Source organism: Ceratotherium simum, chromosome 19 (genome assembly GCF_057802395.1).
Source record: "Ceratotherium simum simum isolate JZ-2026a chromosome 19, ASM5780239v1, whole genome shotgun sequence".
NCBI lineage: Eukaryota > Metazoa > Chordata > Mammalia > Perissodactyla > Rhinocerotidae > Ceratotherium > Ceratotherium simum.
This window is the reverse complement of record NC_141918.1, coordinates 38,823,872-38,968,050: the sequence shown is the minus strand read 5'-3', so window position 1 is coordinate 38,968,050 and position 144,179 is coordinate 38,823,872. Positions and strand designations below refer to the sequence as shown.

Genomic DNA, 144,179 nt, shown 5'->3' with positions numbered 1-144,179 from the left:
TAGCAGCAAGAGGAGACACAGAATTAAAAGAATTTTATTTCTATGGTAATGAAAGGAGCATATTTAGAGTCTAGAACAGGGTGCTAGTCAAGCAGCAGCAGCTGCAGGTATGGGGGCGGGGAGAATGGTGGAGCAAGCTCCGGGGAGAGGAAGAAAGGTAGAATCAAGGGCATAGGAGGGAGGTTGCCTTGAATAGAAGGAGGACATCTCATCCTCTCTGTCTGGAGAAAGAAGTTTGTAGAATTAAATGGAGACAAGTTAGTATACAGCGAGCAGGACCTGAAGGAGATCAAGACTAATGGCCTCAGTTTTGTCGTGATTTGTCAACAAAATGGGAGGCCAGCCATTGGTGAGAATGAGGAAGGCGGGTAAGAGCAGGCAATCCAAAACCAGCCTTATTTCATACAGGTAAAAAGCGAGGCCCAGAGATTCTTTAACCGCCTTAGATAGTCACATCTCTAGTTAGTGAGAAAACTAAGATGCGAACCCTGGTTTCTTGAAACCTTTCAAAATACCAAAGGCCAAAAACAAAATGTTATAAAAGTCAGACAACCCTCTAGCAGTCTTTTCTGTGCCCTCTGAATAGGTAAGCATAGAATTGAAAGTCATAATTAAAAACACATAGAGGGGGGAAAAAATAAAAAAAATAAAATTATAAAAAAAAAAAAACACATAGAATGAGAACTGCAGAATGTGGCAAAACCAAAACTAGTATTTTCTCTGTGTAAGTTTCCACAAAGACATCGATGCCTGGTGGGTATGAAGGGTTTTATGAATAATTCTCATACGCTAGTTTCATCTTGATAGTCTTATAATGCTCTAAGTATCATCTGCCTTCTATGGCTTAAATGAAAATATTTTTTTCCCCTGAAAGGACTTATTCTTAATTCTGGGGACATCAAGTGGCCATATGCTGTCAAACTCTTTTTGTTAAGAAAGAGCCATTCCTTTAGTTTTACTTTGCAACAACAGAATTAAAAAAATTTTTTAAATAAAAACTGAAATAAAATACCGTTAATTATAGATTCTGATTTTTTTTTACTGCTTACCTAAAAAGAAATATCCAGAGGCATATACACATCTTGCAGTTGGCAAGTGCAACTACCCTAACTTGATAACCATCACTTTTAAGTTTTGATTATTTAAATCAAGTTTAACAACTTCACACTCACCCCTCACCCGGCTTCACAAAACAAAATTGCAGCAACTTGAGTGCAGAATGAATAGTTACCTGGAGGTGTTGAATTTTGCTGTGGCTGATGAGGAGCCTCTTGGTGGTGGAAGGAAGGCCCGACGGTACTTCCGTTAGTCTGTAGCATTGTGCAGACTGCACTGCATCACAGCTACACCTTCCAGGGCAGTTAGGATCGAAACCGTGGCTAAGAGAGAGCACAGCAAGGAAAGCATAGAGCAGATGCATTTTCCCAAACAGGGCCTCTCAGGTAGCCGGCGAGGGTTTAGGTGATGTCTCACTCTTTATACCAGGAAATCTGATAATAGCATCTTATGAATGTGTACTCTGTCAATGTAAGAAGACAGGAAAGAAAAAAATTCTCAATTTGCCTGGGTTAAAATGTTAGCAACCATTACAAAGAAAAAGGAGCTTAAACATTGATAAGCTGCCTTAATATTTGTGGGTGAGCAAAACCCTATGTTATTTATGGCTTGGAAACCTAATCTGCAAACACCTCTATTATCTGTAGTTTCCTTGTTTTGTTAAATGTGACACCAGGGAATTAGTGGGAAGAGACAAAGAGCTGTTTTATAGCGGGCTATAAAACCTTTGAATTTTCTGTGACCCTATATTAAAACCATTTTTGTAGGACTGCAGCAGGCAGGTGTTTTCTTCTCACATTAACTAGTAAGGGAAAATGGGCAGGTTTTCTATTTATTTTTGTTGTTTCAGTAACATTTTATTGCTGGACGAAACAATGGGATACAATGGAGAGATATTTAGAGCCACAAAGAACTTGTTCAATTCATCTATCACTTGACCCACCCAAATATCATATCTGGAAAATATTTTTGTCATTCAACAATTTGTTGACTCAAATGAGAATTAACCATCAAAGTGGGTCCATGTCTTCATCTATGTGTAATAATGAAAGAAAAGGCCTCTAGTTTCTTCAGAGGAACTTGGTTGTGAAAACGGGCTGGAGAGGGAAAGCTTCATTTGTCCTGGGTGCTCCTTTGTTGTGGCTTTTTGTCTTGCTGTGGTCTCCCCTGCTGAGGAATTTGAAAGCATTTTAAGCAAAAGATTATATACAGAAGCTCTCTCCTCTCAAGTGGAAGGCCTAAATTTCCCCAGGGTGGTTGGCCTCAGCAGATTTCTCTAAAGAAACCCTTTCTAATATTGAAAAGCTTCTCTTATCTCCTGTTCAACCTTACCTCTCTTTGCTACAATTTTCATTTTGAAGCCAAAAGTTTCTTTGATCCGATAATCAATTCATTTTATTTCCAGAGTAAGGATATCTGTGTGCTTTTCCCAAAAGACTTTTCTACTCCCCTTTTCTGATTGTTTTCCCTCTGTTTTCTTTTCTTCTACTATCAGAGACAAGGAATGATAAGAGATTTGTTTTCTGTCAATATTCTGATTTTCAACAAACTTATTTATTTCTCTTGTCTAGTAGGAGAATTATTTTTTAATTTTTAGAATTTTCAGATAGCAAAATAATTCTCAATAAAAGAAAATTTGGAAAAAAGAGCAAGGAGGGAAAAAAAAATCAACTTTAGTCCTATTCCCAAATCAAACATTTTTCCAGTTTTATCTGCCTAGGCTTTGAAACAACAAAGAGAAATACTCATCGATCATTATTTTTTTTCCTGTGTTGCTAAAAAGGTAAATTCATATTTAGTTACTTGGAATGAAATGCTGACAAAATTCTATCCTCTCGTCTGCCATCAATGACAGCTAACTTTTCTCTGTTATTCAGCACAGCAATGAGTTCCCTTTTCTATCCTCTGTTGGTGGCCACAGGATTCCCTTTTCTTTAAGCCTTGAATTACACTGTATAATGTTTTTTTCTTCATTTCCGTGGTATTTCTGCAATTTTCCTGCAATTTTGGCTTTCTCTCTAATATATACTATTTTATATTGTGAATAGTTTTATTTTCTCACGTTGTAAACATACTCATAGGCAAATTTATATTCTGCCCTTTTCACTATTATAATATTTTTCCATATTATTTCATAGTCTCCATAAATATAACTTTATTGTTTAATAGGCCATCAAGAGTATTGTCTAAATTTGATTACTTTCTAAGTGTTGGACTTTTAGGTTGTTTCCTGACTTTACCGTTATAAATATAAATAACTTTGATCATAAAAAATTTGAGAATGTTTTGAAGAATAAAAGATTCTTCTGTTCCCCGGACCACACCTATTTATTTAGGGTTAAGCTGAGAAATCAACTTTTTTTTCAGGTAGAAGGCAAAGTCTTGTTGATACTACCCACTGCAGAGAAAGTATAAAGGTATAGGCTGAGCGCTCAAAGGAGGTGCATGTTTTCTTGTACCTGCTCTGGAGGTGACAGGGCCCTTTGCAGTTATGTTATGCTAGGAAGCAACCACAAAAGCTGCCGCCATTGCTCAGCTTCTAGCTTACTTTCTGCTGATTTTTGGAGTTTTCACATATTGACTAAGAGCCATGGGTATAAAGTTCCCTACCTTTGGCTTGAGTTTTTGGTTCTTGAGCTTATGGGTCTCTAAGGCTGAGTGTGAGGCATATTTCTCTTTTCTCTAAAAAGGACTTAACACCTTATGTGATCATTATTACTTGGCTTCTTTGGGTAAGGAAAACAAAGTAAAGGAAGATGGGTGCCTTTCTCCATTAAGGAAACTCAATGACTCACCTGGCTGTTCAAAAACAGCCCGGAATCTAACTTTAGGCTTTCAGCACAGGAAAGATTGCAAACTCAAGGAACGTGCTTTGTGTTTGAATTTGGACTGAATTAGATTTATGTCTTTGTCAGATTCTCAAGCCAGGATCCTCCCTGACTCGCTTTCTTATCTTCTTTATCTTTATCCCCTATCCCCGCCTCCCTTGCTGCCTCCTTCCCTCCCTCTCTTCCTTTCTTTCTTCCTATGACTCAGTGGTTCTCAACTGGGGGCAATTTGGCAATGTCTGGAGATATTTTTGATGACAATAAAAGGTGTGTGGGGGGGTAGGCAGTGCTACTGGCATCTAAAGGGTAATGGCCAAGGCTGCTACTGAACACCCTACAATGCACAGGACAGCCCTAACAACAGAGAATTATGCAATCCAAAATGTGAATAGTGCCATTGGTAAGAAAGCCTACAATAAACATAAATATTTGCCTCTGTGCTATGGATATTGGCCTTCCTTGGTTTATTAAAAGCAAAGGGCAAGTTCCCATTAGAGATGGGAAGCCAAATTCCAGAAAATCAAATGACTAACCCAAATTCTCCCTGATTTGGGTGCACAAGCATTGGCTTGTGATTCCTATTATAGAACTGATCAACCAAGAGCTAAACAGAAGACTTTAATTTATGAAAATCTCTTTCTGAGTTTAAAGAAAAGAGATTTAAAGAATAAAAAAATTGTGAACATGATTCTTTTTTAACTTGTTTGCTTCTTCTGGAGAATGTTGCAAAAAGAGCATAAGTTTAAAGTAAAACAAAAAAATAAATTTTTCTACGCCTCAACCTCTCCTAATCTCAATTTTTTCTTCTATAGAATGAAGATAAAATGGGGGAAATAATTTCCATGTTACAGGCGGAAACAGATGAAACGAACTAAGGCATGTCAAGTCCATGGGCAAAAAGAGGATTTCTATAAATGATAATTGTATCAGTTTAGGTTATTGCTTGCAAGCAATGGAAACAAACTCTGGCTGATTTAAGCAGAAAAGGAATTATTGAAAGAAAATCGGGTAGCACACAGAATTGTAGGAAAGCCTGGAGAACCAAATTTGGAAATGGACAAGAATAAAGGAAGGCTATATAACCAGAATCACAGGCAAAATCACACTTCAGTCTAGTGTCACTGCAGAGCACAGATGCCCTGGCCTCCACCACTGAACCAGAAATTGGATACCATTGCTGGCACTGCTGCTACTGGAAAAGGATGCTGCTACCCCACTCCTATCTCTACTCCTACCAAGAAGAATTCTCACAATTCCTGCCTCACTATCTCCATGTTAAAAATTTCAGGTGGATGATTTTGGTTAGCCAAGCCTAGGTCACATGCCTAGGCAGAGCTGGGAAAGCGATTATTTGAACTTTTTAGTTCATTACGGGAGAAGGACTCAATATTCAAGTCACATAAGGTAAGGAATTCCTTAAGCAGAGGAAGGGGGTTCAAATATGGACAGTCTCTCATTTGCAGCGACAAATGTCCACTATAGAAATCTTTTCACTCTCAGTCTTTCTGTTCATCATGACCACAAAAGCCAAATGAGCTTTGAGTGAGTTACAATGAACTGGGGACAAAACAAATTCTATTTCCAACAACTGTTGTGACATGGCTTTTGTTTGTTTCACCCTACTTTTCTGATTTGTTCATTTGGAAGACTATAAGAATTCTAATGAGATCATTTAAAGTATTATACTTTTTAATATAAGTTCAAAGAAAAGATAATTAATGTTAAAGGGTGTTTGGAATGCAATTGTTTTGGGCCCCTTATAAAACTCATCTATAAGAAATATAAATGACAGAGGCTGATGTGGGGGAGTCTACGTTTGATCTGTAAAGTCTGACAATCTGAGAAATAAACAGTGACTTGACAGTGGATGAAAGAGGAAGAATCGATGATTAGTAAACTCGGATACCACTGTTGATAAATGGTGGTTTAGATAATGCTGACCCAAACCTGGAGCTGTGGGAAAGAGTAAATGAAGAATGCAGATCAGGTGACAGTGGAAAAGCAGTTATAGTCAGTCTTAGAGAGTGTCAGGGAATAAAAATATAGTATTAGGAATTTCTAAAATTGTTTTTTGTTATGTTTTGTTTTTAGGTTTGGGTACATGATACAAAACATAGTTATCTCATAAATTTTAACTATGGACTAGGTAAAATAATTCTCAAAGCCTAAATTATATTGGAGTTATTAGTCAAATCAACCAGATCATTGTTAAATGAACCTTTCTTTTTAGGTTGGGAAACATATTCCTTGGAATTTAAAGGAATATGTATTTTATAGATATTCCTAACCCCTGAGCCAATATAAAAATATGTTCAGCTATGCTCTCTAGCAGGTATCAAAGGCATATCTTGGAAAGTGACTGCTTTTAGAATCTCTTACATAGAGTGTTGTAACATCTTAATTATTGAACTGACCACACAAATATTTTCAGCATTCCTACTATAGCCCAGGTCTTGTGTTAGGACTTGGTATTCAAAGATAGCAAGATACAGTTATTGCTGCCAAGGAGCTCACAGTTTAAGGGGCTCCAAAAAACATATGATAAGTGCTATAGCAGGTATTTGCAGGAAACTAAACAGCAATGGAGTCCATAGCTCCACATGAGGAGAAAAAAGGAAGGCTTCCTGGAAGAGGTGTCTGAGCTAAACCTAAATCACTGCAACAAAATTCTCAAGTTTTAAGAACAAGAGAGCAAACAGTTGTTCCGTAAGGGTATATAAAAGAAATAATCAGGAGAATGAGGCTAATAAATCTCTTTGGAATGCCCAAACTTACTTCTTTAGCACGTCTATCACAAAATTTCAAATTGTTAGTAAATATCAATAAATATAAATAATACACATGCATATGATATTCCAAGACTTTTCCCACATTGCTCCAGTAAAATGGTAGTGTGTTTTCCTTGGCTTTCTTTATTCATCATACAACTGTTTATAGCGACCAACAGCAATTACTACCTTTTCCTTTTCCTGGTTGGATTACTGGAGAGTAAATGAAATGTGTGAAGCTTAGTACGGGACCTGGTACACAGTAGAGTACAATAAATGGCAGTATCGTTCTCCATTCCAAGGTAGATCTTCTATGGCCGTTCACCTCGGTGTCTTTGCAATTAATGTTTGAACTCTACACTAACCTCACAGCTAAATACCAGTACTTACCAGAGAAATCTTTAGCATGTTCCCTTTTTCCCCAGTTTCCTCAGTCTCTCCCCTATTTATTCTTAGTAATACCTTGTGGTAAAACTCTAGGGATAAGTTCCTAAAACAGGACTGTCACATTTAAGTTATAGTAGAAATGTTTAATCATGTAAGCATGATTCATGAAACAGAAACATTGCACTTATGCCAATGCAATTGCAAATAGAAGTATCATGATTTTATTATCTCTAGAAAAATAAACTCCACAAGTATTGAGATTACATACAATTCCAAATTCCAGAGTAAGTCAAGATAAGGCAGTAAATGTAATAGAGCTTGCTGACAGCAGATGGCAGCACTTGAACATCAAACTCGGCTCTTCACTTCCGTGTTGGTCTGTGACTTGCAGAAATGCAAAACCCCAATCAAAGTGGGCAAATGATAATGTCCACATAGAGGGCACCTCATGAGTATTTGAAATAGTCACATAGAACCAAGATAGTAAGCACATAGGGATGTGGCAGCTGGTACATGGTGTGATAACGAGAAGAGACAATATGAGATGAAAGTATTTAGAGGCACAGAGGGTGTGATTTGTTGGAGTTGTAAAGATCACAAACAGAAATGGAGGTGGGTTCTACAATCCTGGAAATGGAGATCTTCAAAAAGGATCAGAGCACTCAAAACATATAAATACTTAAAATGCATTTCAGTTGAACCCACACAATACAGCAAGAAGTTGAATGACATTTTTTTAAAGAAACGAAATTTATTTTCAAGTGTAGTATAAACTAAAGAGAGTGATAAGTAATAGTGAGTATTACAATTACTTTTTTTTTAGGAACATTTCTTATATATTAATAGATTTGCATATGGCTTATAATTAGGAAGAAATTACTTTTTTGAAAAAACTTTTGGCCTGATTTGCCAATTTATTATACTGGTAATTTATACAAGAAGAAATGGATTCCCTCCTCCTTATGTAACCCATGGTTAACAGCTAAGACTTTGGAGAAAAAGACATCTAAATTGAAATCTCACCTCAGTCGATTTTTAGCTGTATGACCTTACCAAGATCCTTAAGCTCTCTGTGACTCATCTATAAAAAAGTGATAATAGCTTCCTCACAGGATTTTGTGAGGGTCAAAGAACTGAAGCAAATAGCACAATGCTTAATACACAGTATGTACTCAACAACTGAAAGCTATTCCTATTATTGTGATTCCATGTATGTGCCCTCCCTCCAATTTTACATTATTTACTTCAAATTCCTGAAAACGCATTGCTAACTATATTATGTATAGAGAAAGTGGCTGGGAACTTGGTAGCTGTACTGATGTTCTTGCAAATACTGAAATATTGAAATATAAAGTTAATTTGAAAAGGAATGGGGAAAGATGCAAATTTTAGTTTTACATTATTTTTTGTGTATTAAAACCTGTATGAAGGTGCCTATTTAAGCTCAAGGCCAGGATCTCACCCTTAGTTTTGCTTAGCTAAGTCTGCTGAAGTCAAAGGACTTTATTGACCCATGTTAACCAGTTGGCCCTGCAGTCTCCAGACAGCAAACCAAACCTATGATTTCTTATTCCTCACTGGCCTTGCGTTGGCGAGGGGCACAAAGTGCTGGCTTTGGTGGTGATTAACTGGAAGAGTCTGTCCTATGAACAGATCATAGAAGAGTCTGTAGTCGGCTAGTAAAATATTCCCCTAGGCAATGCAGGAGAGACAGTTTCTACCAGCCTTCTCTAATCAGACTGGTTTCTCCGTCCTTTTCCAAGACGGGGCTACTCTTGAGTAGAAGAGGGTTAAAACTGAGTAGGTGGAATGGTAAAGAGCAGTTGCTAAACACTCCCAAGGGTACTGCAAAATTCAAATTAAGTTGTAGCTATGCAGGTTAGACTCACTAGCCTGTGAGCTCTGCTTGACTAAGGGTCATGTCTCATTTATTTTTGTGTCCCCAATGCCTCAACAGGGCTCTGCATTCAATATATTTATGAATATGTGAGTCTTCATAATTTTTTTTTCCTGAAATTCACATGTGGCTACACTGTACCAGTTTTTGAAATAAGTACACCTTTTGAAGTAGTTGCTTTGGAAATGTATGACCGGCGGTGTAATAAGGAATAGCAAGTGCCAAGCACTGAAGCTAAACATTTTACCTCATTACTGAGCGTAGCAAATTTTGGAAACTGAGGCTTCGAGATTAAAAACTACAATGAAGACGGCACAGCTAATATGTGACAGGGTTTAATACTTGAACCCAAGCCTGCCTCTTAATTACAAGACAAAAATGTATCGTATTAATTCAGCAAAACCTGGGCAGCCGCTGTCCTTCAACGTGCAGCTCTAGGCAGTTTCCACCCAGAATTTAGGGCCTGGTTTACCAAGAAGAGCCAGTTTGTCCATCCACCCCACCCACCTCACCCACCTCACCCTGAACAGGAAGTGGAATGGAAAAGGTAAAACGTGGCCATTGCGCATGCTCACACCGCCCTTCCTCACTTTCCCTTCCCTGCCCCTGGACGACACCGCAGAAACTTTCCCGGACGACTTATAACGGCCTCCGCCCACTGTGAAGTCAGACGGGCGGAAGTCGTTCCTCTCTGCGACGTGGATGCCCTTCTCTTCCTCGAGCCGTTTCAACTTGGAAGCCGATATCAAGCGCCTCTGTTTCTCGGGTATTCAAACTGCAGTTTGCCAGTTGTCAATATGGCCGCTGACGGGCGGGTCCCAAGCAGAGGCTTTTCATAGGCCAAGGTCGCATCCTAGCCCCGCCCATTTCGCCCCGCCAGGCTGCGTCCGTCTGGGTCTTCGCTACGCATGCGCAGCGGGGGCGGGTCGTGAGGTGGGACGGCCCGCGTCTTCCGTGTGCCGCCGCCGCCGCCTCAGTGTGGCTGCTGCTGCCGCTCTGGGGCTGCCTTGCCAGCCTTAGCCGCGCGAGGGGAAGGGAGGGGACCCAGGGAACGTGCGTGCGCGGGGGTCCCCGCAGTCCCATCAGTTCCTCTCGCGCGGGGTGGGCGGCGGGGGTCAGCAGCAGTTGGGGGAGGCCCTGGACAGCGCCATGTCGGCGGGCGGCCCGTGCCCGGCAGGAGCCGGAGGGGGCCCCGGGGGCGCCTCCTGCGCCGTGGGGGTCACCCCCGGCGGGGTATCCATGTTCCGATGGCTAGAGGTGCTGGAGAAGGAGTTCGACAAGGCCTTCGTGGATGTGGATCTGCTCCTGGGCGAGATCGATCCGGACCAGGCGGACATCACTTATGAGGGGCGACAGAAGATGACCAGCCTGAGCTCCTGCTTTGCGCAGCTTTGCCACAAAGCCCAGACTGTGTCCCAAATCAACCACAAGCTAGAGGTGAGCTGCTGGCGCTGGAGGGGGTGGCATTCAACCCCGGTCATCAGATTCTATTTAACGCACCAGGGAAGCGACCCTAGAAAACTGCCCACTAGGGCACCTGGGCTTCAAATGTGACGGGGGAGTGTGTGTGTATATGTGTGAAGGAAAGGAGTGAGGTGAAGTTGGAGTAGAAAAAGGGGTGTAGATCGACGTGTGGGTCTCCCCGTGTCATCCACCTTCCTAGTATCTCTATGAGGAGGAAACAGGAACTAATTACACCAGCCTACTTGTACATATTACATTAACAAATCTAAGATTAAGCTCAAAGCTTCTCTGTCATAAGAATACCTTAGCCCACTCTTTAACATTTGGGTTTTTAGATCTCACATTGATAAACGAGGTATTTATGTCACCAGACAGATACACTCCTGATTATTTTTAACCATTTCAGGTCAAGGTCTGTTGTTGCACACAGACATACTCGTGCCAGCATGCATGAACTAGTTAGGGGAATATGATCAATGCTCTTAGGAAGATTTAGTGGGATAAACACTAAATAGTATCAGTATCCTTCTTGGTTTACAGTTGGTCTTTAAATTACAGGCGTATACCTCCAGAGCTCCCTACAATTATTTAAATGACTTCTAACATTGAGGTTTTGTTTATGCTTTACTATATTTCCCAAAATCTGGATTTATTTTTTAGAGTATGTGAAGAATGGTCATTTGCTTTAGTCTCTAATCTTGGTTGTGGGTGTGGGTGGATGGTGATGGTTCCAAAAAAGCAAAAACACTTACCATATTGTGCAGCAAATTAAATTAGTACATTATTACAGTATTTAGAAATCATGATAGATTAACATTATTACATAAAGAGCATTTTCTAACTAGATAATTTAAATAAGAGAATGGGTCTTCATTTTAAATAGATATAAATAGGATAATCAGTGATGTACAAAGTCCTTTGAACGTTAGATTTACTAAGAAATCATCATTGCTATCAGTTGTAATGATTGAGAGTGCCCATTGGATCCAAATCAATATGAGTATCAGATATGCATCGTCTCCTTGCTTGTGGTTAGCATTCTTTCTCTTTCCTGTCAGTTAGCCATGAAAAAGGTGGGATAATTCATCTTTGATTAGCATAGAATTGCATATCAGAGATTTTGTGACTCTTCTCCCCTGAAAGGACTGTTCATTTCTTCCATCCTTTTTGAAAAGGTTGAAGTGGGAGTGCCAGTAGGAAGCTAAACACTTCTTATGAAAATGTCTCTTGATTTCTTGATTAGGGGTAATTTCTAAAAGATATTTATTTTTCTCAGGTAGTGAAATTGCATTTGTTGGTTTTTAGAAATAGTACTTTAGGTTTAAGTAACAGAGCAAGAGTGGCTTTTACCACATGAGAACTTCCGTACCATTTACAACTGCAAGTATCTACTGAGAATAAACAGCTTTTAAAAAGTGAAACAATATCTAATTCATTTCTTTAATGACTTAAGGAAACTTGAAAGAGTGATATTTTGATGTCAGATATAAAATCTAATTTTGGAGAAAGGATCATTCTGTGAGTAGGAGGTGGTGCTCAATTTTTTTCATCTTTAAATATTTTAGATAAATATTCAGAGCTATAATAAATTATGCATGTTCTTTTTTTTCAGAAATTATAGTTACATATTCTGGCTCCATGCCTGGCTTAGGAGGTGGTGTTGTTTCTCAAAATAAGAAATGCTAACCTATCACAATGTGAGCATATTTTTTCAACATGCCTGAAACCCTTGATTTAAAGATCTTAGAAAATGGGGAGGGGAGAGACTAATGTGATTTTTTTGTTGTTCTTTGTGTATTTTTTCAGTTACAGTTGACTTATCAAGTCTGTGGGGTTAATCCTTCTACATGTAGCAATTTCCACAGTTTTCATGGAATCAGTTGTGTATTGCTAAGGAGTGAGGTTCATTGTCAGTAGTGGCTTTGAAAGTAGATCTGCTGCTGTATCATCTACAGAATTTCAGAGGTTGCTCCGTATACTGTTATCAGTCGTCTGAGATCTTGAAATCTTTGAAAAAATTTCCATACTTTTTGCCCTATTTTATTTCTTGAATTCTATTTTTTTAAGGATATGGAAATTAAAACATAATATTTGAGACCACTTATGGTTTGGTATAACAAATGTGCACCAAAGTTGAGTGGTTTTAGAGACTAATACCTTAAGCCATATTACCATAATAAAATATCTTTATAATCAAGACACAGAGACCTCCAGTATGGGTAGCTTATATTTAAATTGGTCTTAAGTATCCTTCCAGATTACTCCTTCTTCTCTCCAGTTATTGTGTCTTTAGGTAACACCACATTTACTATTAATATAGTAGTTAGGAAAATTTTGCTGCAAAAAAGTCATAGGTTACATTTTTAAATTAAATATGAATGACATCTATGTGACTGCTTCTTGCTGTAAGTTATATTTGGGGAGAGGGCTATCTATAAGGGAATGGGGAGGGCAGAGAATATCAGAATATTTTGAGAGAGTGCCATTTCAGTTTACTCACATCTCTCTTATACTTCCCACTTGCTTGAGAATTCCTGCTGTGGTGAGCCACTTGGTGACGGCTGTGCTGGAGTCCCAGGTACTGATGGGGGATAGTAGTAGTAGTCCTGGTAGTAGTAGCAGTAGTAGGTGTGTTGGAGTAGAACAAAGTTTGAGAACCAATACTTTAGAACAACTCACCTCTCTGCCTTGAAATACAGTTTTCTGCCTGTTTACCTTTTTAAAAAAATAATAGCAAAACAATGCGTCTTCTATCACATCCTCTTTTCCCTCAGCAATTGCTGAATCAGTATCTCTTTTTAAAGTGATTTTACTATTCACAACCATCAGTGGAGAAACTTTTAACTTTGGTTTAGAGCCATGTTGATAATGAACTAATGATGTGCTATCCTTTTACTACTTTAAAGCTGTCCTATTTTTAAACAAGCAGTGAGGCTGTTTTGCAGCATTGAACTTGAAATTTAACATTGATCCAGTATGTATCTACCGAGCACTAATTATGTGCCAGATGCTGTATTGGGCAATCGGGATACAACAGAGAGCAAAAACAGATATAGTCGTTGCTGTTATGGAGCTTAGATCCTATTAGGGGAATTTGTTGGGATAATTATCACATAAATGTGAAATTCCAACTTTGATAAATGCTATGAAAGGTACATAAGAGTAGTGAGAGCCTATTGTAGGGTATCAAAGAAGGCTTCCTTGAGGAAGTGACTGTTGAGGTAAGACATAAAAGATGAGTAGGAATTAGTTAGGCCAAGAGAAATAGGACTGTCGTTCAACATTCCAGTAGAGAGAACAGGAAGTGGAAAGCACCTGTGGTGGGCAAGCACATAATGCATTCGAAGAATTGAAAAAGAGTTGGTAGGGCCGGCCCCATGGCTTAGCGGTTGGGTGCGCGCGCTCCGCTGCTGGCGACCCGGGTTCGGATCCCGGGCGCGCACCGACGCACTGCTTCTCCGGCCATGCTGAGGCCACGTCCCACATACAGCAACTAGAAGGATGTGCAACTATGACGTACAACTATCTACTGGGGCTTTGGGGAAAAAAAAGGAGGAGGATCGGCAATAGATGTTAGCTCAGAGCCGGTCTTCCTCAGCAAAAAGAGGAGGATTAGCATGGATGTTAGCTCAGGACTGATCTTCATCACAAAAAAAACCAAAAAGAAAGAAAAAGAGTGGTATGTGTTATTAGAGCAGAGAGCAAAAGAAGTGAGATGCAAGATAAGTTTGAACAGCTAGGTAGGGACCGTATCTACATGATTTTATAGGTCATGCAGTCGATTTGGGGGCTTTATCATCACAATGGGAAATGTTTTAACTAGGTGGTAACCTCAGATACGAGGTTAGAATAGCTCACTTGGGCCATGGTAAAGAGAGAGTTTGGGAGAATGATAAGAATGAATGCAGGAAATCATTTAGGAGGTTCTTATTCTGATCCATGTGAGATGATGATAGTGCAGAGTAGGATAGTGGAGATGGAGGAAAGTGTTCAGAACAAGAGAGACTTGAGAGGTAACAATAAATAATATCTAGGGATGGATTGGAATGGAGGGATGAAGGAATTCAGGATGACTTCAGGATGTCAGTTGGCTAGATAGATGGATGTGAGATATTATTAGCAATAGCTGTATTGCTAACCTTATTGATCAGTTAGTATGGGCCAGGCTCTGTCCTAAGGTTTTACATATATTGATTCATCTACTTCTCACAGCAGTCCTGTGGGGTAGCTTTAGTATTGTTATTTCTATTTCACAGGGATTGATAAGTAAGGGGCCCAAGGCTACAGAACTAGAGAAACCAATCTCTCCAAAAACATGCATTTATGCCTGGGGACAGGAGGAGGAGGAGGTGGAGAGAAAAGTACGCAGAAAGAGTGAGTGTGATTAGATAGATAGCTGGAGGGGTAGTGTGAGGTGCAAAGGAGGTATTGTTTTCAAATGAAAAAATAACTTAGAACATGTTTATAAGGCAATGAGAAGCATCTAGTTGAGGGGAAGCTGAATTCTAGAGAAAGAGGGATAATTAGTATTTGTAAGGTTTCTGAATGAAGATGAGATCCAAAATACATGTAGAGAGAATGGCCTTATATTGAAAGGACAGCTATTATATTTAGAAGAAAGAAGAGGTGATGAGAGCAGAAAGTGGGAGGTTGAGGGAGTTTTTGTGGGATGGCTTCTTTATTCTCTATAAAATAGGAGCCCAGGACAACTGCTGAAAGTGGGTGAAAGTAAGAGCTCGAGGAGAGTGAAGAGATTTGAAAGACTTATGAAAGAGTGGGAGAGCCAGTTGGCCAGGGAAATAGAAGGACTGCCAGGCAATGTTGAGGACTTATTTGGAGTTAGTTATCATAAATTCATGGTACAACCAGTGTGCCCTGTTGTGTGGCTTCCTCCAGCAGTACTTGTTTAGTAACAGGCACAGTAATGAGAGTAATAATTGAGTTCGTCTTGTGCTGTAGCAAGGAGTTTGCTATGTAGACAAGTGTGTTACTGAAATGAAAATGGTAATGGAGATGAAGAAAAGGAGATAATTTTTAGTAAAGAAGTAGAAATAGGATTTGATAATTATGTAGATACAGAGGATGAGGAGGAGGAAGGGTTAAAGATGACACCACATTTCTGTTTGGAAAATGTATTGGTTGATACCTGTAGTGGGTTGAATAGTGTCCCCCCAAAATTCATGTCTACCCAGAACCTCAGAATGTGACCTCATTTGGAAATAGGGTCTTTGTAGATGTAATTAATGTGAGGATGGATGTAAGATCCTAGCAAATTAGAATGGGCCCTAAATCCAATGAGAGAGTCCTCAGAGGACACACAGAGACACAGAGAAACTATGTGAAGATGGAATGAGTGGTTGGAGTGACATGGCTACAAGCCAAGAAATGCTAAGGATTGCTGGCAACCACCAAAAGCTAGGAGACAGGCATGGGACAGTTTGTCCTTCAAGGTTTCCAGAGGGAACCAACATTGCCAACACCTTGATTTTGGCCTCCTGACCTGTGAGAATAAATTTTTATTCTTTTAAGCCACTAAGTTTGTGGTAATTTGTTATGACAGCCCTAGGAGACTTATACCATTCACTGAAGTTAGGAATCCAGAAGGAGCAGTTCTGGCAGGAAAGATAATGAGTTGAGTTTAAGATTGTGCATAGTTCAGATCCTTATCCTTTGTTGCGTATTCCTAACAGAGTCTCCTAATTGCTTCTTACCTCCTCCAAACTATCCTTTCGTTGAAATCATTCTAAAATGTTTTATTTTAATGGTTCATATCAAAAAAGGCAACTCTGATTCTGTCACTCTTCTTTTTATACCCTCCTATTACTTATTGGCTAAAATTCAAACTGTAGCATGGTGATCAGTGCCCAGTCTCTGTGTCCTTATCTCTTGTCACCCCTTCTTTCTGCTTTTGCCTCAATAAAACTGGTCAATTTGTAGTTCTCTGAATAGGCCTTGCTCTTTCATAGCATCTCTACTTTGTCATACGCTTTTGTGTATAATGCCTTCTCTGTCTTCTTTGTCTACAGTATCAAACACGCACTCATCTTTCAAGATAACAGTTACATCACCATCTTTGGGAAGGCTCTCCTCACCCCATTCCTCTCTGCTTTCTATAGGCAGAGGCTGTCATCACACCTTGAACTCACTTGGACTGTTAGATTTGTTAGTTTGTACTGTAATTAGTGGTTGCCACATCTCTCTACTTCTAGAAGGTCAGCTCTTTGAGGGTCAGGACTATGTCTTAGGTGAAATAATCTGAACTATCAAATGCTTTGGGAATGCTGACTTTAGGGGGTGACATTATCTCTTTGTGAACCCATTTTGGTTTCTAGAATTGGTTGGTGGTTTTTTCTCTGTAGAGCTCCCAAACTTTATTGAGTAGTGAGTATGAATATCAAGTTGACTTATATGTGGATTACAGAATTGGTGTTTGGCCCCTTTTTCAAATTGGAAATTTGGAACTCACACGTTAGACACCAACCTTTGTGACCTACTTACATCCCTATCTCAGCTGCTAGGGGTTTTTATGTCTCAGACTTTTCCCTTTCTCTACTCCGTGTATTAGCTGATCTCCATTCAGCCCTCGGGTAAACTTTTCCTCCTTTCAGACTGACCTCCTTCACTTCTTTTTGAATTGGTACATCCCACATGCCCCAGTAGTAGTGCTTATGACACTCTGCATCATAACGGGAAATGTATTTTTATTTCTTTCTACCAGACAATGAAATTCTTAAGGGCAGAATTCATGTCTTGTTCATCTTTTTGTCCCCAGATCCTGGCACACAGTGTAAACTCAATAAATGTTTATTTGAATTCATAAATTATTTGAAACACCTCTAGTGTTCTGCTGTGAATCCTCAAAGATTACCAATAATCATTCTGTAATACAAGTTTCATGAGAGCTGGGATGGTGTCTGTCTTGTTGACTCTGTATTCATAGTGTCTAACATAGTGCCTGCCACATTATTGAATGACTGAATCTTCAGGTTTATTTTTCCCCTTGTATGTAATTCACAAGAATATGATTTGTGAGGTAACGTTTCATGATATTCCATTTTAAGACGAATTTGAAACTATAACTAAAAATAACTAAACATCATTATATGAGTATTGAGTATGGATTTAGTGTACTTGTAACATTTCTAAAATATTGGGTAGGTTGATTCTCCTCACCCCCACCTCCAGTTTGATCAGAGAGCAACTGAGTTCTTTAACATTAACATGGAAACAGGAAATATTTTGTATATCTTTTGGAACTTCATTTTGAGGTTTACATCAAAGTACTTTAACTTTCAAAAATACATCACAGATTTATCTACTTGTCTCCATTTCAGATCCCCCAACCCTAGTTTATTCACGTTGTCTCCCGTATTACACACAGCTGTCTTTTTTAAGACATAAATTTGATCATGTCATTCTGCTTAAAATTCCTCACTTGTACTTTGAATAACATTCGAAGTTCTTATTATGGCTGACAAGCTCTGTATCATCAGACCTCTGGCTATCTCTCCAATGGCATATCTTACCATTGTTATTCTATATAGTCCGGCCACATGGGCCTCCTTTCAGAAACTTTCTTAAGACAACGGTTCTCAAACTTTTTGGTCTCAGGACCTCTTCACACTCTACAAATTATGAGGTCCCCAAAGAGCTCTTCTTTTGTGTGGGTTATATCTACTGGTATTTACTGTATTAGAAATTAAAACTGAGAAAACTTTAGATATTTATTACATCAGTTAAAAATAGCAGCCATAAGCCTTACATGTTAATATAAATATTTTTAATGAAAAAATAACTATTTGCAAAAAAAATTAAAGGTAGCATTGTTTTACATTAAAAATTTTTTTTTAAATATCTGGCGTAATGGAAGACAGCTGGATTCTCACGTCTGCTTCTGCATTCAGCCAGTTGTGATTTATGGTTTTGGTTATAGTAGAGGAAGAAAATTTGACTCTACAGAGATATGTAGTTGGATAAGGGAGGAGTATTTTAATAGCCTTTTCAGATAATGGTGAATATTCTTTTTTGATAGTAAAAAGGTAGTTTCTTAAAGATTAGTTACCATGTGCAATCTGAAACTCTATCAATGAACTTTTTGTACGTCGTTATGTTAAAATACATTGGTCTATCCGTGTAGTCTTTGAATGGGTCTTTTTACCGAGGCAAGATTTTAACATTACGCATTGGTCATTTTGAAAATATTAGTTTGTTGAGTTATACAGATCTTCCAAATGTGGGCACATCTCATTATACAATATCAAAAAATCACATTTATTAATATTACCAATCTCATCAGAAAAATTTTGAAGTGTTGGGAAGCTGTCAAGCTCATGGTGATGGATTCAAGTTTTCTAAAATTCTAATTTTCACTTGAAAGCACAAATTTTTATCATTGGCAACAAATGCTGTCAGTTGTTTTCCTTGAAATAACAGATTCACTTGATTTATTCTCAAGAACATGTCTGTCTGCCAAATATATTAATCTTAATAACCACAGTTTGTCCTTTGAAATAAAAATGGTGTTCCATGAAAAAAAATGTTCAGTTTTGCAATGCAAGCAATTGCCTAAGTGCTTTTCCTTGAGACGACATGGTTTGATGTGCAGCAGACTTCCTATTTCATCACAAAGAATGTTAAAAAGGCATGAACTCAAGGGTCTAGATTTTTAAACATTAATAATTTTTACTGCTTCATCAAGGACATTCTTAAATGAACTTTTTTTTTTAGCTATGCAAGTGGCATAGTAGTGAAGAGTACAGAGACTACTGGTACAGTTTGGTGCCACTGCGTTGACTTGTACTAAAATGCCAGCATTTTACTCACCGTTGCTTTTCTACCTTCAATACAAATGTCAACAGGGTGAAAAAGGCAAATAATGTTTGATTGTTATAAAAATAGTTTTGGCCTTGTTAATGCCCTGAAAAGTTCCCACAGACCTGTGAGAACTCTCCTCTGATAGTAACCGAACCACTTCCCAGGATAGCCATACACTCCCACCCCACTAATTCTCTTCTTTTGGTTTCTTTCATACAGCTTATTATAGTTTATAATTACACATATTACTAGCTTTGTAATGACCTTGGACAAGTTACCTAACTTGTGCTTCAATTTCCTTCTCTGTACAAAAAATATGTCTCTCAAAGGATTATTGTGAGGGTTAAGACAAAATATGAATAGGTTCAAAACAGTGCCCGGCACATAGTTGATGCTATTATTATACATGCCATTCATTTTCTTTACGAGCTGCCTCCTGCACAAGGCCACTCTCAGCTTTGCAGGGCAGGACCCACAGTTGTTTTGTCTACCAATGTATCCCCAGAACCCAGCCCAGTGCTTGGCATACAGTTGGTGTTTAATAAATACTTTTTGAGTGAATGTGTGATGGTGTGGAAGACTAAAAGAGAATATGTTTGCTTGTCTTAAACTGCAGAACAGTTTGGGGAGAAATAACGACAGATGAAGTTAGTGGTCGTTATGCTTGGATAGAGGAAGTTGGAGTGAACTGGTGGAGTTTTTCACAGAACTTTCATGAGCCAAATGAGCAGACTGTTTCAAGAGCTGACTTGTAATAATTATAGAGGAATATTATTTCCTATCTTGAGGGATGGCAGAGGTATTCATATTTGACCTTTGAATGTATTTTCTGTTTGGTCCCAGTCTTTGTTTTAGAATAGGACTCACTGGCTTCTATAATCTTGGATAGTAGGAGCAACGCTAACCACCTCAGGCCCAGGGTGGAAAGAGAAAATAGAGGAAGATTCTTTCTAAAAGGAGTGGGTTCAATTAAATGAGCTCTCAGACTTTGTTCTGCTATTTTGAAGGAGTAGAAGGAAAGAAAGTGATGGATCAAAATGCTTTCATATGTTACATTATTTCTTTGACTTTTGTCACAGGAGAAAAGGCCGTGTGAAGAATGGTTCTGCCTCTGCTGTCGGTCAGGTAGTTTTGGATCCTTTATATAAGAATCTCTATGATACATTCTTTTTTTTTTTTTTAGTAAAACCTATTTTTTTTTTAATATCAATTTTGAACCAGATTCTAGGTAATAAGACATGGACAAAACTTGAAGCAATAGAGAATACTTGGTTTTTGAGTACTATTCCCCTAAAATTGCTAAGTTCTGCGTATCAATGCCATTTAACTTGCACTCATATATAAATGTGTGAAGGTACCGGGGTAAAAATGAATTTGGCATGGCTGTAGGTTTAGAAGTTTGAAGTGTCTGTTTACTCCAGCATTTCCTAACAAAGTATGATTTTATTATGCAAAAAGCCATGTTTTACACTTGACTCTTGCTGCCTTAATGACTGACATCCCTGCAGTAATTTGGACTGTTAAAGAAGAGGGGCTGGTTCATAAAGATAACGTAAAACGATATAGACTTGGATTTCCTTTTTTTTTTTTTTTTTTTGGTGAGGAAGATCAGCCCTGAGTTAACATCCACGCCAATCCTCCTCCTTTTTGCTGAGGAAGACCGGCTCTGAGCTGACATCCACTGTCAATCCTCCTCCTCCCTTTTTTTCCCCCCAAAGCCCCAGTAGACAGTTATATGTCATAGCTGCACATCCTTCTAGTTGCTGTATGTGAGACGCGGCCTCAGCATGGCCGGAGAAGCGGTGCGTCGGTGCGCGCCCGGGATCCGAACCCGGGCCGCGAGGGGCGGAGCGCACGCACTTAACCGCTAAGCCATGGGGCCAGACTTGGATTTCTTTTCTTCCTCCAGGACAATATATGATACAGTGTTTTAAAAGTTTAGTTCCAGGAAAAAAAGACAGTCTCACCAGATAAAATGGCACTGCTTCTCTTAATGAGAAAAGGAGAATTATATAATCTGTAAAGTTTTCCTATTAATAGGAAACTCAGTATTAAATTTAATACTCAATAAACTGTAAAATGATGATATTTTTTATAGTGATATCCTGCCATCTCTGATTTTTATTTTTTGCATTTGTTTTATTGACCTTATGAGCTTTAAAGCCTTGGAAGTAGGTGCGTGTAGATGATGAATTTTAGATATTGGCATTAAATGGTATAATTGCTAGAGATTTAAATTCCAGTCTGTACTTTTCATCCTAAATTGCATTTTTAAGCATAAAAAACATCCAGACATTTAAAGGCATAATTGTTTCTTTTTAGTGAAGTGATTACCTTTTATATGTACTTTAAAACAAAAGGTGTAGAAGCATTTATAGGTAAATGTGAGATAATATTTACATCTTTATCAGCAGCTTTCTATACTATGGTTCATTACAGTTAAACTGCTATTGGGAGTCAACTATTTTCTTTGTAATTCTTAAGCAGCTTGGGGAATGTGTGCTTTTGTGTGCAGGTGTGTTGATGCCTGCATGTGTGTCTGTGTATGTTCATGCTTCTGCATGCACACAAATTCCGGTGTGTGTGTGTGTGCCTGTGTGTGGGTAGGGGGGCTGGCCAGATGGGGGGTGTTCAAAGTTTCTTGGTTAGAGCCCTATTTCTGAGATTTGGGGATGTGATCTCATTTGGGGCTTATGAACTCCTTCCTCACCAGTTTTCCTATTACTGCCAGAAATTACAAGGGATGTCAGGAGGTCTGAGTTTTAATCTCATGCAATTTGTGATTTGGGACAACTCACCTAATCTCTTTGGGCCTCAGTTTCTTCATGTACAAAATAAAGATGTTTAACCAGATTTTTTTAGGTTCTTAGCTTGGACCTTCTCAAATGTTGTCAAAAGAACTGTATGATGTGCTAAAACTAATGAGCTGGACCCAAGTTCCTTGCTGGACAATTTGATATTTGCAAATTGCTTGTCTTAGTTTGATCTTCCCCCAAAACAAGTTTTTGAGGAGTGCTTAAGGTAAAGTAATTGGCATTTTTATTTGTAAGACAGTTAAAGAAATAAAAACTAGACTACATTTAGAAAGAAGAAAGTGCAGCTGTTGTGAATTTTTAGAAGATTATTATATAGACAGAGGATTAAGGTCTAGACAAAGTGGAATAATAGGAAACTCTGAATAAAAAAATTACTTTGATTTTGGTGCCAGGGTGGAATCTAGTAGTTAAGAATTATGTTAGAAAGGAATTATCTTGATGGAAAAGTTTGGATGTTTTGAAAAGAGTATGAGATGAGAAATAGAATAGTAATGACTACATTACATATAAATAAATGGTGATGATAATCCTATCGTGTTATTTTGATAAACTGCCTTGCTGTCTGTCTTTTTCATTCCTGGGAATATTTCATTCCTACTTTGCACAATATGTCCTGAATTTTCATCTGTCTCCTGACTCTATTCCAGCTGATAGTGGTGATCCGAGGACCACGTTTTGAGCATCACTGCTTTAGAAAATCTCACCAGTGGTTGATTTAATGGCTTGGTTGAAGCGAAGGCCATGGTCTTAAAACCCAGAGACCTTCCTAGAATGAGATCATTTTATCCCGAATGAGTTTTCTAGGGAAAGAATGTCTTGATGGTCAGTTTTATTTTATTTTTTTTGTAAATGAATCTTCAAGATCAAATGTAGGAAGGTGAAAAGATTGTATCCCAAATAAAGTCTGTATCTAATATAGTCTTTAACCATTTTTGGTTTTGCTTTTTAAGACATTTTTTGTATATCACTTGAAAATTTAAGTAAGAGTTGAAGGTTGAAATCAGCTGTTTCTTTTTAACTTTCACTCTTTACTTTGTTGCAGTGTGGCCAAGGTAAGACAGTGAGGTGAAAGATGTTCAGGCTCTTTCTATGGTCAAGCTGGTTTTGAGTCTATTACTAGCTGTGTGATCTTGGGAAAATTCCTTAAACGCTGACTTCCAGTTTTCTTAACTATTAAAAAAAGTTGAGGAGTATGATAAGAATTACAATGATGTTTGGTGTGTATGTCTGCCATATGGTAGGTAGATGCTTGCCTTGTAGCTGTGAATATTGTTAGTAAGTTAAACATATATGTGTATTGTTGCTATAGACACCCATTTTTCCTTATGGTTAACTGCTTGATAACACTTCCACTACCTTGCCCTGGGAGTAAGAATTGGGTTTAAAGTGCTGTTTTGCCACTGACCAGTTGGGTAGCCTTAGAAATAAAAACAACCTTGATGGGCCTCAGTTTCGTTATCTAAATATTGTCATAATCATAGTCTTTATGTTCTCTAAGATCTCTTTGAATTCTAAAGTTCTGTGATATTAGGAGGGTGACCTTTAAGTAAAATACGGAAATCTCTAATCTTGACATAAAATTTACCAATGACTAACTTTTCATAGCAGCTAAAGTGCTTATATCATAGACAAAAAAAGTTACTTAAATATTACTAAATTTAGAGTAAATTTGAAACACTTGTTCCAAAAAAATAAAATTGGGCTTTGAATTTTGATACTTGCATCCTCTCATTGTAAAAATTCTTTTATTTATTTTTTTTAAAGTTGAGCAACCTTTTGAGAAATTATTTCACTTAATGAAGTGTCCATGTTTATAATAGGCCATTTTCAAAAGACCTGCATACTACCCTGATTTCCTTGCCCTTTTAGAATACAGTCATTTCTAATTTGAATGTTAGGCTGCCAAATTAATTAATGAATACCACTTATGCCTCTTTAACTTGTTTCTTAAATCCAGAAGTTTTACTCAGTTATTAATAAACCGTGAGATTTTTTGTTTGAAAGATAAATCATAGTAGGACAACCAGACAATATATGCCGGTTGAAATATTCAGTATACTTCTTGCCACAAAGATTTCAGTAAATCTAATTAAACCTTTAGATTTAACTTCCAGTTTATAGGAAATATAAGGAATAGAGAAATATATTAGACATCACCACAAAGAAACAAGACTGATACAGAATCAAAGTCAATGTAACGAAAAAAGAGGTAAGGGTTGTTATAGATTAAATGGCTTATTTTAAACTATTTCTGGGTAGGTTCACTTTAGCATAAGCTACATATTGCTCGGAAAGAGTACATATTATTCAAATATTTATTTTCCTTTTGTGATTATTTTGTTTCAATGACCATAAAACCCTGTAGGTGTTTTTCTTGGTCAAGAAGGACTTTCTAGACCTATTTGTACTTTAAAGGAGCAAGGTGAACTGACCATTGTCTAGTAATAGGTGATTTTAAATGTTTATAATTTTTTTTTTTTTGGTGGGCAATTTGGTAGTTAAATGGATGAAAGTCTGTAAGACATTGTTATACATGTAAGTTTTTTTCTCTCAATTTTTTTGGTAAGGAGTATTTGTAAAAGATATTGTGTAAAAACTGTTAACTTATATACTCTTTTAGAGGGCAATGAAAATGATTTTCTGCTTTAAGTCTCTTGTACTTGTTTATTATACTTAAAGAACAGAGTCAACTACTAGTATTACTATTTCTTTTAGCATTTAATCCTAATGAAATTTGTTACTGCTTCAGATTCATAATAAAAGGGCTAGACGTTTACTGTCCAGAATAGTAGCTACTAGCCTGATGTGGCTTTTGAGTACTCAAAATGTGGCTGGTCCAAATTGAGATGTGCTGTAAGTGTAATATACACGACAGGTTTTGAAGACTTAGTATGAAAAAAAGAATGTAATATTTTAATAATTGTTTTATGTTATTATATGTTGAATGATATTTTAGATATTTTGAGTAAAGTAGAATATATTATAAAAATTTATTTCACCTGTTTATTTTTACTTTTTTTAATGTGACTACTAGACAATTTTAAATTACCTGTGTAGCTCATATTATATTCTATTGGGTAGTGCTGGGCTAGAATATCACAGCTTTCCTACTACAATGAAAACATGTGAGGTGAGGATTTCAGATCTTTGAAAGATCACAATGAATGCGTAGTTTTAAATTAAAAAGAAATCTTTTTGTAAAAATAAAACTAGAATCTCAAAAGAAAAAAGCCAATGGCAGCCTCTTCAGCAAACCTAGATGAGGAGGTATCCTCACAAACCCCAGAATATGGGTAGGTTGGAGTAGCAGGACCCACACACATTGCATGTGGAAGAACACCTGTGTGGCAGAAGGAATAGAAGGGGGAGCCCAGACACACAGAAATCACCAACGGATCCCAAAAGGAAAAGATATCACTTTGGTTGGGAAACTTGAGCAAGTGTCTGAGAACAACTGGCAAAACTGCCTCCAGTTGCCGGGGAATGCAGAACAGACCATGGGGACACACTGAGAAGCTGCGGGAAGATTAGAAGGTACTGGGATGAATTTTAAGAATCTCAGAAATTTCTAACAAAAACTGCTTTTGAGAGAGTCGAGTTCTGAAGAAATGCTACCAGAAATAGAATCCAAATTGAGCAGGGCAGAAACATGAAGTTTGAAGGGAAGAGAAAGTTGTATTCAAGCTAGGGGAGGGCTACATAGCAGCTCGATTTCAAAACGGTGGGTATGGCTGCACAGAGAGACCATGGCTTTAAATAGTTCACTTTAAGGCCAGGCCAGGGAGCTTGCAAGCCATGAAGCTCGGAAGGCTACCTGTGCTCACTTCAGCGCCTATATGGAAGTCTCCTCCTGACTGCATGTGAAAACCCATTTCATTTAGACACGAGTGACAGAAAACGATTTCATTTAAACCCCCTAAAATGTACTGTAATAAAAAAAGATATAAATTAATAGAATTAATATAACAACAGAAAGCAAAAGCATATCAGAAAAATATGGCCACAAAGCAGATGAAAACTATAAACTATGTTATAAAATAAACACAGTAATACTGTTATTCAATAGAAATACTATTATAGTAATACTGTTATTCAACTATGAATAAAAGCATAATTCAGAAATAGGAAAACTCAAAGTAATAAAAAGAATACTTACACAGCTCTGGAAAAAATTATTTCACAATAGAGACTAAATTAGAAGGAACATGAAAAATAGACAATACAGTAAGTACAGCAAGAAAAAGAGAATATATAAGAGAAAAACAACAAATTTGAGAGGAAGTTACAAATGTAAAAAGATAGGAAGAGAGTAATTAATATTAGTATAATTGGAGTCCGTGAAGAAGCATGAAACAAAAGAAATATTTGAAACAGATATCAACAAACCCTCTTTTATTGCTGGTAGGAATGTAAAGTGGTTCAGCCACTGTGGAAAACAGTTTGACAGTTCTTTAAAAAGTTAAATATAGAATTATCATATGACCCAGCAATTCCACTCCTAGACATATACCCAAAAGAATTGAAAATAGGTACTGAAACAAATATATGTACACACATGTTCATAGCAGCACTGTGCATAATCACCCAAAGGTGGAAACAGCCCACGTGTCCATCAACAGATGAATGGATAAACAAGTGGTATATACATACAGTGGAATATTATTCAGCTATAAAAAGGAATGAAGTGCTGATACATGCTGTAACATGGATGAATCTTTGAAAACATGCCAAATGAAAGAAGCCAGACACAAAAGATCACACATTGTATGCTTCCATTTGTATGAAGTATCTGGAATAAATGAATACAGAGACAAAATGCAGATTAGTGGTCCCCGGAAGCTGGGGACAGGGAGAATGGAGAGCAACTGCTTAACGGGCATGAGTCTTTCTTTTGAGGTGATGAAAATGTTTTGGAACTAGATACAGGTGGTGGTTGTACAACATTATGATTATAATAAATGCCACTGAATTGTTCACTTAAAATGGTTAATTTGATGTTATATGAATTTTCCCTTAATAAAAAACAAATTACCAACCAATTCACTCTTAACAAAAAAACTATCAACAAAATTTTCCTGAAATAACACAGGATTGAATCTGCATATTGAAAGGGTACACATGGACCTAGAATGATTAATACCAAGCTATGTTTTAGTAAGGTACTGGGCTTTAAAAATAGGTCAGGCAATGGGGGCCGGCCCAGTGCCATAGTGGTTAAGTTTGTGTGCTCTGCTTCGGCAGCCCAGGGTTCGTGGGGTTGGATCCCTGGTGTGGACCCCCACACGGCTTGTCAAGCCACGCTGTGGCGGCATCCCACATACAAAATAGAGGAAGATCGGCAATTTTCCTCAAGCAAAAAGAGGAAGATTGGCAACAGATGTTAGCTCAGGCCAATCTTCCTCACCAAAAAAAAAAAAATAATAAATAAATAAAAGCTATTAGAAAAAACAAAATAAAGCAGACAAAAGACCAAATCGCTTATAAGAGAAAGAAAAGATTAGGATTAGATAGCTCAATGGCAGCATTTTATACCAGAAGGTATGTTTAAAATACTCAAGGAAAGAAAATATGAGCCAGAGATTTTATATCCAGCCAAAGTGACTTCAAGTGTAAAGACTACAAATAAATAGTCATGAACATACCAGAAATCTGGGAATATTGTTGTGAGACCTTTCTGAGAAATCTATTAGACTAGAGAATGAGCTGAAGTCATAGGAGCAGCTTTGGTAAAAAGTCTGGTGGTGAGCATAGAATATGTTTACTAGTAGAACTAAGACAACTGGAGTTACAGATGATAAAATAATATTTAAATGTTATATGCTGAATGCTCTGCAATATAAATACAGTGCAACTATCAAAAATGGGAGAAAAAGAGTATTTTGAAAGTAGTGTAAGCTTGATGATTGTTCATAGTTATTAGCTGGAAATAGATAACACATTATTAAATGCTGGAGAAGAGTAAGGGAAGGGGGGAGAAAATGTTACTAGTTAATTTCATGACTGTTCATAGTAGGGACAATATCTTAAATACAATCTAAAGAGGAAATTAAGGATATTATCTGAAAGTAATTACTAGAACAAAGATACAAAGCTTCCAGAATAGTAAAATATATATATTTTAAAATCTAGCAAAGAGCAGTGAAGATTTTACATGTGTATGTGCTATATACAACTGTAACTTGAAAAATATGATGAAAGGTTAAAAATAAACAGACGAAATTATACCAGGTAAATGCAAATAAAATGAAAGCAGAGGTTGCAAACTTAATAACAGATAAGATAGAATTCAGGCCAAAAAGTATTTAATATGAGGTAGGAAACTATTGATGTACTGAGCTACATTAAAATTAAGCACTCTGTTCATCAAAAGACACTGTTAAGAAAGTTCTCCCATCAAATGGGAGAAAGTATTTGTAATCATACCCACTAAAGGAGTTCATAATAATATGTGTGTATGTCTGTGTGTGTGTGTGGAGAGAGACAACTCCTATAAATCAATAAGAAAAAAATAGACAACCCTGTAGAAAAATAGCCAAGAGACTTGAACAGACACTTCACAAGAGAATATCCAAATGGTCGATAAACATATGAAAAGGTGGTCAATCTTATTAGTGATCAAGAGGTTTAATTAAAACAACAACAAAATGCCACTACAGACAATACTCAACTTACGGTGGTTTGAATATATACTTAACAGAACTGTATTCAATATGTACCAAAAGACAGGTTCATAGCAACATCAGTTGAATAGTCAAAAACTGGAAACAGCACAAATGTCCATCAAAAGTAGAATGAAACTGATAAATTGTAGTATATTAACTTAGTGAATACTACATAGCAGTGAAAATGCATGAACTGCAGCTACACAAAACAGCACAAATGAATTTCATAAACATAATCTTGAGGTAAAAGCCGGACACAAATGATTGCATACTCTATGATTCCATATATACAACGTTCAAAAACAGGCAAAACTCTCTATGGTATTAGAATTGACTGTATGACTGAAGGTTTCCTTTGTGGATGGAAGTAGTGATTTTGTGCATAGAGGTAGTGATTGGGAGGAGGTCACAAGGAGAGTCCTGGGGGGCTAGTAGTGCCCTATTTCTTTTTTGGGGTGTTAGTTGAATGGATATGTTTATTTTCTGTAATTCGTTATATGTCTTCTTCTCTGATGTAAGTTATACATGAATAAAAAAGTTATGAAAAAGGAATGAAGAAGTTCTTTTGATATGGAGTGATCTCCAGGAAGTAAAAAAAGCAAGATGCAGGGCAGTGTTTGTATTATGAAACATTTAAGTTTGGTTTATAGCACGCCACTTCATTTCTTGTCCCTCTCAGGCCATCCCTGACTGGTTATTATACCCAACCCACAGTCCTTGGCCATCTGTTCTCCCTTAAACTAGGTCTTGGGATATTCACGTCTCTGTGCTCCTAGTCCCAACCCTAGTCCCAGTTTATCACTTGTTTATTTCCAACATTCTATGGGATAGTTTCTGTTGAATATATCATAGTTGACACAAAAATCAGCATGTCTAAAACTTAAACTCATCTTCTCTCTTGCTCGTGTCTAAATTAGCTACCATTCTAATCTTACTATTTCCCTCCATGGCTTTACTGTTCTCCAAACTTGAAATGTGAGTTATTGTTGACCTAATCTTCTGCTGGACATCCAGTCTGTAAGTGTTGCTGACAGTTTCCTTTCAGCATTGTAAAATGCTTTATTTCCATTTACAAAGTTACCATGGATAACGTGTCATTTATAAAGCTACAATAGGGTGTTGCTGGTGTCCCTGTCTTCACCTCCTTACCTGTAAATACTGTGTTGCTAAAATGTCATTGAGAGAATATGTTGCAAAGTTATATAGGGATGATGCTTGCACAACTCTATAAATATACTAAAAACCACTAAATTGTACACTTTAAAAGAGTGAATTTTACCTGCCGGCGCGGTGGTTAAGAGCGTGCACTCCGTTTCAGCGGCCTGGGGTTCACAGGTTCGGATCCCGGGCGCGCACCGACGCACTGCTTGTCTAAGCCATGCTGTGGTGGCATCCCATATAAAGTAGAGGAAGATGGGCACAGATGTTAGCCCAGGGCCAATCTTCTTCGGCAAAAAGAGGAGAATTGGCATTGGATGTTAGCTCAGGGCTGATCTTCCTCACCAAAAAACAAAAAAAGAGGGTGAATTTTATGGTATGTGAATTATATCTCAATAAAGCTGTTATTAAAAACAAAAACAAAAATGTCATTGAGAGCATGTGGTGATTTCCTGTCAGATTAAATCTCAGTTTTGGTTTATGATCCAAAACCATTCATTGTATCCATTCTCTTTCCTACCCAGTCTTGTCCAGTCTATCAATGTACAGTTCCTCTAGGTAGTCTAATCTCCTTGATAATAACATCTGCATGTTCTAGTAAGTGTTTCATATGTAAGATTAATAATCTTAGAATAGTCAAAGCCATGGATATTATCCCTATTTTAAAAGTGGGGAAACTTGAGTGGAGACAGAATGATTTATCTGGAATCACAGGGTTAGTATTAGAATTCATTTCATCTTTAAGATATCTATTGAGCATCTTTTATGTTACAGGCACTGGTTGGTGCAGTCGGAATATATATATTCCAATCATCTGATCCCTATATTCAAAGAATTTACCTAAGATGCTTCTAGTCTCTCTCTGTTTCTGCTAGTCTTCTTCCCATGTCTAGACTGCTTTACTGCTTCTGTTTTGTCCTTGTTGTCATTTAACTTTAAAGCCCTTCTAAACTCTGTTTTCCTCACTAACCCTCTTTAAACCTTCCTTTACTTCGAATTCCTTGGGACCATGTGAATTCTATATATATCTGTAACTTGCCACGTTTGTCTTTAGTTGGTTCACATGCATATTTATCACCTCAGTTGATATGAAAGTTCTCAAGGGCATATATAATTATCATCCATAATTTTAAATGTATTTTCCACAATTTTTTTCTCATTGTGCCGGCATAGGTCTGGGCCTCTAGATGGTTAGTAAAATTATGTTGAATTAAATAGAACACTAAGGCCTTGTCTTGATCTGTAATCTACTGGCTGGTTGGGAAGACCAAACACACACAAGGGACACATCCTGTGCACAATTGTAAAACAGTGTATCAATTGTGAAAAATGAAAAACTTCAAATTAAATGGTTAAGTGGCACTGATCTGTTGTTCTGCTACACTGTAACTGTTAACTGTATCTTAAAGTTAACTCCGATCTTTAGGCCCATTGTAGCCTCAGTAGCTCATACCTTAGCGCCTAAAATAACTTTACTAGATAGTGGTTAGGCTGATTTGGGCTAGTATTCTCTGGCATGAAAACAGAGCACCACTTATTGGCCTCTCCTCTAATATACTGTTAATGTTAGTGGACCACTGTAGCACATATTGTCTCTACAAGATGATGAACTATCCCATACCTGTGTATTTTCATGAACTTTCTAGATAAAGGTGAAACAGAAAAGTCTTAAAGTAAGCAAAGTAAAATGGAAGTAGCATTCTGTGTTATTAGAAGATGTTTATCGTCGAGTTCTCTTGCCACTCAAATATCTTAGTCATACTGTTGATTTTGTGTCGGTTTGGATGGATATCCTATAACTCAGATAGTGGTCCTCTAGTGTTCATCTGTTCATTTCAAAGATAGTCTCCCTATGTCATTCTTGAATAATAATTATTAGAGTCAAAATAAAGAAAATTAAGCATACTAACTGTATTTTATTGTTGTTTTATAAGGCACAGTTGGTGGATCTGAAATCTGAACTGACAGAGACCCAAGCAGAGAAAGTCGTACTGGAGAAAGAAGTTCACAATCAGCTTTTACAGTTGCACTCCATTCAGCTTCAGCTTCATGCTAAAACGGGTCAGAGTGTTGACTCTGGTACCATTAAGGCAAAATTGGTAAGTGATTTAGAGGGTGACATATACTTACACGTATTTTAGAAGATGAAGAGGACAATTTTTAATGACGCTTTTTAATTGTAAAAGGTAATATGTGCGCATTGGGGGAAATTTAGAAAATACAGGAAATGTAAAGATTAACGTGACCATCCACAGTCTCATCCCCTAGAGGTGATCAGTGATAATATCAATAAACAACTGATACTTAGAATAGGATTTTTCCTATTTAAAAGTATAGGTATAAATATATTTAAAAGATATGTATAATAACATATAAACAGTCTTTTCCCTACTGTGTAGTTAGGATTAAGTTCAGCTGCATTTAACAGAAATCCCAACTAAGATTGGGATTATTTTTGAATCGTACAAATTATATTCTCTCATTTTTCTTTCTTCTCTTAAAGAAGCCCTGAGACAGGCAGTCCAGAGCTGATATGGCAGCTCCACAGGTATCAGGGATCTAGGTTCCTTTTGTTGTGCTCTACCATTTTTAGCCCATGGTTTCTATCTTCAGGGTTTCTTCATGTCTGCATTCTAGGCAGGAAGAAGGAAGAATCTAAGGGAAGGGCAAAATGATGCTTCCCAGCTGCATTAGCCTTCTTTAAAGAACTTTTCATAAAATCCTCCTTAACAATTTTTGCCAACCAATTTAGCCATCTCATTGGCTATCCCAGCTGCATGTCAATCTCTTAGTTGGTCACATGGCCTCCTCTAGTAAAATTGGAGTTCTCTTAATAAGGAAGAAGGGGAAAATGGAATTGGGTGCCAACCAGTGGCACATTTTTTCTTTTGCTCTTAATATACTATAAGCATTTTCCCTGCCACTGAACACTTTGTAATGTTGGCATAATGTTTCATGATCTAAATTTTCCATAATTAACCAATGCCCTCTTAATCAATATGGGTTGTTTAAATAGAAATGTTTTTGTAAGTCTCATTTCAGTTTAACCTCATATGTATTAAGTGTGTACTATGTGCCAGACACTTTGTTAGCTATCAGGGACACAGCAATAAATAGGACAGATATAGCTTGGGAGAGGCAGGAGATGGAATGATGCTGATGTTGAGAGTAATACATTTTTTAAGTTTTACCTGTTTTCAGTTAACTCCATTTGATTGGTTAATTAGTTTCTAACACTGGTATGTTAAAATTGATTTAAATTAATATTTACATTCTCCTAAAGTCCTTTTAAATTCTGAAATTTTATGAATCTAAGTGTTTTTTTTTTAATTGAAATGAGTCAAATTCATAAATGCTTCTTTGGAATATTTGATGTTAACATTGAGAAACAATGTACATTTTCACTAGAGAAGAATTTATCTGAAGTTTTAATATTAAATTTGAAACAGGCTGCTACAGTGGAAAGACATTGAATCAGGTGTGTTGAATAATTCTGATAAAACAAAAAATTTTAATCTAGTACTATATAGTTAATACTGTTGCTAATGGATTTGCAAATATATTTGTTCTAACAAACTTTACCCAAATGATAATTCAACATATGGGAATTTTCCTTGTAATGATTATACCACTAGATAAATTCATTTGTTTGATATTTTTCTAATTATAAAACTTTTTTCTTATATCTTAAGTCTGTCCCCTCTGTGGAGGAGCTGGTAAGTATGCCATTTCTGTTTTGCTTTAATATGTCATGCTGACGTCTTCTTAATGTTTTATTTGCATATTACGTGTTGTCACTTTGTATTTGAAAATGATGTTAATGATGTGCCAATACCTGAGAAGTTCAGTGGGTGGCCCATTGCTCTTTTCTCACTACACATTGTTAAAAGATTTTTCTTTTGTTTGTGATTTGTAGCCATTATTTATAGAACCCATCAATTTTTGACAACTTCTGAGCCTTGTAACTTGCTCAAACCTCTACTTAGGAAAAGCAATTGGTTTTCCCACTTGAGTGTCGTGAAGATATATTAAACAGGCCTGGTTTTTTGCTCCTTTTCTATTTGAATTTATTCCCAGAGAAAGAATGTGCATGTTGGTTTTTTATTCATCCACTGCATGTGTTAATAACTTCTCAGCAGTCTTGAGAATTGTGTGGACTTTGAAACAACTAAATTTTGAAACCCTTTACCAGAAATTGTTTTAGAAAATAACAATATGCAAATTCTTAATTTTACCACCACCCCAACCTAATCAGGTTCCAATTTGTCATATGGCTTTACTTCTTTTGAAAACATACTATTTGGATATCTAAATTCAAAATGAACTTCTTGGTTGTTACCTAATAATAAACAGGTTAACTAAAAAAAAAAAAAAGTTTTTTCTTTAAATCTAAAAGTGATTAACTTCAGCTTTCTTAGTCCTGCTCTGGCTAGTGTCTGTTAATTTCAGGCCTGAGAGTTTGTCAGATTCATTAGGGGTTTGAATCATTAAAGCAAAGTGATGGCTTAATATGTTTCTCATATTTCATAAGTATTATATAAATAGCTCATTCAAGTAATTGTAAGTACATAATCTTCAACATAAAGTTTATTTAGCCCATAAACCAAAGAATTCTTGGTCTTCTAGGAACTCTTTTTCTGAAACAAACAGCATTAACCATAATAAATGTTATAAAAAAGAATTTTGTTCATGTTATCCAGACTGTGATTCTTCTGGAACTGATACCTGCCCTTTCAGGAAATAGGTTCTGAAATAAATTGAGATTTTAATAATTCCAAAGTTGTAAAAGGGGGATTCTAGATTATTAGTTCTTCAAATTCCTTAAAAACAATATCTAGAAGTTATGTTCTAGTGGTTATATTTTTTTACAGAAGTTGAAGAAGCCTGCTAATTAATCTTCCTTCTGTTTATCACATACATATCACATTTTTGATCAAAGAAGTGATAAATATAGACAACATTTGGTATTTGTCATTCATTTTAGCTTGTTAATTACTTCTTTATTTTTAAGATTGTGATACTCACTGCCCTGTATTTGAATATATTACATATTGATGTTTAAATATGTCACATATTGATATATGGTTGTCCAAGCAGTAGACCAAAGCGGTTAATTTAGTACCAAATATAGTTAAATTACCAAAACAGTGAAATTAGTACCAAAATATATTCCATGAATTGCTAAAAGTTTGCTTGTTGTTTCTCAGCTTCTTAATATCCAGAATAAAAAGAGAAATAATTATAGTAATCAGTACCCATACAGTAGAAGCAATATCATTTGCCATTTGCTCAAGAGAAACAATTTTTCCTGGTGCTAAGGTAGATCTTTAAGTCTCATAAAGGGGACATGGCGTATAGTGAACAGTGTCTTCCACATCTTGTCAACAAATATAACCATATTTTCACAGGATTTATAGATTCTGTAAATTAGTGAGTCAGTCAGAGCAGTTGTAAGTCAGTAGAAGCAGTTTTACTCAGGATAAATGCAAGTTTGCAGTGTTTGGATGGTTTTCTTGATCCAAAAATAACACTTAAAATATCTTTTAAGTGTTATTTTTGGATCAAGAGGCCCTTATTCTACTCTCAGAAGGGTTTTGTTTGGCCACACAGTTTGTGTGGGTGTGTAAATTCGAATTTGATTGACCTTAGGCAGGATTTTGTACCTTCTGTTTTTCACTCTACTTTGTCTTGTACCTGCCTATCTGTCCTGTGCTTATCCTGAAGGCATTTACATTTATAACCGTTATGATAAAAATTTGATGGCAAAGATCTTCAGGTTATATTCTCTGGCTAACACCTATAAATTCACATATATGGACTATCTACCAAGTGGAGCATAGGATGGCATCCTTATATGAGAGCTAAAATGGATGTGCATCCTATCTTATAGTAGGCAATTGAGGTCAGTATTTTCCTCAGAAAAGAGTTCTTCATTCATTTTAACATATGGACAAATAGATGAGCCAGATCCCAAAATTCAGTGATAATCTACACCATAGATATGCTTATCTATAGACATTTATAATGTGTAAATGTTTTAATGCAGTTGTTACCAGCATTTCTCCATGACCATAAAGTGTTTTTTTTTTAACTAGAATATCTGTTCTAATTTAAGCTTTGTAAGTTTCTTGTAGTCTTCTAAAATAAATTAACTATAGAATGTATCTCTATGTAACTGAATGATTTTGACTTACTTTATAGAGTTGTTTCATTAAAGCTAAATAAATGTTTGGGCACAACCACCAGAGTGATTATTTATTTTATTTTAGTTTCTTGAGTCATTTTTAGAAAATAAATACAGAGTAGATTCAATTATTCATTGAAGGCACTCCTATTAGCATGTGATAACATGAGCTTAGAGAAGACCACTTCTCTTAGTATTTTCAGTATCAAGATACTCCAAAGCATACAGTTATCTTATCTAGAAGTGGTTCCAACACCTTCAGGTACTAGTTAAAAAAGAACTGGATCCAAATCTGTGTGTTCCATTTTATAGAAGTGAAATGGTAGTTTTTATCATATGCTTTCATTGTTGGTATCATAGACTGTGTGCTTTTGTGTATTTTAAGGAACATGGTCTATTGCTAAAGAGTCTTAAAAGTATTTTCATTACGTTATTTTTTTTTTTTTAATTACAATAGGAAAGAGAGCTTGAAGCAAACAAAAAAGAGAAAATGAAAGAAGCTCAACTTGAAGCTGAAGTGAAGTTGTTGAGAAAAGAGAATGAAGCCCTTCGTAGACATATAGCTGTTCTGCAGGCTGAAGTTTATGGCGCAAGACTGGCTGCCAAGTACTTGGATAAGGAACTGGCGGGAAGGTGTGTAAAACACAGTGCCCTTGTCCTCTTAAGTGACAAATTGGATATTTAATGAAGTTGACTCTTATCTCATGTGGTAAATTAATCTTTACCATAAGAATTATTTTACAGTTGGGTATAGCTTACTGTTGTTAACTTAATATTGATAGCGTTATATATTGCAGATTTATTTAGCCATACTAAATAAGTATTTCTGGTTTACACACACACACACACACACACACACACACACAGATAGTAACTTACTGTGAAATGCTAACAACTCTAGAGCTGCATTTTTCAGTCATTTCCAGCCTTGACACCATAACAGATGATGTTCATAAGTACAGGTTGACTTCCATAAGGAATTCTTTCTGTGATCACTGAAACCCAATCTTTCTTGCCCCTCAAAAACATGTTGGAATGAGTCATTTTATCATAATAATAGAGTTCTGCTTGTGTTAATTTTTTACAGTGAATTGTTCACAAACTTTGGTGATTTATTATTAGTACTAAATAATTTTATGCTCCTTATTTTAATGTCACATTAAGAACTGATGTGAAGCAAATAAAAGTAATTTATATCATGTTGAAGTGCACATTTTCTAATAACTTTTACCACATTTAAATAATTGTTTTATAAAAAGAAACTGTCATTAGAAGAAGTGTTTTTGTACAGTTAGACTCATGTAAAGGCTAGTATTCAATAATATCTGAGTTTGATGACCTACCTTGATTGCCTGCAAGACATGAAAGACGTTAATTGACGTTAGTCTCATAAATTGTTTTTTAGATGTATTTGCATTAAGTACATGATTAAAGGTCTCATTTATTCTTTTTTTTTTAAACTAGTTATCCCTTGAAGCCATCTGTCCTTTTCAGAGTTTTCATGTCTTTACAAATCTGGGAGATATCAGGAAGTTCCTGAGTACTAGTTTTATTATTAACTTAGACTTATGCAAAAGCTACTTGTGTTTAGTAATTCTTCTGAATTCTCCCTATAGTACACATAATGAAAAACTAACTCTTGAATTAACTCTTTTTCCCAATATGAAGGGTCCAACAAATACAATTACTAGGACGAGATATGAAGGGACCTGCTCACGATAAGCTTTGGAACCAGTTGGAAGCTGAAATACATTTGCATCGTCACAAAACTGTCATCAGAGCCTGTCGAGGCCGTAATGACCTGAAACGACCTCTGCAAGCACCCCCAGGCCACGTACGCTTGCTTTCTTCCTCTTTCTCACTCAACGCCTTCCTTCTGTCTTTACTCAGAAGTCTCTTCTATTTTTTTATTCTAGTAGTATTAAAACCTTTATTTAAAAAGTGAAAGTGGGATTAAACTTATTTAAAACAGATGCATATTTAAAGTTTTGACAACCCATTGCTCTTTTCAGACTTACCAAGGCCCTGAAAGTGATATTTCTGAACACAGTGAACTATTGCTAGCAAATGCACGTTGCAGTACCTTGGCTTGTATTTCATAATTTTCCTGGATCATGATTAGACATGTTTAAATTTATTTTAAGTTTAGCGGAGAGTGTGTGGTCATATTGATAAATTGGCAAATATTTTGGGGTAGTTCTTTAAGGGAATTTTTGGTAACTAAATTCAAATATAGTTTCTGAACTAACATTTACACCTGTTTGGTCTTGAATTAAGATAGAATTTGAGATCTGTATCCAATTGTCTGCTTCTGTAGCCACCATTGTATGGGAGCTTTCCTTTCTATCTAGATAAATCTTTATTAAATTTCGTTACAACAGCTGCTTGATAATACAGACCTTAATATAATAAAAGCGTGTCTAACTCCTAACCAGTGGCTTACATATCTTAGTACCAGATAAAGCATGGCCTTAAATAGTAAAATTATTTGTTGCCTCTGTAAAGATTATTGTAGGAAGAATTGATATATACATGGAGTTGGTGGGAGAGGAGTGGGAATTGCAATAAACACTTACGCCATTGTCTTCTCTGGAGCATTGGTGGTCCCCATTAACTTCCAGGCAATGGCCAGATGACAAAAGTTATTTTATGCTAAATAATTAGAGTATGAACTTTAACCTGATAATCATGGGGTTTTTAAATAAAATGGTAGACTTAATTAAGATTTAACATTATTTTGACAATTACTTTGGTATAGTGAAGAAGATATATTGGAAGAGGGCCTAACTGGAGATACATTCGAAAGATACTGTAGAAATCCAAGGAGAAAGTGAGGAGAGCAGGGAAAGTGCACTTGAGAGGAAGGACAGGTTTGAGAGAATTAGAATCAATAGGACTTGGCGTCTAACTGCTCTTGGTTAAATAGGTGAGTGAGAAGGAAGAGTCTAGGTTTTTGGTTTGGGCAGCTGGGTGAAGTGATGGCATTCATTGATAAAGAAAATAGAGGAAAAAGTAGATTTTGGGGAAAAGATGATATCAGTTTTAGACATGTAGTGTTTGAGGTGCCAGTGGGACAGCCAAGATATATCCAGTTGGATATATGACTCTGGAATTCAGGAGAGAAGTCTGAGTTGAAGAAATATTAGGGAAGTCATCCTTCTGTTATAACTGAAACCATGGAATTGATTGTCACACAGGGAAAGTATATAGAAAATAAAAAGAACAGGAGCCCAAGGATGGAAAGAAACGTTTATGGAGTGAGGGAAAGAAGTGGATCACCAAAGGAAGGAGCCTGAGTTGGAGCTGTAAGATACAGGCCATCTAGGAAAGTAGTATAATAGAAACCAAGGAAAAGAGAGTTTCAGTGAGGGAGTGGCAAACAGTATCAACTTTCTGCAAGGTTCAAGTACGGTAGTGACTAAATAAAATAGTCATTGGATGTAGCCATATTGGTTATCAGTGACTGTAGAGAAGACAATTTCAGTGGAGCAAGTCGGGGCAAAACCCTAATTATGGGGATTGGAGAAATGAGTGTGGGAGGCAAGAAGGAGATATAGTTAGGATAACTGGGAAGGTTAAGGAAATATGGAGGGAGGATTGTAGCTAAAGAAGACAGTGGGCAATGGAAGGGTTTTTATTTTGTTTTGTTTTGTGTTTGTACATAGTCAGTGTTTTAAAGCTGGAAGAGGCTTACAATTTGCTTATATGCTACACAGGGGAAGAGTAAAGGTACCAGAGAAAGAATTATTGATGGAGCAAGGTCCTTTATTTAAGAGGTAGACACCAGGGCTCAAAGGAATGAAAAAGTAATTAATGATCCAATTGGCAATTTTTCAACCCTACAAATCAGTTAAAATGGATGTAGATCTTTAAGATATTTTCCAGTGAAGATAAACAGTTACCCATTTTTATTTCTTGAAGATATTTGTTCATCAATTAATTCTGGCAAGAATTTTTTTTGTAATGTCCTACAATTTAAAAAGAGATGTATCAGTATTAAAGAAATGAACAAAAAGGTGAGAAAATCATCTATACATTTCACTATATTAACAGAACAACTATTTTTGCTTTTCCATTTTATCTGTTACTTTCTTAACACTATTGTGTGTATCAATTCCAGGAAATTAATAAAGATTTCTAAAAGCAAATTATATAGCAGGAGTTTATTCTATTTGGTATATTATTTAAATAGTACTAATTTTTCTTCTTTTTTCCCCCCCAATAAGGATCAAGACTCTTTAAAGAAAAGCCAAGGTGTTGGTCCAATTAGAAAAGTTCTCCTCCTTAAGGAAGATCATGAAGGCCTTGGCATCTCAATTACAGTAAGAAGTAGTGCTTCCAGTCTCCTTTTCTGCAGTCACCTAGTATAATCACGCTGCTTTGTAGGACATCATTGCGAAACAAAGTATTCGGGATGTATTTTCTAAATAACTAAATTTATCCCCATGGGCACCAACACTTTCGTGTAAACTTTTTTTTTGTATGTACTGTTATGTATTACTGTAGTAATAGTATTAGCTTAGTAAAAGTACTACTTTAGTAAGCACAGTTTAACATTTTCATCATGACTCAGGTCGTGGTTCTGTACCATATCCTGTGATGCCTCTAGAAGCCTTCAGGAATGGATCTGACTGTTTTTTTTCTGTTAAATGGCTCCAGATTGTAGTGTTCTTTTCTCTAGAGTATCTGTTATCTTCCTGTCTCATTTCTTTGCTGTCAGATTTCATTGGCTCTTGAGTCCAAATATACTTCCTTTTTAAATTGGATGCCTTCGCAAACAGTTGTCTTGGGTAACATTCCTGAGAGAAATCTATTATATAGTACATAGATTTGGCGTGATTTTGCTGTTGTTCAGAGCTTTGTTCCAGATGAATGAATAAGGTGGCTTTACTCTAATTTTCCTTTGGTAATGCTTAGGCACTACATAAGTTCATTTGCTTTCTGGTATTGCTTAATGTAGGAATGTTTCTTATAATAAAAAGTTTATCCAATGGATATTTATTGAACACCAACCTTTTGGAATGCATTGCCCTCAAAGAGCATAAATTTTAGTAGGAGAAATTATATATACACACACACACACAAATAACTATGGTACAAGCTAGAAAGTGAAAGGTACCAAATACTGCATTTCATCAATTCTGCTTTGCATGTTTTTTCACATTTTAGCATTTCTGAAGTTGAAATTCATCTTACAATCTTATAGTTATTTTTGTGCTACATAAAATAATGGTATGTCTTATCATTCATAGTGATTTAGAATTGATAAAAATATGTTAGTGCTATGGACTACTGATACATAAAATATTTTTATTTGTGTTTAAAAGAGTTTAGCTGGTGGTAGTTTTCTGGTTTTTCAGGGTTCCTTTTTTTTTTGGCTCTAGAATGTGTTTTAGAAAAGCACATGTATGTTATTAATCATTTACTCAGAAGTAACTCTTTGATAATCATAATAATTTACCATTACCTAAGTAACAAATAAGATTTCACTCAGCATAGACAGTATAGTATAGGTGCTTATTGAAATATATTTTTAAGAAAATATTTTGTTAGAATAGTGTGTGACTATACAAAGAGTAAACTAATTTACTGCTTTTGTTTGTTTGTTTTTCTGGTTAGGGTGGGAAAGAACATGGTGTTCCCATTCTGATTTCTGAGATCCACCCAGGGCAACCTGCTGATAGATGTGGAGGGCTACATGTGGGAGATGCTATTCTGGCTGTTAATGGACTGAACCTAAGGGACACAAAGCATAAAGAAGCTGTAACCATTCTTTCCCAGCAGGTAAGTTCCCTTTATGTAATTAAAACTGGATCTGTCAGTTGGTTCTTTTTGAAGCTATTGAATATTTTATACTTTCCTATAAGGTTTCTCTTATATAAAGATACTAGTTTCCTTTGATTTGGGGCTTCTATCGAAGATTCAGCCAGATTTACTGAAAAAGGAGATTTTATTTGCTCTCTTCCACAGCTGTATAACTGAGCAACTTACTTAAGTCCTCTGTGCTGCAGTGTCCTTATCTGAAAGCAGTAAGGATTAAGCATGTTAATACATATAAAGTGCTCAGAATAAGACCTGGCACTTAGAAAGCAAAACATCATTAATGACTGAAACACTGTACAAATATATTATAGAAAAGACAAAGCTAGAAGTGTATTGATTTTAAAGTCATTAATGTTAGAACCGAAAGGTCCTTAGAAATCATTTAGCCCAACCCTCTGATTTAAAATGAGTAAACAGAGGTTCTTAGAGATTAAATGATTTGCTCAGGATTGCAGAGCAAATAAACTAGAGTTGGGATTCATATCCAGGAGTCATATTTGTTATCCAGTGTAGTTAAGATTTTTTTGTTTTGTTTTGTTTTTTCTTTCAAGAATAGGGTTGAGGGAATTGGAGAGACGTTGGTAGTATGCTGAGATGTTTGTTGGATCATCAGTGTAGTATGCCAGTGTGGAATTGAATCTCAGTGTTGGAAGTGAATTTATAGCTCATTTGGTTCAACTCTACATGATGCATAAATCTCTACAGTATCACTAAATAAATAATTGCATTAAAAGGAAGGTTTGTTGATGATAAAGCTGTTCATTCCATTGTACATTGCTGATTTTTAGAAAGCTCTTCCTCTTATTAAGCCTAAAATCTGTGTCTCCGTGACAGCTACCCACAGATCAAATTCTGTCATTTAGAACTTTACTGAAGACCACAGCATTGTTCATCTGTCTCCCCAAAATGATATTTTTAAAGCATTATCTGATAAGAGAGATCTACGAATGCAACCCTAGCCTCAAGTTAGTGTTTTCTTAACCCAGCTTGGCTGTCATCCAATGGCATAAGAGTGGGATGAATGCAGCTGTGGTAGGCAGTCATAACGTTTTAAGGAAATGCTAAGCACATGTTAAAATTCTGAAGCATAACCTTAAACTGCTGGGAAAGAGGAGCACCAAAGAGACTTAGTGAGGAGCGGTAAAAAATGGCTTGCTTTCTTTTGAGCAAAGGCAGGCCATCATTTTCAGAGTTGTAAATACCAGACTTGTGTGTAGTGATTATAGTCTCTTATTAAATGACAATTATAGCTTGGAATTTTTTTAACATAAAATCTGTAATCTTTACTTGAACATAAGGTTGTTAAAGAATAACAGTACAAATATTGCACATTTAGTCTAGTGTGGTAGAAAGAGCAAAGAGCAAGGACTTTGGATTCAAATATCTGTTTTTCTGTTTTACTTGTTCATGATGTTGGAAGAGTTATCTGCTCTCTCCAGGACTCACTCAGGTTTCTCATTCATGTAAAAGAGACTACAATAGAGTTATTCTGAGAATTGAAGGATATAATTTTGCACAATAAATATAGTAATTTCTATAGAATATTACTGAACATAATACCTTGATTAACACTATGTCTGGTACTCACTGGAAGTTAAGGCTCAAGACCTATTCAGTAAGGAACAAGAAATCATTGTACAGAGGTTTCTTGAATTAGTCAAGGAACAGTTTGTGCAATGCCCTTAGGTGCAACTTTAATATCTATTTAGATGGATTTGCTGAATTGCTATGTAAAGTACAAAATGGCAAAATGACTTTTAAACTGAACATTTGTTCCAAAATTCTGTAAATTGAATAGTTAACATCCTTTTTTATTTTAGGTCTATTAGCAAAAATATCGTGATCAGTAGAAAGAGCTACTGTAATATTAAAAAGAAATTACTCATAGAGAGGATTCATGGAGTTGGTCTGGACACAATGGCTTCTAAGTTCTCCTCTATCTCTTGAGATTCTAGAATTTCATTATTTATTGTCTTGAAAGGAACGACATCTGAGGTCTGACTACTTCTCCCCACCCCAAAGAATTTGGAAATCCTTTTTTAATTACAATTAGAATAACTTGACTTCTTCATTTTCTTTCCCCTTTTAGAGGGGAGAGATTGAATTTGAAGTAGTTTATGTGGCTCCTGAAGTGGATTCTGATGATGAAAATGTGGAATATGAAGATGAGAGTGGACATCGTTACCGTCTGTACCTTGATGAGTTAGAGGGAGGTAGTAATCCTGGTGCTAGTTGCAAAGACACAAGCGGGGAACTCAAAGTGTTACAAGGTAAAAATCACTCTAAATTTATTATTATTTATTATTAATAAACTTTTAAAAAGAAAGCTTCAGATATTCTCAGTAACACTATTTTAATGATTCATTAACAGAATGCATAACTTTCCCTTGCTTATGGTTTTATTGCACACAGGTAACTATACCAAAATTTTATTTACATAAAAGTTTTTCCAGATTCATCTTGGAATTTAAGACAGGTACATTACTTGAACTACAAATGATCCTTGAAAAATAAATAAAATTCAAGTTTTCTAGACTCTGAAACAAAAACCAACATGTCTTTTAGAGTAGATATATCTTAATGTCATCTTGCTGTCTTAATGCAAATTCTTCTGTCATACAATGATTTATAGACTAAATATGAGTAAGTGATTAGACTGTTGTCTGTGATTGTTATTAGAGTCAGGATATGTGATCTTAAGGATTTTTGGTTTGGGTCCTTTGCTATCATTTACACATATTTTAAAGAAAAATTGTAGCACTTTCTTTTACATAGAGCATCGGTTCTTAAATTGTGATCCATGGATCCCTGGGGGTCCCTGAGACCTGTCAGGGGGGTCATGAGATCAAAACTTTTCATAATAATACTAAGACATTGTCTTTTTTTGCTGTGTTGATATTTGCACTGATGGTGCAAAAGCAATGGGGGTAAAACTACTGGTGCCTTAGTATGAATCAAGGCAGTGACACCACTGCACTTAGTGATGCCACTGTACTAGTGACACCACTGTACCAGTGCTCATTGTTTTCCTTGTCATCCACTCAGAGTAAAAGAAGAAGAAGAAGAAGAAAATGTCAGTTGCACTTAAGACTATCCTTGATGAAATAGTAAAAACTGTTCATTTTATTAAATCTTGACCCTTGAGGACATGTCTTTAATAGTCTGTGTGATGAGAGGGGAAGTAGGTGTAAAGCACTCAGTCTGCATGCTGAACTAAGATGCTGGTCTTGAGGAAAAGTACTTAAGTGATTAAGTTGCTAGCTGAACTAGCCATGTCTTTCATGGAAGACAATTTTTACTTGAAAGAATGACTGACAAATTATGGGTTGTTCAGACTGTTTGGCAGCCATTTTCTTTAAAATGAACAAAGCGAGTCCATTGCCTCAAGGAGAACAAGTGACAGTACAGTCACGTGCTGCATAACAATGTTTCAGACAACAATGGACCGCATATGTGACAGTGGTCCCATAAGATTAGTACCATATAGCCTAGGTGTGTAGTAGGCTACACCATCTAGGTTTGTGTAAGTACACTCTATGATGTTCGCAAAACGAAAGAATCGCCAGTGCATTTCTCAGAGTGTATTCTTGTTGCTAAGTAATGCATAACTATGTATTGCCAGTGATAAAATATGAGCTTTCAAGTGAAAATTTGAATTTTCTAAGATGCATCAACCACATGAGCTTGACAGCTTCCCAACACTTAAAGAACTTTTCTAATAAGATTGGTGGTAGTATTAATGAATGTGATTTTTTGATATAGTAAAACAAAATGTGTCAGTTTTTAGAATTGCTCCATAACTCAGTATATACATATATATATATATATTTTTGCAAATGACCAGTGTATAATGTTATAAAATCCTGCATGGTTAAAATAGATATAGTAAAACAAAATGTGTCAGTTTTTAGAATTGCTACATAACTCAGTATATACATATATATATATATATTTTTGCAAATGACCAGTGTATAATGTTATAAAATCCTGCATGGTTAAAATAGCCATTCAGAGTGCAAGGTAAACAAATGGATTTTAATGTACCAGAGTGCAAAAAGTTCATAGATGTGATTTCAAATGCTATATTGTCAAATTTTGGTATAATATCAAAGAACAATATTGACAGTTATCTGAAAAGGCTATTAAACTACTCTTCCCTCTTCCAACTACATATCTGTGTAAAGGTGAACTTCTTTCATATGCTTGTAACAGATTGAGCAGAAGCATGTATGAGAATCCAGCTATCTTCTATAAAGCCATACATAAGGATATTTGCAAAATTGTAAAATAATGCTACTCTTTTTTTTTTTTTCTTGTGAGGAAGATCAGCCCTGAGCTAACATCCATGCCAATCCTCCTCTTTTTTTTGGCTAAGACCGGCTCTGAGCTAACATCTATTGCCAATCCTCCTCCTTTTTTTTTCTCCCCAAAGCCCCAGTAGACAGTTGTATGTCATAGTTGCACATCCTTCTAGTTGCTGTATGTGGGACGCGGCCTCAGCAGGGCCGGAGAAGCAGTGCGTCAGTGCGCGCCTGGGATCTGAACCCGGGCCGCCAGTAGCGGAGCACGCGCACTTAACCACTAAGCCATGGGGCCGGCCCGTACTCTTCTAAGTTTTTTGGAAAAGAGAGTTATTTTCACTAACGAATATGTTATTTATGTTAACATTTATTGGGTTTATTGTCATTTTTAACAAAGTAATAAATTTTTTTAGATTTCTCAGTTTCAATTATTAATATGGTAAACATCAGTAACCCACATAACATTAATAACCCACACGAACAGAAGCTCTTTGGAGTCCTCAATACTTATTAAGAGAGTAAAGGCATTCGGGACCAAAAAATTTGACAACTTCTGGGGTAGAGTTTATAGTGAATGGATGAATTGTTGCCTTTTTGGTAAGCCTGTATGTTGAATTACCTACACAAAGACATTATTATTAAAGCAATTATTGTTCTCCGCTGCATCTTTTTGTTTTTGTTTTTGTTGTTTTTTTTTTATTTTTTATTGGTGATCCCCATGCATCTTGAACAAAACTATTGTGGCAGTATGTCAAAGCCTCACACTGTTGGGCTGTTCTCCCTTCGATTTCATTGTCTTGCACGCTTTCTGCTATTTTCTGTCAGGATTAGAAAGCTTGTCCCTTTGTTTTTTTGCAGCTGAGGCTAAAAGACATCTCTATCACCTATGTAAATTGCAGACCACCTAAAATGTGGCTCAAATAACCAAAAATGTGTACTCTTAGGATATATTACTATTAACTGACTCAGATTACAAAAAATATATCCATTGGTTATTGTTTAGCACATGTCCATACTTCATACCTCCCTAAATAGATGACATAGTCAACTCTCATTTATTTGTAAGCCTATTATCTATTTTGTAGATTAACCAAAATTACTTTTAAATTTTATCTGGACATTGTCTTGCCAAATGAGATTTTTAGTGATAAACTAGTATGTGCCTCAGTGAAATGAAGTTAAATATTCTGAAAGCAGTATGTAAAAGAAAATCAATTTACAGTTCAATAGAAATTTCTATAAGAAGAATTGATTGAATTTTGCAATTGTGTGTATCAATTCTAAATTTCATGGAAAATTTGCTAGGAAATTTTATACAATTTTTAGATAGTTCCAATAGATAATATTAAAAAATTTGTACATTTGATATCTGCTATAAGAAGGAAGAATTCCTTTGTCAGAAATTGCTAACCTGATTATTTAATCTAGGGCCCTGTTATTTGCCTCATATTATTATCATTAATTATAGTGGGTCTTCCTTTGTTTTTGCTCAATAAAATTATGATTTTTTATTTTTTTAGACTAGAGAGTATCTGCTTTTTTCCTCTTTCTTTCAGGATTTAATAAGAAGGCAGTAACTGATGGACATGAAAATGGAGATCTAGGAACTTCAAGTGAAACTTCGCTAGAAGACAGTGCTTCTAAATTAGATGATCTGCACAGTCTGTATCATAAAAAATCTTATTAAATTGACTATATCCCCCTGCAAGATTGTTAATCAGACTGTTCTGAATTTGGGGCGCTAGGGAAGAGAGTAACAAAGACTATACAAGATCAAGGGAGGCTGTTTGTTGCCTAAATGAAAAGTGGGTACCTCAGGGCTTCATGTGAACAATTCTAAACACGTAAAACTCCGTTTTCTGTGGTATACCGTAATTAACTATTGCATGTAAAGCAATTTTGATTTTCTTAAAATTGTAAAGCACCAAAGCATGTGTTTCCCAAAGGGATATTACTAGGCTCTTAAGTACCCAATGAAGCAGTTTCGTTTGGTTCCTTTCCTTGAGTAGGACAGTGCTAACTGGAATATAAGAAATAGCCTTTAAATACAAGAGAATAAATGAATTCATATTATATATTGCAGAATGTTAAGTACAGTGTTTCAAAGGACAGAACTTGACTCAATGAATTGCAGAAATGTAGGCTTGACTTAATTTTTTTGAAACTGAAAGAATGGTTTTGTTTTTTTTTAATTTATTGTGCATACTGATATCTAAATCAGTTCTTAATGATCATTTATTGTAATGAGTTTGCCTTTCAGCTTTATTCGATGCAGTACAAAGTAGTTTTCTTTAAGCAATCCTTTATCAATCAATGCTGCACTAGAAATAGTTTTCGAAAAGTTATTGTACATTGTACTTTTCTGGTTTGTAAAAAACGCAGATGAATGTAAAATATCTGTTTGCAATTATGTTGATCTGTGTGCATGGTTAGTGGAGCATTACATTATTACTGTTTAGTCGGAAACGCTTTTTTTCTGGGAGCCACGAAAGACAGTTTTATACATTTTGAGTTGTTCATAAAGTTTATCTTGTGGTAGTCCTGGCACTTAAAGATACATTTTTCTGGCAGTGAAAGCTCAAGTTGATTACTATGTCAACAAAATATGTTGCATTCAAACAGCAGTTTTTTTCTCAGAGTAACTGACTTGCCAATCATCTAAAGAGCTGAGGTGCTGGTGGGCAAGATAGAGGAAGACGTTTTGATCCAGTAATTGTTTTGTTTGGCTTTTTTTGTCAGTGTGATGTGTGACTGAAGGGCTTTTCATATGCAAACGACAGATTTGCTAGCTCTCTTATCCCAGGATGCAGCATAGAGCGCTTGCCCTCTTATTTACAGGCCCCTGAACCCAGCTGGGGAAAGGAAAACATTGCATTGGAAGAAGTGATAGTCTTGCCAATATCACTGTTTTATTATAGGATATAGGTTTAAGGGGATATTAAGTGGGGAAAACCTACAAGGCTTTTAGAGTATTATCAGTATCTTCATTTCTAATATTCAGATGTTATGTGATATAAAACACATTTTCTTGTCTTTCCTAGATGCACTATATATTTGTTCATAGGTAAATCTATAAAATGTATATTTTTTTTGGTGGTTTTGCTATTTATAAATTTTATGTTTTAACTGTTGCTCATTTATGGCTCGTTTGGGGTGGGGTTTTGTTCATCTGTATATCACCATGTTAGTTTGTAATAGAAATGCACTTCATAGTATGTTGTTATTGATATTAAAATACCTTAGCATAACGTTGCCTCTAAGCAAAAGCTAGTATTTAATTGTCCCACTGAATAAGGAAGCTACGTGTTACTGTTTGCTCCTGACAGGCTAGGCCCCTTAAAAGAAAAAAAATGTTTTTTCCTCTCTATTCTCCCTACTCCAAACACATAATCTCTATGCATGACATGAGATCTGCAGACTGGATTTTAGCCAGTGTATTCATTTACTCAGAAAAATTTCCATTGTAACATATCTGAAAACTTTGTTGTTGTGACTTAAAACCATGTTTTTCTTATCTTTTTAAAACACAGCCTTTGGGATGGGATGACCATAGCATTTTTTCAGAGAATATCCTTTATTTACTATGACTGAATCCTTAGGAAATACTAGCTAAACCTTTTGATTTTCAAGAACTATCTAGTAAGTCTATAAAGAGTTTCTTAGAGCCTTGAATTGGCATTTCTTTGAGGATGCTGTGTACGAAGGATTGTATGAGATGGGTGTGATATAAACTCCTGTCAAGGGCTGATAAGCAGAATGAAAAATTTTCCGGGTAGTTTAAAATTGTACAGGTCAGTTCACCTGGGTTTGCAAGGCTACGTGAGAGCAACTGTTGCTCAGATGCTGCTGTGAGCTTCCTGTCAGGTGTTCAGAAAGGACCCAGTTAAGAGTTCATTTTAGAATATATGGTTTTGAGGGGATAAACTAAGAGTTATAGACTTTTTCCAAAGGACTAAATGAGAGGCAGTTGTTATATTTTCACATTTATAGGAAAGAAACTCATAACACTCAGGTTTCTAGGACAAAACCAAACAGATAAGGAGAGAACTGTTGCAAAGCCATTACAGTTAAAAAGTAAAAAGAAAAATACACACATGCACACACAAACACAATAGCTGAGGAAAAACTTTCAATAGAGTGTGAGGGTTGTGTGTGTGTGTATATATTTACATTTTAACCTCTAAAATTCTCTTCTACAATATCTGTTGTGAATGAGATGGAAAAACAACATTTGGGTTATGAGACTTGTTAAAATAAACATAAGAGAAATGAAAATTTTTGAGTCTTGGTAATTATAACTGAACAGTTGCCAAAAGTTAGCACAGCTTGTCGTTGGTGCTGGTTTTATTCCCCCCACAGTGGGCTTATTTTCTTTTCATATTTAGAAACAAAATATATTGCTTCCTGTGTGAGTTGCACATTATTTGACATCCTTATTATGTAATCCACTATTCCACCTATCCAGTCTTCCACTTAGGGTCGGCCTCAAATCTATAGGATTTATGACAAATGTATTAGATCTAGTTGAGTTTCATATTTTTTTATTAGCCTGTAAATAAAGATGGCATTACATTAAAATGGTATTGATCTCCTTTTTTAAAAAAATAAACATTTTACATTTCTTTCACATTAAATATTTTAGTTCATTATTTATTTCTATTAGCTTCTATTATTTGTACCAACATGTCATAAAGTCCATGCAAAGGCTGAACCTAGTTTTTTTTTTTGGTAGGAATTAACTGTTTGGTCTTAGGAACTGTTTAATATGAGTGAGCTAAACACGTCGGTTGGAAGGAGCTGCCTGAGCAACTGTGGGAGCAATTTTGTGCCGCAACTTAGCAGACGGCAGAAACTCGAGTCTCCTTAGGGTAGTTTTGGGTTACAAATGTTGATAGCCAATGTTACCTATGAGCATAATATTGATACGCATTAGCAAACCAAACCTATTAGATACCATCTAAGAGGATATTCTTCCATTTTATCTAAGCATATATAATTTAGAAGTTCCCAAATTATGTTAAATAAGTTTTAGAAACACCTGTAAACATTGTTCAGCTTCTTTGCCTCAGAAGTTTTATATATGGTCATTTATAGTCAACCCAAGAACGAGATGTGAAATGTGTAGGAAAGCCTTTTCTTTGTTAAAGGTATCTGAGGTCAATCAGGAAGATAAATGGTATTTTATTCTGAGTATTTATTAACATAAATCAATTTTAGAAAATTACGTGTTATGAACATTTAGAAATTCTTATTTTTTGTCATGGACTAACCTTGATTTAGCCCTAATACAATATGCTGTCAGTTTATTTATTTATTTTTAATAATTTTATTTATTTTTCCCCCAAAGCCCCAGTAGATAGTTGTATGTCATAGTTGCACATCCTTCTAGTTGCTGTATGTGGGACGCGGCCTCAGCATGGCCAGAGAAGTGGTGCGTCAGTGCGTGCCTGGGATCCGAACCCGGGCCGCCAGCATCGGAGTGCGCGCACTTAACCGCTAAGCCACGGGGCCGGCCCTGTGTGTCAGTTTAAAGCTCCCACGCCATCAAGCAATTTGGAAAAGTCTCGTTCCAGAATTCGTCTGCACAGGATATTGTTTGATTTATGAAATGTAAAAGATTATTTGATTTTCATTGTTAATCAGTGTTTAGTTTAGGTGGTTTTATATGTTTAACCAAAAGGTTTTGCAAATTACCATGTGCTGTTGGTGCTACATTTATTTGATAACAAATCTTTTTCAGGTGTACTTTGAGAGCTGTAACCACTGTTGTGTCTCAGATCTCCAATAGGAGGGTGCATAACTGAGTGAGGGAAGGCACAGCTGCTGCCCTCTGAACTCCACCCACGTGTTAACACAGAGGCTCCGCTTCTCACCTGCTGCTGCCAGCCAAAGACTGATCGTGACAGGGATGTTATGACTCCTTGACTTTGGCTTGAGGACCCCTGACAATCTTGCCAGACTCCGTTAGGATTACATTATAGTCTCTAAGTTGCTTTCACTGAACCTTCGTCCCTCCTTTTGTTCACCTGGGGTCATACCTTAATGAGGATCTGGTTGCCTCCCAGCCTCCCACCAACGCTAGCTTCCTCCCAGTTTTTCCTCACCAGTGCTGCCCTAATAAATGGATTACACCGCTGATCCCTTCTTGGTCTTAGTGTCTGCTTCTTGGAGAACCTAGACTAACACAAGTGGACCAGGAGTAAGATCTGAGGAAACAGGTTAATAGGAGATTAGGAACTGGCTCATCTCCCACGCAAAGGGTGAAGAGGATGACATCCTGGTCGGTAAGTGAGGTACATATAGTCCTTAGCACAAGGTCATGGCTCAGTTACTAAATATTTCACAGATGGTGTGCAGAAAAGAATTAACATAGCAGGCCTGACCCTGTTACCCTCAGAAAGGCCTGCTTGCGAGGTTCGCCTTTGGCTAGTGTCCAGCAATTTGGAATTTGGGAGTGTTCCCCCCATTCCCTAACTGATTAGGGTGGTTTACTGTGCCTGAAATGTTTGTACAAACAATAGGGTTTACATTGATCATCTGCTTTCCTTCTGGGAATCTGAATTTTGGTACATGGCAGGCAGAGAGTGCCTACGTGACTGAGCCCAGTGAACAGCCTAGTGACTACCACGCCCAGGCTCGGGCAAGCCTCCCTGGTGGAAGTACTTTGCTCGTGATAAACATGATTGCTGGAGGAAAGAAGCTCATCCTGCGTGACTCCATTGGGGGATGACTCCTGGAGCTTGTGCCTGGTCTCTCTGAACTTTGTTCATGGGCCTTTTCCCGTCGCTGAGTTTGCTTGGTGTTCTTTCTCTGTAATAAATCATAGTTGTGAGTACAGCGCAATGCTTAGTCCTGTGGGTCCTAGCAAATCACTTAAACTGGGAGTGGTCTTGGAGACCCCAGACACAGGTGGTAACTTGGGCAAATGTCCTCAGGGAGGGGAATTCTCTATAAGTTCAACAATGCAGGCATTTGATAACTATGGGGAGAACAATGTCTACAAGAACAGCCGAGGTGGCTGGTTACTGCCAGGTTGTGTTGAGGACGTTCAGAAGGATAATGCGAGACTGAGGGCTGCTATCAAGCTGAGGCCTTTTCTCCTGCAATGGAAGGGTTGAAACAGCTGAGCTTCAGGCTGAACATCTAATTGTTATAGTAGCAGAGGTTCAGAGACTTGAATGTTCAGCCAAGATCTGTCTCTTTTACGAAAGTCAAGGCCCTGGTGGGGAAAGACTAGAACTGTGAAACATGCCATGGAGACATCTGGATGGATGCCCCAGAGGATGTTGACTGTGCAGTCCCTACTGCACTCTCTGGTCTTGCAGAAGTAGCCCACCCTTCCTTAGCAAGTCACCTGTGCTATGCTAGGAGATGCTGCAGAGGCTGCCACCACACCCCCCACCCGCTTCAGACAATAACTGCCTCCACCTACTCTCTTGGCTGCCAGGCTCATAACTAGGGTTGAGTCACAGCAAAGCCTCACTGTGGATGTGCTGAGCCTTGTAAGGGAGAGAAGAGATTAGACACCAAAAATGTAAGAATTAGCTAGATATACTGGCAGGAGCCAAGGAAGTTCTACTGGGATTAGATTTTGAGAGCGCTTGATCAAGGACTAAACTCTCCAGTTAAAAGAAGGAATTCAAAGTGCAAAAACTAAGTGCAAAAACTAATCCAGCAACAAGTTGTTTACAAGGAACACACCTAAAACAAGGACACGGAAAGATCGAAAGTGAAAGGATAAAGATACAGTGGCTGTACGTTCTCCAAAGGCAAGCTGAGTTAGTTATATTCATATCAAACAGACTTGAAGGAAAAAAGCATTATCAGGGAGAGAGAAAGCTACTTAAATTCTTTTGTTTTGTGAGGAATATCAGCCCTGACCTAACATCCGATGCCAATCCTCTTTTTTTGCTGAGGAAGACTGGCCCTGGGCTAACATCCGTGCCCATCTTCCTCTACTTTATATGGGACGCCACCACAGCATGGTTGACAAGCAGTGCGTCGTGTGTGCCTGGGATCCAAACAAGCAAACCCTGGGCAGCTGAAGCGGAGTGCACGCACTTAACCGCTGCGCCACTGGGCCAGCCCCAAGCTACTTAAATTCTTAATCAACTCACCACAAAGTTAAAATAATTCTTATCTTGTATATACCAATTTAAAGTAGCCTCAAAATGTATAAAGCAAAAATTAATAGAACCACAAGAACATTATAAAAATCCATCACAATAGTGGGAGGTTACGACAACTTTCAAAGAAATAGGAAAGAAGGAAGATTTGAACAGCAAAAGTAACAAGATTGTTTTAAAGTTCAAGTTAAGAGGGTATTTGGTTGTAAAAGAAAGACCTCGGGCTTATAAGTAGGAAGATAGATGATAAGAAGGAAAACTACATACACAAAATGTAAAACAGACACTAACATTTGGATTCTCTGCTTTGAAAAGGTAAAATTTGCAATTTGCTAACATGCCAGCAGGGGGCAGCAGGTTCCAAATGTGATATTAATTCTACTTACGTTTATTGTTAGAGCCAGAAGGCTTTACGAAGATTATCGAATAAAATACTCTTTATTATGAGGAAGAATAAACTGAGGACTAGAAAAGTTATATTACTTGTCTGGGGTCACACAGCTAGTGTCAGAGCCAGGACTCAGATCCCTCTCTTGAGTCTAGTTTAATAGGCTGCATTCAAAGAGGGAAAGGGGAAATACAGATGAAACCGTCAGCTTTTCAGTCTCCACCCTCCCAATAATTATTTTTATTTTTCTTAAGTGGTGCAAGGTTTGCTGGAGCCTAGGATTGATTCAGTTTTTATTTCTTAAAATGATGGTTGAGCTGGACTTGAATTTCACTAGAAATAGTTTTTCTGTAGTTGAGAGACTGTTAGAATGCAGGAACTCCTCAAGTTACATAGTAGACTCCTGGATCCTTGAGACTACAGCATTTCCCCCTCCCCCACACACAACTGACCTCTTCCTGTGCGCGCAGGTCCCCATGTTCTTTAGGAAGCAAGGCTGCAACAGGGATATTTGTGACATTCAGGAGGGCGTCATTCTCACTCAGTGCCTCCCTACCCTCATCCTCTCCACCATTAAGGGTATTGTACCTCTGCCAAGGGTTGTAACAAATGGTTTGGCGGCATCTGAAAGCAGAAAAATAGAACTCGGAAAAAAAAAAAAAAAATCAAAAACTGATTTTTCAGATTAAAAAGGCAATAAAACAGAAACTGCTGGCTACACTAATCATGAAAAAAGAGAGTAAAGGCAAATGTAAAAAAGAAGAAATAAAGGAGAAATAGCCACAAAAGCAGAGGAAACTAAAAGGATGATAAAAGACCATTTTGTTCAATTCTATATGAATAAATTTGAAAGCTTTTCTAAGAGAATGTAATTTATCAAAACTGAAGTTTTGATATATTGTAAAATCTAAACAGATTTCCATAGAAAAACTTGTCAGAGTGCTCGCCAATTTTGTCAAAATTGTCAAATTACCACAATATATGATTTCACAGGGCAATGCCACCAAACCTTTAAAGAGCAGATAATTCCAACGCCTAGCAAGAGAAAAACTCTAAAAAGAGAAGAAAACTTCTAAATTGTTTTTCTCAAGCTAATAAAACCTGATAAAGATGGACATAAAGAAAGAAAACAAAAAGCCTGTCTCACAAGACTGTTAATGCAAAAATCCTAAAAAAATGTTTTCAGTGCGAATTCAGCAGCACTTTAATGCACTCGTACACCATAACCAAATGTTTACTATTAGGACATCTAGCGATGTAATTAATCATATGGCTGGGTCTAGAGAGGGGTCCTAGGGAAGAAAATCATTTGCTTCTAATTCTGTAGATGCTAAAAAGGCATTGGTCAAAATTCAACACCCATTCTTGGCGAGGGAAAAGGAATAAAGGGATGCTTTCTTAACACAATATCATATTCCTTAACATAATCTATCTCTGCCCCAAAGCCAGCATCATGCTTAGCAGGGAGATACTGGAAGCATTTAATATGGCACTGGAGAGACTGCCAATGGAATTAAGTGTACATATAAATATTGCAAAAGCTGCACAAGCATTATTTGCAAACATTATGATCACGTTCCCAAAAAACCTAAGAGAATCAACAAAACTACCAGACACAAACATAAAATTTAGTAAAGGAGCAGCATATAAACCAAAATCAAACAGGAAGAAAAAATATATATATATAATACAAAGAAGAAATTGAAAGCCAGAAGCCCTGGAGCTGGGGCTCCGGGCATCCTGGAGGGGGGAGAGTTGCAGTTACTTAGATGCTGGAGATTTAACCTCCATGAAGGGATAGGAGACAAGATTTGGGGTTAGGCATGGCAGGGAGTAGGAACAGTGAAAAGGTGAACCTAAAAAATCTGCCCAATAAGACAGTGAGGCAACAAAGGATGAATGGCCCTGGAAGACACGGGAAGTCTCCCTGAGAAATTAAGACCCTGGGCCTGTGCCTCACACAGGTTTGGGTCTAAATTTTCAGTCTAGGAACCACCATCCAAAAGTTAAAATAAAAACTGATGCAGGGCTGGCAACATCCCTGGTGTTAGGGTTGCCAGATTTAGCAAATAAAAATACAGGACATGAATAATTTTTTAGTATAAATAAGCCCCCAATACTGCACAGAATGTACACTAAAAAATTATTTGTTCTTTATCTGAACTTCAAATTTAACTGGGTATCCTGTATTTTATCTGGCAATCCTACCTGGTGTATCTGACAGATGTAAATGTAAAACCACTGGGAAAGGACGTTATTAGCATTTTTCACAAGGAGGGAAAAACCCTGCTAAGGAAGGACTCACAGTCAAAAATTTGAAACCACACAAAGAAACAAACCATCATGAACAAGGGTCGGTAGAAACAACAAACGGGACGGAGTCTCAAGAACTTCTGACCATTCATTCATTGAATAAATATTTAGTGAACCCTGTTCTAAGTGCTGGGGATACGCAAGCAACAAAACAGACAAAAATCCATTCCCTAGAGTGGGAGAGACAGATAATAAGCAAGATAATAAATAAAAATGTGTGGTGTATTAAGGAGAAAAGTGAAGCAGAAAAGGAGACAGAAAATGTGTTAGGGGAGAAATCTGCAGGTTTTAGAAAGGGAGAGGAAGGAAGGCCTCCTGGAGTTTATGTTTGAGTGCAGACTTGAAGAAGGCGAAAGAACAAGCTGTGCAGATATCTGGGGAAGAGCTTTCCAGGAAGAAGGAACAGCAAGTGCAAAGGTTTCTAGATGGGCGTGTCCCTGGCATGTTACAGCCAGGAGGCCCATGTGGGTGGAGGGGGGTGAACAAGGTGGGGAGACGTAGGAGATGGGGGTCAGAGAGGTGACAACATGATGGGGGTACAGATCACAGAGCTGTCCTTTCCAATACAGAAGCCATCAGCCACATGCGGCTATTTACATTTAAATAAAATAAAATTCAATAAAATTAAAAATTTATCCCTCAGTCACTCTAGCCACATTTCGAGTGCTCAATAGGCACATGTGGCTAGTGGCTACCATATTGAGAAACTGGAACATTTCCATCATTGCAAAAGTTCTACTGGACAGCATTGACAGAGCCTTAGAAATCATTGTATCGACTTTGACTCTTACCCTAAATGAGATGAAAATAACAGAACAATCACAAAGAGAATATAAAATTACTATGTTGCAAATGATTAAAAGAAGGAATCAAAGCCCAAGAAAAGACCACGACAGTGTAGAAAAGGGCAGATTTGAAAAAGAATCAATAGGGGACCAGCTCCGTGGCTTAGCGGTTAAGTGCGCTCACTCCGCTGCTGGCGGCCCGGGGTTCAGATCCCGGGCGCGCACCAATGCACAGCTTGTCCGGCCATGCTGACGCCGCGTCCCACATACAGCAACTAGAAGGATGTGCAACTATGACATACAACTATCCACTGGGGCTTTGGGGAAAAAAAGGAGGAGGATTGGCAATAGATGTTACCTCAGAGCCGGTCTTCCTCAGCAAAAAGAGGAGGATTAGCATGGATGTTAGCTCAGGGCTCATCTTCCTCACAAAAAAAAAAAAAAAAGAAAGAAAGAAAAAGCATCAATAGACCTTCTAGAAATTAAAAAAAAAAAACCTGAAATCAAAACCTCAATGGCTAAATTAAACAGCAGATTAGATAGTGGAAGAAGGAATTAGTAAACCAGAATATAATATATAATCTTAGACAGTGCTTCCTGCGGGCCAGTGTTCTAAAACCTTCATTTAATCTTCACAACAGCCATAGGCAAGTGGATAGTATTGTTTTTCCCTGAGTAACAAGCAAGGAAACAGGCACCGAGAGATTACAGTTTCGCGTCCAGACAATCTGAAGCCTGTGCACTCAACCACCAGGCCATATTCTTTCACGAGTTTACCCAGACGCAGCACAGAAAGATAAAGAGATGGAAAAGAAGAGGGATTAAGAGATATGGAGGGATAGAATGAGAAGGTCCAATGAGCATCCAACAGAATTCCAGGAGTGAATAAACAGCAAAGAGGCAAGTTGTATTGGAACAAAAGGATGGCTGAGAATTTTTTATAGTTGATCAAGATGAATCCTCAGATTCAAGAAGCACAATTCCCTAGTAGGAATACAAATGAATTCACGGCTGAACACATGGTTGCAGAATACCAAAGGCAGAGTGACAATCTTTAAAGCCTCTAGGAGAATTTATTCCCAGAACAGGAGAGGCTGCGAGAGAGACCAGTAGGGAGACAGATCTGCAGCGGGCGCTGAACACGGTGATGTGGGTACAAGGAGAGTGCTGGGTGACTGAATGGGCTGTGTGGGGCAGGGACCACTAGCAGGACTGTATTCAACCTTAGCTTCCCATTAGCGGGACTCAACTGCTCCCAGGCCCTGGTGGAGTCAGGCATGCTCTCTCGAAACTCAAGTACAGGGTGAACACTGCTCTCAGAACCTTAACGACTATCTGGTGCCTGAATGAATGCAAGAGAAGCATTTTCAGAATAGTGAGGCCAACCAGTGGCGACACTTGGACTGCTGAACAGATGTATTGGTGAAAGGCTCTCGTGGGGCTACAGTTGTACCCATAATATAAACGTGATTTCACTTTCCGCTAAGAATCCAAAGCAAGTGTAATAAACACAGAACAATCTCTGACATCCTTTCTAGATGTTTTCTGGGCTGATTATAAATATTCAGTGAAAGTTTACATAATAGTAATAAAATCCAGAGCAAAAGTTTCAGCCACCTCTGTGGTCAGTGTAGTCTCGCTTGTCAGAGTAGATGTTTCAGCCACAATTATAAGTGACAGAATGCAATCTTTGCCTCCCAATAGGATTTGGTAACACAGAAGAAACCAGACAGAATGATCTTTCTCGCCTTATCATATGCAAAAGAGTGACAAAGAAAGACCTAGTCTTTTTCTGCTCGTATCCTCTAGTGTAGGCTTGGCGGTGGGTAGCACGTGTCAGACCTATGCACTCACCCAGCCTGGTCTACAGTGAGGCCATCCCGAGGAAATGCTGTTCCAGAACAAAGCCCTGTTTCCCCCTTTCTGTCATGATTAGGTCATGAGTTCAGGTCAGGGAAGAGATGTGATGGATGAACACGGCTCCACTGTAAAGGCGACTCTTACGGGCTACCCAAGTCTGTTCTTATGGACTAACATTTTAATGTTAAAATGCTATACACAGCCCACTAAGGGCAGAAAAAAGGCCTATTATAGAACAAACACTTTGATACATGTCCCAATTAATTCTTATCTGTAAACCTTGAAGGAAGGCACATTAACATCATTTTTACACATGAGTAAACTGAGGCTCGGGGTTATATAATGACTGAGTATACAAATGGACAGTGGCCAGACCATAAATAAAAACAGAACTCTGACCCACAACCCACAGCAACAAGCACAGGAAGCCAACCCATTATTCACAGTTGGCAGCCCAGAAAGCCAGCCCACTCTAAGTCAGACTTGTAGAAAGCCAGACCACTATTTCTGGTAACAATCCAGGAATTGGTAGCAATCTAAACCATAAAGCCTGTAACAACAGACCCCAAATCACTAACATTTGATTAATAACTAACAGCTTCCCTAATTTTTGTTCCTACTTCCAACTTCTGACCAACCAGAGGAAGCCAAAAATGCACTCCTAACCAATTATACAGGCCACCCCACTTCTGGTTAATTGGTCCTGCAGCTTCCCCAGGCCAAATGGCCTCCAAAGAGGACACACCTGAAGTGTTCTTTTTTCCATGATAAAGCTTTCCCACTCCTCTGATGCCTTCAAGTCTCTCTCTCTGCCGAAATGCAGGTGAGAGTGGCTGACTCCCCCACTCTAGCAAGCTCGCAAGAGCCTTTGTTCTCATTTGGTTTGTCTTCATTTATTTCCACAATAAGTGGCCCAAGATCCCTCAGCTATTGTGTGGCAGATCAGGGTCTGGAAGCAAGACCCACCCGACTCGAAGCCCGTGCTCTTTCCTCTGTCTCACTTGCCCTTTTATGAAGCCTGAGCCTCAAATGCCTTCAACAGCCCAGCAAGCAGGGCCCCAGTGAGAGACAGGGGAACTGGAATTTGGCATAGTTTATTACAATTAGTAGGCATATAAAACTGTAAACGCCACAAAGTAAACGGTTTACCCTCCACAATAACCAGCAGTCTCTGTGACCTTCCAGCACCCTCACTATTTTAATTAACATTTATACGTTTCACACAAAGTCATAATCATACAAATAGGATTATAATACATTTTTTAGGGAAAGGATTTTTTGGTCCACATTTTCTATTAAAACACACACACATTTTCCTCTTTGGCAAAAGAGGTTAAATCCCCCCCCAGTGAAGAGACAAAGCAAACTCAGATAAAAATCACTTAACATGAGGTACAGCTGAGGTCTGGGCTCATCGGGAATTAGAGACACATACTTAAGGGGAAAATCGTTTCTTACAAAATCATTTCAGCTCCCACCCACCTCAGCAGAAAAGCTCCACATAGATTTGGCCTGGGTCACTTTTGTAAGAACACCCTTCAAATCACTGTTTTGTTTCAGAGTATAATGTGCTCTTTCTGAAGAAAGTCATGAAAAGCGTGGGCATCTGACCTCAGCAATATTTGTAATCTGAGGTACAAAAGCATCTGATACAGTAATTCAAATTGTTATTGCTGTGCCACCTTCATTCAGTTTGTCGGGAGAGCGGTTTTGGCTGCTCTCAAGTCTCAGCCTGGCAGACAGTTTGAAAGGGCGGGTTTGCAGGTGAAAGGCCCGCAGCATCTGCCAGGCCTGAGGTGAGGAGGAAGCCAGGGTGAGGAAGGCTGGTTCCTCAGAGAGACGGGTGTCTTAGTCCAGGGCAGCAGGGCCCCGGCAGGCCACAGAGACCTCCTGCTCTGTCGTGCCCTACGGCCCCCACATCCCCATCTGAAGTGGAGTCTGAGGGACAGGCAGCTGCCGAGGTGGTGTTTTTTTTTTTTTTTTTTTTAAATCTACACTCATAATTGCTAACAACCGCCCTGGTGGGCTTTTCACGCTTCAAGTAATTTCATTCCTTCCAGGAGAACGTGAACAACGCTTTTAGCTCTAGATATCAAAGGAAAGGAAATGAGCCGCACGAACAACAAGCTTAAGCTTAAACAGACCTGCTGCTGACACAGTATCAGATCAATTATATTTCAAAAGTGAGCACACTATTATATACGTTTTTGCGACAGCTGCATTCTCCCACTTAACCTCTGTGCAGAACCAAAATCTGATAAAGCAAACTTAAGTTACTTTAATTCTTGTTAAATACAACTCTGTACAGATTGCACATTTTACACCAAAGCAGCTCAATATCACAGTTAGAGAAATGAAAAGGCCATCTGAAAATTTTCATTTTTCTAGCCCAACAAAACACCAAGGGACTCTTGCCCTAAGGGTCAGAACAAAACCAGCTGCACAACGTTGTAAACAGTAGGAGAGGTGGTCTCAGGGACTCCACCGCAGGATCCGATTCAATTGCACGCACGCACACACGCACACACACTTGAACCCATCTCCCCGCTTCCAGTGCCACACAGCGCGACGCTCAGTACCACAGCAGGCTTCTTTCACATTGTGTTCACAGAAGGGCAGTCATGGCCGTCTGGTGGAGGGGTCTGAGGCAGTCTCGGGGCGCGGAGTAAGCGTCGCTGGTCGCGGGACGCGGCTGCGGCTTCTGATAGTCGGGCTCGGCGCGCTCCGCGGTCACGCAGCCGCCGGCCTTGGGCTCATCGTAGCCCGGGTCCGGGGGCGCGGGGCTCTGCGGCATCCGGTAGCCCGCGCTCGCGGCGCCGGCCCCGCCTGCCGGGGAGAAGCTGCCAGAAGACAGGGAATGTTTGTGCGCCGGCCTGGGCCCCGGGACGCGGTAGCCGCCGTGCGCCGAGAAGGTGTGCGCGCGGGCCAGGTGCCGCTCCACGATGGGCGTGGCGTACTCGGGCTCGGCGTGCGCCAAGGGCAGCGCGTACTCGTGGCGGCCCGGCAGGGGGCGGTCGTAGTGGCTGCCCGCCTCGGCGCTCGGCCCCGCCTCGTCCGCCTCGGTGTCCATCGGCCGGAAGGTGGAGCCCTTCCTCGTGACTGTCTCGGTGCCGATCATGAGAGGCTGCTGGTAATCTGCAAAGGGAAGAGCAGACGCGTTTGTGCACCGCACTGACACCAGTGATGTGGGGTGTGAGGCAAGAGGGGAGCCAAAGGCCCTTCCCAAATGTTAAGCCCAGAAGACTGGGGTGCGCACTGGGGAAGCTGCTTAGAAAAGAACGCATGGAGCATATGTGGGGAGGGTTGGGAACAATGGGTTCAGTTTTGGAGCCCCTGAGGAACTGGTGACACTTGCAGCTAGAGACATCCAGCAGGTGAAGATTACTGACTTATTGGGGGCAGGGAGGGCAATGTGGGTGTGAGCAGCAGAGCAGACAAATACTCAAGAAAGGGCTCTTCTGGAAGCTCTGGAGTGGTATGCGGGAGGCTGTTGAGGAGAGACTGCAGATGAGTGGGCGCAAGAGGGGAACCTGCGGCCTCGCACATTTAAGGAGCCCAAGAAAGACCATGCAGTGAGGAAGGAGAATGAAAGGAAGAAGAGGACAGAAAAGGGGTTCTCCCCTCTTCTTGCGTTACCCCCAAGGTAGAACGTGAATTGTCAGAGGAAAGGAACAGGGGATGGATTTGGATTGTAGAGATGCTCTCTTTGTCCCTGAAACGGCTCAGGCAACCTCTACACTGCTACCTCTCAGACTTTGGTATCTACACGCCTCACCCGGGAACTTCTGGTTTGGTAGCCCCGGGGCCTGGCCTGAAAGCCTGCATCTAACAGGCTCTCAAATGATGCTGATGCTGGTGGTCCTCAGACCCCACTTTGAGGAGCGAGAAACTAGGGCTGTGCTACTCAGAGGGCAGTCCATGGACACCTACATATCTGAGAACTGTCTGTGACAGGTCTGCAAAGAGATTAAGTACACACATTGAGAGCAAGTGTTTAGAAACAGCAATTTGAGAGAGTAATTTTATGTCCATTGAATGTAATAAAAAAAAAGCTTTGTAAAAAAGTTTTTAAAATTTTTTAAAATTTCATGATTATTACTAATTTATACTGTATTTTACAAAAGTACTCGTCCTTGATGGATTAGAAATTTAAAAAAACAAAAGCAGAAAACGGATCCTTCCCCACAAATAGCTTGGGAAGCTCAGCTCTCAACAATGGCTTCTCAGGGACATTGAGGCCATTATAACACTGGACAGGTTCCTTCATCTCCTGTCTCCTCTTCCTCAAGGGCAGGTGCTGTGCTTAGTTCATCTTTCTAGTCCCTCTTTCCTAATGCCTTAATCAAAACGTAGGTAACAAAAGTAGATTAATTAAGGGCTTCCAGATTTAGTGGTACTTCAGTGCCATTTTTCTGGATGTCACATAGCCGCTGCAGGTGTAAGAGCCTCGGCTGAGTGGGGCTTTTGAGAAATACCTCAGTGTCAGTTTGTAACTGTGCAGAGTGCAGAAAGAAAACTTCACACATTACTGATTCATTGGACCCCATCTAAACAAAAAGATTTTAGTCTTATGACCCTCCTGGTCTCCCCTGCCCCACAAGCAAGCCCCTCCGATCTAGACAGCGATCTAATAGCGCTGTCACAGAGGCGTCACACTTACCTGCCATGTCACTTGTGATGAGATCTAACTTCTGTGTCATCTCCTTTTCATTATCGTAGCTGATGGTAAACTCAGCTGACTGATGTCTGGCAAAGGGATATTTAATCTGCTTCCAGCAGTCTGGAATAAAGATAACATGAAACAGACTAGTATCTCAGAAGTGGAATGCACATACTCATCATGTGTTCCTCGATGAGACAGAGGTCAGGCTGCCTTTTGCCGGCTGACCGTGATAAATGCACGGCCACGGCCCTTCAGGTGTGTGTGGTGGAACCAGCATGCTGAGGTTGTTATAACAACAGCAAACACTATCCCAGCCATGCTTTCCGCTGTGCCGTTAAATGTATTTGTGTGCTCATCAGGTCCCAGCCTATCCCTGTGTTAGCCCATCTGGGCATGGTTTTCATAATCTGCACTGACTCGGCATTTGTGACCCAGAGGAGTCAACACAGCTGGCTGTTTAGACCCTGTGGAGGTGGAGTCCCAAGTGGTCCCTGAGGTTCTCAGGGGTCCTGCCCCACTGCTCTCCCTCTAGACCACAGCTGACTTGTTGCTTGGGCATCCTGTGTCCTAAAGATTCTTTGGAACCTGAATGTGAGCCCTGCCTAGTCCTTCCCCCACTTTCCCAGAGTGGAAAACACAGTGGAGCCTGAAGATGCTGAGAGAGCTAGACCATGTTCAGTTCACAGATGGGGCTTTTATACCTTCTGGATGACAGGCCATGTGGTGGCCTAAACTCCAGTGCCCACCCCCCCAAAACTGAATGCTGATAAATGATGGGATGGTGTTGAAAAAAAGTAAACTGGCCATGAAAACTCTGAATTAAAATAAAGAGATAGGATACAATATATTCCTTCCTTGTAGATTTGGTGACTTAAAGGCTATAGATCTTATTTGTTTAATCCTACAAGTATGGGCCACAGACCTGATTTTAATCAGCAGATCCTGTCCCCTCCTCAAAGACAGAATAAAACTGTAGATAGAGTTTTCAACCCACCTGTTTTCTGAGCCTTAGCTGATCCATAAGGATTTCCTTTCTTCTTCCTCCTATTGAGACAAAAAATCCTACTGAAAAGGTTTCTAAATGATAAGTGCTGTTTATAAAATAATACTTGATACTTTCTACCTCTTCCCAACTTGTTTTTAAGATCGAAGTGAACATTTTATCTTCGAAGAAGTGATGCTGCTTTTCTACACATGAACATCTAAAGAGTCAATATGTTGGTTTTGTGATTATTTACACAATTAGAGAAGAAATTAAAAAATGTAAAGTCACATACTTTCTAAGGGCTGCAAAGAGTCCCATTCCAGCAACCAGCAGGGCAAGGAGCACCAGCGGAAGAGCGATGGTTGTGATGTTTATTCCTAAGAGGGGGGAGCCACCACATTACAAGAGAAATGAACTGCAACCGATTTCATGATCCAAAACTGAACATTGATGAAAGGTCTTCAACGGTTTAATATATGGTCAAAATAAATACATGTTAGGCCTTTACTGATATTACAGAAAGCAAAAAGAGAGGATTCAGAATCCTGGCTAAGGTTTAGGAAAATAAAATTTAGGTTTTTTTTCCCCCCTGAAGGCAGTTTCCAATTTTCCTTGAGGATTAACATTTACTCTGAGCTTGTTGCTTGGACCATATTAGACAGCAAAAGTCAGAATTGAGGGGGAAGGGTTAACGCTGGCCCCCCAGCCGGGAGCTGTTCAGACAGGGAAATGATTTAAGCACAGTGTGGAGCTCTCAGCAGGGCTCAAGCAACCAGTTCCCCAGATGGTGGGCGGGTTCAGACCTGTACAATAACAGAGGCGCAGGAACCCCGGGTGCCTCATTTCCAGAACTTTAGAGCTGCGGACTGAAAGGAAGTGCAGCCTGCTGATTTCAGACAGCATTTCCACTTTGCTACATGCAACACCAGACTGTGTCTGCCTACAACCTTTCTGCTTTAAAAAAGGAGGTGACTTTATTTAACAGCCACTAAAGCAGGCCCCAAGCTTGTGAAACTATGCAAACTAAAGGAGAAATATTTGTTCTCACCCTTCTTTCTCTGTGATCCCTGGGCAAAAAGGGATAAGCAGGAGTGGAAATGTGTGGTTCATGAAAGGCAGGGTAAGCAACTTAGAAAGGAACAAAATTTATGTAAATAACAGCAGTGCTATTTATAAGAGTGGAAATTTGGGAAAAATCTAACAACTTAAACATCCAACCATAGGGGAATGGTTAACTAAATGATGGGATATCCATATGAAAAAATACTATAAAGATATTAATAATTGTGTTTTCCGACTATTTAATAACATTGAAAAATGTTCAGAATACAGTGTTAAGTGAAAAATACATGCTACAGAACAGAATATATGGTATGCTACCATTTTGTCTCAAAGTTATAAATATAAATATAGTTGACTGGATACAGTGGGATATGGTGATCTATGGATCTACGGATGCTGATTTTTATTTTCATTTTTTTAATAATTTTATTTATTTATTTATTTTTCCCCCAAAGCCCCAGTAGATAGTTGTATGTCATAGCTGCACATCCTTCTAGTTGCTGTATGTGGGATGCGGCCTCAGCATGGCTGGAGAAGCAGTGCGTCAGTGCACGCCCGGGATCCAAACCCCGGGCTGCCAGCAGCAGAGCGCGTGCACTCAACGGCTAAGCCACGGGGCCAGCCCCTGATTTTTATTTTCTGATTTATATTTCCCTCATCTTTCCAAATTTTATAAAATATGCAAATTATTTTATATTCTTCAAAAATAAATGTACTTTTTTTTTTGTGAGGAAGATCAGCCCTGAGCTAACATCTGCCAATCCTCCTTTTTTTTTGCTGAGGAAGACTGGCCCTGGGCTAACATCTGTGCCCATCTTCCTCCACTTTATATGGGATGCCGCCACAGCATGGCTTGACAAGTGGTGCGTCAGTGCGCACCCAGTATCTGAACTGGTGAACCCCGGGCCGCCGCAGTGGAGCATGCGCACTTAACCACTCGTGCCACCGGGCTGGCCCCAAAAAATAAATGTACTTTTAATGTTCATTACTTGAATAGATGTACATTTACATGTTCAAAATTCAGAAAGTATAAGGTATGGCAGGTAATGTCTCCTTCCTACCTCTGTTCCTCCTCCACAAGAAGCAAAATTATGTTTCTTGACATTCTTCCAGAGATAATGGATGAATATATATATTCATTCTTTATTCCCCCCTTTTCACATGCACATGGTAGAGTGCTACATAGATACCACGCTTATTTCTTTAAGTTGTCAATATATCTCAGAGAGCTTTCTATATTACTAACACATTCTTTTTTTTTCCTTTTTTTGTGAGGAAGATTGGCCCTGAGCTAACATCTGCCAATCCTCTTCTTTTTTCTTTTTCTTTTTTTTTGCTGAGGAAGACTGGCCCTGAGCTAACATCCATGCCCATCTTCCTCCACTTTATATGGGATGGCGCCACAGCATGGCTTGACAAGCGGTGCATCGGTGCACGCCCAGGATCCGAACCGGGAAACCCGGGGCCGCTGCAGTGGAGCGCATGCACTTAACCTCTTGCACCACCCTAACACATTCTTTTTTATGGCTGCAGAGAGTATTCCACGGTATGGATGTGCTATTTTATTTTTCCATAAAATATTTACCTAGTGTTTCAAGGGCACAGAAGTTTGTTTCCAGTCTTTTTCTGCTTACAATATTGCAATGACTAATGTGCACATACATCATTTTACACGTGGACCGATACCTCTGGACCATCTGCCTCTAGACATTCATATGACAGAGAAAAAAATGTTGTTCGAGCTACTGTAATATCAGGTGGAGTACCAGTTATATTCCTTAGGAAACCACAGAACAATAACTGCTCTACCTTTGGGCATTTCTTCGGAGGGGACAGCGTTTGTGATTATCTCATCTTCTCTTTTAGTTGAACCAACAGTATTTGGACTTGTTTTGCGCCACACCAAAGAATCGTTACCTGAAAGAGATGTTGGAAAGACCACATTAGCAACGACAGTTTATGAAAGGAGATGACCAGAATCCAATAACTCACTGACTCACCCCGAGTCCTACCTTGTGTAATCTGACAACCAATGAGCTCCACTTTCAAGGCTATCCTCTGGTGCCACGTCTGGGGGACAACCCGCACATATCTGGCCACAATGGGAGGGATGAAATTATTCCGCACTGGATCTCGAAAATTAGAGTTGCCCTGAAACACCTGTAGAAACGGGTAACTTTTACCTAAAGATTCTATTAGTTTTTAGGTCTTTATCAAGCCACTCATATCTGGTTATATGAAACCAATGTCTGTTGCATTTTTATAGACATTTTTGATATTGAAGATACAAGGCCTTGCAAACAAAGGCCAAGTTATCTAACTACAGTGGTGCTGCGAATCTGTTTTCTGGAAACACACTGATGAAAATATTTGGAGGCCTGCTCTCTTACTCAGCTCATGCCTCCAGAGTTTTTCTTACCTTTTCTCCATTATTCACAATTCCTTTATAGGTTCTCCACTTGGAGTTGTTGTTTTTGAAGCTCATCACAAAACTCTTAACATAAAAGTTGAAATTTGATTGTGTGGATCCAGTGGTCTTAATTCCTTGTAAGAAAATATTATTTATAGGTTAGTTTTAAAAATACTTTATATATATATATATAATGTATTATAATTTCAGGTTTCTTTTCTTTTTATTTTCTTGTTTGAAATCTCAAATCATTTTATAGGCCAACTTTTCTTATCTGCATTAGAAACCTGATCACAGAGGAGTGTTTTCACACTGACAATATGCCAGAAAAAGGTTTCACCAATGAGGTATCAGCTATGTAATCCATACATCCATATTTATAACCGCACACAGGTTCTTCCCACAGAGACAACGTGAAGATCTGTTACTTTACAAAAAGACATCGAGTACTTTGAGGTAGAGAGAGACGCACTTCTCTAAATCAAAAACATAATTTCAACGGCGAGTCATTTTTCATTCGTGCAATTGCACCTCTGTCTGTACCTGTTATTTTCTTTTTCTCTCCCAAATCGATCTCCAGCCACTCTCGTTGCCTGTGGTTCTTGCTGCTGTCCCCCGAAGCCCATGATGGGCCTTGGTCCTGAAGTCGGGCTTGGCCAGGAGACCAATGAACTTGTTCTCCAGTCTCATTGACCCACTGCCAAGAAGAAGAAGCTCTGATTTGCCTGTCAGGTTCCAAATTCAAGGATCTGCTGCAACCTAGATGAAAAGAGCAGGAAAATATTTCAGATATAGACACAAAATGAAAGGGGAAAAAAATGTACCCCCATCTCACCTAGAATTATTCAGTTGATTTACCTCCATTGTGATACTGAATTAACTGTTTAATGACTAGTTTTTTAATGATCCAGACGTGCATTTGACTCATGTGTACTTAAGTGTATTGAAATTGTTGCTGCTTTTCTTTTTAATAGACCTCGCCGAAGTCACATCTCCTATAAGGGACATCTCTTTGTCTCCACTATAGATTTTCCTTTCTAATCTTCTAAATTCACCCCGATTTCAACAAAGTGCAGGGTGTCTTAAAGGTTTAAAATGCTGAGGCTCTTCTCACTTGATCAGAGTGGGACTCCACTCTCTGAACCCTTGAAGAGTGGGTGCTTCAGGTGATCTGAAGATCAGTAAACTGTACCCAACATAATCCTTAGGAGGTTAACTCTACCATGTCCAAGGCAATATGGAAGTCGTAAATAAAGGCCAAAGAAGACACACTCCTATTTTCTCCTTGAAATACTTTAAGTGAGGGAGAAGATTTACATAGAATATATTCCATGACAGAGGGGCTAAAAGGCCTTTATTTTATATACTCATTTTCAGTTACTTAATTCAAGATAACCATGAAATCAAATTGCACTATTTAAAAGCTTTCTCTGTTAAAATCTAACATAAAGGAATTTATCTTAAAATAAATGTCGTTTCAAGTTTTCATTCTTTTTGGCAAAACTTTGAGCGAGCTTAGATTATAAAGAAAAAATATTATATTATATTTAAAAATATTATGTTATTGGGGCCAGCCCCGTGGCCTAGTGGTTAAGCTCGGCGTGCTCTGCTTCAGCGGCCCAGGTTCAGTTCCCGAGCGTGGACCTATACCACTTGTCAGCAGCCACACTGTGGTGGCAACCCACACACAAAATAGAGGAAGACTGGCACAGATGTTAGCTCAGGGTGAATCTTCCTCAACAACAACAAAAATATTACGGTATTAAATTATAAAGAAAAATATTTTCTGCTTAATGCTAACTGGGCTTCTTGCCTTGTGTATTTTTAAGTCACAGCATACTTGGTGCTATGTGACCTGAGGAAAAAAGAAAAAAAAGTCCTTTAAACTAAACCATCTGAGGGATATAGAAGAATAAACTACCACTGAGGATTTTAAAATATCAAATTCTTAAGGAAAGCATGGTCCTTACCATTGGAGGTAAACAGAAATCGCTTGTCTGACAGGGAACCACTGGAATAATAAACACAGACATGAGGAGGTGAGTTGCTTAACTGGATCTTAATGACTGATACAGCCCTATGGCAGAGGGCTCCCAGAGCCTTCCCACACCTATGGGACCCTCCCAGCACCCCGGCAAGGCCACTGTTAACTGTCTTCATCATTGGTATTTTACAGATCAAGAAACCCAGGCCCATGAAGGGTAAGCAACTTTCCTAAATTCAAGTGACAAATGGCCAGGGCTCTGAGACACTGCTTTTGAATCAAAATCCTGTGCTGTTCCATCATGCCACATTGTATTGGGAAGGAATGTGCACATATACTGTCTCAGGAACAATCTTAAATCCCAATTGATTAATATATGGTGATGGAGGCAGAAAGGATCACTGCCCTGAATACTCTTTGCTTCAGCAGTCACCTTAAAGCATCGCATTCGTCAACAGTCAAGGACCATCGAGAGAAATGAAGAAGCCTGGCCACTTTTAGAAGAATGAGCATGTCATTTGCTAGCTACCTTCTCTACAGACTTCTCTACTCCTTCCCTGGGGGTCATGCCCCAGCAGTGTGGCTCTGGGGACAGCCTCAGCCCAGTCTCTCTCTCCAGTCACACTCCTACCTGCTGTAGCAATGGGCACCAAGCCATGACCCAGCTCTTGCTTCTGGATGACAAGGGACAGCTGGAGAAAACTCATAGCTTCTCACTGACCTGGCCTGAACTGGCCCTCAGTGCTGCAAGACCGTCCTCCTGCTCATCTGGCCTTGACTCTCAGACCTCTGGACCCTTGCAGTCCCAGAGCTTGTATTACTCTCAAGGGCAAAATTATCAAATCAGCCTTGTTTTGCAATTGTCTTTGGTGGAGTAGAGATTCCTATGGCCCAAGACTGTATTTACCTTTTTGTAAAGCCCTCACCAATTCACCGGTGTAAAAATATGCAAAACAAATAGAAAATTTGGAAGTCTCAAGACTAATCTTACGTGCATAGTACTTACTATATTAGATACTAAGGTAAACACACAAAAATGTAGATGTCACTGTTAGGTTCAATTGTTTTACACGCTGGGAGTACTGCTTATTATTTTAAATGTTTGGCTCTGAACTATATGTGGAAATCAGGACAGAGTACAGAACTGTGAAATCCACAGAGAACCCAAAAATAGTCTGGACAAAAGTACAAGCCCCTTGCCATCAAAAATTTTTTTTAGAAGTAACAGGTAGTCAAACTCTCCGGAATGGATTTTTCTCTTTCATATTCTTTGTCCACTCTCAGACAGACACTCCACAAGCCCCGGTATTCCACATAAAGGTTCTATTATAATCTCTGTGCTGAATAGAATGCAGGCACCAATCCCTTCTCACATGAGAAAACGCAGACCCCCTTGGGTCATGAGACTTGCCTAAGCAAAGCTCGAGTGAGGGCCCAGCTCTCCTAACCTTTAAAGAAAGGTGCATATTGTTGCAATTCATATTTAAATTTTTAATAAGATTTATTTAGAGCCTCTCTTTTGATTTTTCCATTTTCTCGAATGTTCCTGCACTAAGTATTACACTTGAAATTTGCCCAAATAAGCCCAAATAATACTGCTGCAACCCTGAGAGCCTAAACGGGGTCTCACGGCTATGAAACATTAAAATACTTATTTTGTTGTGGTTGTTGAAAAAAAGAAGTTATGGAAAGGAGAACTTAGGAGTTAACCCTGAGAAGACAACGCCAGCCAGGGAGGGCTCTGCGTCTGACAGCTCTCAGCCTGGCTTTCCTCCATTATCAGCTGGAATGTTTTTCCATCTCATTCTATTAAACTAATTAAATACAACCACTCAGAGAATTCTATAGGTAAATGAGCCTCCTCTTTTAAAAATGAAAATGCCCTAGGGAGGGTGGGGTTGTGAGGCATTCACACATTAGGGGGAATGAATTCAATCAGATTTACAGGAATTGCCAGCCTCCCCAGAGGGCTACAGAAGTCATCAAGAATAGTCTGATGTAAACAAAAAGGAAAGCCTTCCTTGCTGATGGTTGGAGCCACCATCCTCTGTATGAGGTCAGCCCTCTTCCTGATTCCATTCTGGTCTCTTCAAACCAAGGAAGTGACCTGACCCGGGATGAATCCCAGAAGAACCCTCGATATTTACTTTAGGGACTCCTCCTTCCTCAGCTGCAATGCTTCCTTCTGTGTTTTTTCCTGAATGCCAAACAATCGTGTGTGGGAACAGAAGTTCAATGACCGCACGTACAGTGGTTCCCCAACAGCAAAACAGCACAGATAAAAACAACTGCTCCCTGAAGATTTGGGAATTGAAATGAGTGGAAGAGACTGTGTTTGCATACAGTTTACTCTTCTCTGCTCAGTACAAAAAGTCAGTGCAAAACACAGCTAGAAGTAAGAAGGGACCTTTCTATCTCCTCCCACCAGAACAAAAATCAGACAAATTGTTCAGATAACTATATGGAACGTGGAGCCAAGCTTTTCCTAATTCATGAATGGTTTCGGTTTTTGTACTCTTATTTTTGCATCAAAGTTTAATTTCAAATTATATAAAGTGACTTCGTATGGATGAAGCCCAGTTGATGTAGCAGAAGTAATTGAGAACATAACATCTACTTTTACTCAATAATTTTAATAATTTTTCTTCAAAAGTAAAATAAAATCCAAGTTAAACTTTTTACTATCCTATTTTTCTACAAAAGAAGCATTCAAATGAATACGAACATAGGCAAGAGATTCCAAAAAACAGATTTAAAGCTAAAGGACAATTCTTTGTTCCTATTTGGAGATAGCACCCCCAACAAATCTAGGCCACAGCCTAGTATCTTCCTGAAATAGTGCCTAGTATCAATAGAACAAACCAGAAAAAACACAAAAAGAAATAGATCCTCAAAAGTCAGGGTCAAGCTGACATTTAAAGCTTACTGTGCATAAGCAATATAAATTTTAATGTTCCGAAGGGTTTCAGGCAAATATACAAGTGAAAAAATATATATACATATGTATGTGCATATATGTATATATATAATACCTGTGTGCATATGTATATAAAATTTTATGTGTAGTACATATGTGTCTATATATATTTGTGTGTGTATAGTGTGTATATATATATTACACAACAAACACACACACGTATATATAAATTTTATTTATCCGAGTAAGGATTTTAGTTTCTAAAGGCATCCTGTTACTAAGCTTTTAGATGTTAAACTTTGGCACAAATTTGGGACTAATTTATCTTTGAATGTCCGGATAATACAAAAAGAACACTTAGAGGCCTCTCATAGCTAAAAATCCTATCCAGGGGGAAAAGTAAACGGGAAGGTCACGGCAGGCAGAGAACACAAAAATAAAGAGATGAGTCTGCACGTCCAAGCGTGCAGCATGTACCCTCTCCTTAGCGGATGACTGCCTTTTATAGATTGCATACAGCATCGCTTGTGTTGCTTGTGAAAAGGTTGGACTGGAATACCCTCTCCAGTCACCCCCACCCGCACCCCCGAACTCGGAAGTGCCTTGGGAGCTCTGCCTTGACTCTACCCGTGTTCCCTGAAGCCTTGTTCCTGCCTTCCATCAAACCTAAGGCTTGCCTCTTTCATGAAGGTGACCCAACCAACTTCTCCCCCAACGTCAGTCACTGCTTCCAAACACCTTGTCCTGTGAGCCTAGGCCAACACCCCCAATCCACAAATCCCAAAGTTCACTTGTGAGTTCTTAAGTTGGTTCTTTGGAACTTAAAATTCATTTTCCTAGAAAAACAACGTTATAACTTGGGGTCAGAATCCCTATTTGACCCACAATATTGCTAAACTAAACTACGATACATTTAAATAAAAAGTAGAAGGGGAAGGAAAAAAATTATTGTATAACTTTCTCAAAATGACACCAGAATCACTCTATGTTAACTAACTTGGGAACCTATCTAGCCCACATAATATGATTTTTTTACCAGATAAGATGGTCCATAGCCCACTGTGAGAATGCAACAGTAAAATATGATCATGCTCTGTCTGCATGCAAGAGCGGACCAGGGCAAAATGGCAGGGGCAGGGAGTCTATACACACAGACTAGTGAGTGGTAGCAGAAATGAAATGCCTATAGCCTCTGGCTTGTGCCATATTCTTGGAACCAAGACCACGTGGCAACTTGTCTAAAAGAACATAGAGTGGCAATAGCAGGAAGACATTTTGGAGCAGATAGAGAGGGAGGGAGCAAGAGAGAAACACAGTGGCTCGAGGAGCCCTTTTCCCTCACTAGGCGTCCACCCAAGAGGAGCGTCCCTCTGGACCATTCTAAGCTGCCTGTTTATATGGCGGACATCTGGACCACAAAGCGGGCCTATATTTAGTTCTAACAGCTCTAGTTTCCCACTCTGAAAGCTGAGGAAACCTGAAAGCATTAAAAGCTGAGGTTGAAATGTTTAAAGCAACTGACAGTTTTTTCTCATGAAGTTGAAAGAGCAGGGGATAACATACCAGAGAAATTACCAACAATATTAACAAAAGCTATCTTTTTTTCACCTCCCAAACTATTATTCATCATTAAGAGATTGTCTCTAGGGATCTTCTGGGGAGCTCAGGGTTCTGTCTGAGTTTATTTCAGTCCCCTATCTCCTTCAGTATCTTCGGTAATATTGGAGACAGCCAGTAATTTACTGAAAGTGGAAAAACTAAAAAGAAATAAGCTTTATTCTCTCCCACTAAAGCACCTGAGAGTAGGAATAGTCCTCTGCCCTGGGACTCCACATCTGTGCCATTTTAATTTATTTGTCAGCATAAACAGTGAGCTCTTTTATTGCCACATTTATCTTCATGTAGACACCATAAATGCCGCTCTAAGCACTCACGCATATTTTTCTCAGTTGACAAACCCTTGCTATCACATGCCCGCTGTCCTTTCAAAATTGTGCGCTGTTTAATTATGCCTTTGGGGTTACCTTCCACTCAGAACAAAAGGCGAAGTACTCACTCCCTTGAGAGCACACCATTGGCCAGGATTCCTTCATATCGACTTATCCCTTTGCGCTGAAGCACGCTGATCTGCCCACCCAGTTCATCTGCAATTATTCCTGCATGGATGGCAGCTTTGCACAATAAAGAGGTCTGAAACACAGCAACATCATCAATCGTAGCTTACTCAAGAACACATTTAAAATACAATGGGAGTTTTCCATTTTTTTATAACTTGTGGTCAGGATCCCTATTTGACCCATGACATTACTAAACTATAATTCACTTAAATAAAAAGTAGAAGGGGAGGGAAAAGATTATTGTCTAAGTATCTCAAAATGACATCAGAGTGTCCACATTTATGCTGACTAACTTGGGAACCTATCCACTAGGAAGGTAAGTAGGTAATTTACAGTAGTGGTGGCCCCCCCAGTGAATAGCACCTCCCAGTGGCCATGCCCTGAAGTTGGCCACAGAGCTTGCTGCTAACATGGCCCAGTCAACTGCCACAAATGCCAGTGAGGCCACCTTAGACCCTCCAGCCCCAGAGGAGCCACCATGACTACAGCCACAGGAGTGATTCCAGGCAAGGGGAGCTTCAGAACTGACCAGCTCAAATTGCTGACCACAAATCATCAGCAAATAAAATGGCTGTCAGTTTAAGTCACTAAGTTTTAGAGTGGAAGCAGAAATAGATAACTCATTAGTTTCTTGCATTTGGTTTACCAGATACACATACTAAGGATCATTTGAGAAGGCGAACCTTGCATACCACAGCTTCATTGTACAATTAATTTAGAGATTTAACAAGGCATCAAAACCAAAATGGTAATGTTAGCCACAGAACACTACATGGAACAGCCAACTTCATGAAGTTCTTAGAGCGATGATGAGCCACCCAGGGCCCACAGCCTACACCTCATTTCCTGAATCTCTGCTGACAGGGTCAAACAGCTGGCACCTGCTTAGCCCTCCAAGGCTACCGGCTGGTGTGACAAGCCAAGCGGGAGCACCTGACTGGCTCTGATTAGCAGGTATCCGTGTGACTGGAAGTGGCCCATCGGAAAGTGGGGCTAGAAGAAGGACTAGAACTTTTCCATGGGGTGCCCAGGCTTGAGGTCTCCATGAGCACAATACCTGTGTGGGAGGGTGATTAGGCAGTCAGCCCAGGACTGAGGAGTGAGAAGCATCATTTTCTAAACAATGCCCCACTTCACAATGGTTAATGCCAAAAAGAGAAAACCAGCTCACGAAATTGTGTCTCAATAACCGGACTTGGGAGTTTCTCGTTGTGTTAATGACAATTACCTTATTTGCAATGGAAAATTCTCTTAGATTTAAGCTACAATCTTAGGAGGACCAATGAGACAAACCATATTTTGTAATGAACGTTGCTGTAATAAAATTGAGAACTTTTGTGATCTTCAATTTAGAGTTCACATTTCCCAAACTAGATTAGATTTGGCAAAGTGAGTTAGTTTTGCAATGACTACTATCATAGCCAAAAAAAGAGGATGATTTCCTGACAGAGAAGAAACATGAGAATGCTGAAACACAGATGCAGGTAGTACTCTTCTTGATTTTGGGGGAAAAAAGAAGAATTCGAAGAGAAAAAGAATGTACTCTAAACAAACAGCTTGCGTTTTTATTTTTCCTGAATTTTCTTCAAAAGGTTTCTTATCCCTGTTTTAGACTCTTGGGGTGCAAAATGGAGGAGCCAGTTGTAAAGGAAAAGTCTGGAATGTAAATTCAGCAATTTAGCTCATCATACTGGCTCTGCATCTACCTCCAACAGGTGTGCTGAGTCATTTCATTGGTCTGGACCCAGCTTCCCAATTCATCTGTACAATGAAAAGGCTGGACTGGATGATGTCTAGTATCTTTTCTAATGAGTCTGTCACCTGTGACTGTAAAGGGTACTCTGTGTACCTATTACAAGGTCCAGGAGGGCCTGCCTCTCTCTTAGCCCCAGAACGAAAAGCAAACTGGTCCAGTGGTCTTCTGGGCAGCTATTCCTACTGTCCTGGGATCATCTGTCTTCCTTGGAATTGGTCTGGGAATGGGATGGCCTTCATCCCAGGAGCCCTGCCCTGTGGAGAGCTCTCAATGGACTCGGCATGTTCCAGGGCCTCCTTGGTTACAAGAGGACAAGTTCACAGGTCAACAAGCAATAGAACCTACCAGCCAGCAAATATTCTCATATCCTACAGAACACAGTATTGAGGGAACTCAATAGTATATATACCCTTTTTATGGAATTTATTTAATTAGAGCTCACATTTTTCCCTAATATTAAATGCAGGCCATAAGATACATCTCCAAGAGAATAACCACCAGATCTGGCTATCATATTATTATGAAAAAATTATCAGCCCTTTCTAGGATTATTTCCTTAAAAAAAAAAATCACTCCCCCACCACCAACTTGAATAAAATTGATGTTTATTTAAGTTGGGGCTTTTTTGGTATCAATTTAAAAAATTCGCATTCATTGAAGCTAATTTTTAAAAAATTCTCTTTTGAACAGTGAATTTATACCTTGATTTTCTAGCTATTTTTAAGGTCTAAACCTCACTGAAATGTTAATATAGGAAAGCCACATCACTGGCCTATGTAAATTAGTGAACTGCCTTAAACAAACTCAAACAAAATAATTTAAATGTAAATGTAATTATTCAGGAAAAAGAATGCAACAGACAGCTGAGGAGAACACGTGCATGGCTCATGAAATTGCAGGTTGATGGCATTAAACATTTCTGAATTCACTGAGCCACAAAAGATGGCCAAACAGATCAGCCTGAGGTAAGACTAAAACAATTTCAAAGCAATTATCAAATCATCCCAGAATTGGAGCATTTTTCTTAAATCTTTTTTTAGGAAAAATCAACTTATACTAAGAAGTATTGACATAGTATTAAAAGGAAATTTTAATATAAAAGAACAGCCATGCATCGCTTAACGACGAGGATACGTTCTGAGAAATGCATTGTTAGGTGATTTCATCATTGTGTGAACATCATAGAGTGTGCTTACACAAACCTAGATGGTAGAGCCTACTACACACCTAGACTATATGGTACTCATCTTATGGGACCACCACCGTATATGCGATCCGTCATTGACGGAAAAGTCAGTATGCGACGCATGACTGTAAACGTTTTAGACTGCATTTAATAAAACCTGAATAAAGCACATGTTTAAAATGTTAGCGGAATGACGGTGAAATGTTAAATTATAAAACTATATTCCTCAGTCTATCGTAGGAATTGTTTCTATGTCGCTACAGTCTTCATAACTACCATATTGATAACATTTTCTTTACAAAAGTAACATGCATTCATTATAGAAATGTTGCAAAATATGAAAAAAATAAAATCACTCATATTGCCATTGCCCAGAGACAATCGCTCACCGTTATAACATACTTCCCTATGGCTTTTTGTGGGTGTGTATAATAGGCCTGGTTTCTCCCCTTCTCCTCCTAAACTGGAAGCACTCTATATGTACGGTCTTTTTTTATTTTACAATACTTAAACATTTTTTGGGAATGGAGAATTGCTGAAACGAGTTAATTAAGTTAATTAAGTCTTTCTCTTAAAAGCAGATGGTAGAGTCAGCAGGCTTGGGAGAGGGTACCAAGAGAAAAACTGTTCTGGGGGTTTTTTATTTCTGGTTTCCAGGTGAGGCAGATCTTCAAGAGAAGCCCATACTGCTTCACTGGCATGGTAAGCATACGCAAATACGGATGCCTTAATACATCAGTCATGGAGATAGAATCACAGAATCTTAAGGATTCAAAAAGATCTTTAAAGGTCTCCACCAACACGTCCTGAGAGACCGTCCCTTTCCCCACCCCCACAGTACCTTCCCACACATACACAGGCCATCTCTGACAAATGGTTGTAACATCTACGCTGGACACTTCCAGTGACCAGGGCTGTTTCTTGAGACATCGTATCCCACTGTGCTCTGTTTAATATTCCTTATATGCAGCTAAAACTGGCCTCCCTCCAACTTTCATCTAGTGATCCTAGTTCTGCCTTTTGGAACAACATAGAGAACCAATTTCTTTTCTGTAATTGCTCTTTAAAACAACATATTTCTTCCCTGAGACAGAGCACCTTCTTCTGCAGCTTCTCTGGTAACTTGTTTTTACAGATTCTGTCATCCTGATGTACAAGATATGCTTTGGTTTTGCAAAGACGCTTCCAGAAAAGACTTGCTAAAACTGAACACATTTTCTATGATGAAGGTACCATGGAGGACAGACTTTAAGATAACCCCCATGCTATCTGCCTCCTGGTATTCCCCCATTGTGTAATCCCTGTGGGTGTGGGTAGGAGCTATGACTAGTTAGATTAGTTCTTCTAACTAATAGAATATGGCAAAGGTGATGGGACACTACGCCCACGATAATATTAGATAAGATTGTAACATGTCTTGCTAGGAGACTCCCCTGTTAGGAAACTCTCCCTTGCTGGCTTGGAAGAAGCAAGCAGACATGGAGAAGATCCACATGGCAAGGAGCTGAGGGCAGCCTCCAGCCAAAATCCAGGAAAAACTGAGGTCCTCAGTCCAACAATCCATAAGTAACTGAATGCTGATAACATCATGTGAGCTTAGAAGTAAATTCTTCCCCAGTTGAGCCTCAGATGAGACTGCAACTCCAGCTGACACCTTGGATACACCCTTGTGAGACCCCGAAGCAGAGAACTTAGCTAAACCATCCTCAAACTCCTGGCCCACAGAACATGAGAGATAACATATGTGCTGTTTTAAGCCTCTACATTTGTGGTAATATTGTTATGTAACAATAGATACTTAATACACCCCCAATATCAACATATACAAAAAAGGCACTAATCAGACTTCTTGGAAGAGATTAGTTTTCAAAGTACAAATTTTCCCTCCAGATAAAATCATTCTAAAAGCAAACGGTGTAAAACCAGTTAGTGAGTCAAATAGGAAACCTGTTTGCTGGCACTTGCAGATCAAGTGCTCAGATCTACCACACAGGAAACCATTTACCTGCTACACTGAAAAAGACAGCTCTTCAAGAGGAGCCAAGATAAACAATTAATGTAAGAAAAAACAATGCTATTTCTCTTATTGTACATAATTATTAAGTTTCTTGCATGGGACAGGAAAATAATAAAAACATTTTATTGCTGGGGGAAGAACTATACTTCAACTTTTTATTTCTCTTAGTTAATTTCCTGAAGTCATTTAGAAATAGGCTGTGCCAAGTATATTTTCAAAGTGAGCTAGTATAAATCATTTTAAGATTCAAACAATTTATAGGCCAAATGGATATCCTGTGTCAATCTTCTAAATAAAGACAACACATGAAAAAGGAACCAAAGAGCAAAATAACAAAATCTGCTGCTTTCAGAATCAAGATGCACTAAAAGCAAAAATTAAAGCCAAGTTTTTTCCCCCTGCTGGAGATGAATTATCAGTCTCCTAGAACATGTATGTTTTCCCCATGCATGAAGACATGTCAATAACTCTTAGAAAAGTTCTATCACTATACAGATTTTCACATTTCTAATAACTCAAGCCAATTCTCATAAGCTGGAAACCCAACTGTTTTAAATAGCAATGTAAATTTTAAAAAATCAGATATCAGATTTCCAGGATAGAAATCTATAAATAGTAAAAAATGAAGGATTGTGTATCTGCAGACAGGACATACACTTTAGAAAAATGACTTCTTGTGAATTTATTTTTCTCTGAGAACAATATATATAACCCAGAGAATCTCATTAAACTTAAGAAATTGAGGTGCAAGGAAGGAGGGGAATAACACATAAGAGTAGGTTAGATGGCTTCACTGGTCCCAGACACAATGTCACTATTCTGTGAGGTGACTATTCATGGCCTTAGCTATATTACATGAACCAACTGGAGCATTAAAATAAAAACATAAATTATAACAAAAAGGATGACCTCTTATACAAAATGGATGGAACTATACTCTCAGATGTTGAAAAGGATTTTGTTTACTGTTTTATTTACAGTATGCTTAACTAGAAATGCTAAAAATAGGAATGGATGCATGAATAACCTTGATTTTTATACTTATTATTTCATTTCTTTATTCCCAGAGAAGAATCGTGCATCTATCTACATAGTTTTAAACCTTATTTGACTATACTTTGTAATGAATTTAGGCAGAGCAATAAGTACTTACTCTTTTTAATTTCCTCCCTGCCATAAAATTACCCTCAATTACTTACATCTCTATATCCATCCACCACATTCCCAGAAATGTCTCCTGCTATGTCTCTACAACCAGCTGGGCAGAATTTGCTGGAAAAAGAAAATAGAGAATTTATATTTTATTAAATTATACTTAAGTTAAAAAGTATTAAATTATACTTAAAAGTATTTTCTCTCCTCCACAGAACATGCAGGAGGGCATATCTTACTTTAATGACAAATCAGAAACCTGATTTGTGAAAATACAGATTAATCTAAAATATAGTAATCTGAAGGCAAGTCTTACACAATAATTATTTGTTTTATATAAGGATTCATTATAAACTCTATTAAACAATGAGCTTCCCTAATGCATCTTAATTGATTCTAAGATGTCCAAGAAATATATATATATTTTTCTTTTTTGGTGAGGAAGATTGGCCCTGAGCTAACATCTGTGCCTATTTTCCTCAATTTTGTATGTGGGACACCACCACAGCATGGCTTGACAAGCGGTGTGTAGGTCCAGGCCTGGGATCTGAACTTGCAAACCCCGGTCCGCCAAAGCAGAGCACGCAAACTTAACCACTACGCCACCGGACCAGCACTCAAGAAATATTTTTAAGAAAGTATCTAAACACCATATATAGCATGATCTTGTTTTTATTAAAAGATATATTTAAAATATATAAAATAACAACATATGTTTTCTATGGATAAAAACAAGACAAGGAAGAATAGTTCTGGATTCTCTGAGAGTAGAATTTTGAGGAACTTTCACTTGCTGTGTCGTTTCACTGTAATATCTCGATTCACTCTACTAGTACTATCCAATAGGAACATAATGGAAGCCACAAACGTAAATTTAAACATTCTAGTAGCCATATTAAAAAAGTAAAAAGAAACAGGAAAAACTAATATTAACAATATATTCTATTTAACCCAATATATTCAAACCTTATCATTTCCACATGTAATAAACAGAAAAAATTATCAATGAGACGTTTCCAGTCTTTTTTCTTTTGCACTGTCTTCAAAATGTGCAGTATATTTTATACTTACAGTACATCTCAATTTGGACTAGCCACATTTTAATTACTTGATAGCCACACGTGTGGCTAATAACAAACAGTGATGGCCTACATTAGTTATAAATTACTTTTGTAATCAGAAAAAAAGGTGTATGTATATTTTTCAGTTTTATTGAGGTATAATGGCCAAATAAAATTGTAAGATATTTAAAGTGTTCATCATGATGATTTAATATACATTATCCATCTAGTTAATTACCACATCACCCCACATATTTTTACATATAAATATATATTTGTAGCTATACATTTATATAAATGTATATATTTTTTGGTGAGAACATTTAAGTTCTACTCTCTTAGCAAATTTCAGTAGAGTGTTATCTGCTATAGTCATCACATTACACATTAGATCCTCAGACCTTATTCATCTTATAGTTGAAAGTTTGTACCCTTTTACCAACCTCTCCTTATTTCCCCTACTTCCCATCCTCTGGCAACTACTTTTCTACATTCTGTTTCTATGAGTTTGACTAAAAAAGGTATATTTTTAAATTAGGATTCCATGTACCTAACAGTCATTTTTCATATTGCATATAATCCCCCTTAAATTTAGTTTCTTCATTTGTAGTTCCTTTAAGCATCAACATATCAAAAAACTTTGAGGGACAGCTCTACGTCTATGAAAAATGTGCAAAAGGAAAGTCAAAATATCATAAGAACTTTGACAACTTTGAAGATGAATGCCATATGCCTTTGTTTCTATATATACCACATTTCAGTCATGTTTACTTGGGTTGTTTTAAAAAAATGTACCATCCCAAACAGATTCCAAAACAGCTGTTGCTTTTATTTCATTTCCTCTCAGTTTCCTCTTGCTGACTTAGTAAATTAGATATCTAACAACCTCTAATTATCAAAACTACCCAAATAAATGCTTCATAATTCTTTCCTGTTGACCTTACAGAGTCCAGCATTGCAGCAATAACCAAGGAATTAAGAAATAAAAATAATGGGGAATCCTGCTACAGATATTTACAATTCCTTATCCTAACCCTTAGAGCCAGATGTATGTTAGAATTCAGAATGTTTTGGATTTTAGAAAAGTAAAACAGTGCCAATGATGTATATGATGTAAGATCCCAGTGAGGTCTGCACATATTAATCAAAAACATTAATATCTCTGAATCAAATACATGAATAATCACATTAAGTCAAATACATAAAGACTAAATAGACTCAGTAATTCAGTCCAATTTTGCTGTCAAATGAATCTAAGGTCACACTAATCAGTTACTGCTACCAAATGAGTTACAAAAACCTTTTGGGGCCGGCCCTGTGGCTTGGTGGTTAAGTGCACGCGCTATGATGCTGGCGGCCCGGGTTCGGATCCCGGGTGCGCATCGAGGCACCACTTCTCTGTCCAGCCTGAGGCCGAGTCCCACATACAGCAACTAGAAGGGTGTGCAGCTGTGACATACAACTATCTACTGGGGCTTTGGGGGCAAAAAATAAATAAAATCTTTAAAAAAAAAAAAAAAAAAAAAAAAAAACCTTTTGACTTTCAAACCTTTCTGCATTTCACAATCACAGATGAGGGATTGTAGACCTGTACCTCATCTTTAACTAAATCCTACAGAACAGCTGGGCTACAGCTTAGATGATTTGGCACACCATAATGTCACCCTGTAGGCCTGAGTATATCCCTTTCTTTAGGAGGACAGGAAGTGACCACTGATGCCCAGAGGCCCTATTACCATCAGGACTGTATCTATAGCTGGAGAGATCTCAGAGAATGTTGGTACTTGTCTACATTGGATGAACGACAACTTTACAGGGCAATACTTAATTATCGATCATTTAAATTTTGTTTTTCTCTAGTAGACTTAATAGTAGTTAACACTAGAGTTGATTGCATATGAAATAATCTCATTTATTAGAATGTCTGAGATGGTTAGGACCATGGACACTTGAGCCTGATTCTCTGGGTATACTTATTAAGTGTGTAGCTCTGGGCAAGTTACTTGCACCTCTGTTTCAAGGTATAACAGAACCTACCTTGCAGGTATGTTGGAACATTCACATGAGTTACTCACATGCTAAGTCCAGAGAGCGCTACCTGTCACTAAGAAAGCACTCTAAGGAGTGATAGTTGTCACTAGTGTTGTTGTTGACAATGATCTCTAGACCAGTGGTTCTCAACTGGGGGTGAATTTTGCCCATCGGGAGACGTTTGGCAATGTCTGGAGACATTTTTGGTTATCACAACTGGCACACAGTGGGTAGAGGCCAAGGATACTGCTGAACATCCAACAACGCATAGAATAGCTCTTCACAACAAAGAATCATCCAGGCCCAAATCTTGATAGTGCCAAGGTTGAGAAATCCTGTGCTACACTCTTTTACTTTACAGATGAGAGAACGTACAGCAAAGAGATTAAGTAATTTTTCCAGTTAAAGTAAAGCTGGGATGAGAAATTTCATTTCTCAAAAGGTTTCTCTTTTGTAGGAAAGACAAAATGAATCTCCTCCAAAAGTGAAAGGATTAGAAAAGTTGCTCCGGAATGCTGGCCAGGTAAAAAATGCACTCTAGACCCCATTATGGCTCATTGGTATTATAGTATAACACAGGGGTCAACCAACTGGGGCTCATGGGCCAAATTCAGCCTGCTGCTTGTTTTTGTCAATAAAGTTTTATCGGAACACAGCCACGCTCATTTGTTTGCATATTGTCTACGGCTGCTGTTGCGTTACAGCAGCAACAGAAACTGTACGAATAGATGTAAAAGAGGCTGCATGGCCTACAAAACCTAAAATGTTTACCATCTGGCCCTTGACAGAAAAAGTTTGCTGACCTCTGTATATAAGAAACCATTTCAAATATTCCTCATTAATTACAATATAGATTATTTTTTAAAAAAATTAAGTACAAATTGGGCCGGCCCCGTGGCTTAGCGGTTAAGGGCGCGCGCTCCACTACTGGCGGCCCGGGTTCAGATCCCGGGCGCGCACCGACGCACCACTTCTCCGGCCATGCTGAGGCCGCGTCCCACATACAGCAACTAGAAGGATGTGCAGCTATGACGTACAACTATCTACTGGGGCTTTGGGGGGAAAAATAAATAAAATTATAAAAAAAAAAAATTAAGTACAAATAAAGTACTTTATCTGATTTAATGCCGAGGAAAGCAAAAAGTTCAGCAACATATGACTGCAGCGTGGCTAGGACACCTATATTTACCTGTATTCTGTCTTCAAATAATGGTTAGCTCGTTCCAAACACGTTATTAAATCTGTCATAAATAAAGATAATTGCAATTAGCAGACTGAAGGGAAGTTAGGATACTCATGCTCAAAAGATTTCTTTTTAAATAAAAAAGACAATTTTTAAAAAGCATTTATTCATTATCTAGTTATCTGAATTTTCCTACTTAAAAATAAATCACAACTGAGAACATTGTCCCCAGGATTCAATCAGTGCCCTTCGTTTCTCTTTTCTACCATCAGTGATGGTTTTTCACTGGTTGTCCAGTGAATGATAATAGAATCTATTTCCAAGAGAAAAGCCCACATTGGTTAGTTACTATCCACTACATAGCTATAAAGATCATGCATACAACGTCCCTTGGCAGGAGGAAAACAATTTCAAAAGCCCAATGTGGTTCATAGAGAAGGTTCAAGAACATTTTAATTTAACAATTTAACTAGTGGCATCCGAGTGACCACAGAACTAAGTGTTTACTGAGAACAAAAAAATCCTGTCAACTTTGATCAATCAGAACTAAGGACTTAAAAAGAAGGTGCTCGGGCCGGCTCCGTGGCTTAGCGGTTAAGTGCACGCGCTCTGATGCTGGCGGCCCGGGTTCGGATCCCGGGAGCGCCCCGAGGCACCACTTCTCCGTCCAACGTGAGGCCGAGTCCCACGTACAGCAACTAGAAGGATGTGAACCTATGACATACAACTATCTACTGGGGCTTTGGGGGAAAAAACTGAATAAATAAAATCTTTAAAAAAAAAAAAAAGAAGGTGCTCTTTGGAGTACAGAACCAAACTAATACTCAGCAGTGGAGACACTGAGATGCTGTGAATTTTGATGCATTTAGATCAACATAGTATAGTTTCCAAAATATTCCATACTTGCTGCCATCATTCTTTCTTTCCTTAATCTTTTCGATAGTTCTTAGGGAGCAATATATGGTGAACACTAGCCATGCACGGGCCTGCTGAGACTTGTCAGATCTGATTGGCTCAGAGGGAAATGAATGGTGCTCTCCCTTCCCAGCATATTTCTGCCAGAGGGGACTGAGAGCAGAAACTTTGGGCACCTCTGTGCCCCTGAGCAGACATGTAGTGGGCTGCATGGTAATTACTCTGGAGCACAAGAGGCCTGGAGGCCGTCCTTCCTCTCTCATCAGTGTTCACGTTCCCCTTTTCTCTCACTCATGTGTCAGCTCAATGGTTAGGGTACTCTGTGATACTGAGAGTGGTGCACTGGTGTGTATACGGGGGGTGGGGGGGTGTCACTGGTTAAAAGGCTTGTTCCCCGAGCTAAGAAAAGGGTTGGGGGAGGCCTCCAGAGAATAGCCAGATCTTAGAAGGGTCAGGAGGGTAGCCCCAAAGATATGCCATGCAAGGATTCTAGGAAAGTGAGGTCAACCCTCTCCCACATGAGTCGGCTGATCAATCTCATGTGTGCTATGAAAGTATTCAGTTCAGACCTAACTGCTTACAAAGACATTGCTCTCTTCCCTTACACCTTAATTCCATATGTGAGGTCACAATTCTATCCAGAGATGGTGAGTAGCAAGAGCAATTCTACGACAGACAATGGTTTACAGATTTATGTTGATTCTTCTGCTATACCTGGATGGTCGCTGCTGGCGTAGGTCAGCAAAAAACCCCGCCCCGAAATGTGGGATCCACTCTCAAAGCGAACAGTTACTTCACTTGTGTTCAGCAAGAGTTCTTTGGGGACAGTCATACTTCCACAATAGGGACCTAAAAACAAAGCATACTTGTGGCACATGTCAAAATTTTGACCAGCACAAAGAATCGGTATATGGCATTATTTTCCTTAAAGGTCAAATTTACCAGACAACACATACGTAAGATTCTAATCTTTACCCACCTGAAATTTTGCTTAATACTGAGACTGATACTTAGTAACTGATTGTGAACTTAATTATACAGAAAAGCCAAGGGGGGAAGTGGCTAACTCTAGATAAGCAATGGGCTCGAACTAGTTAAGTGTGAACAACCCAAGAGATAGGTTTTGGTTTTTGTAAAAAGACAACTAACAAACAAAGGTCAAATACATTAGACAGTAAAGAAAATGTTATCACAAAAGTGATATTCTAAGAGCCTCCTAAATTTGCTTTAAGTATGGTCTAAGTATTTGTGTCCCCCTAAAATTTGTATGTAGAAATCCTAATGCCCAATGTGATGGTATTAGTAGGTGGGGCCTTTGGGAGGTGATTAGATCATGACGGTGGAGCCCTCATGAATGGGACTAGTGCCCTTATAAAGGAAGGCCCAGAGAGCTTGCTTGCACCTTCGACCAGGTGAAGACACAGTGAGAAGGCTATGAACCAGGAAGTGGGCTCTCACCAAAGGCTACATGGAATCTGCCAGCGCCATGATGTTGGAATTCCTAGACTCCAGACTGTGAGAAATAAATGTCTATTGTTTATAAGCTATCCGGTCCGTGGTATTTTGTTATAACAGCCTGAATAGACTAAGACAGGTAGTAAAGAAAGTGTTATCACAAAAGTGATATTCTAGGGGCCTCCTTAATTTGCTCAAAGAAACTCAAAAATTCCATTTTTTCAAAGAGGTTCCAGAATTAAAAGACTGTCCAAGGCATGGTAAAAATCTTATTCCCATGCAGTTTACCTATTTTTCTCTCTCTCTTACAGTAACTTCTGGTTAACCCATATAATTTATTTTGACTTGTAAAATGAGGTTTATAAAAAAGCAAAACAATTTCTAAAGGCTTTTAGAATACCATAGTATAAATTATGCTATTAAGGGTATAACATATTGTTTCTAGAATAAGTTGCTTGAAAAGCAATAGGAAGCTCAATGAACTTTCAAAGCACAAAATTAGATTTGGAGCTAAAAAAAAAAGGCCGTTCTAAGATTACTCAAATTAAAGTTTAGTTTATAAATTGTCATCCTCAAAGTCACGTACTTGAGACATGATAATTTCTACGAAAATAGGGATTAGCAAGCAAATTTTGAAAAGAGGTATTCTTCATCAACTTCTCTTAAAATAAAACAATATGGAAAGAGTCAACAGCATCAACAATGACATCAGGTTAAGGAAGGAGGAGGAAGGGAAGAAAAAGACCACTCCAACTCAATGTTCATAGAACTAGGCTACATTAGCCAAAACCAACATAGACACCAAACTGCTGAAAGATTCAGGAGAAGATCATGAACCCATCTAAGGATTCCTTTCCTGACATAAGGGATCGGATTTCCCTTTTGTCCTGTCCAGGTCTCACATTTTGAATATGTAATAGAATAAAAGAGAAATGCTGTGGGTCTACCTTCATGCCTCAAATCTCTGTTGTTCCCTATTATTAAGTTATAGTGAAATCCAAATAAAAAAGATCACTCTTTGGAAACACTGATCATATATAATTACTTACATCAGTTAATACTTGCAAATTACTTAGAATAGTAGCTAGCATATAATGAGTTATATAACTACTTGTTAAATAAATAAATGAATACATTAAAAAACAAACAAATAAACAATGTCTGTTTTCCTTTTGGACTATGTTCCACGGGGTCAGGAACTTTTCTACCCATCTCTTTATCTCCAGCAGCTTGTACAATACCCGGCACGTGGCGGCCTTCCAAATATTGTTTGAATTGAAATGAAGTTAAATGTTCTTCTTTTGTAAAAGTCAGTTTTTAAAAGCCAGACCTGATCATAAAGATACATAAAATATTTAATCCTGTCATTTAAAAATATCATGAAGTCAGGAAGAGAAGTATGGATAAACAAGAAAGGAAAGAAAAGAACTGGTGTAACGGATATATGGATTTTTACGAACTTGAATAGTGCTCCACAAGCACGGTTTAGGCAATTTATACTAAATTCATTTTTGTATACTAAAGTAGAATGAGAAGCATTTTTTCAAAATTAAAGTGAGTCAGATTACTGTGCTTGACTTTCGAAACTTATTCTCAGTTTTCTTTATGTATGTTTGAAATTCCTTTGTTCTTTGCACAGACAAGAAGTGAAGATACTTGCTTTGCAAATCTAAGAATAAAAATGAAATAACTAGTACCTTGTTGCTATTAATAAATTAGAATATTTTTCTACCTACATTTATCTTTTTTGAGTGGAAATAATGACATATATACTCCTCTCCAAATGATGATGGTAATACTAATCTCTCTTTAAATTTCTACAGCATTCCAACGAGTTCTAATAAAAACGGTTGAAGTAAGTCAGTCTAAATTGATTATCAGTGAGAACTTGTTTGCAATTTTTTTTTTAAGATTTTAGGGAACAGTTGAAAGGAAAGGTTGCAAAATTGTATATTTTTTACACAAATAGATAAGAGTGCATACCATCACACTAAGTTCTTGTGCAATACATATGATCTCCTAGACCCAAAACACATAAATATAGTAAAACTCTAATTTGGTTGCATCCTCCGAACGTCATGATAGGTATGTCAATTTCCGGAAAAATTTCAAAGAAAGAAAATGTAAACACACACTCCTTTAATCCCCCTTACCCCACAGGTACCAATCTCTCTCATATCCTTATTGATGTGCTTTAGAAATGTAACTAAACCCTAAAGGGGATAGAATATACCATCTCTGTATAAATGCCATCATTAAAACTTATTTTGATAGGTTCATCACGGGGCAACCATCACAAGAGCAGGAGGGAGTTTCTGTCCAGGGTAGGGGATGGAAGTAGGGGACTGACTGCTGTCTTGCCTGGGGCCAAACATCCAAATTATAACCTGTCTGAAGGTCTGACAGATAAAGATGCCTTTTCACAGACTTCAAGTTAATAACTGCATTCCTAGAGTTAAAAGGGAAAATAGACGAAAATAAAAAAATGTGACTGGCAGTGAGATGGAAAAATAATTAATGGGAAACCACTGAAGGATCCTACAAGTCTGTGTGTCCAAAGCAATGTTCTCAGTTTACAACCAGACTCCCTTGAAAATGATATTGTTTGTTAAGAAAGCCTTTCTCCAACCACGTCTACCCAAATGATAAATTTCACTGTTAGTACTCTCCATCCTGACTTTTAAAATGGGTCCACACTGGTATTTAAACATTCACAAAGACAATTTCATTGGAAACCCAGATGAGAGCTTGCTGACTTCTAACTTGACCACGGTTATATTCTCCATCCTGGGCAGTGTCCTGGATTGGTAAACCTGCCTCAATTCACAGTCAGATTGGACCCCCAACTCTTCTTGAGTGGGTCTGAAGAACTTGAGCAGACCTAAAAAGAGGACTCACAGTTCTGCATGGACATGAAGCCAGGTACCTGAGGGTTACTGTAGACATTCAGTAAGTTTTCTGGTTTAACCTGAGGGGTGACTCAGGGGTTGAGAGGGTTTGTGAGCTTATTCTGCAGAAGAGAATGCCTTCGGGGCCGTTGCAGTCACCAGATGACCAGCCCTGAGCTGCTGTTCAACTTCCCCTTAGCTCTATAAAACACCCTGCTTTCTTCTTTTGTTAAGGCAGATTTGAGAGAATCCATCCTCCCACCTTCTCATTTTGGCCAATTCAAATAAAACCTTTCTCCATCACCAAGCACTAATGGCTCAGCGACTGGTTTACTGCACATCAGGCACAGAAACTTGTGATTAAGAGGTTCAGTATCAGATGTGTGCTTCACAAGTGGCAGCACTGTGTGTTTTACAGCACTTCGACTTGCCATCTAACTCCCACCTTCCCTCACCTCTATCCTCATCTGCGAGGCAGGTCCCATCTTACTTTGCAGTCCGAAATTCCCATCAGACTGAGGCACAGCAGAAAGGCTGTTCATCAAGTAGGCAGAAAAACCAGGAAAAATAAATACTTCTACCTTCTGTGGAATGTAACTGGTAGCCCTGGATTGTGGGAAAGGCTATCAGTGATATTAAATGGAATGGCATTGTGGCATTTGGCACCAGACATGAGACCAAGCCTGAGGAGACAATGGACTGATTCCTTGGACCATCAGGAACCGTAGGAGCTGCCTTCTTTGAGCACAGTAGGCCAGTCCCTCTCAACACATCCCCTGTTTGGGGTTACAGTTCCATGAGCAGCTGAGAGGGGAAACCCTTTATCTTTCTATGTGTGAATGAAAGAAAACTGTCCTCCAAGGAAGAATGAATTGTCTGCCCGGAGCCAAGCCCGGAATCCTCTTAATTCTCTGGCAGTCTGACAATTCATGCAGCAATTTATAGTCCTGCTCCGTTCTCCATGGACTGTCTGCCTAAGTCTCTGGGCAACGACAGAGAGGCAATGATAGTTTGGTTAATAACTGTTCCAAGTCATTTCAGGTGGCTCTATGCTTTTGATCTTGAAAGTGATGAAACTAAGTTATTGTTTCATCTGTGAAAGGGCCGTGTTTAGAAAATGATATGCATGCTGTTAAAAACACAAAGAAACCCCTTCCTCTCCACAGCCACACTCTCAGTGGTGAAAAACACAGAGACCAAATAAAAATCTAACTCTGGAGAGATTTGTCATAAATCAAATTGAACAACAACAAAAATCTCCTAAAAACCTTCATTAACCTTATGAGCACCTTCATACACATTTCATTTCGCATGACAGATAACAAAATGCCGGTCAGCCTAAGTGACCCTCCCTGGGAACGCCACTGGCAGAACCAGCCACACAGCACATAACCAGCTGCCAAGAAAGTGGTACCCAGCGTGGCTCACATCTGTGTTCAGAGAAACGCTGATGAAACAGTCTCCAGAAATGCTGAAGCTGCAAAGGCCATTTGCCTTGTGTCCGTTTCCATTTGTTTTTCCAGTGCAGTCAAATGGCAGGGTTTGTCCTTGCTTGCTAATTGCAATAGGGTCACTGTACAAAAACTACAGAATTTTCAGGGCCATTTTCTTTGAAAAGGAGAGAAATTAGCATAAAAAAGGGATATTCCTGGACTGTGCCATTAAAACCATAGTCACGTAAGAATGTAAGTGGTATCCCTGGAGAGTTTTGGTCTCTGGTTCCCAGACAAAAATCAGTGACAGATGATAAATGAACCAGGCGGATTCCTAGACAAAGGTGCTGCTTTCCTTGGGGCTGTGGGACCAGGTCAAGAAGCGCCTTAACACGGGAGCTCACAGCCCACCTAGGCCATTACTTTTCACCCAACAAAAGATGGCAATTACTGACAGTAAATCAGCGTGTCTCCAGTGAACTATTTAGGGGAAGGGAGAAGGAGGAGGCCAATGGCCTTTTCTCCTTGAAGCTTAGGTTATGTTAACAAGATATCTAGTGTGGAACATTCTGGCTGATAAAAACTTTATAAGATTAAGATTCTTTCTAAATTCTATCTTGGCATAAAAGGCAAAACAAAACAAAACAAACAAAAAGCAGTCCTTCTCAAGAATTTCCACAAAAGTAGCCCCAATCATAGAGGAGAATGCACTTCTAGGGTGTTTGAAGCCCAAAACAACTCTCCACAAACTGGAAATGTCTTTGAAGGCTTTCGTTTTATTTTTAAAAGTCATAAGAATTTTGCATTCTCCATAATATGTCTGTGAGACATAAATCATTTGCAAAATAGAGACTGCCAATCTTGTGTTTTTCTCTATTTGGGATTTAAAAAAAAAAATCAACAGACAAGGCATAATGATTAGATCTTATTGCAGTACGCCAGATATATATCATTCTAAAGAATTATCACAGAAATCTTGTTGCAATTATGAGTCAAACACTTAGTATTATTTCCTACTTTTCCCATTTCTCTTGTTCCAAGTGTAATATAAATATTAACAGTTGACTTCACATCGTTGTACTTCTAAGCCACTGACAATGGTTAAAAAAATATTGGGGGTGGAGATGGAAGTACAGGAAATGTAAGCCAACAATTCTTGAGCTTCCTGGTTTTTCTATTGTGCAAATCACTTAGCAGAATACAACTAATTTTTTTGTGTGTGTGTGAGGAAGATTAGCCCTGAGCTAACATCCGTTGCCAATCCTCCTCTTTTGTCTGAGGAAGACTGGCCCTGGGCTAACATCTGTGTCTGTCTTCCTTTACTTTATATGTGGGATGCCTGCCACAGCATGGCTTGACAAGCAGTGCGTGGGTCTGCACCTGGGATCCGAATCCACGAACCCCAGGCCACCGAAGCGGAGCGTGTGAACTTAACCACTATGCCACAGGGCCAGCTCCAGAACACAACTAATTTAACTAACTACAATTAGATTCCTGTAGTAAACCAGTTTCTTTCTATCACTGACCACAATGCCTCCTTAAGCAGCTTGACTAAGAAGCATTTTTTAAATCTTAAATTGATACTAGTCCTCTGTACATGAGTGATTTCGCAGAACTCCTTTTATTCTCAGGATACCCCTATGGGGAGGCCTGGAGAAGCTTCCATTCCTTCCAGCAAACAACAAACAAAAACTACAGCTCAGGTGTTCTTATGCACAAGCCATGGGATCCGATGGCTTTTGTCACACTGAATTGGGATGGCACGGTGCTTATGAGTGGGGTCTCTGGAGTCAAATGCCCAGCCTTGGATCCCAAATCTAATTAAGTGATTGTAAGCAAGTTACTTGAGCTCTTTAAGCTTCAGTTTCCTTACATGTGAATGTTAATAATAGGCCCTCTCTCCCAGGGCCATTGAGAGGGTTACATGAGTTAGAAGCTCTAAAGTACTAAGCCCAGTGTACAGCAGAGTTAAATGCTCAATCACAGGCCCCTTCTTTTCTATTTCACACTCTTTTCTATATAATAAGTAGAGTCCTAAAATTATATGTGAATCAAGTCTTTAAATTCTTTAAATGAAGAGAGGATGATCATAGATAAAGCAATCTTACTGTGAATCTTTCTACAGTGTGAATAAAGACATTCTAATTTATCTTTTGTAAAAGTCCAGATTTTTAAATATATAATGTTTGCCAAAATCAAGCTACATGCAATCAGATTCATTAAATGTTGATTGAGCATCTTCAATTGCAAGACTATGCTAAGCAATGGGATATACCGAGAAGATGAATAAAATGCAATTCCTTGCTCAGGGAACCTCCTATCTGGTAGCAAAGCTAAAATAATTATCTCAATCTGAGATTGGTGCTCTACTGAAGGCTTAGAAAAACAACATGAGCCCAAAAGAGGCAGTGACTGGGGCTGCGGACATCAGAGAAGGTTCTAGTGTAGGTAGTATTGGATTTGGTCTGCCTTTATGCTCTGTGTGTGTTAGAAGGGGCAGGAAAGCAGGGGAAGGAAAAGAGGGAGGGATACATGGAGGTAAAACATCAACAAATGCACTGGGGTTATGTGTTTAGGAAAAGGCATGGAGATAAAGCTGGAAATGCAGGTGGGGTAGACAGCAAGCAAGCCCTGAATGCCATGCTAACAAGTTTCTGTAGACACTGGGCCACAATTAACAATTTTTGAAATAAGAAAAGAAAGAAATTATTACCACAATATTTAACAAGATAACCTCCGACGGCCTGGAGGGAATGGAGACAGGCAAAAGGAGAGAGGGAAAAATCAAGAGGCTCTTTTTAATAAGAAATAGATGCAAAGAGGTAGACTGACAGTGGCAGTGAAAATAAATTAAAAAGCCAAACTGAATATACTATGGGCTTAGAGAATATGTGTTCTCTGCTCATCTCACGAGGCTAGAGGGAGAATCTGTATGTGGAACTAGTTCTGGCTCATGGAACCCCTACCACGTGCTTGGAATGATTTGGGCAAACTTAGGTCACCAGGAACGTACCAGGAGGGGTAGGTGAGGATGTGCTGCTGCAGCTCAGCCTCTGCTTTGTGGAAGAGGAGGAAGTGGGGAGGAGGGAGAGCAGTGACGATGATGACTAATACATGTTATGTGCCAGGCATCATTCTTTTTACATAAATATATAAAATATATATATATATACATATATGCCTCAATCACCCAGATGTAGTAGATACCATCAGTTTGCCCATTTTAAAGATGAAGAAATGGAGATACAGAAAGATTAGGTAATTTGCTTTAAGAAATTTAAAAATAAGCACTAAGGCGGGGATTTGGAGCCAGGTAGTCTCATTACAGAGTCTACACTCTTAAGCACACGTGAAAAATCTAGGCAGAAACAGAAGCGTTAATCTCAATCCATTTTGAAGGCCAGCCTTGTTTCACTGGTCCACAGTGACCCAGGTGGGGAAGTCTAGGAGACTCCATCAGAACAAGGTTCTTCGAGATCCTGAGGAGCCAGTACCTGGTTCCCACCAAGACTCCTCCAGCAGGTCTTGAGGGGGTCCAGGAACAACCCTAAACTCCATGCACTGGGGGAAGATCAACTTTCAGGGGAAATCTGGGACCCCAACAATCTTCTTAAAATATCAGAAAAAGAGAAATGACAGTTCCTCTGGGAACCCAGTGAGCAGTGGTGGCAGAAACAAACCTCTGAGTGAATTCAAATCTCTAGGTCCTTTGTGGTCAGCAAGACTGGAAATGGAACTTAACCAGAGAGTGAGTAAAGGCTACAGGTCACTAAAGAGTTTTAAAGTTGAAAACAGTGATCTTCAGTATGAATTCACAGCCTTCCCTCTTCATGTCATAAATAAAACAATGTTAGATATTTCATAGTTTAAATATACATATATCTGGGCCGGCCCCGTGGCTTAGTGGTTAAGTACGCGCGCTCCGCTGCTGGTGGCCCGGGTTCGGATCCCGGGCACGCACCGATGCACCGCTTCTCCGGCCGTGCTGAGGCCGTGTCCCACATACAGCAACTAGAAGGATGTGCAGCTATGACATACAACTATCTACTGGGGCTTTGGGGGGAAAAATAAATAAATAAAATTATAAATAAATAAATAAATATACATATATCGGTATGACACAATGCTTGAATCAGCACCTGCTTTTCCCCCAAGTTCAAGATATTTTAATGTTTTAAATAACTAACCCCTTATTATTTTACTTCATGAATCCAAAAGGGAGGAGACTGAGAATCAGTACCAAAGCAGCAACCTGAACCGCACTATACAGCAATTTTAAATTTAAAGATGTTATTTAAATAGATTCCTTGTTTGAATCTTCAAATTCCAGGTTTAAAAATGAATTTGTTCAACCCTAGAATAGCTTTGGCTTCCTTAGTCAAGTTTCTATGGTCTTATGTGCCCAAATATAAGACAAGCTTCTTTTCCAAAATCGTCCTCTGAAAGGAAGGTGTCATCTTATATTTGAGTCCTTTCAAAGTCTCACATTACGTTGACCTCTTCAAAAAACAAAGAACTGTTTGGGGAAGACACTCGAAATAACCCAAATGAATGTAGGTCTGAATGCAAAAAAGAGTCCACCTGACAAAGGCAGTCGAAAGGGAAGCCAAGAAACTTTACGTAGATTTAGTTCTTATTCCTGGAGGATATATGACCTCATAGTTTCTAATGTTGGAAATTGTTGTAAACAAGCCTTTTAAAGATCACTTTAAAAAGTAATAATGTTACGTTTGCCAAAAATGCACAATCTGAATTTAATCATGAGGGCACATCAAACCAACCCAAATCAACAGACATTCTACAAAATAACCGGGCAGTACTCTTTAAAACTGTGCAAGAGACAAAGAAAGACTAAGCAATGATCCCAAATTAGACACTAAGGAGTCATGACAACTCAATGCTTCATGATCCTGGATTGGATCCTAGACCAGAAAAGGGACATTAGTGTTTCTTTTAAAGGGAGTCTCAGTTACTTTGGTGTCTTAAACAAGAACTCAGAATTCCCTTAGTTAGAGCGAAAACAATCTCTACTAAGCAAAGTATGATACTTCTTAAAGATGTTTTTGGCCAGGATATTAGCACATATGATCTTGAAAGTCAGTATATATATTTTATACCCTAAAATTTTTATAAGTTTAAAGTGAAATTTGTGTTTAAAAATATCTTTAAAAGCTTATTTTGTACTTTAAAGAAAACATATTTTCTAAAGTAAGGTTGATATACTTTACTTTACCAATTTGCTGCTTCCAGGCTATTTCAATGGTATTCTGAAAGGGAGAATGAGTGTCTGAATTCAGCCAGAGATATATAAGTACATTCTTCTAATTGATGCTTGAATCTGAAATATTAGCCATAATTAAATATATGACAAACAGAAGAACAATAACCCATCTTGTCTGTATCAAGCCTTTTAACATCAATGAGATCAAGTGCATGTTTTGCTTGATTACTGGGAAAGCTGGTGTAGGTCACACTTGTTTACGTGGTGTACTTTGCTACCACGAATGTGGATTATAAAAGCGTCCAAAGTATGTGAACCAAACGTTTAAAACAAAATTGGCATGGGGGTGAACCATTAAAAATGAACTGCCTAGAGATTAAAACTGTAAAGCTTGAGCATATTCACGATGGTTAATGCAATCACATTCCAAGTGTGTCCACTCTTGGCAGAGCTTACAAACACTAATGCCAGAAAACATTATTCTTTTTCAAAACATTAACTCCATATTCAAGAGTCTGATTGTGTTTAGTCTTAAAATCTCTTGGCAGTGGGTTTTATAGCAATTAATTGGTTAATGAAAATATCGAGCTGGATAAGCTAAAATTATTCAGCTGTGTCAGCCAGACATATAATCGTTCGAGCCGTCACATACTGGAATTTCAGGAGGTATTCCAGAACATACATTCCCCTCTGCTGCCCCTCAGCAGACACTCCCCTCCACTGTTGGCCCTGGCAATAGTGCTGTGGGTCCCTGGGACCCTGTGTTGACACTAGGGCCCTCCGTTGGCAGTCATGCCAGGTCCTGTGGCCACATTGGCTGCTGAGGGGCCTCCCACCATTCCAGGGAGCTGGGCAACAGTCCCATAGGAATGCCCACTCCCTGGGCTCGGATGCAGGAAGACAAAGCACTTCTGCCTCCTCCTCCTCCCTCTCTGCAGATGCCTGTACTCCTCGGAGAGGTTCCAACTGACCGGGGGACTATTTTAACTAAGTTACAATATAGTCTAGTTAGTGTTTTTGGTCAAAGGAAATCTATTTGTTTTTCACTAAGAAACATATGTTGATTAAAGAAAAAATAGCAAGTAGCGAGAAAACATAACAATACCCATAGTGGAACTTTCTAAAGTTCTACTTCAACATTTTACTACAGTTATGTCTTATTGTATCAAAGATTTTTTTATATCATTATAACATTTCTGTATAGTCGTATTTTACCTAACACTATATCATAAGCAGCTTTCCATGTGAACAGTCTTTTAAACAAATCACTGTTTAATATTCCAAGTAACTATAACATGTTTTACTTAACTAGTTCCTTGTCATTGACCTTGTCAATTCACTTTTAAAATTCACTGAGTATCTACTATGTTCTAGTCACTGGATTAAATATTCTAAGTACACATATCTGAATATAAGTGGCTCCTTCCAGAACATTCTTCAAAACTACAAAAGACACAAAAATATACATACAAAAAATATGGCAGATGCATGTGCACACTTGTATATGTGGCCCCAAGCCATTTAACTCTTTTAAAATATGCTTATAGGGTTGAAATATTCTAATTTCCTTTCCATGTATTCCTTTTATTGCTAATTTCTCTTATCCTTGGCTGCTGGATTTGCCTTAATATGCCTGATCAGAAAATTTTTAAAGTAGCCAAAAAAGAAAGAAATTCTGAGCATCATTAAATATTTTATCTTATAATTATCTCCAACCAAAAGTATTAACGACACCCGCATTCTAGACAAAATTGCTGTATGATGTAATACTGGGCTGGTCGACCTGGGAAGGGTAATAAGACATTGTGGTTTTCTTTGGGTGGTGGGACTGGGAGAAAAGAGCAGACATCTGGAGCAGATGTCTTGGAGTCACAAAGACATAGATATAAATTTTCCATTCAGTCCTTAACTAGGTGCATGATCTTCTGCATGTTACTTAAAAATCTCACTGTGCCTCAGTTTCCCTACTTGTAGAAAGGAGTTAATAATATTTACCTTGCAGGGTGGATATAAGGATTCCAGAAAATCTATATAAAGGCCAAGCATGTGCCTGGCATACAATAGACATGGAATATGTTTATTTCTATAATGAGCATACTGTTTTTAAAAGACAAATATAACTGTATATAAAAATATTTCAAGAGAAAAATTAATTTACTGGGCTTTATTGCTACAAGTGAGTTGCAATTCATTACTCATTTCCTAACAAAGAGTCTAAATCTTGAAAACTCAAGAATCTAGAAATGTGGAATACAGCGTCCTGAGGTCAACCATGATCATCTTGTAACCTAGCTCCTAATATGAAGTTAATCCCATATTTTTCATCCTTTTTGTAAATTTGTGCATATACATCAAAGATGATGGGGTAAAATCCCCAGTGCGGGAAACCCACTTCCATTCTCTAATCCCGCTTCAGGACCATTTGCTTCCCTTTCTAGTTCTCACATCAGCCTCTGATTTGAGAGAGCCCCAAAGCAACAGAATCGATTACCCTGCTGCTCTGTGAGCAGGTGGAATTAACTGCTCATCTTCAGGAAAGTAGATGTTTCCCCAGAGAGACTAGTGCAGACAAGCGGTTTCTGGCCCTGCAGCACTTGGCCTCACATTTTACACTGGAGCTCTGACACTTAATGTCCTCTGAGTCTGAACAGAGTCTCCTGGCTAATGAACGATGCCCTGAAGAGGGCCTTCGTTAGTCAATATACATTCGATTACCAGAGGTAACTGAACAGCAAGAGTTCCCAGGGGCCTTAAGCATTCCTGGAATTCTCATTTTCCCACTTGAGTCCAGCTAGAGCTAAAAAGCTGCAACCAATTCTATGAAATCAACCATCTCTACTCTGGCAGAGTAATTCAACTATCATTAAAATAGAGATAAGGGGCTGGCAGGTGGCCTAGCGGTTAAGTGCGAGTGTTCCACTGCAGCGGCCAGGGGTTCACAAGTTTGGATCCCAGGTGCACACCCGAGGCAGAGCTTGTCAAGCCATGCTGTGGCGGTGTCCCATAAAAAGTAGAGGAAGATGGGCACAGTTGTTAGCCCAGGGCCAATCTTCCTCAGCAAAAAGAGGAGCATTGGCATTGAATGTTAGCTCAGGGCTAACCTTCCTCTCACACACACACGAAAAATAGAGATAATATTTCTAGGGATAAAAAATCTTAGATTTTTTTTTTCCCCCATAGGGCCTAGATAAGTTTAGACCTCTGAATAGTCTCAGGACTAGTCTGGCTTCCATGCTAGGAGGCACAGAAGTGAGGAGACAGCTCTGGGTGCAGAGGAAAAGACAGCCTCAAAAGCTGGGTGTGTTTGAGAAATTGCCTATAGAACCAGCAGGTGGACAGGGTTTAGCCTAAAACCTCTATCATTTTTGGAGTTGTATGCATAGAAAATTTCAGATAATCTCTAATCTCAAAAGAACCTGTATATAAGATTTTATCTTTGTTTTCAAATTGTCTAAATGCAAGCTGTTTCCTTGGGAAAGGATCATGGGGTCGCCGTTACGATGATTTCAGACTCCAACGTGCTGACAGCACACCCCAGAGCACAAAAAGCTTAATTTCAAAAGGATATTTTGGAAACTGTCCTTTGCACTCCCTTACCCAGAAAACTCTGACCCCAGACATATGTGCACGGTCCATTCTCTCACTTCATTTGGGTCTCTGCTCAAATGCCCCCTAACTGGAGAAGACTTCCTGACTATCAAATTTGAAGTAGCACAAACACACTCAAAAACAGGCTCTAGATCACCTTAGGATGACCTATTTTTCTTTCTCACTACCTCTCATATTAGAGATGCATTCGTTTGTTTATTTTCCATCCTCCCCTCCCCCCACCAGAGTAAGCTCCATGAAAGAGGGAATTTTGCTTTTTCACTGCTATAATCCACCCAGTTCTTCACAGAGTACTTGAAAGCATGATCACTGTTCAAGAAATATTTGTCACGTGAATAAATGAACTGTAGATGTTTCAGTCAAATGCCATACGTCTCCAGTTCTCTTCCCAGCAAAATATACACTCAAAGCTTCTGAGACACACACAAGGAAGGCTAAGAGGATCTCCTTAGGTCTCTTTGTGGCATTTTATGAAGCAAACGTATCCATGTGAACTACCCTGAGAGTTTACAAAAAGCAAGGTTCTCTTTTAATCTTCCCAGGCTATAATACTAATTAACACACCACTTGCCCCCCTCCCCAAATCTCAAATTTTTTCATGCTCCCAGAAACCTCGATCTCTTTTCTCACCATACTGATCAGAAGAGCTGGTGAAGAGAAGGTAGTCAGAAGCACAGGTCTGGGATTCAATATCCAGATCTCCCAACCTCAGAATCAATCTCTTCCCCTTCGGTACAGTGATAGTCTTCTCACAAACTGTGTGATTGGGGTAAGTGCCTGGATAGTTCTTAGATGTCACTGTGCCACTGTCCTGATAGGTCACTATGTGCCCACAGCCGTCACCTGTTAAAGGAAAAAGGATAAAAGAAGTAAGTGAAATTAATTCTTACTGAGGACTGCGAAAGTCCAGTATAATCTCCATCTTATGTATTTTATTCCTTCTTTGGAGGGAGGGAAAAGCTTAAAAAAAATGAAAATGGAATTATTAAATAGTGTCTATTGTTTCCATTTATTTCATCTTGTTTCCCAGTTTAATCTTCTGAACATTGTTGATCAAAATGTTTCATACATGTAGAATGGAAAGCCCTTAGTAAACATATCATATAATTATATTACTTTATTACTTTTTCTAACCATCTATCCATCTACTCATCCACATTTGCACAATAGACCCTTGGCATTCACAGATTTGCTATTTGTGGTTTTGTCTATTAGCAAGCCAAAGTCATGAAATAATTTGCAATGGAGAAAATAATATTACTCACTTCAGAAGTTTATTGTCTTGATTAAATGAGATAATGCATACCAAATGCTCCTGGTAGAATCTGAGGCTCATGCTGAGAGGACTTTGTTTAAGAGCATGTCATTCAGCTGGGGACTAACAATCATTCAACATTCACATCTTAGTTAATGACAGTCACAGATCTGAAGGTTCCTGATAGACTCAGAATGTATCATAGAAGAGCATCAAGAATCTACTGTATTAAGTGCTTGCCACATACCAGACACAGTACCATTGGAGACACATAAAAGCAGCAGTCGTTGCTTCATAGAACTCAGAGTAAAATTGGAGATAGCCACATGTTCGAATAATTATAATATTAGTGCTATGTGCCATATCAGGAGCTTAAACAAACTGCTGAGGAATGCACAGAAAATCTATTTCAGCGAATTATCAACACTTCACTAAAACAAAAAATTTCCTTAAGATTTTTCTGAATAGGGAAGTTCATCAATCGACCAACAAGTTGCTCCAGTAGCTTAAAAAGACCAAGTTAACCACACAAATATCCGATGGCATGCACAGTTGGGTGGGCTGCAGGGTAAATAAGCATATGCTGCATCAAGATCATAAAATGCCTGTGGTTAGTATGGCTTCACATAAACAAAGCAAGAATTTTGGGCCTTAGCTGGAGGGAGATAAAGCAGAAATAAGTTGGAGAAGAACTCTCTGAGGTAGTAAAAGAAGGTCTCTCCATCCCAAAGTCTTCCATGGAGAAGCCCCAACTTGGGCATACTGGGAATCTGAAGCCCAAGGCAGCCAGCCTTCTTCCTCCTCCGGCCTCTTCCAAAGTTAGAGGAGGATTCACCTGGAGATTCGTTCATTCTTCTTTCTTCTTGCCCTGAAGTTTGCAGCCCAAATGATAATGGAGACCTAGTCAACAAAAAGAACTCCAGAATCTACCCCATCTCAGCAGACAAGGTCTAGGGAAAGGATGCACCCATTATCCAGAAACTCCCACAAGGTTTCGGCAGCCCGGGCCAGGAGGTAGGATTGGAGGAGGAGAGTTGACTTAAGAAGCAATGGGTTAGAGATGGTTCAGATAAAACTACCATGAAACCTTGAGATCTGCAGAAGAAGTTGTGGAATTTATATGATAGGCCATAGGGACCCATAGAAGTTTTTGAAAAGGAAGATAATGAAAGAAGTAAAAGATGATTGAAAAAGATGATCAACCTGGTTGGGTAATGCTCCAGGAACTACACTGTGGGGAGAATCTGGATCAGAAGAGCAGTAGGAGGGCTAGGACTGGGGTAGGTGGAATGGGAGGAATGGGAAAGAAAAACAGGGAAATTCACAAGAAGAATATCAACAGACTCAGGTTTTGGCTAATTATAGCAGGAAAGACAAGAGGAGGAAAAAAACTGAGATTTTGAGTCCAGAAATGATTGGAACACTGAGGCTAATATAGATAGAAAGAGAAGCCCAGACAGTGAGCAGGTTTGAGGGCAAAGGTTGTTTGGTTAAGTTTTAGGTGATAGCTCTATTCCTTGGGCTGTCTGGCAGCAGGTACAAAATTGTTGAGAAGTAAATGAAAATTATACTAGAGTGAAGCATGTGGTGCAGAAGCACATAGTGCCCAGGGTTTTTATTTAAAATTTGAATTATTTGCCTGCTTTTAAAGGCTTTAATTTAAAAAATCCAATTTACAATTTCTCTTGAAAACTGGTAGATATGGCAACTATACCAGCAGGCATTCTCACAGGGCTAGCATATGGTGGCTGACCCTTTAAGGGAGACAAACGCCCTAGCTCCCCATCAGGTCCTTGTCACTCATTTCTATGACCTACCCCACCTTTGGAGGCATTGATTTTGACGACTCCGATAGAGCAATCCTAGGGTACCTCGTGTACAAACAATTACGCATATAAATATACATATAACTAACCCCCTTTAAGCCATCAAGACATCGCCTGGTCAAACATTTAAATGCCCCTTTTCTTAGTACTAAGAAATTCTCCTTCAGTAAGAGAAGAGAAAGTGAAAACTTTTTCCAGAAAACACAGCTAAATAAAATGAGGAGCAATTATATGTGAATCAACCTACACATGATTATTGTATTCTAAATTTTATTTCAGTGATATATCATGACAAAGGAAAATCCCAGGGTGTCCCTTTTATTCAACCCTGTAATTATGCTTCTTTCCAATCACTTCTACTCTGAAGCCCAAGAGGAAACTCATTTCACCCAGCAATACTGGCAGAATGTGAGCAGGTTTAAGTCTTGAACACTCCCATCACTACTTTGCATGAGGGATCTGCCTCCTGAGAAAAATTTCCCTTTTCCATTAACTATCAGAATGAAACTCCATGAGTCTTTGTTCTGCCAAAGAACCTGAAAAGAACTGCTGAGTCCTAATTTGTTAAAAAGTGAACTGTCATCAGATGTTGCAATTCCACTCTTGCCTATGGAAGTAGACTATTTGTGGAGTTTTCTGTGGCAAGCACTCATATACTGTTTATTCCATGGGTATTAACTACATTGGAATTTTCACCCTATTGTTCTTCCACAGTTTTGATGACTTCAAAGGACTAGATATAGTTAACAATTGTGTATTATATACTTAAAAGTTGCTAAGAGAGTAGATCTTAAATGTTCTCACCACAAAAAAGAAATGGTAATTATGTGAGGTGATGGAGGTGTTGAGTTAACACTGCGGTGGTAATAATTTCGCAATCTATAAGTGTATAAAATCAACACGTTGTAGACTTAAACTTACACAATGTCATACGTCAATTTTATCTCAATAAATCTGGAAAAAAAAAAAGGACTAGGAATATGCCCAAGGGGAAAGTGGAAAACCGCTAGGGAGAGAAAATGCCTACGAGATCATGTAGTGAATAAGGCAGATGCATGCAACTGACAAATAGAATTTCCCATGACTATTCCCATGACCTCATTCTAACACCGGGGTAGCTTAATTCTCACAGCCTAACTCTAATTAAGAAGTCTATACAGAAACTGAAATATGATGATGTACACTTGAAATTTACACATTGTTATAAACCAATATGACCTCAATTAAAAAAAAAAAGGATCATTGACAAGGAAGAAGACAAAAGATATTTAAAACTCTATCAGTTCATGTTCCATATCTCGTGTACCAATGTCAATATCCTGGTTGTGATATTATACGATAGTTTTGCAATGTGTTATCATTGAGGGAAACTAGGTAAAGGGTACATCTCTCTGTACTGTTTGTTACAACTGCAGGTGACCTACAGTTATCTCAGAATAAAAAGCTTAATTAAAAAATGGAAAAAAAAATTTGTCAATCTGGGTAACTTTGGCCGGCAGGGGGTGAAAAGGAAGGGGCTTTTATTTTCTATTTTGTACTTTTCTATACTATTTGGATTATTCTGTATGCTTCTTCTATTTAAATTATTTTTAATTAAAGTATTTATACAAATTTGCATTGAAGAAATCTATATAAAATGATAATGAATAAAGGAGGCCACTTTTATTCTGAAATCTCTGTGTACCAAACCCATTATCCAAGTTTTTCACATTTGTCTAAGGAGCATGGGGTGTTGAATCTGAGAGAGGTTCATGATATATGCCCCAGTTTACAGAGGAGAAAACAAAATATATATGACTTGCCTTAAGGCTACTCAACCCACAGTGGATCCCAGACTACAATTCCCAGATGATCCAGCAATGGCTCTAGGATTTTGTCTCACCTCTTTATTTGATTTTGTAACACATGTGTATTTTTGTTTAATCTTGGAAAATCACCTGAACTGCTGTCCTATCTGACCTCTCTTTAGATACTTTCACAACATTCTTCTACTAAAATGAACAGCTCACATAAGATGTAACCGACTCCAGCAATGGTTACAAATAGATGGAAAGTCATTGGGTAGAAGGTTGATGAAGAACTTTAAAATAGAAGTATCAGGTGTGTCACCTTTTAAATTCGCTGATGGATCTCAGCATGACTACAAATGAGACAACCAGACATTACGTGTCTCCTGAGAGGATAAAAATGTGCTCTACGCACCAACACCTATAAAATACTGTTGCCAAAAAGCGAAATATGTGAGTCAATAATGACTCTGAATCTCATCAAGCCTTTGGTTCTAACTTCAGTCTACATTAAACGCAGGGGTAGAGGCACAAGTTTACTGACACCACAAGGAAGCCATTGGCTGAATCCAGGCTGTGACACTATAGGTGCAACTGACCCAGTCTCTTCAACAATGAATTGTATAAATAGGCATAAAAGAAGTATTTATTTTAGATTAAAGGAAACTGAAGAGCCACAACAACCAAGTGAATCTTGTTTGGATCCTGATTTAAAAAAACATCCTTACAAAACCATTTTAAAAAGATAACTGGCAGGGCCGGCCCCGTGGCATAGGGGTTAAGTTCAGTGCACTCCACTTAGGTGGCTGGGGTTCACAGGTTCAGATCCTGGGCACGGACCTACACAATTTGTCAGCCACGCTGTGGTAGCAACCCACATACAAATTAAAGGAAGACTGGCACAGATGTTAGCTCAGGGCAAATCTTCCTCAGCAGAAAAAAAAAAAAAAGGCTAATTGGGAATTAAATGATATTAGGAAAGTATTATTGATTTTATTAGGTATGATAATGGTATTGAGGTTAGGTAAGAAAACATCTTTTTTTAGGGATGCCTACTGACATATGTAGGGCTGAAATGACATGATGACGTGAGGTCTCGGATTTGCCTTAAAATTCTTCAGCAAAAAATGGAGAGAACAGGACAAATGAAAAAAGATGGGGAAATGTTGATGGTTGTTGTAGCTGGATGAGGAGGGTTCCTCATCCAGGTTTTTTAAAAAATTAAAATGAAAAGAAATAAAGGTCAATCTTTAAGGGGAAAAAATACAACCTTGGTTTTACGATTAAGCTCCACATGGGGCTGGGAGGTCTGGTGGGCAGTAAGCCACGGTGGTGCAGTAGTGTGAGGTGACAGCTACATTAAACTGCCACCTACCTAACATCAAAGTGGAGGTGGATGGGGGGACGGACGGATGGACGGACGGACGGACGTGGAAAGAAGGGGGAAGGAGGAAGCTTCGCCACGGGGAATTTGTCTATTCTTCAAAAGTGGCTACCACACAATGTTTATCTTTTTCTTCCTTTCAACTGTAATTTAATTGCCAAAGCACATGATGACTAAACTATGTATCATTTCCTCCTTTCTGTAGTCTGAAAGCTCCTTTGAATATTTGAAGGGTGGTCCCTCCATGATGGGCCTAAATCCTGGGGTTTGCTCAGAACTATAGCTGGTTTGTGAGACTGACCAACTGACCAACCACCTCCTCAAAACAACTTACAAAAATAAAACTTGACAGATGAAGTTGAGATTTTGGAAAAGCTGCAAGTACTCAATATTTTATAACTCCCCAAGTGATCTTTACACAAAATTGAAGTATTTTAATTCTGGACATTTGGAAATGATCTAAATTAGAAAAGAATATTCAAACTATGGTATCTCCAAGCAATGTGATATTGAGGAAAAACTAAGGTCATATTTTAGAAGACTATTTAATTTTACAACAGAATATAGAGTACACACATAGATATGAAGGAAAAAATGTTTAAAGTGTTTATTTCTATGGCGTGAGATTACAAGCAATTTTCATTTTATTTATACATTTATTTTCTAAATTTCCTACAATATGAATACATTATATGTAAATCAGAAAAATAGTATAATTAAAAATACCAAATTCACCTAATGTTCTTTGTAACATTAAAGGCTACTTTCAGCATTAGCCTTAAGGTATAGACTGGAAGAAGTCTCTGTAAACTAATACACCCAAACTGTCATTAACACCTCACTCAACAAACAAGTAGGAACTTTGTATAACGTAGTTCCCACTTGAAGGAGCTCACAGGCAAGGAGAGAGAGAGGTATGTTAACAAGTAACCACTCGGAATAAACTGACAGGTTCAAAAACAGAGATATGGTCTCAATATCTGTTTTCCAAACACCTGAAATAAATGGATATGCCTCTGCCTTTCACCCTTTAACATCAGCTATTCCAGAAGTAGGGATATACAAAGTATTTTCTAAATAAGCTTAAAACAAATCTTTAGATGCTTGTCTACACGAGTCAACCATTTATTTAGTCTACTGTAATTCCACCCACTAAGAAAGAAAAACAATAACTTCCTTAAAAGACTATTTCCCTTTGATAAGAAATCCTGTTCCACTAACAGAAAAGTGAAATTAAGATATACCTGATATGGACTTAGTTCTGCACTACTACAAAGCACAATTCAGGCTTTAGCAGAAAACTTTTAACTGAATTGCACTTGCTGGAAAATTGTTTGGATGAAGTAAAATGAATATGGCAAAAATACCTTTAAGATGAATTATTATCTAGTCCCTAAAATAAGACAGCAGCCTTCAAATTTTTTTTATTATGACCCGTAGTTATAGATTTTTCATCATAACCTAAGGAAGCACACATGCATACACATGCATAAATAACACACAAAAGTCTAATGTTATAATTTTTTTTATTATACGTACTGCACTGTGGTATTTCCTATTCTATTTCATTCCATTTTTTAATTAAAAGTATGCTGGTTGTGCCAAGTGAATTGATTTTATTGCCTACTAATGGGTCAAACGAGCAATTTGGGAAACATGGCTCTAAAATATTACAAGAGTGAAACCATTTCTAGAAACACGATTCCTTTACAGTTGTGTCCTTGCTCTTCCTAATATTCAAGTTACAACAGGTTTCACCCATACACAATCATCCATCTGTGGGTGTGAGAAAACTTCTTCCCATGTCTAAGACCAAGTGAGTTCTTGATGATTACAATCTTTTCAACCACAAAGGGGAGCTGGCAATTATTACAGAGCTCTTTGTCTAGTGGTGAGACAAACAGATTTCCCAAGGTATTACTAATTTCATTGTCAGCCATCCTCTCTTATAAACTTTGCTCTTCTCCAATTGTGCTTAACTTTTTTACTTTGTGTGTTTGCCTGGAAAGGAATGGAAAAACAAGGGACGAGGGGCCTTTTTATTCTATGTGACAATACAAAGAGTAAAACATACGATGTTTTGATGATAAAACTTCAGTTATTCAAAATCTTTAGTTTTCCTGAAAGGACAGGGGATAATACCATGCTGAAAAAAGTCACAGCTATAGACTAGAAACGCATGATGAAGTTTTGCAAAACTGTTTAGAATCTCTTATTCTCACCACAGATAAAATAGATGCTAATGATATGACTAATGATGTAATGAAGATGATATTTTTGCCTCAGTAGATGAAAGACATTTGAAAGTAAAATAAAAGGAAACACAATGGTCTTATTGTCAAAAGTCTCTCCATGTAAACACTCAACACAATGTTTCCTATCAGCTAAAAGAATAACTTAAAATAAGTCAATTTGCATACGTGGAAATGAAACAAACCATTTCAAGCAGTCCTATCTGAGACTCCCTCCATAATGTGAGACTATTTCCATCAGTGTGCAAAAACATCAATAATTTTAATGTTAACATATTAAAAAGCATCACTTATGCCCAATGGGAAAAAATCTCAAAACCTAGCTTAACGCTATTCTTTAATGTGCAATTAGTGAAACCAGCGAAAACTCTATAATTCTTGGTCACTCTCCAGTCTTGTGATTCCTAAGAAAAAGTAAAAGACCACTGAAAGTGTTGTGGGTGTGGGAGAAGAGGGTTTGCACACCTATCGTTTTTCTAATTTCATAAATTATTTCCACATACTTGGGAGGTGACAGAGTACAATGGTTACAACACCGGGTTTCTCCCCAGTATTGGCTGTGTGGCCTTGAGTAAATCCCTTTACCTCTCCAAGCTTTAATCAATCATCTGTAAAAAAAAGAGACAAGGATACTGCCCAACTCACAGGGTCATCATGAGCATGAAATGAGATAATGCTAGTAAAGTATTGAGCACAGAGGCTAGCATATAGCAATAATTCAATATATTTTAATTGCTATATTTTTATTTAAAAATACTACACATATTAAAGTATCAAGAATATTGCTTTGAATTAGCTGACTTCATCCAAATTCCATCACACATTGGCTCTATGATCTTAAGAAGTTACCATTTTGTGTGCATCAATTTTCCTCATCTTTAAAATGACCAACCATAACTGAGTGTGGTAAAGATGAATGAGGCTGTGTGTGTCAAGTACTCTAAATTGCTGGAAAGTCTAATTGGAATGCATCCCCCAATATTTATCCAGGGCCCACTAACTGCTAGGTTAGCATCTCCCAAAGTGGGCACTGTGGATTTCTAAGTCCTTAGGAGGTTTTTAAGGAGTCAAGCCTTCATCTCCAAAAAAGAGTTGCAAGGGAAATAAGCTTGCATAATCCCAGCTTTTTCTTCATCACAGGACACAACAAAGCCCTTGCAGTGCACAGTGAAGCTCTAACAGAGGACGCAGTCTGTAACATTGCCAGGGAACTCTTTCCTCAATGGGCATCTCCTGGGAGTATTGTTCCATGGGACACACTGGCCGACTCCTGGGGTAGGCTCTCAAAAGTGGGACACACGGAGAGATCCCATAACGGGGCTTCTGGGATTAAAGATCAGATGTGGAGAAGTGGATTTTGGCCTTTAGAGTTCTAAAAATGATACTGAAATTGTAATATGTGACTCTGATATTCAAAAGCAAGACTTTTCCCATGGTTGTTATTAAGTTACAGGTTCTTTGGGAGAACTGGCAACAAACTGGACACATTGTTTGAGAGAAGTTTCTTAATTTCACAGATGAAAATGTGAAGAAAAATCTTGTTTCTGCAGCAAAAACATCTAAGGCAATTGTTTTATCTCTGGTGAATAGATGGTCGGGATAAGGAAGTTGGAGAAAAGTGGCTGTCGACCTTTACTAATAATGTCAGGATGTTGATGTGATGTGAGAGCTGCAAACGCTGAAGTGGGGAAGAAACATGAGAAATCTTTCCTGTCTCTACAACGTGCTAGATTTTCTAACCTTGGTTCCATGTTAAACATGCCTATTGCCAATATTCAGATAAGGTGTAACTGGATACTAACTTTTCTCTCTGGGGTCCAAAAATTCCAGTATTACCAAGTACAGACAAAGTTCATCTGAGTTTTAGAAGTTAAAACTGTAAACACTGCTCTCTCTCACACACACATATGTTTTTACTTTCACAGACATAGTTTTCAAAAAATCAATAGGAACCAAAAAGTTATTGGAACAGGAAAAAAATCATAAAATTAATTGTGAAAGGGCTCTTACTAATACTTAGCCTTTACCAAGCATTTATCATAAAAGGTGACAGATACAGAGTGTTCTAAGGGACTCTATATTATCTTATTTTATCTTCATGACAGTCATATTTGATAGATGATATTATTAGTTCCCTTCTTAAAAATTATGAAACATTTCATAAAACACACACATACAGACAGACATATATACAGAGGAATATCTGAAACATCCAAGAATGTACCCCATAGCTTATAAGTTAGGATATTTCCAATACAGCGCAATCGAAGCCCACGACACCCCTCCTTCCTCACATGTTCCTCCTATTATTCCTGCTGTGTGTGAAGAAGTTGAGGCTCTGAGATGCTGAGTAACTTAGCCCAGGTGGCTGAGTTGGCATCTGAACCTTGCCTTTCTGACTCCAGAGACCATGGAACTCAATCACTGCACTCTAAGGCTGCGATTGCTGAGGTCACCCATCTTAGGGGTGAGGAAACGGAGGCAGAGAGATTTAAGACATTGTCCAAGCTCACACTACAGATGAGCAGCACAATGGATATTAAAACTCACATTACAGTTATTTATTTATAGTCCTCCTCCTTTTGTCTGAAAATTAACATGAGGAAAATAGCCATGTTTAATTCATGGTTTCTTATAAAACTTATGATTTGAGAAACTCCATCACTCTCTCTTTTTAATTATTTAAGTAGCACTTTTTACTAGACTATTATGGGAATAGTCTAATGAGAGGGGACTCTTTTACCTCCAACATAGGTTGTTCACTTGGCTTAGCGCCATTGTGGCTCCTAAAAGGTGCTTTGTAAATGGAGGTTTCAGTGGATTAAAATGCTGCTTCTCAAACCTTAGTGGGCACACCAGTCGCCTGGGGATCTTGTTAATATACAGGGCCTGGAAATCCTGCATGTCCAAAACACTCTTGATAATGACTATTCTGCTGGTCCCTGTGAGATATATATACCCTGAGTAGCATGAGACTTAAAGAGCCCTCGTTATTAATAGGGATCTTGCAGTGAATCTTTTTAAAAATGAAAAATTCTTGAGATATTAGTTTTGCATGGTTTTATTTTATTATCTATTCCTACAATTGGAACACATTATATATTTTCAATTCGCAGACATTTAAAGATTTTATTTATTTTATTTTTCCCAAAGCCCCAGTGGATAGTTGTGTGTCGTAGCTGCACATCCTTCTAGTTGTTGTATGTGGGACTCGGCCTCAGGATGAACGGAGAAGTGGTGCCTCGATGCGCACCCGGGATCCGAACCCGGGCCACCAGCATCGCAGCGCGCGCACTTAACCACCAAGCCACAGGGCCGGCCCCGCAGACATTTATTTTCATTCAAGATTTCATTTATAAGTCCAAGACAGGCAATAATAAATTTCAGGATCTATATTTGAGGCAGGGTGACATTTCTGACACCTGGACAAGAGTTTCAATTTAGGAATTATTTGAGCATACGGTAGAAGATACACAAAGAAATAAGACAAGAAGGTTTGTGAGAACATACGTGTGTGCACCATAAATAAGGAAAAGGCAATCAATGTTTACTGACCAGAAAATAGCAAATCTCAATTGGGAGAGAGATGGCATCTTATCATACATCTACTGAGGTATAAAACATAAGAGCTGAGAGAGAGAAAATAAACCTAATAAAAGTCAAATCACATTGCACAGTCCTGAAAATTGTACTGCCTTTGCGCATTCCGCATCCTGCACTGCTAAATTTATCACAATGAGATAAAAGCACATCGATAGCTATTAATTGGGATTTGAAAAAGTCTTAATATTTCTGTGGGAAATGTGATCACCTCTAAGAGAAACCGAAGACTATTAACTTAAAACTTTATTGCATAAATAACCCCCTGAAATTATGTTCCTCCAAGACTTCTTTTCTTTAACTTGCTCTCCCCTGGACATGAGCTTCCCTTGAAGACGACGGGCAGGAGACTATCCTAAGGCATCTGGAATGTAGGACATGTGCCTGCATCCCACTTTGGACACAGAAAGTGAATGTGCCTGGGGTAAAGGATTCAATCTCTCTGAATCTCAGTTCCCTCAATAGCTCTCAGAACTGTTGGGATTAAATTAGATGCAAAAAGCCATTTGATAAATCAAAATATATATGAAGAGAAGGTTTTTAAAATTTTATTTACATAAAAACACCTGACTGGACAAGCAACAATGATCAATGGATATTTAAACCATTGAGGGAAATGTTGATGGGGAAGCGTAGTTTTACGGAGTGAGAGGCTATAATCCCACAGATTATTTGCAGGTCATAAGGGGAAAAGGCAACTTTATAATGCAGGGATCAAGTTGTCATTCCATGAAGTCACTGATAATTCTTAGCATTATCAAAAGTGGGGCAATAATAACAATAATAGCATATGCATCTTGTGATACAATTAGCAGTACATGGCACCTTTAAGGTACTTTTCACCAAAAACACTTAGCCTGACTCTAATCAAGTCTTTAGGTCTAACTTCAGGTTTATACAGAAATACAGGGGACAGTGCCCCAAGTAAAAGACACACCACTCAGAAGCAGTCAGTCCAATTTAGCATGTCAGCTGTGTCACAGGACAACTGAACTGATTTTCGTGTAGGAAAATAAAAGTTACTTGGGCAGGGGTCAGGGGTAGAGTAAAAGTAACTTAAGAGACATAATAACTAACTATAACGTGTAACAGACTTTGGATCCTTGTTCGAACAAAGCAATGGTAAAAAGACATGTTTAGGTTAACTGGGGAAATTTGACTAGGAATTGAGTATTAGAGGATATTAATATATTACTATTAATAATTTTAGGTGTGCTCACGGCATTTTGGTTATGTACAAAAACGTCTAGAGATACAAATGAAATATTGAGGGGAGAAATGTCATGAAATCTTTAACATATTTTAAATACCTCAGGGGAAAAACAATGTGTCTGTTAAGATGTTAATAATTTAGCACAGCAACTGTAGCAAAGAGGATGAAAAGGAAAAAGAAGAAGAAAGAAGATGAAAAAAAAAAAAAAGAATTTCCTACCCAAAATGCAAGAGAGTCTCAAAGATTTTTAGACCCTTTTGAGCTAGCAGTGACAATAGGTACAGGGCCATTTCTCTTTCTGTAGAGTTAGGCTATCTTCAATTTTAATCTCTTGGGAAAGCAGTGGCTTTCTGGAGGCAGGAAAAAAAAAGGCAAATCTTGGTCCGTGTAATTCTCAAAATAAGCATCCTCCATTCTAAACTCGTTGGAGTGGGAGCAATTCAATAAACAGACCTCATGTCCAGTGGTCTCAAGGGCTATTAAGCCTTAAAATTTCCTCCTTTGGGCTGAAATTAACCACTTTTCAATCTGAGGTGAACTTGCTTTTGTGAAAAGCAATAAAAAGGCTGAATTAAATCCACTCAGCCATTTAAAAATTGAGACCAATGGAGATGTTTACATATGTTCCCTATAGAAAATTTTATGCACTAGTAATTCAAATTTAACTGGACTTTATGACTTTTAATATTGGTTGGCCTTGTTTTTTGTCAGAAACAATAGTTTATTTTCTTTACCTTTTTTCAAGAATAGAGTGCTCCACAAAAATCATTTACACACAACCTTTAGGCACATCCATGAAACACACTCCGTCATGAAATAGAGCCACATAATACTAGTTTCCAAGGATTTTAATTTTGAGATGAAAGAAAAGAAAGACCGTATTCTTTTCTCATCTAGTAAAATGTAAATATGTTGGACAGTGAATAAAAAAGCTACAATAGTGGTTGTAATCTGAGTTGGAAAATGCTGAATATAAAAACAAATGTGGTTCTCACTAAAGATAAACTCTAAATAGTCTAAGCATTGACAAGGTTGACCCCTTTAAGTGTAAATTAAGAATCTCATCCAGGAAGGACCAGGGAATACTACACCTTACCACTCTGATACTTAGTATATTTAAAGTTAAACTTAGATACTTTTCCCAAATAAAGTATGGACAAGCAAATTACTTCTGACTTCATAAGCAAGGAAGAGTTATTTGAATCACACAAAAGATAAGAATCTTAACAAGACTCACAGCTGATCGGCCAAGACAAAAACCCCACTTTCCCACCAGATATTCCTCAGCAGCAATAAATGACTTGAAAATGAGTTCTTGGTTTACCTGAAGGCTAAGTCTAAAAATAAATATAAACTTGGAACTTTTTTCCAAATAGTATGGTAAAAAGCTTTTAATAAAATGTTAAGTTAAAAAAAAGCAGGATATAAAGCCTGTAGCGGCTAGGTAGCGGAGTATCCAGGTATTAGTTTTATTGTTGTACTTTATAACTTACTCAATTTTTTTTTTGTTTTTTTTTTTGGCTGAGGAAGATTCGCCCTGAGCTAACACCTGCTGCCAGTCTTCCTCTATTTTGTATCTAGGTCACCGCCACAGCGTGACTGACAGGTGGTGTAGGTCTGTGCCCGAGATACAAACCCGCAAACCTGGGCTGCCGAAGCAGAGCGCACTGAACTCAACCATTACGCCACAGGGCAGGCCCCCATGTATTTTATATATATAATTTTGTTTATCTAATATTTAGTAAAAACAAATAGTATACAGTATATAAGTTTCTGTGTGTGTGTGTACATGTGTATTTGTTGTGGGGATATATATTTCTGTGTGTGTGCATGCACACACCAAAAACATGTCCTTAGTGGTTCTGTGTAACACCTTCCTTGCAGGATTATGATATATTGGTACAATATTAGTTATCAATACCCTGCTTCATTCCACAACTATTCTGCCTTATTCTGCCTTGTAGGCATTAGGGAAGATCTTTGGGAAGGTAGTCAGGAGAGAAAGCCCCATCCTAAGAGAAATTTATTCTTTTTTTAAAAAAGGCTCCAGGTAGCTTTATAAAAAGGGAGGGATTGGGTAACACGGAACCACTTAGCTGTTACCTAGTTTCAATGTTATTCTTTGCACCTTTGCCTACAAAAAAAATCCACCTAACCTAAAATTACCATATGCAAGCATATACAAGACAAAGACATTTCTGCAAATATCGGGTATACTTTCACATAGCATATAGCTCCCAAGGAGATAGTTCATAAAAACTAGATTAATAGATTGAGTAGAAATGGCAATAAACAGTCAAGGCATACATGACAACATGGCTTTAACACAGTGCTAATGTCACAAATGCCGAAACACTGTTCCCAAATGATCTTCAAGGCGAAATAGGCCCCTGATGCCCTCAATGTTCAAGCATCTGCAGATCATAGGGGCCACTGATGCACCTGGTGCAAACTGGTACCCCACCTGCTCCTCTATTCTTAAGACTGCCAGCACCTAGCTCATGGCAGCTTTCCTGGAGTTGCCTATAAAGGAGTCTCAGAGATCCCCAACTCCTTTTCAGAGTTGAATTTACCTGTTTTCTTGAACATACGCATAGTGTTTCTTAAGACGTCACAGTAGTCATGTATGCAATTCTTGTTTAAAACAATTTAGTGAATATTACCCTGCACCACGTTCTGTCAAACTCAGCCATAGCATTCTCAGGGAACAGTTATCTGGAGCCGGTGATCAGCCAGGCCCCATACCGGGTGCTGGTGGTGAATATAAAGGTTCCATTTCATCCCTGCTCTCGTGGATCTTAAACTCTCCCCTCACTTTTCTCCCTCCTTTCCCCCCCAAAAAACTCTCCTCTTCAATTCCCACTGAAAGGCAAGTTTGGCAGTTGGTTCTGGATTCAGCACACTGAGGCTCACAGAATTTATTTCCACATTGGGTTAGCAATCGCCATGTGGTTTTTTTCTCATCAGTTAAGTCTCTCCCACTCCCCCACCCCCAAGGCAAACAACTATTTTTTCATATACAGAGAATGAACATCTGGAGGATGACATCAACATGACTCTCCAGTTGCAAAAAGGCAAAATTACTCCATCGTCTAATGAAAAAAAATCTGAAAGTCTGGCAATATTTTTCCTTTCATCCTCAATGCCAGACTTCGAATGTACCAGAAAGTGTTCTTCTACTTTAAATTCATGAAATTTTCAGACTTTTTATTTACAAACAACAGTTGGATTAGACATACAGTTTCATCACTCTGATTCTCAACTAGAGTCAGCTCTGAGTCTTTCACAGCAGAGCAGGAACTGTATTTTCACTGCTTCTCCCTCCATCCTCGCAGAGCACCCATCCCCTCTTGAGCACCCATCATGTGCTGACCACTGTTCGAGGCACAAAGCTCCTCATGGACCTTATATTTTCATAGGGGGAAGACAGATAAATTAAAGTGTAAATTATATACTCTGTAGGAAGATTGTAAATGCTCTAGAGAAAACTGACAGCAGGGAAGGCAAATGTGGAGTTCTAGGGATGGTAAGAGGGTTACAAGTGGTTAGAGCAATTCTCCCAGAGAAGGCAACATCTGAACAAAGACTGAAGGAGGAGGAAGTCCCGTGGCTATTGGGGCAAGACTATTCCAGGCAGAGGGAACAGCACATGCAAAGGCTCTGAGGTAGAAGACTGCCTGATACCTTTGAGAAATAGCAACAAAGCCAGTATGGCAGGCAGTATGAGCAAGCATGGTAGGTAAAGAGGTCCAAGAGGCAGTGGGGGGGGGGGGGAACGGGACAAAGGGGACCCCATATTTGTCAAATTAACAGTAATAAACAGTAATGAATAATAAGAGGGCTGGCAATTATTGATCTCTTACTATGTGCAAAATGCAATTCCAGATAGGTTATGTGTATTATCTCCTTAAAAATGTAAAACAACCGGCTGCTCTAATATGTATAGAGATGACTTTATGCTTTAGGACACACAGAGCAATAAGTCCAAAACTATAGGAAATAGTTCCCTGAACAAGTTTTTTTTCTTTTTTTCCTGTCTTAACATAACTAAAACCTTTGCTAAATGTTGCAATTAATTTAATTTCCCCATGCATCTTAAAAATAAAAACATAATTCCTTATAAATGTCAGATGTCTTGCTTATTTCCAAGTTGTGGTTTTTTTAATATGATTTTCAAGTCTGTTTCAGTACCACAGGGTTAAAGGGTTCAACTTTTGAAAAGTTAATAAATACCATTTGGGACACTATTCAGAGTTCAAATCCTGCTTTAATAACATCCTTTGATTTGTTTAATGAATCCTTTAACATAACTTCTTTCTTTTCTGATATATATAGTATATCTTAGTGTTTCAGAGTGTTACAAGCTACATCTACTACAGCCAAAAGATATGGTACATACTGTTCTGCTGGCATGTTCCCTCCTTCCTGCTGTCCTTTCATTTAAAAGGCATCCTTACATATAGAAAATACGCACGCCAAGAGAGCTGGGTTTGCTACACAAAATTAATTAGTGAAAGCACCAGGTGTACCTTCATAAAGAACTTCCATAGACTCTTTATTACTTGGTTTCCACTAATTAGGAAATAATTTGAAAACATCTCCTAAACCCAAAGACATTGTTCAGTCCAGCTCAAAAAACATTAATTGAGCACCTTGGTCAGGTGCTGTGATGATCAAGACAACCCCAGTTGCTGTCTTCAGGAACTCACGGTCTCCAGGGCTGACTGAATCCCAGACCTTCGAGATGAGGGCAAGTCGGGGACGAGCGCATACACTGATGTAGAAGGTGCCAGAATACACTTGTGCTTACTTTTTAAAAGGCCTCTCACCCAAAACATCAGATATCAGCTGTCCTATGTCCAACCAAATATACAGGAGTGATGACTTAAGAAGAGACCTTCCAATAGCAACAAATTAGAATTGGGCAGAGTTTTTAAAGCAATTTTTCAGTATCCAATTCTATGCTTAGAAGTTTCCTCAGGAATTAACTGTTTATTTTTATTCTTCACTAACACTTAAATCACAAGGAGGAAATCTTTAATATCCATTTCCGAGTATTTTGGTGAAGAGAGAGTCAGGGATATGTAGTCAGCACAAATTCATCACAAGAATTAAGGGTATTTTATGCTACAAAACATAATCAAGGTAATAAGACCTAAGTCCAAGCCTATGGATGTATACAAATTGAATCAATACTAATCATCAAATTACATGTGAAATTATGTAAGGTCAAAAGTCATGTGAAACAATCTGTGTGAATATCTAACTTTAGTTAAGCGGGTCCAGAGAAGCACAGCATAAGAAGGGATAGAAAACAACCGAAACTCTGCTCATTAAGCCCTAGTGCCTGCCAGGCTATGAACACTAGGAGGGGTAGACCCTTTTTTCTTATAAGTGCAAAACACCAGATAGGCAAGCAGCAGCCCTACAAAGGAACCAGTATAGCTTCGTGGGGTCACCAGAATCTGACATAAAAAATTTGAATAATTTAATTGACTTGGCTTATAAATATTCAGATTATCACATTTATTTCCTGAAACATAACACAACAAATAAAAGTCTAATATTAAATTGTCTATGACACCGATGGTAGCACTTTATTATGACCCTAACATTATAAAATGTTTCCACCATTTCAAAACTGATTTGAATCAGCATTACCTGGGGAAACCTTTCAAAAGTGCATATTCCCAGGCCCCACCCATTGGAAATTCTGATTCACAGTATGGGGCTGGGGCTTTATAAAAGTTCCGGAAAGAGCAGTGATCAGGCAAGTTAGGCTGAAGCATCAGACTAAGGTGTTCTTAGTCCAAGAACAATGAAGGTAAAATGTAATAAATGGTGTCTTCTCACCAAAAACAGACTATTGTGCTAAGGCTGCCCTCTTATCTTCTAAACACCAAGAGCACTAATATCACTTAGGACCACCATCAAACTACATAGCCAGTAGCATATCTCAAGACCTAAAACAGGTGTGCATGCTTAAATTTATGGAAACTTGAAAAAGAAGTGTCAAAGAGCTAATTGTGAAAAATACTCAAAAATCACTGATTATGCCTCTTCACTCAAGAGGTATCAGAACTGGAGTTTCTAGGAGATTTTTTTCCAGTAAATGTCCCAAATCTAAGTTTTACTTTTTTGTGTGATTGAATACCTTTATCGGTTCTTTTAACATCCTAAATATATAGGATGTTTCATGGAAACTCAAATGACATCTTCTTCCAATAGTCAACTGCAATAAAGTCTTAATTGTGAAGCTTAATAAGAATCGAATCAACCACACTTGTTCCCGGAGAACTGCTCTACAGAGCACCCAGTTAATATCCTGACTGACACATAACATCTGAAACTTCATTTGGAAAGATGGGGGACAGCTTTGGCCAGATTAGTACAGGGACATATTGTTGGACCGAGTCACAGATGTGCAGTATTAAAGGTGTATCTTCAAACAGTGACTTCAGAAACATTTTTCAATGCTTAACACATAAACAAAATCCTACTTAGTCAACAAAAGCGTGCACATTTATTAAAATTTTACAATATGCCTAGTATTCTGCTACAGTGCGAAGACATATTTTGTCTAAACTTTGGTGTTTTTTTTTTTTTTTGAACAAATTGGTAACTTAAGAACCACTACCAACATCTTGAGTATCAATGTTTCATACTGGGAATGGATACGCGGTTCAGTGAAAAAAAAAAAAATACCAGCATTTGGTTTAGTTTGTCTCATTAGAAAACACAGAGTGAGGGTGGGTGTGGGGGAGCTGTCAAACTATACTGGATAGATTCGCTGCCACTAAATAATCTCAGTTGTACAAGGGCAGAAGTAGGGGAGGACAGAAACAAGAACCGAAGAAGTGCGCAGAAAGCTTCCCCTTGCTATCAATAAAGACCTAATTAACAAGGATTTCTTAGGCTGGTAAAACAGTTTTCTGCTTTAATCCCGTGGATATGCAGAGGTAAACTCGGTTGCGGGTTCATTAGCTCCAACCTGAAGCCAAGGACCAGGTGCAGAGAAAGACCAGCCTCGTCGGGAGTCGACTCGCTCAAACACCCGAGAAGGAGCCGAGCCACAGGATTCCAACTTGGAGCGCAGGCAGCACGCTGGTAAGGTCGGCCCGCCGGCTTCCCAGGCCAACCCGGGAAACATTGCCAACCACGCCGCACAAGCCGCAAACGCACACGCTGGGATCCCGGTCGCGCGGGGAGCATAGGCGACAGGGAGGGCCCGGCCGCCCAACTGCCGGGCAGCTGCAAAAGGAGGTCTGAGAGAAGCGTCCCCGCACACGACTCCCCTAAGGCGGCAGGGGTCGTCAGCGCGCAACCCCTGGGCCATGTCACTTCTCTGGGGCCGGAGAGTCGGGAAGTCTGGAAACTGAGTGGGGCTGCGCGGCAGCGAAGAGAGCAAGTGGGGAGACGCCAAGTTGATTCTCTCGTTTAGGGGGGAAGGAAGGAGTGTGGCGGGGGGGTGATCCAAATGCAGTAACTTATTTTACGCTCCAGCCGCCGTCGGCCAGATAGAGAGGGACTCCGCCGGCTGCGGGCGGCGACCCCGACTTCCTCCCGCGCTCGGTCCCTCCAGGCCCCGCCCGCCGGACGCGCTCCACTCACCCGGCTCCTCCGCCTGCAGCCCGAGCGGGGCGGACACCACCAGCAGCAGGGCCAGCAGGCCGCGGCCGGCCGCCCCCGCCAGCGCGCGTCCGCCGCGGGCGCCGGCCACCATGGCCCCACCGCGCGCCAGCTTGGCAGGCTCGGCCTCCCCTTGGCGGGCGCAGCGCCGCCGCTGCCCGGGCCCGGCCGCCTCCTCCGCGGCCGAGCGCGGCGCGGGGACTGGGCGCAGCCGCGGCCCGGCACCGAATCCCATTGGGGCGGCCCCGGGCCCAGCCCGGCGGGGGCGTCTCCTTCCCCGCCCCGCCTTGTCCCGCGCGCCGGCCCCCAAAGGAGGAAGTCGCGCTCCCGGGCGGCGGCGCGAGGCCGGAGGCGTACCGGGCGCCGCCCGCGGTCCCTGCTAGGTACCCGGCGCTCGCTGATTCACTCTGTCCTCTTCCTCCGCCCCTCCTCCCCCAGTGCACGTGAACCTGGGAGCCAGGAGGACACCTGGCCGTGAGACCTGCCTGGAGCCGCGCTGTTCCCGGATCCTCCCCGGAGTGCCTGAGCGCGCGCTGGGCGCGCCAGAAAGGCTCCTCTCCTCCAGGGCTTTGCCAGCCCTACAGGGGTGGGCATGTTCGTGATAGCAGCACTGGGCAACTCGAAATCTTATGATGGTGACAATTAAGATCCAATTCAAGTCCCTCCATGCATTCATTCAAAAGTTATTAAGTTCCAGCAGTGTGCCTGCCCGGCACAGTGCTAAACCCTTGTGGCTCTTGCAGACGTTAAAAATATTCAGGCAAGTATGTAACGCAAATTGCAATCGGTAATATGAAGAATACTCGTGGAGCACATTTAGGAGATCTATTTAGATGGCGAGGGAGGAGACCGCGGGGTGGGGGTGGGGGTGCGGAATCAGCCAGGAAAGGCCTCACTTTAAAAGTGGCGTCTAAGCTGAGCCTCGGCGAGTGAGTGGGACTTGGGAGAGGAGAAGGCGAGGGTCAGGAGAACAGACACGGTGTGTAAAGGAGCTGGGGGAGGAAAGGGCCAGGGTGGCTGGAGCACGGTGAACAGCTGGGTGCGTGGCCAGAGGTGGAAGCCCAAGCACCGAGCAGGAGCCGGAACGTGGAGGGTCTGGAAGGCCACATGAGGGATGTTTAACTTGATCCTCGGAGCAATGAGCAGCACCGAAGGTTCCAGGCGGAGGAGCGACACAATCTGATTCTCTGGGGGTGTGGAGAAGGGCTTGGCGGAGGGCAAGTTGAAAGATGGAGAATTGCAAGGCTACTACGGAGTAGTTGAAGCGGGAATGGCAGTGGAAACGAACGAGGACACGTTAATTACGTATTTTAAAGACTCTCTGAGGTCTCTGGTCCGCGTGCAGTTCTCCCGGGCTTCCTCCGCGTGCTGCCGTAACCTTCGCAATACCAGCCGGCGCCCCGCAGGTTTCCTGGGGACCGCGCAGCCACAGTTACACCTGCAGGTGCGGAGACGGGGAAGTATTGCAGGCGGGGAGGAAACAACGGAGAGGTCCAACATTGGCCCATTACGTGCTCTTTGGATACCCAGACAGACTCCGTTCACACATGCATTCCTTTTTTCCTCTCTACTTTTTAGCTAAATAAAAACGCTGTTAAAATTTCAAACAGATTTTTCTTTGGGGCTTTGCTTTCTCGAAGGCAGCAGAGCTTAGAGGAAAGAACTAGAGCTTTAGAAATAAGGCTGATCCACGTCTGAATCTCGGAGCAGCCACTGACTGGGATTGATTCTCTCCGGGCCTCAATTTCCTTGGGGAGTATAATACCTAACTTTCCTGGCTGTCACAGAGACAAAATAAAATAGGTATGTGAAGTTCTAGCATGTAAGAGGTATTCGATAAATAGTAGGTTTATCATATTTGTATTGTAAGTAAATTCACATCCATGGAAATATTGAATATTCTCACACACAAAATGTAAAAAGATACTTTGATACGTTGAATTACTTCCTAACTCCAGCTTTCTGTCTGTTCTTTCTCATTATTCTTTCTAAGAAGGTAAGTGGGCAGCTGCTGCTGGCTTCTGGCAGGTGTGGCTCTGAGAACTATGAATGAAGCAAGACAATAGGAACATTGTTTACCAGTGAGGAATTCACAGGGCTCATGAGGCAGGTGGGCTCCCAGGGGTGATCTTTCCCATCTCAGGTAATACCTTGACTGGAATGGAATCATCTATTCCACACCAGAATCCTGAGCCAGATCAGGGGAGAGATTTAGGATCTGGTAACAGTGAGAAAACAAAAAAGCCAGCTGGATCCTACTGCTTTCATTATGCCATTCCTTCCTCGAAAAATAGAAGAAAATCTCTAGGTAAGAGAAGCCTAGTGAAAGAAAAATGTGAAAATACAACAGAATATCAATTATATTTTTGTATATAATAAAATAACTAGGCCTCATTGAATTGATATACTTCAACCACATAGACTTTTATGTTAAGCATGCATACCTGTTTTATTCTACAGAAGATTCCATGTTGATTTTTTATAATGCATATGGAAGCTCAGAACTTAATGTAAAGTTCTGAGATTTTTATTTAAAACAATTATAATTGTTAGGATCCGTCTACAGATCACACGTGCTGAGATTAAAGAACTGCTTATCCTGTGAAACATCTCTCTGGAAGGGTCTCTCACAAGGCTACTTCGCATTTAACCCCTCCCCCCACTTACTATCCTGTCTTTCCTTATTTTGCATATCTTACTGCAGTTTATGCTTATATTTGCTAGTGCTTCTGTAAAAATAGAGAGCAGCTGGTCAGGGCTGCCGCGTTTATATATAAAATATGTATTCTGTATTGCTTAGGAGAGATGAAATTCAAACAGAAATGCAAGCCTTGTATTATTCTAAAGTTGTTAGAAGCTTTAGATTATGGTTCAATGTGACAGCCTCATCTATTTTATCCTTAACATTTAGTGACCCTGATTGTGACTCTATGAAGAAGACCAAATGAGATATAAGCCTTCCAGGCTTCTACTTCCTGAATGCTCTCCCTTTTCCAGTTCCATTTAATAAATACATTTTATTTATTTATTTATTTTTAATATCAACTTTTTTTTTTCCTCGAGGAAGATCAGCCCTGAGCTAACATCCATGCCAATCCTCCTCTTTTTGCTAAGGAAGACTGGCTCTGAGCTAACATCTATTGCCAATCCTCCTCCTGCTTTTTTTTCCCCCAAAGCCCCAGTAGATAGTTGTATGTCATAGCTGCACATCCTTCTAGTTGCTGTATGTGGGACGCGGCCTCAGCATGGCCGGAGAAGCGGTGTGTCGGTGCACGCCCGGGATCTGAACCCGGGCCACCAGTAGCGGAGCGCGAGCACTTAACCGCTAAGCCATGGGGCCGGCCCTAATAAATACATTTTAAACATTTTCTATATGTGAAACAATGTGATGGAGATAAGCACAGGTACCTCTCAATCTCCTTCATCTATGATCTAATGATAGAAATTTGAGAAAAGTCATTACATAGGTTGATAAGTACAATGAGAGAAGAGGTTCAGAGTGTTATAGAACTGCAAAAGAAGAGTGTATGATTGGATTTCAAAAACCTGGGAGGATGTGGTGGGGTAAAGGTGGGAATTAGAAGGAAAATTAATGTTTGTCAGTTGAGGAGAACTTGTGAGAAAGCTCAGAAATAGAGATGACAGGGTGATCATAGGAATTGAGCCTAATTCATCAGGGCTGGACCAATCAGCTTGAGGTGGAGTGGGAGCTTGAGGTGGAGTGGGAGGCAGGAGCAGGATCTGAGGGCTGTATGAGCAATGGGAAGAAGGGAAAGTGGAGGAACTTGTTCACATTTGCATTTTAGAAGGACCCCAATGGCTGCAGGGTGGGAAATGGATTGGAAAGATAGGAGTTCGTGGCAATACTCCAAGACTAGAGATGATGGAACCTTGCATCTTGTGCTCAAAGGAGGGGTCTCTGGGCCAGTAGCATCTGCAACACCTGGGAGCTTTGTAGACATGCAGACTCTTGTCTCTACCCTCTTAGGACCTCTGAACCAGAATCTGCATCTTAATAAGATCCCCAGGTCAGGATAAAGCCATGGGTAGATCTGAGAGATAGCTAGAAGATAGAAACACAAGACATAATTGAGTCTTGAGTCTTGGGATGTAGGCAGTGAGAGAGAAGAAAAACTAGATTTTGAATGCAACAGCCAAAATGATTTATATCACCCACATTATTTCCTCACCTCTAACTCCCTATTGACTTTTCAAAAACTTTGGTTGCTGATGTTCATTAGGTAGCTATGTCATCTAAGCTCCAGCTGGGATTCTTAAATTCTGTAGCTCCCTGTGGCTAGATCTTACCTTCTGGTCCTTTCTTTTGTGGGCCCAGAAACTTGATTTTTGTCAATGTGTTTTGCCTTGGGGATACTGCTCCAGGATTAACTTAATCACAGATGTATATAAACCAGCATCAATGCCAATTTACTAATTAACAGTGAGAACTATAAAATGGTGAAGGACATTCTCTTCAGTCTGAAAACAAGTTTGGAAGCTAGAATCCACCCGAGGTTGTTAGGTGACCATGAAAGAAAAGAAAGGCTGATTATTTGAGTGGTTCTGATGTTCGAAGGCAACAAAGAGTGCTGGATCTTTCCTGCCCCTCACTGCTGTAGGTAAAAAATTATTCTGACACTTATTAAAATGGTAAGGAAGACTTTATTTAGGACTGTTGCAATAGGGTCAAGACTATGGCAATAGGGGAGAGAGATCAGGCTTAGCTCTGAATATGGCAAAGACAGCTGGGGATTTGCAGCCAATGAGCAAAGTGAGGGGGAGGGGGATGGAGAATTACTAAGAGGAGACATCAAGGATGGAGGAATCTTGCTAAATCTACTTAAGAGGGTTCTTGCTGAAGACAGGTCAAGGTTTTACACATAAAGGGTGGAGGATGAGGAATTTGATCAGATATCAAGGTGGGGGGATTCTCTCTAAACTGACTTAGCAGGATTCCTGTTATAACTGGGCTAAGCAGGCCGAAGAGGGGGCCCAAGGATGAGGCCTCATTGAAAAGGGGGCTCCAAAGAGCCTGGCTTTAGTTTGGTCAAGGAGATAGTCTTTGTCACCTCCATGTGGGTGTTTCTGCTACCAGCACTAAACAGCTACAGTAAGCAGGCCAAATCCTCTCCTCCTAATCTGGCCTGTCTCTAATTTCCATTTCTTCTTTAGATATGTTAATGTGATAATTAGACTTTCTTCTGCCTAGGTTTCCTCCCATGTTCTCTCATTCTGTTTCCAATTCATTATTTATTGATTTATGGCATAACTTTCAAGGCGTAGCCCTACTTTCAAGTTCTAGTTGCCTGCAATACATTTGTGTAGTTTTAAAAATAGTTTTTGAAGACGTTCATCTACTTGATCTGGATTGGTTCTTAAGACCAATTCTAGGACAGCTGTTTCCTAACTGTGTCCCCAGGAAACATGTTTATTCCCACTGGGAGATTCATAGAACACCCAAAGCTATAAAGAAAAGAAACTTATTTATTGAACCCATTGTTTCCCAAATGTATTTGAAATTTAATTTTTGTTTTCTATGGTGTAGGAGGGGAGGAGGCAGGTAACTGCATAGTTTTTATTTTGTTTTGTTTTTTACAAATACATTCAGTGGAAAGAGAAGAGGTATGGTGGGGCGACTTCATCCCCCTAGGCTTAAAAGAGTCCGTCACTGACCAATGGCTCGTTTCCACGCTCTCTAATTTCATGTGAGGTTGAGATGGAGGGGACAGACAAGTGTGGATTGTGGAGGAGAGTTCCGGGCTTTGCTGACATCACAGTTCCTACCTTCAGCCCAGAGACCTGGACCATTTGCTGGTGAGGAGGGGAAGGAGGGGAACTTGGAGGCTCACTTCCACCTGGCTGACTGAGCCAGGGTCCTTGTACAGTGAGAAAATCCTCTTGGAATTACCATGTCTATAACAGCAGTCATTCAGAAACCCCAAGGTAAAAGAGGAGAGCCCCCACCTCACTCATAACAGCCACCAACTATTGACCTGAGGGTTGGAATCACACCCGGGAGCTGAGTCTCAGGCTCAGCTAAAAGGCTCCAGTGCCTCCTTCTTTCCCCTCTGGCACCTCCGTCTGAGCCTAGACCCCAGGGGGGAAGAGCTGGAGAGGGAAATTGGGAAACAAGGGGTTAACAAGGAGGGGACAGTAGGAAGCAGAAGGTACCATGGTGTAGGGAGAGAGCCCTAGGGTGCAGGGTCTCCCAATATTGAGGCTGAAACCGACCTTTAGACCTTTGGACTATGACTATGATGTAGTGAGAGCTGGGGAAACTGAGAGGAAGGGCTAGGAGAACTGAGCAGCCCTCAGCACAGCCCCACCTCTGCCCTCAACTCTTATGCTCTTGTGATGTGTGGGACATGGGGAGGCTCTGGATGAGGAGTCAGGGAGAATGGGGTCTAGTCCTGGCTCCACAAACTCTGTGACCTGGTGCAAGTTGCTCCCCCTCTTTGGGCCTGAGTTTACTCATCTCTACAAGGAGGAGGCTGGCCTGGAAAGTCTGTGATACTTCCTGCTTGGACATCTGGGATGCTGTTCTGATGCTAATGTGAGCCAGTGGGGTAGTGGAAGTGATCCTTGGGATCTCTGGAAAGCATTATTGGAAGCTTAAAACATTAAACAAACAAACAAAAACTTTCAAGAAGTGCCTCCCATCCTCTGGCCTCCCCATGTGACTCTCAGGTAGTCAGACCTGAGGGCTAAGGATTTCAAAGAGCAGGAATCTGATGTGGATGAGGTGAGAGTAGAACATCCGTGAAAACACACATGAACACCTCACAGCGCCCACAGTGAAGGAAATCGTGAAGCTTGGGACACATGAGGGCTCTCCATTCAAAAGCCTGGGCTGTTTCTCTCAGCTTCTGCTAAGAGAATTAGGTCCTGATTTTTATCTTCCTTCCTTCTCCCTACGTCCCTACATGTGATTTGACTTTACTGTAGTTTGAAGAAAACAGAGACCATGGTAGCCACGGGTCCATTTAAACAGGAGATGCATTTTATTTAAGCAAAAGGATAAACGTTACAGCAGAAAGACCTCAGCAGAGGTGTCTGGCCTTTCCTAAGATCCCTTTAGCCCTGTCTCCACACCGTAGTTTGTAAATTCCCTGCAAATTTACCAATTCTTATCCTGATAAGCATCTTGAATGTGGCAACTCAATGAAGCTTAAAATAAAAAGTCCTGATGATGAGTAGGAAATGGGACTACTCCTTTAAAAACTATTATCCACTTTTTTTTTCTAAAGCCTTTTATCTCCTATCTTCACAAGCTTTATCTCAAGAAAAGGTCCTCATTTAGTTAAATATGTAAAGGATTGAATTTCTGCTTGTTTGCAAGTCAGGCTTAGCCTTTTCAAAGAGGATGTTTTCCATTTTCTCTAAAAATCTTACTGTTTGTGTCATATTACTTACAGAAAGAAATCATGACTCCAGATCACGTGGAGATGATCACAGGTTGGAAGAAAGATAAAAATCTTGAAATCAAGAAGTTGACTAGTCTTTCTTAGAGGTTTCTAAGTAAACAGAGAACCCTTTATGGGTTTGATTCAGAAGTCTTTATTTAGACAACAATTCTCTTAGTTAATGGAATTTGTATTTGAATAGAGAACATAGAATTAGGAGATGGAGAGGCAGGTTATAAGGAATCAGCAGACTTGATATTTTGTTAGCAGAACTTCTATTGGAAGCCGAGCTCTCTCCTCTTCCCCTGGCTCCCCGCTCCCTGCTCTTAGCCACTCTTTGCTGCTCTCCACCTTACCAAATGAGATCTTTAAGGCTATAGGTTTGGTAGACTGTGGTTAAAATATGAGCTAAACTGTTTCTCTACCCTGTCTCTCTTTACAAGGTCCTCCAGGCTTCTATGAATCATTTTTTAAAAGCTTTGCTCTCTTCTTCTAGCCCAGAGAAGTCTTTGGGATGTTAAATGATCATATTTTAACAGAGATTTATTTTTTTAAGATGATATCTTAGTCAGCTTGGGCTGCTATAACAAGTACAATAGACTGATGGTTTAAACACTAGAAATATATTTCTCACAGTTCTGGAAGCTGGGAAGTCCAAGATCAAGGTGCTGACAGATTCATTTCCTGGCAAGAACCCTCTTCCTGGTTTGTAGATAGATGGCTTCTTGCTATATCCTCACACGACAGAGAGAGATTGTCTCTCTCACGTCTCTCTCTCTTTTTTTTTGGTGAGGAATATTGGCCCTGAGCTAACAGCTGTTGCCAATCTTCCTCTGTTTTGTATGTGGGTCGCCGTCACAGCATGGCTTGATGTGTGGTGTAGGTCCGTGCCTGGTATCTGAACCCGCAAACCCTGGGCCACCAAAGTGGAGCACGCCGAACTTAACCACCATGCCACCGGGCTGGCCCCGTGTCTCTTCTTATAAGGACATTAATACCATTCATTAGGGCTTCATCCTCGTGACCTAATTACCTCCCAAAGGCCCCACCTCCAAATACCATCACAATGGAGATTAAGGCTTCAACATATGAATTTCAGAGAAGGACACAAACATTCAGGCCATAGCAGAGGGGCTATTGAAAAACAACAACATCAATTCAGCTTTCCCGGGCCAATGTTTTCTGTCCCTCCTTGAAGGTGAACCCAGTTGGCTTTATCCCAGTTGGCTTTATCCCCTGGGAACTAGAACTAGAATACACTTAACTCTCTTCTTCACTAACAATGGGACTTGCAATTACATACCATTGCTCAGATTTGGGGCCTGGTGACCCATCACATATTTATACCCATATTCTAAAGTCTTCTCTTCTATTGACTATAAGTGGGATTCAGAGCACCAGCTGAGGGTGTCTGGAGTCACCATACCCTCCTTGGGAGGGCAAGCTGGTCCTGCTTTTTATTGGAAGGAGGCCAGTCCACCTGATTTCCAGCAGGAGACATATAGGGTACCATCAAAGCCAAAAAGGGACAACATTGGGAATCACTGAGACCAAGCAAAAGGTCAAGACTAGGCCAGAAGTAGGATCAGAATGGGGGTCTCAGAGCCAAGTGAACAAAACAGCCTGGTTTGAGGACAAGGTCTACTTGTAAGAGATGGCAAAGTTCCCATCCTGCCTCTCATGCCTGTCTGAGGTGTGAAAAACAGCTTTAGTGCTCAAAGAATCAAGTACAAAAGTGGAAATGACAGGCTGAGGAACTGAAGGTTTTGTTGGGGTCTCAGCCAGGTGCTCCTGCACAGTGTGTTAGTTCCGTGGCTCACTTCTGCTAACATACAAGATTGACCAGATTATTACCTTAGAGAAAACTGTCTCCTTACTACCTGCCTGGCTCTTGTGACTGTAAGGTTTGTTTCTCCGTTGTTCTTTTGCATGTTTGAATATCACGGAAATTCCACAAGCCTCTTAACTCACTCTGCAGAAAATCAGTTCTAGAAATGTACAATGTGCTGTGTTATCAAAACGTGTTATATAAAAAGAAGCAATTGAACTTCTGCTTCTGGGAAGATGAATTGGACATACTTTTCCTTATTCCTCTCACTAAGTATAACTAAAAACCCTGGAAATTATATATAATACGAACATAAGAAGACCCTGGAAGAGGGAGAGAAAGCACACTGCCTAGAGACATTGGCAGCCAAGGAACAGCATGGTGGTGAGTTCCTTGGGTTTTCTTTTTGTCTTATATATCACAGACTTGGAGCTGAAGAAGGCTGCAACCAAGAAACACCAATGGGCATAGACCAAAAAAACAATAAGGAAAATAAAAAAAGCCTGTGTTCTGTAGCCAAAGGAACAGAAAAGGGGCAGAACTTTTAGACAATCACTTCTCTACTCTAGCCAAACACTACAGATGAAACTGTGATCTCATCCACACCCACACCAGCAAAGGCGGAGTGGGGAGCTTAGACTTTCACCCTCATGACCCTGTAATGATGCATCCCAATACTGCCTCTGCAGTAGTGTTAGAAGACCAAGTAGGGAGCTGGGAACTTTGTCCCCACTGGCCATTAACAAGGTTTACTTCCTGCCCCTGCAGTTTCAGTGGATATCATGTGGGGAGTCAGAATTCCCATCATCATCCAGGAGTAATGAGGCCCCCCCACACACACCTTGGGTGTCATTGGAGGTCGAGTGGGGAACCTGGACTTCTACCTCCACCTGGAAGTAATGAGGCAGCACACCACTCTTCCCCTACTGGAGACATGTCAGAGAAAGCCAGCCAAGACAGAAAGTTTGTCAGATCCAGACTCTCATAATACAACATGAAAACATCCAGGTTTCAATCAAAAATCACTTATCATACCAAGAACCAAGAAGATCTCAAACTGAATGAAGAAAACAGTAAGTAGATGCTGATACCAAGATGACAGGGATTACCAAAGAAAGATTTTAAAGCAGCCATAATGAAAATGCTTCAAGGAGCAAATATGAACATGCTTGAAACAACAACCACAACAAAATAGAAAGCCTCAGCAATGAAATAAAACACATAAAGAAGAATCAAATGGGGCTGGCCCCATGGCTTAGCAGTTAAGTGCGCGCGCTCCGCTACTGGCGGCCCAGGTTCGGATCCCGGGTGCACACCGACACACCGCTTCTCTGGCCATGCTGAGGCCGCGTCCCATATACAGCAACTAGAAGGATGTGCAACTATGACATACAACTATCTACTGGGGCTTTGGGGAAAAAAAAAAGAAATAAAAAGGAGGAGGATTGGCAATAGATGTTAGCTCAGAGCCAGTCTTCCTCAGTGAAAAGAGGAGGATTAGCATGGATGTTAGCTCAGGGCTGATCTTTCTCACAAAAAAAAAAAAAAAAAGAAAAAAAAAGAAATGTATTAAAAAAAATACAATAACAGAAATTAAAAGTTCAGTGGACGGGCTGAACAGCAGAAAGAAGGGGAAAGAGGAAAGAATCAGAAACTGGGAGATAGAACAATAGAATTACTTTATATGAATAATAGAGAGAAAATAGACTGAAAAAACGTGAACAGGATCTCAGGGACCTGTGGGGCTATAACAAAAGATCTGATAATATTGTCATTGGAGTCTCAGAAGGAGAGGAGAGAGAGACCAGGACTGAAAAAGAACTTGAAATAACATCTGAAAACTTCCCAAATTTGGCAAGAGGTATAAAGCTGCAGATTCAAGAAAGTGAATGAATCCCAAACGGTATAAACCCAAAGAAATTCATGGAAAGATACATCATAATGAAACTTCTAAAAACTAAAGACAAAAAGCAAAAAACCCTCAACTTGAAAACAGCCAGAGAAAATGGCACCTTACCTATCGGGAGTGGGGGGAACCAATTAGATGAGAGCAGATTTCTCATCAGAAATTATGGAGACCAGAAGGAAGTTGCACAATATTTTCAAGTACTGAAAGAAGTCAACCAGAATTCTATACCCATAGAAAATGTTTTTCAAGAATGAAAAGGAAATCACCACATTCTCAGAAAAAGCAAAAATAAGAGATTATGTTTCCAGCAGATGCACCTAAGAGAATGACTAAATAAGTTCTCTAAACAGGAAGGAAACAATAAAAGAAGAAACCATGGAACATCAGGATGGAAGAAAGAATATAGCAACCAAAAGTATGGGTAAATACCATCGACTTTCCTTCTCATCTTGAGTGTTCTAAATTATGTTTGGTGGTTGAAGCCAAGATTATAACACTGTCTGCTGTGGTTAAGAAAGTGACTTGAGAGTTAAGAAAATTACCGGAGACAGAAAGGGACATTATATAATGATAAAACTTCAATCCATCAAGAATACATAGCAATTCTAATGTATATGTACCAGGAACATACGTAAAATGTTTTAAGCAAAAACTAATAGATGTGAAAGAAGAAATAGACAAATCCATAATTATAGTTGGAGACTTCAACACACCTCTTTGAACAATTGAAAGAACAACTATACAGAAAATCAGAAATTACATAGACATCAACAACAACATCAATCAACAGGATCTGTGTGACATTGAAATAACACTCCCCCCAACAACAGCAAAGCGCACATTCTTTTCAAGTGCCCACAAAACACGTACCAAGTTAAACCGTATCTGTGGCTATAAAACAAACCTCAATAAATTTAAAATGATTGAAATCATATAGAGTGTGATCTCTGACAAACTAGAAATCAATAACAGAAACACTTTGAGAACTTAGGAAAGGAAATACAAATTAAACCCAAAGCAAGAAGAAAGAAGGAAATAATAAAAATGAGAACAGAAATCAATGAAATTAAAAATAGAAAAACAATAGATAAAACCAATGAAATAAAGTGCTGGATCTTTGAAAAGATCAACAAAATTGACAGACCTCTAGCAAAAGTGACAAAACAGAGAGAAGATACAAATTACCAATGTTAGGAATGAAAATAAGGGTAACTCTATAGACATCAAAAGGATCATAGGGGAACACTGATACTACAAACAATTCTACACATATAAATTTGACAACTTAGACGAAATAGACCACTTCTTTGAAAAACACAAACTACTACAATTCATTTAATATGAAATAGACCATTTGAATAGCCCTATAAGGATTAAGGAAATTGAGTTCATAATTTAAAAACTTCCAAAAAAGTGTAGGCCTGGATGCTTTCACTGGAGAATTCTACCAAACGTTAAAAAAATTAATATCAATTATATACAACATTTTCAGAAAATATAAAAGGAGGGAACACTTTCTAATTCATTTTATAAAGCTAATTTTACCCTGACACCAAAACAGTAAACAAGCAAACAAACAAAAAACAAAAAGCATACAGACCAATATTGCTCAGGACCATACGTTCAAAAATCCCTAACAAAATACTAGAAAATAGAATTCAGCAATATATAAAAAGAGTTATATGCCATTACTAAGTGGGGTTTATGCCAGAGATGCAAGGCTGGTTCAACATTTGAAAATCTATCAGTGTAATCCAACATATTAGCAGGCTAAAGAAGAAAACTTTCACACTCATTTCAACTGATGCAGGGAAAGCGTTTGACAAAATTCAGCAGTCACTCATGAAGAAAACTCAGAAAAAGTAGAAATAGAAAGGAAATTTCTCAACTTCATAAAGAACATCTACCAAAAACCCTACAGCTAACGTCATACTTACTGTGAATGCTGATGCTTTCCCACTAAGATTGGGAGCCAGGTAAGGATGTCTTCTCCCACTGCTCTTATTCACCATAGTGCTGGAAGCTCTAGTCAGTTCAATAAGGCCAAAAAAAGGGGGAGGGGGGGCAGAATAAAGGGCATACAGATCAGAATGGAAGAAATAAAACTATCCTTGTTTGCAGATAACATGATTGTCTATATAGAAAATCCCAAGGCATCCACCAAAAATTTCCTAGAACACATAAGTGAGCTTGACGAGGTTGCAGGATACAATATAAACATACAAAAATCAATTGTAGAGGCCGGCGTGGTGGGGCAGCCATTAAGTTTGCACACTCTGCTTTGCTGGCCCGGGATTCACAGGTTCAGATCCCGGGTGTGGACCTATGCACTGCTTATCAAGTCATGCTGTGGCAGGCATCCCACATATAAAGTAGAGGAAGATGGGCATGGGTGTTAGCCCAGGGCCAATCTTCCTCAGCAAAAAGAGGAGGATTGGCAACAGATGTTAGCTCAGGGCTAATCTTCCTCACCAAAAAAGAAAAAAATCAGTTGTATTTCTATATACTAGCAGTAAATGTGGATGTCAAAATTAAAAATACAATACCATTTACAATCACTCAAAAGATAAAACACTTGGTGTAAATCTTGTATCAAAACATGTACAAGACTTGTATGCTGAAAACTACAAAATGCTGATGAAAGAAATCAAAGATCTAAATAAGTGAAGAGTCATATCGTGTTCATGGATTGGAAGTCTCAACATAGTAAAGAGGTCAATTCTCCCCAAACTGATATACAAGTTTAATGCAATTCCTATCAAAATCTCAACAAGATTTTTTTACAGACATAGACAACATTATCTTAAATTTGTATGAAAGGCAAAGGAACTAGAATATCAATTTTGAAAAAGATCAATAAAGTGGGAAGAATACATCTACCCAATATCAAGACTTAGTGTATAGCTACAGTAATCAAGATTGTATAGTACTGGTGGAGGGATAGATAGACACACAGATCAATGGAACAGAACAGAGAACCCAGAAATAGATCCATACAAATATGCCCAACCGATTTGTGAAAAAAAGTGTAATTCAACAGAAGAAAGATAACCTTTCCAAGAAATGGTGTGCTGCGGCAACTGAACAGCCAGCCACAGGCAAAAAAAAAAAAAGAACTCAATCCAAGTTTTACAAGTTATACAAAAATTAACTCAAATGGATCATGGTCTTAAATGTCAAACATAAAACTATAAAATTTTAGGAAAAAATCTTGAGAAAATCTTTGGAACCTAGGGCTAGGTAGAAAGTTTCTATACTTGGCACCAAAATCACAATCTATAAAAGGAAAAATCGATAAGTTGAACTACACTAAAATTAAAAATGTCTGTTCTGCAAAAAAAGCCAGTTAAGAGGATGAAGAGAGGTGTTATAGAATGAGAGAAAATATTTGCAAACCACATATCTGACAAAGGACTATTATCTAGGATGTATAAAGAACTCTCAATACTCAACAGTATTTTATTTTGGGGGTGCTCAATCAAATTAGGTACCCACAGCTGTATGACTCAGCCAGGACCATAATGGGACATGCACAAGGATGTAGAGGAATTAAGATGCCCATCATTTGGGGGAATGAGCAAATGAAATGTGGTGGTTGCACACCTTGGAGCACTATGCGGCATTTAGAAGCAATGAAGATGCACATATAACAGCACAGACAGATCTTAAAAATGTGGTGTGGAGTAAGAAAAGTAAGACACAGACTGGAACCTTATGTATATAAATTTATGTAAAGTTTTAAAATACACATTTAAACAATAACACTTTTCATAGGGTTGCATACAAACTCAAGAAAACATATAAACCACATCAGTGTTGTCGCCTGGGTGGGGAAGACAACAGGGGTAGTGTATAAGTAAATAAGCAGAAAGGGGCTTCATATGGACTCTTAACATTGATGAATAAAGTGCCTTGGAATGAGTAGGATTAGCTGAATCCTTTGCACCTGAGCTAATTAAACAAGGAAGAGATGAAATAATGGAAGGCCGGTTGTAGATGAAACTGAAAGCTGAGATGATTTGATGTAAATATCAGCTAAGTTGAATTGGTAAATTAGGAAAGACACATTAGGAGTGCACAGCTCAGCTCTTTCCTTTTTCCTTGGAACGGAGCCTCCATCACATAGGCCTGCTTAGGTCCAGGGCTGTCTAGGATTAGGTGGGCAATTCTTTAGTTTAATCAGCAGGCCCAATTGGGTCTCACCCTTCCAAGCAAGGTGTATTGGCAATGGCTTCCATTTTTACTTTATTAAATGATTTATAACTGGATGGGGGAGAGGGGTACTATTTGTTGGGAGCACTCTCAGAGACTGCAGCTGTCCTGGGCACCCAAATAACCTGAACTGTGTTGTTTTTATTATTTGGCAACCAATTTTCCTACCCAGGAAAATTCTTACCGCTTGATCTTACCACCTGGATCAGAGTACAGCCTGGACTTGGCAAAAAGCAGTGTACTGGGTTGCGCAGTAAAGGTAATGTTCTCACCACCAGAGAGGAGTGAGGCCGATATCAGAGCTTCATATCAGAGCCTGTTGACTCAGGTTTGTGTGTAAAATTAAGTTTAAGGTTTAAACGAGCCTGCTTATCTGGCTTTCCCTGGCTACTTTCAATTATGACTACGTTCCCAGGGCGTGGTATATTAGAAGGAAAAATGAAAACGGGGCTACAGGCGTGCTGGGAACAACAGACAGCGAAGGAGGGAGCAGGGGAGGGAAGCAGTGTATAGACACCTTAGTAATCATGGAGGGCCTCATGTAGTACAATGACTGATGGCCCTCAACCTCAGGACAAAGGTGATTTCTGCTCAATACATTCTGTTCAATTAGGTGAGAAAATATCTGATACAATTTTAATAGATTGCCATTAAAAAAAAAGACATTTGAAATGGTTAACTTCAGCTATATGAAAAATCACTAATGTGCCACACCTAATTCCCTAATCTTGTTGATAAATGAATTATGATTTGATACTACTATTTTAAAATAATTAGTACTTTTACAAAATCTACTTTTGTACTCTTTTAAAAATGTGCACCTTATTCTTCTCTGAAGCTATCTAAGCAATAAAACCAAGTTCATTATTATGGGTCCCAAGTTCTGTTCTAAAACCAGTTAAACATGTAAGTGCTTTAAACAAAGAAGTGTCTTCAGTTTAAGCCATTATTTTGAATGCTCTGTTGCTTCCAGAATGCTGTGAATTTGCAATATGTGTATTTTGTGTTATGCAATTGTAGACTTGGATCAGAAACACATAGTTAAATAGTAATCTGTAATAAATTTATATTACACATATAGTTGGGTTTGTAAAATTTCTTTCCAACTTAGAATGATAATAATGACTTTTAACTTTTAATTTCTTCAGTTCCAGTTTGAGGAAACCGTGACTATGTTTGAAAACTTTGCTGGCAATTATGTTTCTTATATGGTTAGAAACATATCTCCCAGTGTCTGTACTTTGATCTCTGTAGTTGTCATATTTACTCAGATGCTTCAATCCTCATGTGCACAGAGTTAGAAGGAATCACTATAAATATGAGTAGACATCTTTATAATAGAGAGTAGAAATCTGCTGGGAATTGCTTATCTTTCACATAAACTCCATAAACCGAACATAAATAAAATTTTAAATTATTTTTCTATTTAAAATGTAATATGTGATTATTGTAAAAAGGTAAAATCTTTTGGAAGTATAGGACAGAATTAAGTTCTTCTGTTTTCTTAATTCCTTTCCCTCACCCTCCCCGGAAAACCATTGTTACCCTTTTGTGTGAATTTCTCAAGAACTTCCAAAATTGAGCCTTGATTTTGCCACAGGAGCACTGCTATATAATTATTATTTTGTAACTATATGACTATCATTTAAATAAAATTTTGAAATGCAGATAAAATTCTGTTTACTATATGTAAAGTTATGATGAAGACTTGGAGGAATCATTTTACAGTGTTAGACCTGACTCATTTTATTTTATTTTATTTATTTATTTATTTTATTTTTTATTTTTTTAATTTATTTTTATTATTTATTTATTTATTTAAAATTTTTTGTTTATTGCAGTAATGTTGGTTTATAACATTGTAAAAATTTCAGGTGTACATCATTATACTTCTATTTCTCCATAGATTACATCATGTTCACCACCAAAATACTAATTACAACCCATCACCACACACATGTACTGAATTATCCCTTTCACCCTCCTCCCTCCCCCCTCCCCCTCTGGTAACCACCAATCCAATCTCTGTCCCTATGTGTTTGTTTATTGTTGTTATTATTTACTACTTAATGAAGGAAATCATACGGTATTTGACCTTCTCCCTCTGACTTATTTCACTTTGCATTATACCCTCAATGTCCATCCATGTTGTCACAAATGGCTGGATTTCATCGTTTCTTACGGCTGAGTAGTATTCCATTGTGTATATATACCACATCTTCTTTATCCATTCGTCCCTTGATGGGCACTTAGGGTGCTTCCAAGTCTTGGCTATTGTGAATAACGCTGCAATGAACACAGGGGTGCACGAACCTTTACAAATTGGTGTTTTCAAGTTCTTTGGATAAATACCCAACAGTGGAATAGCTGGATCATATGGTAGTTCTATCCTTGATTTTTTGAGGAATCTCCATACTGTTTTCCATAGTGGCTGCACCAGTTTGCACTCCCACCAGCCGTGTGTGAGAGTTCCCTTCTCTCCACATCCTCTCCAACACATGTTGTTTCCTGTCTTGTTAATTATAGCCATTCTGACCGGCGTGAGGTGATATCTCATTGTAGTTTTGATTTGCATTTCCCTGATAGTTAGTGATTTTGAACATCTTTTCATGTGTCTGTTGGCCATCTGTATATCTTCTTTGGAGAAATGTCTGTTAGACCTGACTCATTTTAGATCCCAGTCTTTAATACAAGAAGAGCTGGTTAGGCCTGTTTTTCTTGGTTCCCACAATCTTTTCCTGGCTCAGTTCAGCTTTACCTCAAATTATACATCCAGTAAAAACTTGAGCTTGTACTATCTATATATTTTTACCTTTAATAATTCTAGGATAGATTTGTTTTCTACTTTTTTTGTAGGAAAACATTCAGATGGTATAGACACCAGTAGCTTAAACTTAGATGAAAGCAATAGCTGCCTCTGTCAAAGCAAGAGAAGCTTTTGGGAAGGGTAGTACCAAGTCCTTTGGGTCCTGGAGAGATACAAAAGCTTAACAATTTGTCATTTTAAACTTTCCAGATCATTAAAGAGGTAGATAATTGATCTCTGTTGATTTGCAACCAAAATTCTTGGCATATTAAATGAAGCTGGGTGAACAGAAGTAGGAGAGTGATTCTCAAGTTTATATTTCCAATTATCAATGCTTAATTAAAGTGAAAAATGCTTAATAAATGGATAAAAGTGCTTAATAAATAAATGGATAAATAAGTGGCTCTGACAAAGATGTTGTAATATTTTCTCATCAATAATTGAAAAGCCAAATGGTTCTAAGTCCATTCATTAATTCATTCACTTGTTTGTTGCTTGGTTAGTGTATCCATCTATCTATCCATCTATCCATCTTCTGTTCACTCATCTTCTCAAAAAGTACTTTTTTGAACACCTTCTCTGGAGGTGGCACTATGAGATAATAAGAAAACAAAAGAAACATAAACATCAATGGCATCCCCAAGAAGTTAAACATCAACATCCTAGTTACAATTCTCAGAGTGGATTTTTTTTTGTGTGTGTGAGGAAGATCAGCCCTGAGCTAACGTCCGATACCAATCCTCCTGTTTTTTTTTTTTCTTTTTGCTGAGGAAGATTGGCCCTGGGCTAACATCTGTGCTCATCTTCCTCTACTTTATATGGGACGCTGCCACAGCATGGCTTGACAAGCCATGCATTGGTGCACGCCCAGGATCCGAACCTGTGAACCCCGGGCCACCAAAGTGCAGTGCGCCCACTTAACCACTTGCGCCACCGGGCCAGCCCCTCAGAGTGGATTTTTTGAGTAATGTTTCTAAAAAAAAGTCATAAAATTGATTTATATGGGCCTGAAGAGAAGTGCCTTAGAAATTAAAATTAGAGGTAAAAAGTTATGCTTAAAATTCTCACCCTGGAAGATCTTGATTTAGTAGGTGAACTTTGAGTTCTTGATCAAATCATTTTATTTTTCAGTGCTGGCTTCCTCATCTATAATAGAGAGATAATGAAACCTACCTCTCAAGCTTATCAGGAACATTGAGATACTATACATGAGAACCTTTGCAATTCCAAAGTGTTATACAGTTCCAAGGTATTAGTCACTTTTCAGGTAGCTCAATGAAGTAAAAACATATTTTCTGAGGCATAGAGCCTTTTTCTTAGTTTTTGCAAACACTGTTAATGGCTAATGGCATTCTGTTCCAAGGTAATCAGTTAATTTTTGCTAGTCAAGGTACATCTGTATCTAAATATTCTTTCTAGTTGATTCAAGTGTGGGATGGGGGAGGGCTGGGATTGGGGAAGGATGGGCAGAAGAGAGAGAAGGTGCTGGAATGTGGGGTGAGACAACAGGAGTGGGCAGTAAGAGATGGTATGTGAAGTGGTAGCTGTACAGAGTTGGCCTTACCATGGGTCGTCTTGTGCTAGTGGCCCTTCTGGGCTGATCCTCTCTGTCATCCTAAGAGCCTATGGAAATTTTGAAAGTACACCTTAAAATCCTAGAATGTTAGCACCAGAAGAGAATGCACAGTTATCCATTTCAGTCTTCCCACTGTGGAAGAGGAAAGAGTATCAGAGAGGTTAAGTGACTTGGTCAACGTCACACAGCTAGTTAGCAGCAGGGGCGTATGATAATTTGACATAAGCTGATTTGACATGGGGCCATTTAGAATTCTAAAACATAAATTATGGAACTTTTATCTGTTCTTATTTTTAAATAATGTGTACAGCAGACTTGGGGTTCATCCTTTGCCCGAATCACCCTGGTGTCGGGATCAGTGAGGGGCTGGGATAGGCGCGGCTCAAGCACACACTACCAGGACACGTGTGAGCAGCACTAGTACGTTGAACACACTTTCTCCTCCCAGAAAGACCCTCCCTCTACGGGAGCTCTCTTATCGCTCCATTGGGTTACATCTAACATTCTATGATTTCACTTTTGATGTTACAATGTTTATTTATATTTACTTTAAATTAATAAATATATTCGTCTTCTTAACAAGGGAAACCACTGTAATTTTCACTTAACATTCTAATGCATGCCTTAGTTGACTATAGGTTTCCTAACAACGCTTACCTTATTTGATTGGGTATAGATAAGAGATGTGATAGTGAGAAGGATATTTGGCCCACAATGTGATCCCCTAGTCTCAGTTGCAGACTGCTCAGAAAATCCACAGTTCAATTTCATCATTTCTCTCAGTGCTCAGTAACATATGTTATATGCAAAGCTATCAAATGCCACTATCATGTTGGTTTTGGCCAACCTTTTTTGCAACAGATTTTTAAAATATGTATCTTCACTGCCTTAAAAATTAAAAAAGTAGTGGGTTGGGCCGGCCCCATGGCTTAGCGGTTAAGTGCGCACGCTCCACTGCTGGCGGCCCGGGTTCGGATCCTGGCCGCACACCGACGCACCGCTTCTCCCACCATGCTGAGGCCTCGTCCCACATACAGCAACTAGAAGGATGTGCAGCTATGACATACAACTATCTACTGGGGCTTTGGGGGGAAAAAAAAAAATAAATAAAATCTTAAAAAAAAAAAAGTAATGGGTTTATTAAAAAATTCAAGCAATGTAGAAATGAATAGAACAGTAAGAGCTTTGAAATAGGGCAGGGTTACAGAAGGATAAGAGTCAGGGATATCTATAATAAAAAATAATGTGGCCACTATCAAAAAACCAGAAAATAACAAGTTTTGATGAGGATGTGGAGAAATTGGAACCCTTGTGCACTGTCAATAGGAATGCAAAATGGTGTAGCCACTATGGAAAGCAGTATGGAGGTTCTTCAAAAAACAAAAAACAGAATTACCATATTATCCAGCAACCTTACTTCTGGGTATATATCCAGAAGAATTGAAAACAGGATCTTGAAGAGAGATTTATACATCCATGTTCACTGCAGCATTACTCACAATAGCCAAGAGGTGGAAGCAACCTAAATGTCCATAGACAGATGAATAGATAAAGAAAATGTGACATGATAGAGGTGTTAGCTAACCCTATGGTGGAAATCATATTGCAATATGTAAATGTATCAAATCAACATGTTGCATACCTTAAACTTATACAATGTTATATGTCAATTATATCTCAATTTAAAAAATGTGGTATGTACACATACAAAGGAATATTATTCAGACTTTAAAAAAGAGGAAATTCTGTCATATGCTATAAAATGGATGACCCTTGGGGGCATTATGCTAAGTGAAATAAGCCAGTTACAAAAAAGCAAATACT

At 38.9% G+C, this 144,179-nt stretch overlaps 3 protein-coding genes across 5 annotated transcripts in view; 1 reads left to right on the top strand and 2 right to left on the bottom strand.

Annotated features, from left to right (window-relative positions):
- The window catches only part of LOC101408964 (nephrocan-like), a 17,393-nt gene extending 15,912 nt beyond the window's left edge, over positions 1 to 1,481 (bottom strand). The window contains exon 1 of the mRNA XM_004422259.2: positions 1,232 to 1,481. Coding sequence (XP_004422316.1) covers positions 1,232 to 1,420 — 189 coding nt within the window. The 5' untranslated portion in view covers positions 1,421 to 1,481. The remainder of the gene's footprint in view (positions 1 to 1,231) is intronic.
- An 8,404-nt stretch (positions 1,482 to 9,885) lies between these two features.
- On the top strand, positions 9,886 to 52,061 carry GOPC (golgi associated PDZ and coiled-coil motif containing). 2 transcript variants are annotated; one of them, XM_004422258.3, is made up of 8 exons: positions 9,891 to 10,373; positions 31,785 to 31,949; positions 36,492 to 36,667; positions 37,703 to 37,868; positions 40,261 to 40,356; positions 41,654 to 41,818; positions 43,947 to 44,127; positions 47,715 to 50,736. In XM_004422258.3, exons 1-8 carry the CDS (start codon positions 10,086 to 10,088, stop codon positions 47,843 to 47,845), a joined length of 1,368 nt encoding a protein of 455 aa, XP_004422315.1. In that variant the 5' UTR covers positions 9,891 to 10,085; the 3' UTR covers positions 47,846 to 50,736. The 2 variants fall into 2 exon arrangements, with proteins under 2 accessions (XP_087300159.1, XP_004422315.1); XM_087444033.1 differs by lacking the exons at positions 43,947 to 44,127; positions 47,715 to 50,736 and adding an exon at positions 51,899 to 52,061 and having other exon boundaries at positions 9,886 to 10,373.
- An 8,647-nt stretch (positions 52,062 to 60,708) lies between these two features.
- On the bottom strand, positions 60,709 to 122,871 carry DCBLD1 (discoidin, CUB and LCCL domain containing 1). Of its 2 annotated transcripts, XM_087444031.1 has the most exons (15): positions 122,604 to 122,871; positions 102,306 to 102,518; positions 87,784 to 87,918; positions 86,161 to 86,212; positions 81,927 to 81,999; positions 75,708 to 75,841; positions 70,721 to 70,761; positions 69,294 to 69,509; positions 68,760 to 68,884; positions 68,353 to 68,500; positions 68,150 to 68,257; positions 65,571 to 65,655; positions 65,288 to 65,337; positions 64,291 to 64,410; positions 60,709 to 62,765 (listed from the first exon to the last, which is right to left on the bottom strand). In XM_087444031.1, exons 1-15 carry the CDS (start codon positions 122,854 to 122,856, stop codon positions 62,236 to 62,238), a joined length of 2,283 nt encoding a protein of 760 aa, XP_087300157.1. In that variant the 5' UTR covers positions 122,857 to 122,871; the 3' UTR covers positions 60,709 to 62,235. The 2 variants fall into 2 exon arrangements, with proteins under 2 accessions (XP_087300157.1, XP_087300158.1); XM_087444032.1 differs by lacking the exon at positions 65,571 to 65,655 and having other exon boundaries at positions 62,657 to 62,765.
- Positions 122,872 to 144,179: the final 21,308 nt, after the last annotated feature.

Bases quoted from the DNA above. Each gene is read 5' to 3' on its own strand.
- GOPC (XM_004422258.3), top strand. From the start codon at position 10,086: ATGTCGGCGGGCGGCCCGTGCCCGGCAGGAGCCGGAGGGGGCCCCGGG. The intron at 31,950-36,491 runs GTAAGTGATTTA...TAATTACAATAG, and splicing joins GTACCATTAAGGCAAAATTG to GAAAGAGAGCTTGAAGCAAA. The intron at 44,128-47,714 runs GTAAAAATCACT...TCTTTCTTTCAG, and splicing joins GGAACTCAAAGTGTTACAAG to GATTTAATAAGAAGGCAGTA.
- DCBLD1 (XM_087444031.1), bottom strand. From the start codon at position 122,856: ATGGGATTCGGTGCCGGGCCGCGGCTGCGCCCAGTCCCCGCGCCGCGC. The intron at 82,000-86,160 runs GTAAATATAGGT...TTCTTTTTCCAG, and splicing joins TATTTGAAGACAGAATACAG to CAAATTCTGCCCAGCTGGTT. The intron at 68,885-69,293 runs GTACAGACAGAG...TTTTCTTACAAG, and splicing joins AGAGAAAAAGAAAATAACAG to GAATTAAGACCACTGGATCC.